The 136,718-nt window shown below is 61.9% G+C and overlaps 4 protein-coding genes and 1 pseudogene across 14 annotated transcripts; 2 read left to right on the plus strand and 3 right to left on the minus strand.

Moving 5' to 3' along the window:
• Positions 1–22,568: 22,568 nt before the first annotated feature.
• LOC115863768 (U6 spliceosomal RNA) lies at positions 22,569–22,664 on the plus strand (annotated as a pseudogene).
• Positions 22,665–29,251: 6,587 nt separating this feature from the next.
• Positions 29,252–54,061, minus strand: FAM53A (family with sequence similarity 53 member A). 5 transcript variants are annotated; one of them, XM_060298856.2, is made up of 6 exons: positions 54,012–54,061; positions 53,119–53,307; positions 43,347–43,594; positions 40,324–40,378; positions 38,356–39,065; positions 29,252–30,708 (listed from the first exon to the last, which is right to left on the minus strand). In XM_060298856.2, the coding sequence occupies exons 3-6, from the start codon at positions 43,422–43,424 to the stop codon at positions 30,415–30,417; spliced, it is 1,137 nt and encodes a 378-aa protein (XP_060154839.1). In that variant the 5' UTR covers positions 43,425–43,594; positions 53,119–53,307; positions 54,012–54,061; the 3' UTR covers positions 29,252–30,414. The 5 variants fall into 5 exon arrangements, with proteins under 5 accessions (XP_060154839.1, XP_060154842.1, XP_060154840.1 ...); XM_060298859.2 differs by lacking the exon at positions 54,012–54,061 and adding an exon at positions 53,444–53,955 and having other exon boundaries at positions 53,202–53,307; XM_060298857.2 differs by lacking the exon at positions 54,012–54,061 and adding an exon at positions 53,444–53,955.
• Positions 54,062–65,426: 11,365 nt separating this feature from the next.
• On the minus strand, positions 65,427–76,725 carry SLBP (stem-loop histone mRNA binding protein). Of its 7 annotated transcripts, none has more exons than XM_030876673.3 (8): positions 76,317–76,722; positions 76,095–76,211; positions 73,205–73,309; positions 70,781–70,840; positions 70,343–70,480; positions 69,631–69,780; positions 68,531–68,721; positions 65,427–66,360 (listed from the first exon to the last, which is right to left on the minus strand). In XM_030876673.3, the coding sequence occupies exons 1-7, from the start codon at positions 76,550–76,552 to the stop codon at positions 68,559–68,561; spliced, it is 969 nt and encodes a 322-aa protein (XP_030732533.2). In that variant the 5' UTR covers positions 76,553–76,722; the 3' UTR covers positions 65,427–66,360; positions 68,531–68,558. The 7 variants fall into 7 exon arrangements, with proteins under 7 accessions (XP_030732533.2, XP_030732532.2, XP_060154844.1 ...); XM_030876672.3 differs by having other exon boundaries at positions 68,531–68,612; positions 76,317–76,711; XM_060298860.2 differs by lacking the exon at positions 65,427–66,360 and adding an exon at positions 66,546–67,831 and having other exon boundaries at positions 76,317–76,725.
• Positions 76,726–77,938: 1,213 nt separating this feature from the next.
• Positions 77,939–83,436, minus strand: TMEM129 (transmembrane protein 129, E3 ubiquitin ligase). Its single transcript, XM_030876677.2, has 4 exons — positions 82,734–83,436; positions 80,526–81,000; positions 79,668–79,827; positions 77,939–79,545 (listed from the first exon to the last, which is right to left on the minus strand). Exons 1-4 carry the CDS (start codon positions 82,936–82,938, stop codon positions 79,297–79,299), a joined length of 1,089 nt encoding a protein of 362 aa, XP_030732537.1. The 5' UTR covers positions 82,939–83,436; the 3' UTR covers positions 77,939–79,296.
• TACC3 (transforming acidic coiled-coil containing protein 3) lies at positions 83,143–95,006 on the plus strand. The gene is made up of 16 exons (XM_030876676.3): positions 83,143–83,633; positions 85,641–85,803; positions 85,965–86,107; positions 87,592–88,461; positions 89,002–89,077; positions 89,249–89,402; positions 91,253–91,305; positions 91,564–91,667; positions 91,967–92,054; positions 92,246–92,350; positions 92,957–93,033; positions 93,108–93,151; positions 93,639–93,799; positions 94,436–94,542; positions 94,630–94,750; positions 94,880–95,006. Exons 2-16 carry the CDS (start codon positions 85,642–85,644, stop codon positions 94,943–94,945), a joined length of 2,331 nt encoding a protein of 776 aa, XP_030732536.2. The 5' UTR covers positions 83,143–83,633; position 85,641; the 3' UTR covers positions 94,946–95,006.
• The last annotated feature ends 41,712 nt before the right edge of the window (positions 95,007–136,718 follow it).

Genomic DNA, 136,718 nt, shown 5'->3' on the forward strand with positions numbered 1-136,718 from the left:
GGGGCAGAAAGCCGCCTGTGGGGACCAGGCCAGACGAGGCCAAGGGCCGGGGGTGCGGCCCCACCCCGGGCCAGTCAGGAACGGTGGGTGGAACCCGTATCTCAGGGTGGGCTCCCCCAACTCCCCAGAACAGGTGACAGGAAAAGCTCTCGCCTGCCTCCCCAGACCGCGGGGCACTGGCAGCTGGCCTCTGAGCCCCCAGGCAGCCCAGGGGCAGAAGGCCAGGCCCAGCGACCACGATTCGTGGCCCATGTCAGTGGCCCAGCCTGGCGGCCAAGGCCGCATCGATCAGCTCCTCATTGGAGGCGAAGGGACAATCCCGCAGGTGAGGGCGGGGGGCTGGCTCCTAGCTGGGGGGCCGTGCCCGGGGAGTTGGGGCATCAGGGAGCGGGGGGGCTGGGGCATAGACGTGGAGGGAGGCCACAGGACCCCAGAAGGAGTCGGGGGAGGGGGTGGGTCCTCTGTAGGGAAGGGCTGTGGCCTGGGCGGGGCGGGCAGGGGCTGTGTGTTCACCACCCTCCCAGGAGCCCACCAAGGAGGCGGCCCCTTGTGTGGACAGGTGGGCGTGGCAGCCCGCCAAGCCAGAAGGAGCCGGAAACACCACCTGTACCGGCGGGCAGGGCCAGGACGGGAGCCCCCCCCAACACGGCCCCCAGTCCAGGAGGGCCTCGGTGAAGGATGCGGGGAGGCACTGCCGTCCCGGGGTCCCCCACTCACACACACCCCCATCCACCGCGCCTCAGGACCGGGCGGCCCTGGGATGCAAAGCCTACACCACCAGGCAGGCGCGCAGGCTGAGTCTAGCTGCCCAGCCGCTGGAGTGGCCCTGGCGGGGCATGGAGAGCAGCCTGCTGGGTTCGCTTTCCTCTCCGGCCACCGTGGCGCACGTGCTCACCACGGCCCCACTGCCCCAGTGCGCGCCCACCACTTACGTCGAACCTTCCTGTCTCGTGCTGTCCTCCTGCAGCAGGTGGGGCGTAAACAAGACAAATGGACAGAGATCTGTCAGGCTCAGGCTGTGCGGGGCTCTGCACACTGGGCACTCCAGGACCTAGCCTGCCCTTGGGGGCCCCACCCTACAGGGAGGTGGAGAGGGGGCAGGAAGCTCCCAGATGCGGGAAGAGCCCAGAGGCCTCCAGAGAACACCCAGTGCCACACCTGGGGGCAGCCGGACAAGGGCCACCCAGGCCTGGGGCTGCCTGTCCTCTGGGACGCGAGAGCCGCCCCCCCCACCCCGTCCTTGACCTGACCGTGGGGCCGTCAGCACAGCCCCGCCACAGTCGCCACGATGACGCTGGGCCTCCACTGAGTACCTCGGGAGGCTCCATGGCCCTCGAAGCCCCGGACCCCAGTCCCACCTGCGTCAGCCTCCCGTCACATCCTGGGCCCGAGGGTGGATGGCTGGTCCACGGGCAGTCTGCAGGCTCCGCCCCGGCGCCTGCCTCAGGGCAGCGGGCTGAGGGGGCTCACAGTTGGACGATTCCATCTTAAGAGCCGGCGCGGGAAGGGCCAGGCTGGGGCCCGGCCCCAGAGCTGCCTCTAAGTGAAAGCGTGTTTGGGGGAGCCCGGGGCGGGCATGGGTGCGTCCCCCCGCGTGGGGTGACGGCCTTGCTGTGCACTTGCGGGACAGGAAGGAGACAACCAGCCGGTCTGTGGCCCACACGAAGGCTGTGGCAGGTGAAATGGTGTTTGCCTGCTTATGGGAAGAGTGATGAAACTTTAAATGAATCGCTGACCTTTCTGGAATGACAGGTGACCCGAGCCGTATCTGAGGTGGGTATCGAAAATTGCTGCTGCCCGAAAATAAACAATAAGACAGCAAATGTGGTTTGGAAAAATTGACTCGCTTCAACACCGGGGGTGGGGGAGAGGGAATGGTTTCGGCCCCTCCCCTGGGGCGGCAGGAGGGAGGCTGCAGGAGGGGGCGCCTTTCAGCCCAAGTCCTCGGGGATGGCCTGGCCGTGGCCGCCCTTCTGCTGCTCCGGCCCCTCAGCCTGCTGCCTTCCAGGACCCACTGGAACCGCACAGGTGGGCTCTCAGGGCCGAGAGGAAGTCCCCTCCATCTGCAGAAGCTGAGCTCTCCAACAGGGGCTGGGGGGGCCTGGGGACGACGGGCTGGCATCCGGGGAAGGACGCGGGCGTGGGGCTTGAGCAGAAAGTGCCGGGCGACGGCGTTCCCTTGAACCCCACCTGTCGCACCCAGGGAAGAAGAATCGGCTGGACCCGGCCCCGCCTCACCCACGAGCGCCTGCCAGGCCGGCCACGCAGCCGGGGGGGGGCGCCCCTCTGCAGGGGACAAGGGGCCCCTCGGGGTCAGGGCCGCGGGCACAGCGGGCGGGAGAGCGAGCCGCCGCCGACGCCTGTGGTGGCCAGAGCCTCGGGCTCTGCCACCTGCGTGGCAGGGAGGCCGGACGGGCAGGACCCAGGGGTCCTGGGGGCGGGGCCGAGCCTGTGGCCACGCACAGCACAGCATCTTCCTCCACTGCACCTCCTGCCAGCCCTGGTCCCCTGGATCCCGGCACCCCCGGGCAGCCCCACTGTGAGGCCGGCCAGGCAGAGGCACTTCCGCGCCCCCGAGTATGGGGCAGCCCTGAGAGAGTGGTCTTGGGCCCCCCGCCCCAGGCTTGGGACAGTCTGGCTTTGCTTCGCGGGTGGGACCCACCTCCCGGCAGCAGTCCCGGTGGGAGGCTCAGGCCATCCCGCGGGGTGGGCGTCCTTTGCGCACAGGACTCTGCACACCTCTGCCGCCACGAGATGTGACCCAGAGGGCCCCTCAGAAGAAAGGGTTGAAGCAACCTTAAGAGTAAGAAGAGAAGTCACAACATGTGCCCCCCCGATGCTGGACCAAGGCCCCCCGCCCAGGGCAGAAGCCGCCAGGCCTGTGGCACCCCAGCGCTCCCGCCGCTGCCCGTATCGCCCAGCAGGTGTGTCACCCAGGCCACACGCCCTGGACCGCTCCGGGTCTAGCATCACCCCTGCTTCCACCTCCTCCGGAAGACCCCACTGTGCAGGCAGGGGAGGGCGGGGCCGGGTGGGGCTCCAGCAGGGGAGGGTCTCTCCTGGAAGGGGCCTCTGGGGCCAGGGGTGCCGCAGCCCCGAATTCACACGGAGCAGGACACGGAAGTCACTGCAGGCAGGAGGGGGTGCCCGGGGAGGCAGAGAGCTCGGCTGGTCCCGGGGTCGAGGCGAGGCCTCCAGAGGAAGAATCACCCCCAGCCTCCCAGGCCGGCACATCCCCGCTGGACCCCGGGAGGCCCCAGGAAGTGCAAGACATGCCCTAGAGTCTCCGCCTAAAGCCACATGGAGTGGGGCCTGCGTCCAACCCCACGCCTCACGCCCCTGGGCTGAGCCCGCGCCCCTCGGGCTGCACCTGCTCTCTGGGCTCCTGGGCAGGTTCTGCTTCCTCCCGCCTCCGCCTCCCTCAGCCAGACCCTCCTCCTGGTGTGCAGACACTACCCCCCAGCCCCACCTGGCCCCTAGGCACATGGGCTTCAGTAGTTGTGGCACACGGGCTTCAGTAGTTGTGGCTCGCGGGCTCTAGAGCGCAGGCTCAGTGGTTGTGGCGCACGGGCTTAGTTGCTCCGTGGCACGTGGGATCTTCCCGGACCAGGGCTCAAACCCGTGTCCCCTGCATGGGCAGGCGGATTCTTAACCACTGCGCCACCAGGGAAGTCCTCACAGAACTTGTTTCACCCTCTCATGAACACCTCTGTACTTAGCAAACGCTAACTCCACCTCCTCTCCCTCAGCCCCTGGCGCCCACAGTGCACTCTTGTCTCTATGCATTTGACTCCTCTAGATACCAGGGCAGAATGTCCTCAGGTTTATCCGTGTCATGGCAGGTGTCGGGGTTCCCTTCCTCTTGAGTGTGAATACTATTCCACCATGTGGACGGACTGCATCCATCCCTCCCTGGACACGTGGGTGGCTTCCGTGTCTTAGCTGTTGTGAACAATGCTGCCATGAAACAGGTGTACAGACATCTCTTCAAGACCCTGCTTCCAATTCTTTGGGGTATAAACCACAGAGTGGGATTGCTGGATCGTATGTTAATTCTATGTTTAATGTTTTGAGGAACCTCCGTACCGTTTTCCTCGGCGGCTGCACCGTTTACATTCCCGCCGACAGCGCCAAGGGTGTCAATTTCTCCATTTCCTCGTCAGAACTTGCTGTTCTCTGTTTTTTGGGCTTTTTCGGTTTGGGTTTTTTGGGGAGGGTGTTTGTTTGTGTTTTGGGCTGCACCACACGGCTTGCGGGATCTCAGTTCCTCGACCAGGGACTGAACCCGGGGCCACGGTAGTGAGAGCTCTGCGTCCTTACCACTGGACTGCCAGGGAATTCCCTGTTTTTGTTTTTGTTGACAGTGGCCATCCTCCTGGGCATGAGTGGTATCTCAGGGGGGTTTTGATTTGCGTTTATCTGCATTATTATGGAAATGTTAACACACACATAAAAGCAGCAAGGTCCGTATAAAGGACCCCAGGTACCCATCGCCCTTCAACAGCTATCACTTCAGGAACCTGGTCTCGTCTCTACCCTCACCCGCAGGTTATCTGAGAGTGAATTCTCCACACAAACCCTCTCATTCGGATGTGCTCCCGGTTGTGTTGCTAAAAGCCAAGGAGACTTTCAACAAAACAAAATCGCTAGAAATGACGACCGCCAATCCCTGACAGACTGGTGTCTCCCAGTACCTGGTGTGTTCACATAAGGCCGAAATTGATGGTCTCCTGATTCACACGTCGTGGGGAAATCGAGTCACCCAAGCCCCCACTGTCCCCCTCCCACTCCCCGCCTCCGCCCGGGGGCCCTGCCCCGCACGCCCTCCGCTCCGCGGGGTTGGGTGGAGGCCCTGCTTCCTGGGAACGGGGCTCGGTGAGCCGATGCTGAGTCCACCCCAGGGGCAGGGGTCTGTGGCGACACAGCAGGTGCCACGTGACCCTCTGAGAACCACAGGCCGGGAGAGAAGGAGAGTCAGACAGAACCCAGACGGGCAGACAGGGGGACAGAGAGGCCCCCAAGCCCGGCCACGGAGGCCGGCGGGACACGGAGGGCGGGCGGCACACCAGGGCAGTCGGCAGGGTTCTGGGGCACGAGGCACTTAGCGCGGCCTTTCCACCCACCCGCCCAGGTTTCCGAAAGGGGACAGAGCCCCCGGTCGGGGTCCCATGCCGAGGGTCTGGCAGTGTCACCTGCACAGCTCTGATCCCAGGCCCCTCCCAGCGCCCACCTGGCCCGGTGGGCGCACAGCGGCCTCCGTGGGGGCCGGGACGTTTATCACCGTGTCCTTCACCGGCCCCTGCGCCGCGCCTGAGGGAGAGCCATTTGGACCTGCCCAAGCTGAACAATACAATGTTCCTGTTGAGCTGTGAAGTTGATTAATAATTTGGAAATGAAATCAATACGGCTGTGCTTTTCATTCCTGGAGTATCCCTGTGCCTAGGGCCACGGGCGGGGCCGGGGCGGCCTCCGCGCATCTGCTGGCCTGACTGGTACTCACCTCGAGCTCTCCCTGGAGTATCCCCGTGCCTAGGGCCACGGGCGGGGCCGGGGTGGCCTCCACGCATCTGCTGACTGACTGGTACTCACCTCGAGCTCTCTGCGGTAGCGGGAAGATCACAGGGCTGCGGGGCCGGCGCCTGAGCGAGTGAATGGCCAGGACCTTCGCCTGGGGTCCTGGCAGGGACTGTCTGTCCCCTGCCTGGGGCCCACCCACCCCAGGACGCAGGGCCACATCTCCCTATATCCCTCGCTCTCACCGGGAGGCCCGGATCTGCACCCACCCAGGCTCCCTCGAAGCCTGGATTTCCGCTGAGGCTCAGCACGTTCACCGCGGCCTCCCTGAGCTGTGGTTACCCGTGACCCCCAGATCATGGCTGCTGAGCTCCCTGCCAGCCCGTCCGTGCCCTTCCTCGCTGCAGCACGCAGGGGCCCGCCCTTCCCCAGGACCCTCCCAGGGCCGGACCACTGCCCACCCCCAGTGAACAGAGCCCAGGGGCAACCGCGCCCGCGCAGCTCCCCCGAAGCCCGCTCCCCGCTCGGCCTGCCAGCTCTCCGCTCCTGGTCAGGGAGCGGTGGGGTTAGTCTGCAGATCCAACCCCCCAGGCCCAGAGCTGCTTGAGGGGAGGCCTGCTGGCTCATCCCAGGGCAGAGGGAGCAGGGATGAGTGTGGGCTGAGCCAGCCAGGGAAGGAACAGGTGAAGGGACGGGGGGATGAATTGGGCTCTCAGGAAGGACGTGAGAGCTGCCCAGCGTCCACGGGGGAGTGACCTGAGGACCCAGGGGAGCCCCAGTGTGGGGGACCGGAGCAGCAAGGGACACCCCAACGCTAGGCTGGGGAGGGGTCTGGAGGACACAGGGAGCAGAGGGCTGGGCAGCAGGACTCCCCAGGCGGGGTGGGGCAGGTTAGGGAAAGGGGCGCCAGGCCTGAGGACCTGCCCCCAGGGCTCACCACGTCCGGCCCTCAGCGCTCACGGTCAGCCGTCAGCGAGGGGCCACCGCCACGTCCCACCCACCCCTCAGCCATCGCAGAGCCCCACCAGGACGTGCCCTCCCAGCTGCCCACGCTGCAGCCGTCTGGGTGCTGGGCTGGCTGTCCTGCCCCGTCCTACTCAGCACACCGGCCTGCACACTGCCCACCTCTGCCCCACCCCCGGGAGCCACCCCTAACCCACGGCGGCAGCGTTCAGCAGGGCCCTCTCAGCCGCCCGGAGGTCAGAGCCCCTCGTGCCTGCGGCGTGGCTCTGAAACCTGCCTGTGACCTTGGGCAGGTCCTTGAGGCCCAGCCCCTCGCCTGGGACGTGGGGGCACAGGAAAAGGCCCCCGTGCTGTCCAGCGAGCGGTCTGGCACTCGGCCCGGCCAGGCGTGTGGAAGGGGGCACCCCCGTTTACTTGCTCAGACTGGGCCAGGGTATGGGGGCTGCGGGGTCCAGCCCCTGCGCCCCCCGAGACCCTCTTGCTGGCAGGCTCCAGTCCAGGCCACCCTAGTCTGATGCCTTGCTGCCAGCGATCCATCTACCCCACCGTCTGTCCCAGAGACCAACCCCCAGACCCAGCCAGTGGCTACGAAGGGCAGCTCTGGCCTGGCCCTAAATGCCTTTCACCAGCTCCCGGGGGGTGACCCGCTGGCCGGCACAGGTGGCCTGGGCCCGTGAGTGGGCAGCCGGCTTCCCTGGCTGTGTGCACCCCTGCTGGGCACCGAGACAGAGGGGCACCAGGGCCCAAGGGGACAGTGGCTACACCAAGCAGAGCAGGTCCACCGAGGGGGTCTCCTCAGCTCAGGGGACGGCAGGCCAGTGCGGAGCGGAGAGGGGGCCCCCGCCCACCCCAGGTGGGCGCATGGGGAGGCGGCCCCCCAGTGGGCTGGCAGTGGGCACACGCACAGAGGTGGGATGACTCAGCCGTGCCTGCCGTGGGAACAGCTCCCCGAGAGCCAGAGCTCCTTGACCCGCGCTGGGCGGGGGAGGCGTTTTCTAGGAGCCATTGACCAGTAGCATTGATCCCCGAGAATGTATCGCACAAATCATTTTGCACTAAACTGCGGAATCGATGGAGAAATCTCCCGGAAAATTTATATTAAAAGTCTCTGTTGCCCAAATGAGTTCCCTGTGCCCATATTGAATAGTTGGCTGATGAATTGAATGGGTTTAAATTTGAACATTGCGGACCCATTAAAGAATGAATTCTTAAATCAAATCCTGCCGTCTATGATTGAAATGAGATTTCCTCCGCGATGGACCAGCCGCCGTATAAATCAGCTGGGCGTTTTATACGCAACCATAAACAAGATATAATTCTTCTAAATACACAGCAGGTGCCTTAAATCTTTTGACGCATCTTGTGTTTATCTGAAGTGGGGATCGCTGCACTTACACCAGGTCACGCGGGGCGTCAGACGGCACTGCTTGTGAAGGTGAAGGTCTCTGTGCCGTGGGGTCCCACGCAAGGTCCCTCCGGAGAAGCCCACGAGGGGCCAGGTGACGCCCAGCCCGGGCGCCCACCAGTGCCCACGGCCAGGCCCCTCGACGCTCATGCACACACAGCACACGTAATCATGCTCACGTGAACACACATGCATGCGTACACACATGAAAATGTACATGGCACAAAGGTGCCTGTGCGTCTGAGCGTGCTTGAGTGACCCACGTGCACAGATGTTGGAGCAGGTGGGTACGTGTGCCTGCCTGTGCACAGGCATGAACACGCATGCACACACTAGCACATGCACACGGCACGTGCACACACAGTAGATTCGCACACGTGGACATCACCCCACACCATCACAGACGCCCACCTGTACACACAGACACATGAGCACGCAGCACCCCACATGTACGCATGCTGTCCTGCAACAAACACGCCAGGCACACACACGTGCACAACGGCACAAATCCGATAACACAGGAATGCACGCGCACACACGCACTCACCTCAAGGCTCTCCCCAGGCCCCGAGGGCTCAGGCCACGCCAGGCTCTCTCCTCGAGTCGCAGCATCTTCTCAGCGCTGTGGGCTCCACCCGACCTGGCCTGGTTCTGGGAGCGGAGAGAAGCCTCCCCGTCGCGGTTCTGAGCTCCCGGCTGCTGCCCGTGCCTGGCACCTACACGCAGGTGCCCTCTAGCCTCCTCACACCTACATGACCTCCAGGAAGAGGCAGGCCAGGCACCAGGAGCCTCTGAGTCATTACAGATGCCAGCTGGGCATCCAGGAAGGCTTCCTGGGGGAGGCGACACCAGTGCTGAGCCCAGGGGATGAGCACAGTCTTCCGCCCCTGGTTTGGGCTCCAGGCCAGCGGGCATGTCTCGCATGGACCAACCCTTCCAGAAACTCTCTCGGGGCATCTGTGCCCGGCCTCCATCCATGCCCACTGGCAAGCCCCAAGGGCTCCCGGCCCTCAGCTGACCACTTGGGCTGGAGGGGGCTTTGCTGCCCGCGAGCAGCAGTGGATTCCCAAGGAAGGGCCACAAAAAGCACCGTCACCCGGTGATGTGAGTGTCGGGAACATCAGATTGGGAGACCAAGGCTGGGGGGAGGGGTGGGGCCAGAGCTCCAGACCCTTATCCAGAGGCTGGCACCCCCCCACCGAAGACCCCGAACCCCCCAGGCCTCTCTCACTGCCTGACACAGGCTGTTCCAGAAACAGAAGAGGGCAGTTCCTACCTTGTGAACCGAGGTGATGGCCCTACACCAAAATAAGGGCACACAGACGGCTCTGAAAAGAAATCAGATGTGGAGGGGATGTGTGCAGGCATGTGTGTGTACCTGTGTGTATGTTCAGATGTGTGTACGTGTGGATGTGTGTACACGTGTGTACAGACGTATGTACGTATACAGATTTGTGTGTGCACAGGCACGTGCGTACAGGTGCGTGTATGTGTGCAGACGTGTGTACACATTGGTACAGGTGCATGTACGTATACAGATCTGTGTGTGCATGGGCAGGCACATGTGTGTACAGGTGTGTGTGCCTGTACAGACGCGTGTATGTGTGCAGATGTGTGTGCACACAGGCATACATGTATGTACCACAAGTACATTTTCATTTTAAATGAAGCTCTTCTAACCGAACCCAGTGGCGTGTCCTAAATGACACCTCGTACTTCGTGTGTCAAAGTGACTCAGCTCCATCGAGGGCCAAAGGGAGAAAAATGACACGAGCATCTCAAAGGATCAGGAAGTGTGTTTGGTAAAGTTCAACATCTATTTACTGTTTTGTTAAATCGCTTAAAAACTAGGTATGAAAGGGGATTGGATTATTATACAGAGAAGAATAGAGCTGCGTTCCCAGCTCAGGCCAGACGCAAAGATCTAGGGGCTGAGGCCACGCCAGCAAGTTTTGGAAATTGATGCGAAAAAGCTGGAGAATCCAACGGAATAACTGGGCAGACAAATGACGTAGGGGAGAGCCGGCAGGCTAAGCCGCTCACCAAGAGGTCGCCCCAGCCAGGAACCAGATAAACGCAGAATCGGACACACTCGGTGCCCTGCGGAATGGTGGGCTTCTGAGGTCAGCCCAGAGCCGACGCTGGCAGAGCCCGGCCACCGGAGCAGCTGCGCAGCAGGTCCCAGAGCCCGTGCGGATGCCGGGCCTGCAGTCCCACTCCCGGGCCCGCACCGCCAGGGTCCCGGGAGCCCCGCCACGGGCGGGCTTGACGTTTACGGAGTCGGAGCAGCCAGACGTCTGCCACCAGGGGAAGGAATGAGGGCAGTGGAAGTCGTCCCAGAACACCGGGGGTGGGGGGAACGCAGCCACAGGTGGATCGTCACCACAAAGGCTGTGGGAAAGGAGGGACGTGCCAGAGGCCACATCTGAGCCAAAGCGGCCCTCCTCGCTGCTCGTGGCCTCCTCGCTGCTCGTGGCCTCCTCGCTGCTCGTGGCCAGCGTGCTCTATCGTCCCCGGAAGCTCGGAATCTCTGGACCCGCAAGCACTCACCAGCCGCTCCCGGGAAACACCGGGATGCTTCCTGCCAGCCTCTCATCATGGCGTTTTCCCCGATGGGTCAACACAAAAGACCACTTAGTGAACAGACACCGTCGTTGGCTCGTTAAGCACTGACCCGGCCGGCAGCGCTGTCCCTCGGCCCGGACGGAGCTTCCCCGGCACACGGGTTCCTCCGCGGGGCACGTCCCGGCCTCCCGCGCTCAGGACTCTGGATGTGAAGAGCCCTCGGCGCTCAGGACTCTGGATGTGAAGAGCCCTCGGCCGGGGGCCGCGGAAGCCGCAGAATCACCCCGAAATCACAGGAGTGGAAACGCGGCCCCGGAGGGGCAGGAAGAGGGCTCGCTCACGGGTGAGCAGAAGCGAGAAGGCAGGGCCCGTCCATCCGCGGACGTACATCCGCGGACAGCCTCGAAGGCGCTGCGAGCGTTGCCGACGGTGGGACAAGCGGGTCTTCGCCAGCAGGCGGACTCGCAAAGACAGGCTCCGCGAATACCGAAGACGGCCATCTGTCCAGAACCAGCGCCTCGCCCTGCCCCTCCGAGCTGGCCACACAGCGAAGACACAGGCCAGCAGGTGCCCAGGCCGGGGAGGGGCCGGGGGCCAGCATCTGAAGGACAGAGACCAGCTGACCGCAACTCAAGGCTCGAGCTGCCAGGCTCCTGGCTCTGCCGTTCACCCTCCCTGGAGCGCTGGACCTGGGGGCGCCCCACCCAGACCCCAGGAAGGCGGGGAGACGGGCTCCAACGAGGGAAGAAGGAGAGACTGGATATCAGGGGACAGTGAGACCAAAGAGAAAAATGAGACAAAATAAAATAAAGTAAAATATAAGAGGCAGGCCTCGCACCGACTGGGAAGGAAAAGCTCCTTGCACTGCACGGGAGACTCACTCAGCTCCGCATCTGAGGCTGGAAGTGCCACGGGGTGGGGCGCGGGGCATCCGGGGCTGAGCAGGGCGCCGCAAACGCTGCAGCGCGTGAGGGGCCGGGGCGCCCGGCGGGGAGGCGCACAGGAGGGCTTCGAAGGCAGTGCGTTACTGTCCTTTTCTGTTTAAAAGATCCTCGTCAAACGCCCGAGCTCCTGAGTTTTGATGTGTAACCGTCTCAGTGTCACCATTTTCTAAACTGCCCTTAACGATGGGCTTTTGTTTCCTCTTTGAGTCGATGGATATTTAGGGAAGAAAGAAAGAGATGAGATTGTTCGATGGTGTGAGCGTGTTGAGTCGTTTCAGCTTCTGTTAGTGACTCCGAGTGTTACACTGCAGCCAGAGACTATAAACGGGGTCTCTTCTGTTTGAGGAATTTATTGAGATGGTCTTCGTGGGCCACTAGATGCCTCCTTTTAGTAAATGTTCCCTAATCGCTTAAAATGAGGGTCTTCTGAATGTAGAGTAGGAAGTTTGATGCACATATATGTGTGTCTGTTAAATTACCTCTGGATAACTTTATTCGAATCCTATGTACACGTGTGAATTTTTATGCCCTGATCTGGTCAAAGACTTTCATCACAATTGTGTCCCTATCGTGTGTTTTGTTTTTTTGTTTTTTTGCGGTACGCGGGCCTCTCACTGTTGCGGCCTCTCCCATTGCGGAGCACAGGCTCCGGACGCGCAGGCTCAGCGGCCATGGCTCACGGGCCCAGCCGCTCCGCGGCATGTGGGATCTTCCCGGACCAGGGCACGAACCCGTGTCCCCTGCATCGGCAGGCGGACTCTCAACCGCTGCGCCACCAGGGAAGCCCCCTATCGTGTTTTCTTTGCTGTTGCTATAAGGGTTCTTTAAATACTCTGATGCTATATTGCTCACCCCATAGAAGTTTATCGCTCCAGTCTCTTCATTGTGGAGTTTACCTCTGGTCAATATAAGTTTACTTTTGCTCCATTCTCATGCTTTCTACCTTTAATCATACTTGGCCTATGGACATTTGTACAGGCCTGCAGACTCTCCTGCTCCGGACAGGGTACCTACCCGCACCCCCCCCCCAGGCCGGAGGGTGGCCCGGACGTGGTGACCTGAGAGCGAAGGAGAGGGCGGCCTCCAGCCCCTGCCGAGGCCCACGTGGGCGGAAGCAGCAGGTGAGCGAGGGGCCTGGGAGACCCCACCCCGCTCAAGCCTTCGGGCGACGCAGATCCCACCCACGTGTGCCCCGCCTCGCTCCGGCCCAGCCCAGAACCACCAGCCAAGCTGCCCCCCGACCCCTGCCCCTCGGAAGCCATGAGGTAATGGCTGTTCCTCCAGCTGCTCGGTTTGGGGTGACTTGTTACACAGAAAAGGATAACGCGTCCGGCTGGGTACCGTTATCTGACCTGACCTCCCGTTGTGGCTCAGTGCTTACCCAGCATGGTTTTACTCTCCTTCATGTGTAACCTCTCCCTGAAGTTCATTGCAGGTGTAACGTCGGGATTCCAGCAGGAAGCAGATGGCGGCCCCAGCACCAAGAGAACAGCGGGAAGGAGGACGCGAGCGCAGCGCCTGGCGGCCGAGAGCGGGTCGGGGCAGGCTGCCCAGCGCGGGTTGCCCCCTGCAAAGGCTGCACTGGCAGACGGTCCCGGCGTCGGACACAGACACGGCCGTTACGTTTCCACAGGGCGCGTGACTTACGGTCACGACTTACGGTCGTGACGTGTATTTGCTCTCACATCCACAGTGTTCTGCAGGTGCTGTTTATGCTGCTTCCTGTCTCTCTGCTTCTGTCGTTTGGCTTAGGAGTTACGGCTTCTTTGCTTTTTCCTCATTCGTGACTCATAAACGGGCGTCCTGTGTTTTCATTTTCGTTTGTTTTTGTTTTATTTTTTTAACTTTTAAAAGGTTTTCATTGGAGTATAGTTGATTTACTGTGTTTTTAAATTTATATGTTGGTTATATTTGCATTAAAAACGTGAACTGGATTGGAGGCCGGGGATGGAGGCTGAGAGCCTGACTCGGGCTGACTGAGGGCACGAGGACGTGTGCCCCAAGCCCGTGCCCAGCCCCACCACCTACCTGCCCGTGGCCTCCCACCTCCCCGTGGACTGGCTGCAACCCCTGTGCGAGGGGTGTAGGACCCCGGGAGTCCCGTCGGTGTGGACATCACTGAGTGTAGGGAAGGGATGTCTCGTACATGTTTGAGGCAGAAACGCAATGGAGAGGAGGCTACAGAGTCTCCAGGACACCGGCCACACCACCCCGGAAAGGCTGAGGCCTGTCGGCCCAGGGACAGTGAGAGCAGCAGGCAGACCTGCTCCGAGACGCTCACCCAGCAGCCGAGGCCCCGGCAGGACTGCTGTCAGGACCGGGCCGTTATCCCACCGGGATGTGCCGGCCGGCCGGAAGCAGCGGGTGCCAGCCAGAGAAACGCCACAAGAGGGCGCTGTCCTCGAGCCCCTCGCATCCCATCAGAGCTGTTAAAATGAAGAGCAACGGAGCCTGAAGAAGAAACCTCCATTTCTCCATCTCTTGATTATTCCTAACTTGATTCATTTCTCAGGTGAACATCCTTCAGTAGTTTTTAAAGGAAGAAGACATAGGGGGAGGGATTTTTCTCAGGGTCCTTTCATATTTCAGAATGTGTTTCAGTATCTTTACGTTTTGGGAAACAGCTCTGCCTAGAACGATCACGTCATAATCTTGTTTCAAAACCTGACGGCTTATTCAAGGATGAAATTCCTTACGCACAACCCTACCCTGGAGGGAGCCTCCAAGGTGGCCCCCGACGCTCACACCTTCGGTGTGGGCTGGATGTGGGGACCAGAAATACGCCACTTCCGAGATCCGGCTGTAAAAGACTGGCCTCCGTTGTGGGGCGCCCCCCTTCCCCTCCGAACTGGCCCACTCACGCCGGGGGCACAGCTGCCATGCCTGGTGGCGGGGGGAGTCAGGTAAGACCACAGCCCCAGCCAGCAGCTTGGCTACAACCTTGTGAGCCCTCGAGCCAGAGGCCCCCAGTTAAGCCACACACAGACTACTGACCCTCAGAAGCCGTGAGATCATAAAAAGCTTAAAGCAAACAAGTTCTAGGGGTAATTTGTTATGCAGCAACAGGTAACTAATACATGAAGGGATCCCGAAAACAGCTCCTAGAACTGACAAATAGAGTTAGCAAGGTCACAAGGTCAATACACAAAATGCAATTGTATTTCTGCAAGCTACTAGTAAACAATTAGAAAATGAAAATTTTTAATCTATTTAAATTAGCACCAAAAATAAAATACATGAGAATAAATTTAACAAAACACGCATGTGCAAGACCTCCACATGGATAACGGAGAGAAATTAAAGGCAAGTAAATGGAGACACCGACTGTGTCTGTGGGTTGGAAAATTCAGTCCCATCAGGATGGAAATTCTCCCCAAACCGGTGTAGCTTTAGCACAAAATCCCAATCAAAGTGCCAATGGCATCTTTTGTAAAACATGTTTGAAACCTGGCCTGAAATTTTTGAAGGAAAGGGAAAGACTGATGTCAAGACTTACTGCAAAGCTGCAATGAGACAGACGGACCAACAGACAGCAGGACAGAACAGAATCCAGAAGTGGACGTGCAGAAACGTGGCGTGTTTACTTTTGACAAGACACCAATGCTTATTAATGGGAGAAGGAAAGTCTTTGGAAACAGACGGACTCCCCTCCTTCCTTGTAGCACACCCCAAATGAATGCCACACAGGTCATGGGTCTAATCCGAAAGCCAAGGCTACTGGTTTAGGAAAAGCGCAGGAGAGCTGCTCCTCGACTTCGGGGGTCGTTTACGGATTCACCTTGGTGATGTTGAGGGGGTCCCTTTCCAGAGCTTCTGGGGTGTTATTCAGACACAGGGTACCCCCAAGACGTGTGCAAGCCTTGCCCCCTTCTGTCCTCTCCTGCCCCCTTTGTGACACTGTCATCTTCACTGTTTCCTTCCCGCTCACTGGGAGCCACGTGGGCCGCGTGCAGTTTGGCTCCAACCATCACTCAGAATTCAGAGGACGCGGGAGACGGGGCCCTTCATGTTCGCCCACCTCTGCTGGGCTGTCCCCGTCGCTCCTCCTGCTGGGGTCCCGGGCTCCTCTGGTCTGTTGCGAGGATTTCCTTTGGCACATCTTCTAGGGCAGGCGGCCGGCGCAACCCCCCCTCGCTTCCCCTGCATCGTGAGGCTGACAGCGCCTTGCTCTCTGCACCTGAACAAAGGAGGACCCCTCCCGGAAGTGCACCCCTGGGAGGGGATGTGGCACCTCGGGGAAGACCCCGCAGGCTGGTGACCCCGGCATCTCCCTGACCCATGAGGAAGTGATTTCAAGACGGGAGCTCCCACATCCAAACGCGTGCGGGCGACCCACGTGGTCCTGGGAGCGGGGATGGGGCGGGGACACTGCAGAGCACAGCACTCTCAGCCAGGCTGAGCCCAGACGGGCGGGCTGGGTGGGGAGGCCGGAGCGGACCCAGTGAGGGGGGCCCTTCCTCCCCAGCTGGCTCGGGGGAAGCTCCACCTCACTTGTCCTCTCCCACCCACCGTCCTGTCTCCGCCCCCTTTTCTCTGTCCCCACGTTTCCTTACATTGTATTAAAAAACAAGTCAATGCCTCATAAAAGCCACTGTGTTTTCCAGTAATAGACCACAGCCAAGTAACCTTGACCTCAGCTGTTGGGTGAAACAGACCCTCCCACTGTAGAACGCCCCACAGGACTGGCCCTGCGAGCCTCTGCTCTGTCCCGGAACAAGCGAGGCCTCTCTAGCAGCTGCTTCCACACACGGTGGATCCTCCTTGGTTCCTGCCTCACTCAGGAATTGCGCTGGCTGCATACACCACCGAAACACCACCAGCAACCACAAAAGTGGCTTCGGTAAGTCAGGCGTTCACGTGTCTCTCATGAGACCAGAGTTGCAGGTGGCCAACCAGGGCGGTCTGGGTCTCCACAGTCATCGGAGACCCAGGCATCTCTGTCCTTCTTCTGCAGCTCCTTGCACATGGCTTTCTGTCTCAAGGTCGCCTCATGGTTCAAGCTGTTGCCAGAGCCCCAGCCATCACGCCTCTGTTCAGGAAGCAGAAAAAAAGCAACGCGAAGGACAGGGGGTGCTTTTCCCAGGCGAGTCAGCTACTTTTAAGGAGCCCCCCCAAAGCTCTGTCCAGCACTTTTACTCACATCTCCTTTGCCAGACCTTCGTTATTTGGCTGTACACAGCTGCAAGGAATATCAGGAAATGGGGTCCAGAGGGGATATCTGGCTCGGCCAGGATGGTGAAGGCCCAGAAACTTGGGATGGGGGAGCCCTGTGGGGCAAGCCTGCCCCCCAATCCAGCAGAGAGCGAGGACAGGGGCCAGGATGAGCCCCACAGAGTTCTGGCCAAGGACACAGACCAGTGCTAACTCCTCCCTGCGGGACTTGGGCGGGACTCATGCCCCCTCCCTGGTTGTCCCAAGGTCCCGCCTCCGCAACTCCGAGACCCCAGCAGGGTCTTCAGGGACCAGCAGGACCCACGGATGGGGGCAAACTTCTGATCTCTGTCACGGTGCCTGGGGCGAGGTCCAGCCAACCCTCTGCAGTCCACTGACTCAGGACACAGCTCAGCCTTGGGTCGCATTGTCCAGCCCTTGTGACGGTCCAAGCTTGGGCCTGGATGCCTGGACCAGAAGCAGATCTGTCTGGAGTGGCCCTTCAGTGGGGCTCCTTCTCAGCCCCTGCCCATGGCCTGCTCCCCGACCCAGTGGTCCCCCAGGACGGCCATGCAGATCCCACCCACGCATGCCCTGCCTCGCTCTGGCCCAGCCCAGATGCCAGCCCTCGGGGTCTCTGTGTCGGGCACCATGTTTCCAAGCTCCTCGAGAGCCCCTGGGAGCCCCTGCCTAGGCCTGGGGTCAGCAGGCAGCACCCTAGCCCTGGAGGGCCCAGGAGAGGGGCCGGTCAGGAGGTCCTACCCCCTCCCCGGCAGGTCAGCAGGAGGCGGGAGGAGAGGCCTGGAGAGGAGTCGCGCTTTGCCTGAGCCCCTCGCCCCAAGCCAAGGAGAAGGCCCCATGTCATCCCGCGGTACCGAAGAGGAAACTGAGGCACAGAGCACAGAGGTGAGCTGCCCCGGCCACGTAGCTGGACGGCCTCCCGCCGTGGCCACCAGCCCGGCATCCCTTCCCCGCCCTGAGAAGCATGGGGTAAGGCAAGTCCAGCTCTCGGGACTGGCGGTGACCAGGCCTGGGAGCCCTGGCTGCAGGACAGAGATGCACGGCTGCAGGCAGATCCCAGCCTCTATCAGCAGCTCCAGGGGGCCCGCCGAGCTCTCCGGGACCTGCTGGTCAGAGCTCTCCAGGGACGAGGCCCCCGCCCTGCCCTCCCGTGGAGGGGCAGCCTTGGTGCCAGTGAGGGCGGGCGTCTAGCTGCCCCCACCCCGCCCTCCGCGGACAGCAGGCAGAAGGCCGGCGGCCGCGCTCTCCCGAAGGCGCTCCCGTCCGCCAGTTTCGCGGAGTCCGCTTGGCCGCCCACCTTCCCCGGTGCCCAAGGCCCGCCGGCCCCTCCCGCAGCGGGTGGTGGCTGCGCCAGTGACCTTGTGGTAACCCGAGTGCCATCCGTCAGCGGCCGGCCGCCAGGCTCCGGAACGCTGCGGCAGCTCATCTGAATTCAAATTACCCTGGGAGACGCGCGCCGTGCCAGCCATAACTCAGCGCCGCTGGAGAAGCGCGGCCGCTGCAGATTGGACATTACCATACATTCCTGGGGCGTCGGACAGGGCTGCTAATGAAAATATCAATCAAAAACTCAGCTGACTTAATGGTCAATTTAAATTAATTAATTGGGGAGGAGAAAAAAGTCGAGGGGGCAGCGCTGACGGGCTCCGTCTCCGGTGGCCGCTGAGAAGCTTGGTGCCCGACTGGTACAGCCCCCGGCCCGGCAGACGGGGCATCCCCTCCCAGGGACCCCAGGACACCCGAGGACCCAGGGAAGGGGTGTGAGGCCCGGCCTCCCTGCCTCGGCAGCTCCCGGTCAGCTGCGGGCAGCCTGTCCGACTGTCCAGATCCCTGTCTGCAGGGATAGCCAGCCACCTCCTGCCGGGTCCCCCCGGTCACCAAGGAGCAGAGAAACCCCTTTGCCCGCGGGACGGGGAGCGGCTGGGGGGGCGAGGGCGGGTGAGCCACCGTCCGCTCGGGTCTATGCCTGGACGTCCGCCCACCCCCTCAGGCCTCATCTCCTTGTCCGTGAAAGGGGGTGGCGGCAACCCCCGCCCAGGGTGCTGCAGGCCGGGGCGCCCCAAGGCCCCTCGGGAGGGCCAGTGAATTGTCTTCCACATACAGAGAGAGAGGGCAGGTCCCCAGAGCGCAGCCCCGCTACAGCCAGGCAGCTGGAGTGTGAGCTGTACAGTGTCCCTCTCAGCCGTGCGGCACTGGGAAAAGCTTCCAAGGCCCCAGGTGACAGGGGAGCAGGGCTCCAGGGACACACGGGGACCCGCCACTCAGTGAGGGAATGGAGCTCGAGAGGCAGACGCCACAGCCCAGGGGCACCGGCAAACCGTTCAGCTGCCAGAGGGGGGTCTGGGGGAATCAGGATTCCGGGCAGGACCCTCAGGGAGATGCCCACCGCAGGCCCCACAGACGGGACTTTTTACATCCTCAGAAGCAATAACAGAGCCTCCAAAAAGGAGGGAGGCGACAGAGCCAGGCTGGCCTGGCCCCCCCGGCCCCGCTGCAGGGCACCGGCCGTCTGCGGACCTCTCCAAGGGAAGGCTGGCCCCGGGGCTGGGTCCCAGATGCCAGGCGGAACATTCCTTGCCATGGACTCTCACCCAGCACCTTTTCTGCAGGAACTGCTCTGGGACATCGCCCACGGCTGAGAGGAACCCGCCATCCAGGGTCTCAGCGCGTGCGGTCAGGGCCGGGGGAGCCCGAGGCGACGTGGGGATTGGAGAGGAGGTGGGAGGCTGGCGGGGGGTGGGGGGGGCAGTGAGGAGGGGTCAGGACCCTCGGAGGCAGCCAGGAGGCTGTCAGTGCCAAGTTCAAGTGATTTCACGGGGGGGGGGGGCAAGTCAGGGTGAGACGTGATGGGGAGGGCTGGGTGGGCATCTCGGGCCGGGGATTGGGGACCCGTGGGGGCTATCCCTGGGCTTCGGGTTCTGGTGGTGTTTGCGGTCAGCACTGGGGCACCACCAGGGTTCTGGGGAGACCCGGACAGTCACCCCCACCCAGCCCACCTTCAAGGGGAGGGCCCGCTGCCTCTCCCGGGTCTGGTGCAGGAGGGGGGCCTCATGTCCCCCAGCCACTTCTGCCCGTGCACTGTTAGGCCCCAAGCCCCCGAGGGTCCCCCCGACCCAGCTGTTACCTCTCGCGCCCCCAGGCCTCCTGGTCAGTGCCCGGCCGGGAAGCCCAGCCACCCAGGTCCCTGTGGGTCAAGTACCAGGGACGAAGGGCCCACCTGGCCCAGCAGGTGGAGGGGACACGAGCCCCACCTCTGACCCCAGGGCACTGCCGAGGCCACGGCAGCTGCTCAGCAGGTGCCACTGCTCCTGACTAATTCCCCCCACTGGCGACAGCTGGTGCAGGTGAAATGTCTGCAGACGCACGTTTCCCAGGAGAGGTGCGTGCCGACACCACTCCTCCAATAACTGCAGGGTCGATGGTACCAGGGGCCCCAGACCGAGGGACCCTGAGGGGCCCACCCCGCCCTCCGCCCCTCCCACCCCCCCCACCGGGCCTGGGTCCCATAGGCTACCTGCCCTCCCATCACCTGTGCCAAACTCACTGGCCAGAGAGAGCCAGGGTCTAGGCTGGGCCCAGCAGCCAAGGGCTGCAGCCAGCCGAGGCCGGGACGTGGAGAGAGGGGGTGACGGAGAGAGCCCAGAAGAAGGGGGTCCCAGGCCCTCACCTTTGGGCGCTGGTCCCTCCCAGGGTCTCCACTCAGTGGGGTGGCTGCTCCCAAGGTCACGCAGCAGGTTGGTGGGAGCCTGGGCCTTGAACCTCAATTTCCCCAGGCTCCCCCTGGCAACCCACCCACCGTGGAGTGGCCCCTGGGGGATTCGGCTGTGTGAGCTCTGTGGCCTTGGGCGAGTCCCGCACCCTCTCTGGGCTCAGAGCCCCATCTGTAAATTGCAGTGTCCAGGGACCAGCGCTGGGTTCAGTAAGCCCTGGGGCCACGCTCACAGCCACTGGGGCCACACCCATAGCCACCGGGGCCACACCACAGCTCACCCTGCCCCATCCGACCCTGGGCTCCTGCACTCCTGACATGCCTCCTGGATGGCTGGCCTCCCTGGGGAGGGGGCATCTCATCTTGTCCACACTCCACAGGGTGGCCAGCGCTCTTTGGGGAACGGCATTGATCCCCTTCCTGGACTCAGCCCTCTCTGGGAAGTAGAAGGAGCCACCTGAAGCCCTGAGGACACTGAAGTGGGGGGACTGACTGGGGGACACCATCGCCACCACACCCGGGGCCCCAGGGTCTGCGCCACCTCCACTCCCACCCCAGGTTCCAGACCGCCCTCCACCCACCCACCCCCGCAGGCTTGCCCACATGCCCGGCAGGCTGAGGTCTCAGCCACTGCCGGGGCAATCTTTGCTGCCACCCAGCGGCCGCTAGGGGCAGTGCAGGTGGCGCCTCCGGCCACCGCAGGACCGCCCAGCCACAGGGTGAGTGACCAGGGGCCCCCAGGAGCTGGCCAGTGGAAGTAGAGCCCCTCTTTGGGCCTGGACCATGCACCCCAGAGGCCCAGCCAGAGGGCAGCTGGGGACCAAGGGGGTGGGGCTGAGCTCTGGGCAGAGCAGCCACTGCCTCGGTCTAGGGCCACCGGGCCCCGCCCGCTGTGGGGAAGTGGGCATCCATCCTCCAGTTCCTGCACGAGCGTCCCGGTCGCCCCGTGAGGCCAGGACCCCTAGCCCCACACGCTGAGAGCGTCCAACGTCTGGACCCTCAGGCTTCAAGCTGAGAAACAGGCCTCGATCCAAGCCCCCCGCCCAGCTTGTGCAGCCACGGTGCGATGCCCACGCGCAGCTGCTCCCCTCGGGCCCTCGGCCCCAGCCCACACCCTCAGGAGGATGGGGAGGGAGGCGCCCCCGCCGGCCCCGACCTGTGATCCCAGCTGCTCTGGGCGCACCCGCATCCCAGTGTGAGCAGCTGGGGCATCTGCGGCAGGCCGTCTGCGGCAGAGCCCTGGCTGGGGGGGGGCCTGTATGGCTGCAGAGCCCCGGGGCAGCCCTGGCCCTCCCTGCCCTGGTCCAGAGGGCTGCGGAGGGCGGGTGGGATGGGCCGGGGAGCCTAGGCGGCAGACACTGCCTGGCAAGGTGAGGCCCAGCCTCTCCCTCCCTGACCCATGAAGGGACAAAGCCCCACAGGCCACAGGCTCCACCCCCCAGAGGCCCCTCTGTGCACTGGCCTGTCACTGTCAGGTCCACCTGCAGTCTCCCCCTGCGTGGAGAACCACCTGGGCCCGGCACAGAGCGGACCCTCGGCAGATGGGAGCCCGACGCCCAGGGCAGCCCTGCCCACACCCGGCTTTCATGGAGGGCAAGTGTCTCAGGCCCAAGCCAGCCCCCCGGGAAGGGGGAGCCAGCCCTGAGTTCCCGGTAGTCCCAGGGCTGCCGTGGCTGTCCTCACCACACAGACCCACCCGGGCCACCCAAGGCAGCTCTGAGATCAGGGCCCCCCCGTCAAAGGCCAAAACCACGACAGAGGGGCACAAACCGCGGCCGCTCAGCACCCTGCCCCGGTCAGTCCGCCTCGCCCTCACGCCCCGGGTCCATCCAGACAGAGGAGGCACCATGCCGGGAGGGGAAGCCAGGCCCTGGGCCTGGGTGAGGACCCCCTGCGCCCTGTGTCCCCAGACGGCCTCTGCGGTCCCTGCTCACCTCTGCCGCCCGATGCGCCTCGCTTCGGAAACAGCCAGGCCCGAGGGCTGCCAGGTGCTGAGCCTTGATCTCGTGGGGACACTCAGCCCAGGACCCGTCCCCCGCCTCCCGGGGCCTCTTCCTCTCCTGCACGAAGGGCCCTGATGTGGGATTCCATTTCCGTGAAATGTCCAGAATGGGTAAATCCACAGAGGCAGAGCAGGTTGGTGGGGTGGCGGCCAAGGGCAGGGGGTTTCTTTGGGGCCACGGCGTGAAACGCCTTGGAACTGGATGGACGTGGTGGCTGCACAACCCTGCCAATGTCGTAACTGCCACTTTAAGATGGTTAATTTTGTGTCATGTGAATTGCACCTCAAAGCAGGTTTCAAAAAGACAATTAGATTGGAAGGATACAGAGACGATTAGCATGGTCCCTGCGCAAGGATGACCCGCAAATTCGTGAAGCATTCCATATTTAAAAGAAAAAAGACAATGAGATAACTTGGATGTATAGTAATATATGAAATTAATACCTAAATCAATAAATCTCATACACTAACAGTAAAAAGATGTTTGCAGTTAATTGTGCAAGACCTTTAAAATAGTAACACCGGAGAGGGAAGGCTTTGGTCCTGGGGCCGCTGCATCGGCCTGGCCCCAGCCCCCCTCTAGCCCCCTCACCTGTGCCCGCCCGGGCTCCCCACAGCATCGCCCCAGGGAGCTCCTGGCTGCGCAGGTGCGGACGACATGACCCTCCTGCACGGCGGCACCCACAGCAAGCGTCTCTGTCACCCCACACGTCCCGGGTCTCGGCCTGGGAGCGGCAAGGCTGGTGTTCATCCCAGATGCCACAGCACGATCTCTCCGCTGCAGTCCGTGCAATGCTGTGGGGTCTCATTTGTCATCTGTTACTGTGGTTTCTTGTTCCTGGAGCAAGTTCCCAGCTGAAGGGGAGCTCCCTGGGGAGGGGTCCCAGCACGGGGCACATGCAAGACCCAGAGAAAGTTCCCCTGAGCTGAAAGGGCATTAATTGAGCAGAGGGCGGCCTCTGAGACACCCCATGACCCCCGCCTCCTGGGTTCACGCCACTGTGGGCCGCACCCACACTTCCATCAGGCTCCGCAGATGGTGGGTGTGCTGTGGCTAGCTGGCCCACCGAGGGAAGCCGGCTGCTTGCAAGTTTCCTTGGAGAAGCCCCGGCGGCGGGACCGAGGGTGACTCCGAGGAAACACGTGCGGTGCAAAGGGCGACGAAGAGCCACCAGGGTGGGACATATGTGGGGACACCCACAGCCACTGACAGCACGTGACAGGACTGTCAACGGCCTGGGGGCAAAACGAGGCTGCCCGTGCACAAGAAGAGAACAGAAAGCCGAAAGGGCAGGGCCGGAATTAAAGTGACCAAGGTCCTGGTGTTGGGGGGAGGCAACCTGGGTGAGCTTCAGACTTTGCGAGGTAAGGACGCTCATTATGACGGCGGGGCACCCACTTACAGAGCAGAAACAGAACTCATAACATTACGACCAGGAGAGGGAGAAGCCACAGAACCCAGTGACAGAAGACTTACAATAAGTGAAAAAACACCTAATTCTCCAGGTAAAGCTGGAGGTGGGATTAAGAAAACCACTCTGGTCTGTTCACCAAAGACCTAACATACAAGGCTACTGAAAGATTTAACACAAAAGGATGTAAAAATATACACCCAGTGACATCCGCTTCTGGTCAGAATGCAGAGGATGTTGAAACCCTCGGCTTCCGACAAGAAAACTCATCACATTAAAGCCAGGGATGCAGGAAAAGGAGCGCCTGCAGGGCAGCTTGAAGAACTGGTTGCACAGAGAGACGAGCCTTTCCTCACGGGCACCTGGGGTGGGCACATGTCTGGCACGGTGGGTCTGCCTGCAGCGGTGGGGGGTCAGCGGGCTTGGTCAACAGTCCAAACTATCAAGTGTCTAACAGGCATGGAGCTGGAGGCCCAGAGGGCAGAAGAGAGAAGACTACAGCAGAAAATCTAACAGCCCACTGAGTTCAGAAGCTGGCTGAAACAGCAGCAACTGTGCAAGATGAATACAAAGAAAAACCATTCCCAGGTGTGGCCAACTGCTGAAAACCAAAACTAAAGAGAAAATCTCAAACGCTTCCAGGAAAAAAAAAAAAGACACATCACTTACAGGGATTCAACCATAAAATCACTTCTGATCCCTCACCAAAAACTATGCAAGCCCGAAGACAATGGAATTGTTTCTTTAAAGAAGGAACGAGACAAACTAGAATTCCATGTATGGCAAAACTATCCTTCAAAAATAAAGGCGAGGGCTTCCCTGGTGGCGCAGTGGTTGAGAGTCCGCCTGCTGATGCAGGGGACGCGGGTTCATGCCCCAGTCCGGGAAAATCCCACATGCCGCGGAGCAACTGGGCCCGTGAGCCACAACTACTGAGCCTGCGCGTCTGGAGCCTGTGCTCCGCAACAAGAGAGGCCAAGACAGTGAGAGGCCCACACACCGCGATGAAGAGTGGTCCCCGCTTGACACAACTAGAGAAAGCCCTCGCACAGAAACGAAGACCCAACACAGCCAAAAATAAATAAATTAAAAGAAGGCTCAACATTTAAAAAAAAAAAACAACAGAAAACAAGTGTCAGCCAGGATGTGGAGAAACTGGAGCCCTGTGCACGGCTGGCAGAACGTGAAATGGCGCAGCTGCTGGAGAACAGTGTGGAGGTTCCTCAAAAAACTAAACAGTCACCACTGAACCTGGCAATTCCATTTCTGGTCACACGCTCAAAAGAACTGACAGCAGGGTCTCAGTGGGGTATTTGTACCCCCATGTTCATAGCAGCGTTACTCACAACAGGCAAAAGGTAGACACAACCCAAGTGTCCATTCACACAGTGGAATGTTATTCAGCCGTAAAAGGGAAGGAGATTCTGACACCTGCTACAACATGGATGAACGTTGAGGACATTATCCTCAGTGACATAAGTCAGTTAAAAAAAAAGTACTGTGTGATTCCACTTATATGAGTCCCTAGAGGAGTCAGATCCATAGAGACAGAGAGCAGATGTGGGGGCCGGGGGAGGGGGACGGAAGGTTAGTGTTTAATGGGTGCAGAGCTCAGTTTGGGAAGATGGAAAAGTTCTGGAGATGGATGGTGACGGCTGCACAGCAACGCGGATGTACTTAATGCCACTGAACTGTGCACTTAAAAACAGAAGTAGAGTCATGGATGTAGAAAACAAATTTATGGTTACCAGCAGGTAAGGGGGGGAGGGATCAATTGGGAGACTGGGATGGGCATAGACACACTACTATATATAAAATAGATAACTCATAAGGGCCTACTGTAGCGCACAGGGAACTCTACTCAGTACTCTGTAATGGCCTATATGGCCTAAAAGAGTGGATATATGTATAGGTATAACTGATTCACTTTGCTGTACACCTGAAACTAACACAACGTTGTAAATCAACTATACCCCAATAAAAAAAATGTTTTTAATGGTTAACGTGGTAAATGTTATGTTATACATATTTTACCACAATAAAAAATAAATTGGAGACACGGTCTTTAAAGAGGTGAATAATGTAAAATGAGGTCCCAAGGGTGGGCCCTGATCCAATCTGACTGGTGTCCTTATAGGAGGAGGAGATTAGGACACAGACACACACAGAGGGACGACCCTGTGAGGACACGGGGAGGAGGTGGCCGTCTGCACGCCCAGGAGAGGCCGCCTCAGGAGGACCCAGCCCCGCGCACACCCTGAAATGGGACTTGCAGCCCCCAGGACTGGGGTGAGCAAATGCCTGTTGTCTGAGGCCCCCAACGCACCCTCCCCAGTCTGTAGTATTTGCTGCAGCTGCCCTAGAAAACTCATGTACAGATTAAAGGAGAAACATCGTATGATCATCTCAACTGACGAATAAACGAAAATTCAACGTTCGTTCATGATTTTTTATCATTAGCAAACTAGGAATAAAATTGGACTTCCTGTGAATCTCCCGGGTCTTCCCCGCGTTCTACTCCTTGTCTTTGGGGTTGGAGGGAAGACCTGGGGCCACAGGACAAGCCCCACCCTCTGCCACCAGCACAAGGATCCCCAACAAGCCCTTCCCAGGCTGCCCGCCCGGGGGCCTCCAAGGTGTCTTTTCAGCCTGTTAACAAGCAGTCCTGGCCATCGAGACCCAGCAAAGGGCGCGAGATCAGGGATGTCGCCGTGAGCATCTGGGGAAGCCAGCTCCAGCGCCCAGACCTCAGCCAGAGACCCAGGACCGGCTGGACAAAACTGGAAGGTGGACGAGGCCCGAGTCCCCTCCTGGACGCCCTTGACTGGACAGCCCTCGCCCGGCCAGAAACCACATAACATTCCACACACGTGTGCATGCACACACGTGCACGTGGGCACAGCCCCACACGTGCATATACACACACGTTCCACATGTATACGGCCGTACATGGGCAGGCACACAGACCCATGCATGCACATACACACATGCGGGCCCCCAGGTGCACACATGCGGGTGCACGCAGGTTCATGTGTGGGCACGTGGGTGTGCACGCTGGCATATGTGTGCACATAGGTACACACATGCACACACATGCAAGCATGCCTCACCACATTCCAAACGGTGAAACATTTATATGCCTCATTATTTAAACCAATGCAGTGACACTCAAAATTGCTAAAAGGATCTAAAAAGGAAGCCAGATGATTTGGAAATTCAAAGCTACTCTCCTAAATAACTCCTCGGTCAGAGAGCAAATGAAAGTAGCTGTGACAGACGATTTTACAGGTGTTGGGAGAGAGACTGCACATCCCCGGGGCCAGCTTCAGGAACGGTTGTCAGAGAATTCGCAACCTTAAATGTTTTTATTACTGAGCAAGAGAGACTGAAAATAAATGAACTCAACATTCGACACAAGGAGGGAAAACAGAACAATAAAGTAAATCCGCGGGAGGCAGGAGCGAGGAGTACAGATAAAGGCGGATTAATGAATTGGAAACGAGGAAAATGGGGGAACTCAAAAGTAAATCCAAGCGCTGGTTCCTCAAAATAAATAAATAAAATAAACAAACGTCTGACCAGGCTAATCAACAGAGCGAGAGAACCCAGACGCCGTGCGGGCCCAGAAGAGGGGACCAGAGAGCCCGGATTAAAAGCGACAGGTTAGTACATGGGATATTCTTGATGAAACTGACACCGTTCTAAGACAATACAAATTACCAAAATCACTTAAATAGGTTTTTAAAAGCTATATCCACAGCTGCAGAAAAATAGGAAAAGCATGATGGGCAGTCACTTTCCCTCCCACTCGACACCAGGGCAGAGGCCCACGGTCGGGATGGGCTGCGGGCACCCCGGGAGGGGGGCCCGGCTGAGCAGTGGGGTGGGGGAGGGGGTCAAGGTCAGGGGGCCCAGGGAAAGGGAGGAGGGGCTTGGCACCTACGGGCTGGTGGCCACTGTGAAGGGACCAGGGCCCTCTCCCTGCTGTCCGGAGGCCTGGGGTGGAGGCCAGGAGACGGACCCTGCTTGCCCTCAACCCTGACCACTCTGACCTTTGACCCCGACCACCGCTGAGCTCCACCCCACCCCCACCGCCCCTCCACGCCATCATGTCAGGGCCTCCCTGGCCACACTGGATTCTCGGGGGCGTGTCTTCTCCAACTGGAATCTCCTCCATCTCGTGTATTTTGTAGGATTTGCCCAAAGTCGTCTGGGGTGGGTGTGGTCTCTGCAGGAAGATGCTCGGCCCGTTTTGTTCAGTGGTTGCAGGACTAGCCCTGGGTTCTGACTTGCAGCACCGGTTTCTGCACTATTTTCCTGGGAATTCGCCCTTTCCTCCCCGCCGCCCACCTCGCCCTCTCACCATGGTCAGGGGCCCTGCTGCCCTCAGGCTCTGTCTTCTTGTCGCCCCTGACTGTCCCTCTGGGCTCCGTCCCGCTCGCCCGTCACCTGAGTCCATCAGAGGCAAGACTCCCGTCTCCTCGCTCTGGCTCTGTCTCCTCGCTCTGGCTCTGTCCGCTTCCATCGTTTCTGCTCTTACTTTACCATCGATTCCTCCTTCTGTCTTTGACTTTATCCTTTAATTCCCCGAATTCAGGCACCAGCAAGCGACCCCTGAACGGTGACTGCCCGAGAGAGCTCAGATGGATTTTCCACTTCTGCGGGGAGAAGACTGTACGTGACCCTCCAAATCCAAGGTATTTACTATCTGGGGGCAACCAGCATGGGGGTCACAAGGCACTCACCTGGAAGAGGTCAGGAGGCCGGGAGCTGCGGAGCAGCGGTGCTCACCTGGGCTCCTAAGACGCCCCTCCGCGGCCGCCCAGACCTGCAGGCTGACCCCGAGCAGCTTGGAGTGACACAGATGTGCTCGGCCTGGAGACCCACGGCCGGTCCAGCTGGACAGGGTTGTGGGGAGCTCCCCCCTGCCCGCCCGCCACATGCCCAGGGCCCCCCGGGGCTGGGCCTGGCTGGGCTCATTCCTGCACACAGCGCTGCCCCTGCCGTCGCCGACTCTCTCCCGCGCTTCCCCGCCTGGGCCCTATAGTAGCCTTTGCCAGGCCAGAGTCCCCTCCTCCAGCCCCTGCTGAAGAGCCATCCTGGGGGCTCTCCAGCCATCCCAACACCACCAGCACCACGTCCCCTGCAGCCACCTTCCCGTCTCGCCCCCCACCCCGGCCCCCTCGGCAACTTATTTTTGTTCTTTTCTCTTTCAGCTAAACCTGGGCAGCTTCCAGGGCTTCCCTGGAGGTCCAGTGGTTGAGACTCCACGCTTCCACTGCATGGGACAAGGGTTCAATCCCTGTCAAGGAACTAAGATACCACATGCTGTGCGGCGTCGCCAAAAAAAGCCCAAAAAAGGGCTTCCCTGATGGTGCAGTGGTTGAGAGTCCGCCTGCCGATGCAGGGGACGCGGGTTCGTGCCCCGGTCCAGGAAGATCCCACATGCCGCGGAGCAGCTGGGCCCGTGAGCCATGGCCGCTGAGCCTGCACGTCCGGAGCCCGTGCTCCGCAACGGGAGAGGCCACAACAGTGAGAGGCCCGCGTACCGCAAAAAAAAAAAAAAAAAAGAAACAAAAAAAAAACCCAGGCAGCTTCCAAATCCCCGCTGTCCAGGTGACACCCCAGACGGGCCCAGCCAGTGGCAGGGGCCTCTGACTGGACACGTGGACTGTTCAGAAAAGGCAGGAGGCCCCTCTGCATCTGTCTGCGGCACAGATATCCGTCCCCCTACTTCCCCAGGAGAGCAACCAGGAGCCGAACTGTGCCTCTGAGGACAGCGGGGCCCTCAGGCTGCCGCCGAGGTTTTAAGAGAAGAAAGACCTCTTCAACACTGATGGGAAAAGAAGCCTTTACCGCCACTTCAGTTCTGCAAGTAACTGTGTCAGAACAGGTGCTGCTGAGTTTCCCAAGAGGCACGAGGTGGGTGGGTGCCCGGCAGGCGGCCGCGCAGCGCTCAAAGACCCTGCCCCCCACCTCGCAGGGCAGGGCCAATGGGGGGCCCATGGGGAAGAGCACACTTCCCAGCCTTGCCCGGCCCCCAGCTAAGCCCAAACCAGTTCAGAAGGCGCTTCCAGTTAACAACAGGGCCCCACGACCATTTTCTCAGGAAAGAAAAGCAAGAATACTTCTCCAAAGATTATAAATGTCTCCTTTGGCTATCGCAAATCCTTCCTCTTACCCAAAGTTCCTTGGATCAACGTGTTTGGTAGAAAGCCTATGATTTTATTGTTAGAATGAACAAAAAGAGACGCGAGGCCAGCCAGGCCTACGTGACCTGGGGAGGAAAGCGAGCGGCAGAAGCCACACCGCAAAGCAAATGAATGCCTTTTATTGAAGTGACAGAGCAGGGCTGCCAGGACCACGTCCTCACGGCCCGTTCCAAGTCCTCAGCGACGCGGCCCTGCTCCAAACAGCCCGGCACACGACGACCGCGTCCACAGAGGGGCCGGCCACGCGCCCGGTGTTTCCGAGCAGCTGAACCACGCGCAGTGCCCTTCACAGCAGGCGTTTCACCAAAGGAACACAAACCCACCCCAGGGTCTGTGCACAGACCCTGTTAACAGAATGCCCTCACGAAAATTCACTTCAAAATAGAGACGCTTTCTCGGAACCGTAAACGCCGTAAAAACGCAGAACACTTCTTTAGGAAAGGCTGGATCAAAGCGACACCTCGAGTTCAAAACAGCGCGTTCGCGGGGAAGAGCCGGGGCTCCCCCGCCTGCCGGTCAGTTGTTCTCGATCTGCTCCAGGTCCAGCTCGCCGCGGCCCAGGGGGAAGATGCCCTCCTCCCCAGCGCTGTCCCAGTCACTTGGGTCCCCGCCACTCCCACCCTCGCCCTCACCGGCCACCCACCCCCGCCAGACCCCCGGGCTGGGGCCGGCGTCGCCGGGGCTGGGCGCAGCGGTGCTCATGGGGCCGTGCGGGTCGCACGGGGAGGACACGGCTGTCTTCACTTGGCCGTCTTCCTCATCCTCGTCTTCATAATCGAGGGAGCAAAGGCTTTTTGAATTTTTTAACGTCTGCAACAGAAAAGACACAGGCTTGAAGCATCTCCAGGAGGCCACAGGGGAGGTGGCATCCCACCAAGAGGGGTCCCCGAGGTCACAGAAGGCGTCCTCGGTTCCCTGGGCCCCGCCACACGCCCTCCCACCCTCGGGGCCACTTTCTCAGAGCCCTGCCTGCCCGCGCCCCTGCCTTGCCCAGGGCCATGGCCCCACTGAGACCCGGCGCATGGGGGACAAGGGCCCGGGGACTCGAGGCCGGAGGTGTGTCCACGATCCCATCAAATACCTGCGGAAGGACTGGCCGGAGGTCCGGGGTCCTCGCGCAACAACGGCCCCGCTCGTCAGCCCAGCCGGCGCCCGCCTCCACAGCCTGCCTCGGGGGACCCCCGCCAGGGCCCCCAGCTCCTACCAGGCGAGCCCCACAGCCACCCCCGGTGCCCACCTTCCTCTCCCCTCAGCCCTCCCTCTTCCAATGGTTCCGCTTTCAACACCGACACGCCACAACTGTCCTCACCTTAGAACGCCTGAGACGCACACCCTACGCAGGGGGCCTCCCCTGAGCCTCCACCCCCTCCAGCCTGGCGGGAGGCCTGCGCCAGGCCGGCCGGCCCAGAGCGCCCAGCTGAGAGCCGCTCTGCCGATGGTCTGCCGCTGCCCCCGGTCCCTCCCTGAACTCCTGGTCCTGCAGCTTCGTGCAGCGCCACGTGCTGTCCACGGCGCGTCCAGGCGTCACCCCTGGGCTGCCCACCCTGCCCCGCAGACACGTCACCACGTGTTTTGGGGCTTCTCAGGGCATTAGCAGAATCCTACATGGCGACGTGTGTGGGGGTGGCGGCCACGGGGCAAGGGTGCTCGCAGGCCTCCCGCGGTCAGGCTCCTGGACACACGTCTCCCTGGAACAGGCCCCCCAGAACCACACACGCAGCTCCCTCTGGAACCAGCGCTTTCGGGGGTGCCACTCAGCTCCACCAGACCAACGGCCTTATTTCGGCTGTTGTCCTACTGGAAAGAGTGAGCCGCCAAGAAGTAACACTGAAGAGTCAAGTCCCTGAAGATCTGACAACTGGCCACAAGCCCTGGTCACAAAATGAGGACGCGTGAGATAATTTCTCCTTCATTCAAATCAAGGTGGACGCCACAGTCAAGGTCACTTTTGTACGCAGACCCCACAGCACGGCGGGCCCAGCCCTGCACCCACAGCAGCAGAAGCCGACGTGTCCTTCCTCACATCTCCACCTACAAAATTCTCCTTTTGATTCACAGCATGGAAGTCGAAGCCCTACCCAGACGGTAGTAACCTGACAGCTGGCGGGAGGACCACAGCCCACAGGTCCTCTCGGTGGCCAGGACGGAGGCCCGCCTACGACCACAACTGCGGCTCAAGCGTGAATGCGGCAGCTCTGGACACTCCCGGCTCAGGCCACGCACAGCTCGAAGCCACTGACTCTCCACACTGAAGAGCCCAAAGGGGGCGTCACAAGGCTCCAGAGGGCCTGACCTGACACGTGTGACCCTCGCTGCCGGACGGTCCTGCTCTGGTCTGACGGTGACCTGCATCTAAGCAGATGAACAGAAAATATCTTTTCAAAATCAAAGGTCAGGACTTCCCTGGTGGCACAGCGGTTAGGAAACCGCCTGCCAATGCAGAGGACACAGGTTCGATCCCTGGTCCAGGAAGATTCCACAGGCGGTGGGGCAACTAAGCCCGTGCGCCACAACTACTGAGCTCACGTGCTACAACTACTGAAGCCCGCACACCTAGAGCCCATGCTCCGCAACAAGAGAAGCCCCCGCAATGAAAAGCTGTGCACCGCAACGAAGAGTAGGGTCTGCTCGCCGCAACTAGAGAAAGCCCGCGCGCAGCAACGAAGACCCAACGCAGCTAAACATAAATAAATAAATAAATAAATTTATTTATTTTACAAAAACAATCAAAGGTCAAAACTTGGAGTTCTGAATCAGGGGCCCTCAGTTTTAGAGGGTCTTTCACCTTGTGTGCAAAACAGCCTGGGGGATGCGCCCACCACAGACCACCCAACTGACGCGGGCTCAGAGCTTGCGCTCAACCCTCCGCGGCTGGAGCGAAGAGGCCCCGTGAGACTGACACCATCCTGCCAGCAAACGGCCGGCCCGGCCCAGCCGCAGGCTCGTCAGGTCTCTTCCTGGAAGCACAGCCCTGGAGTCCATGCTCCAGACCAGAGCTGGCCCTGCCCACAGGCCACGGCCACAGCCCAGGCGGGAGCCTCCGGCTGCCCGGAGCCCCTGGAGCCCAGCACCCAGGCGCAGGTCCAGCCTGGGCTCCAGCCGAGGAGAGGAACCTGGACACGCACCGTGGCCGATCTGGCCGAGCCAAGGCCCTCCTCACCCACCACGGGCGGAGGCCGGCCCGGTGGACACCACAGGACTGGGGGGATGGGGCTGTCCACCACGAGCAGGACACATGCGGAAACGGGGGCCGCCTGAGGGTCGGCACCCCGTCTGGACTCCCAGCCTCCCCAGGCAGCACTGGAAGAGGCCTGTCCTGTGGAACTGGGGGTGAAGACTTGGGGGGTCCCAGCACCCCACAAAAAGCTCATGGCCGAAGGGCCACACCCAGGCACATGGGGCCGCCGATCGGCTTTTGGGTCCCCGGCTTAAACGCAGGCAGGCGTCCCAACGTTACCAAACACCTGGGGACAGCATCTTCTATGTAAGGCAGCAGTGAGGACAACCCAAAAGAGGAAGCAGTTTGGAGGAAACAGGCGATGCAAGACAAAGAAAACGTCCCCAGAACCAGACCCCCAACACCCAGGGATAAGATCCTCCATCTGTGAACCGGCAAAGGGAAAGAGGGGACCAGTCAGGAGGCCCACCCTCTGAGGCCGGGGGCCCCAGAAGGCAGACTGAAGAATATCACACCCCGAAATCATCTCCCCAGCAATGCGGGGGCCCCCTGCACCCGACTGACCCCCAAGGACCCGGCACAACCGACAAACACAGACACACGAGGTCTGTCCTCACGAAATGCTTGGAGGACAGAGAGGAGACTGGGGAACCAGGACCAGACGGGATGGTGCGGGGCCCGGAAGCTGAGGGCAGCGTCTGGAGTGTGAAGGGGCCGGTCCTGGGCAACGGGAGAGGACGTGCAAGGCCTCTGAATCCATGCCACCCCGCTCCTTCCTCAAGAAGCCGTGCACGAAAGAGATGGTGACAAGGAAGGCTGACCCCTGGCTCTCGGGGTTGGCGAGTCCACTCTGCAGTGGACGGCCACCTGTCTCTGGGTCTCTCTGGAGGCCCAGACACCAGCCGGGGGGTCCGTCACCAGGTGGCACAGCCAGGATGGTACCACCGCGGTGTCTCCTGCTGGGCGGCCTGCAGTGCCCGGGGACCCTCATTTCACCAGCGAGAGCCCCGTGGTGACCTCAGCGACAGGGCACGGGGGCATTACGAACACAGCCTCTCTCATGCCTCGTGCCCTGGGCCCTGAGTGTCTGGCACCTCGCCTGACCCTGGCACTGACCTTCTCAGAAGAGGGGAGAGAGCGTGGCCCCGAGGCCGCTGGGCACACCTCCACCCACAGTGCCACCCACAGCGGTCACAGCGCCCCCTCCACAAGAGAGATGGGTGTCCCCGCCACGCGCGGTTTTTACATTCATCACCTTCCACGTCCGTCTAAAGCAACACGCTCATGCGACAGTCGATCGGGAGAAGCGAACAGGTTAAAGCAGACTAGACAGAGTACATCTACCATGACACGGTCTGTTTATTCAACTTGGGGGAAACTAAAGCACGAATAAAAAGGACAAAATGAAAGGCAGACACGAGCTGCTCAGAAAACGAACTTGAAACACATGGACAGGGAACTAGCCTCACAAATACAGAAGCTGCAGGTCAACCACCACCGCCCCGGGTCTTCCCCGCCTCTGCCGGACCCTCCCATGGTGCCCTCCCCCACCCTGGGCTGGTGGACGGACGGCCAGGGCGAGGCCCCCAGCCCCACCTGCTCACCCTCTGCCCCCCTCAGTCCAGGAGGCCGTGAAAAGGCCGCGACTGCCTGACCTCTCGGTGCCGGGCCCCCCGCCCTCTCACCGGCCCAGTGACATCCACACAAGACTTGGGAGTCAGGGCCCGGCCGCCCCTGTGGCCACTGGGGAGGCACGTCAGCGCCCTGGCCTCGTGGGGGGCCCTCCCCAGGGAAAGCTCACAGCCACATTCCGGCCACAATCTCTAAGGCACTGTGCGCATGACACAAAAATAAGGACAAGAACCAAGAGGCTGCTTCTGTGAGAAAGCAGTGGGAACCAGCTGACCAACAAGCTCCCAGGCCTGGCGGCTCCGGGCAGCTGCGGGCGGCAGGCCCGGGCGGGAGCCGGCCTTCGACAGCGTGGAGCCCCAGCGCTGTGTCCAGGGGCCTGTGCACTCTGACCTCTCGGGGCTCCTCCCGCGCCCAGGAAGCCTCGTGGAAGGGAGACGGACTAAGGGACAGGAAACCTGGGGGTCTCCAGGTACAAACGGACAGAATTCGCCAGGTGTCCAGGCTGAGCGACGGGCATTTCCCCGAGGCGACGTCCTGCGCGGAGGGGACGCCTGGTGATGGCGGGTCCTCTATGCCCCAGCCGCCCGCAGAGCCCAGTGACCACCGCGGCCAGCCCAAGGGAGGGACCGGGACCAGGGACTCAAGTCACTCCTGCAGACGGTGCTTGGCCCCCCCGCTAGCAGCCCCGCAGCAAACACCCACGACACTCTCAGCTCGCTCCCCGCGCAGCGCGCCGCAGCGGGCCTGCCGCCCTACAGGCCCCACACCCCAAACGCAGGGAGGCCCGAACCTCGCCACTCGCCTCTGATGTTTGAAATAATCGCGTTTTCTAGGTACGTTGTAACATCGTGATGGAGTACGGAACATACTTGGTCTTCTTGCGGGTGCCTGGTTCAGAGCTCTAAACTCCTCGGGGTTCCCTGAGTGACGGGGGCGGGGGAGCCCCTTCCAACCACACCCGAGTTCACACCAACACGACTCGACCCCGCAGCAGCCTCAGGATGGGGGCTGGTCACCAGCGGAACGAAGCCTGGGATTCCAGGGTCGGACTTTCAGCCCACCCCACCTCCACCTCCTGGGACCCAGTTAATCACCAGTGGCCAATGGCTTAATCAATCACACCGATGCAACGAAACCTCCATAAAATCCCCTCAACGGTGGGGTTCCTAGGTGAGCTCGTCAAGGTGCTGGGAGCGTGGTGCACCTGGAGAGGGTGTGGAGGTTCTGCGCCCTCCCTATGCCTTGCCCTATGCATCCCTTCCAACTGGCAGTTCCTGTGTTGAAGCCTTTATGATAAACGGGTGTCGTAAGTAAGGTGCTCTCCCGAGTTCTGTGAGCCATTATAGCAAATGATGGACCCTGAGGAGGGGTCGTGGGAGCCCCTATTTATAGGTACAGGAGGCCCTGGACTTGGGGCTGGTGCCTGAAGTGGGGCCGTCTTGTGGGGCTGAGCCTTGACCTGCAGGGTCTGCACTAACCCCAGGTAGTTCGTCTCAGAAGTGAAGTGAGTTGTTGGACACTCGGCTGGTGTCTGCAGACAACAGCAGGTGTGTGGTGGGAAAACCCAGGCATTCAGTTTCAGAGGCGGTGTGAGTCCACACAGGTCACAGTCACGTCGTCTGGTGAGGGACGGAGGGGCTGCCGACTGGCTGCGGGGCCCGCTTGGGCACTGACCTCTGCACCCGGCCCGGAACTGACCCCACGCCTCAAAATGGGGATCTGAACTGGCACGGGGGGAAGGTTCTTCACCAGATGCTTTTCAACAGGTGGCCGTTGTGATCTGTTTGCCATGTTCCTAGCCACACACACTTCATCATTCACATTAAAGATAAAAAAGTACAGACTACAAATTTTAAAGGCCTGAGAAGTACAATGAGCAACTTTGTACCCAAAACTGAAACCTTGACTGTAACAGACAAGTCCCCAGAAATACTCAAAACAAACTGAAGAAACAGAAAACCCTACTAGATCCTGACTGGAGAAAGTGGGTGCGGCTCTGTTTAAATCCACATCCACCCCAGGCCCAGATGGCTTTCCAGCAATCCCACCAAACCTCCGCCACGTGAGGGAGCTGGGAGGTGGCTCCCCCAGCCCCAGTCCAGCCTTAGGTGCCCACAGCCCTGGCCGACAGCATGGCCGTGACCTCGGGGAGTCCCTGAGCAGAACCGGCCAGCTGAGCCGCTCCTGGGTGCCCAACCCACGAGAACATAGCACAGACGTGTGCTGTTTCCACTGCTAGATGTGGGCTGTTTGTTACGAGGCAACAGATGACTGATACACTATCTTATACTTTCATTTCAGAGATGGCTCTGCTGGGGACATCAGGGTTGAATCAGAGGCAGACACCCATGAGCACGAGAGAGGTTGCCAGGAGCCTGGGGCAGAATGGCTGGAGAAGGAAGGGGACACAGGACGAGACTGCTGGGCCCGGGAATTGCGTGGTAGGGGCGCAGGGGAGCTAGCTCTAGGACCACAGCCACGCACCCGTAACAGGAGGAGCCTCTGCCCTCCCCAAGCTTGTCCCTGTCCTGCCCACACCCCAGCTCCCGTCTCCTCTCTGCTCCCCCACCAGCCGCCCTGCACGGCAGCCTCTCCATCACAAGGCGATCGCGACCATGCTTGGCCCAGAGCTCAGCAACCCGAGAGTTGCCAGGCTGGGTCCACACACATCTGTGGTCAGTGGTCCTGACACCCTCCTCCTCACCCTATCCCTGCCCCCTCCCTGGTCTGAGGGGTTGGCACGCCCACCCAGCAGTGAGGGCTCCCCCTGCTCTGCTCCCCCTGCCTACTCTGGAGTCCCTGGTGGGAACGTCCCCACAGTCCTGCCCCCTCGGGGCCTGCAGACGCTGCAGTACTCGGAGCTGGGGGTGCGTATCGGGCTCACGGCCAGCTTTCCTCCGCGGCATGTGGCAAAGCGCGGAACACCCCCTTCCTAAACCCCAGCTCTCCGCGGAAACTTCACAGCCAGCAAGTGTGGGTTGGGAGCTCCCTCCCCACCACTGGGAAGAACCTTCCAGAAAACCCACCAGTCAGGAAAGGTAAAGCTGACAGTGAAGTCGAGAGTGGGTGTAGACGGCATCGTGCAGCCTGGATCCCACCTGGGTTCTGTGGACCACGGCGACCTCAGTCCCACCCTGCGGGCTCCTGCGCCCCCGCCAGGACCCCAGGCACAGCCGCCTCTGTGATGAGGGGGCCTGGCAGGCCGTCCTCTCCCTTTTCTCACGCCAGAGCCCCGTCCTTGCTCCTCAGCACCCCCAGAAGGTCCTGCCGTCCCCCTGCAAAGATGCACAGGTCAGACCTCTGGAAACCGGCTCTTTCCTTTAACTCTGCTCTGAACTGCCCGCGATCAGAAAACAGCATGGGAGGGGCAGGAGGTGACCCCGGACACCAGAATCTTCAAGCTGGTTCACAACCCAAACTCTGAACAACACCTTCTCCAAAGAGGCGTCATTGGTGGCGGGCTCCGCGAAGGACGGCAAGGAAAGGCTTGGTGGCGGACGGCGCCCGCTCAGCCTCGACGCCCTGACCAACGGCTCCTGTCTCCACCCTGCAAAGGGCAGCCCAGGCCCGCGTGGGGGGCGGATCCCCCCATAAGCGCCCCGCCCCATGGAGGGGGCGCCTGCACTGGACGCAAGAGGGAGCCTCACCCGCGTCATTTTCAGGAAGTCCAGGGCCGGGCGCGGCCAGCGGGCATCCTCCTCACGCCTGCGCTTCCGCTGGCCCTTCCCGCCCGCGCGCACACACGGCTGAGAGCGGCAGCGGAGCAGGCCCCGGCGGCGGCCCAGCTCGGGCGTGGACGCGGGCGTGGACGCGGGCGTGGACGCGGGCGTGCTGCCCGCTGAGGGTGGGGCCGCGTCCACTGGCAACAGGTGCTCCTGTGACAGGGACAGGCGGCGGCGCGGCGAGGGCCAGCGAGGTCCGGCGGGTTGCCGAGCCGGGCCCAGGGCCAGGAGGCCGCTGCTGGCCAAAGCCGAGGCCGGCCGGGGCGCGGGGGGTGAGGCGGAGCTGGCAGCGGGGAGGGCTCGGCCCGGCGACCAGGCGCCCCCGGCCTGCAGCGTGGCGCTCCCGCCACTGTGGCAGCGCCGCTTGGAGACAGGAGCCCAGACTCTGGAGCCACCGGGGCGCCACGGGGACCGGCAGCGCGCCAGCTCGTCGGGCTCCGACAGGGAGCGGCAGTGTCGCTTGGTGGGGGGTGCTGAGGGCGGCCCTGCGCCGTCCCTGAGGTCCCTGGCACTGACCGCACCCAGGCTGGCGCTCGGACTGCAGGGGCCAGGAGGGAAGGGGATGGCAGGGCCCGCGGCCCCCTGGCTTCCAACGGGCTGTCCTCCACCGACGACCTTCCAGGGGTGCTTGTCTTCTGGGGAAACACGAAGGAGAGACGGGTGAGGGGCGCACGCCCCCCGCACCCTCAGCCCTACCTGGCCTCAGGGTGGGCCCAGTCCTGCTCGTGGGATGCCCCTCCCCCCCGCCCCTGCCCTGCACAGTCGCAGCTCACACCACGGTGGGGACGCCTAGGGGCACGGGGAACCTGACACCACAGACCCAGCTTCCTCGTCATCAGACGGGGGCATGAGGGTCACTCGAGAGGCCGAGCGTACAGGGGTCAGCAGCTCGACACAGATGGGCTCACGCAGGCAGCATACCTGGGCACGGGGGCAGCCAGGGGAGTGGGGCCAGGGCTGGGGGAGCCCAGAGCCCTGATGACCTGGCCCGGGGGCGGCTAGCAGCCCCTCCAGCCCAGCTGCTCTGTGGTCACCCCCAGCTCAGGGGCCTTGGCATGGAGGCCAGGACCCGCCGCTGGGAGAGGCACACGCAAAGGCCCTAGGTGACCCCGGGTCACGAGGACGCACAGTCAGTCAGAAAGGACGGCAGGGCTGGCTCCGTGGCCTACGGGAAGCCCGAGGGGCTCCGAGCCAGGACTGGCCCTGTGTGGGACGGAGACGGTGCCCAGGGCCACGTGTGGGCCCGTACCACCCGAGACCCTGGTGACAGCTGCACCTGAGCAGCCTGGAGGGAGCCGAGCACAGCGTCCCCGTGGAGGTGAGCAGGGCCGCAGGGGAAGACCTGGATGCCACTTGGACTGTCCGGCCTGAAGTCGCACCACTAGCACCTCACTGCGACCACGGACACCAGCCACGGTTCGTCACAGGGGCCACGGCGCCCACACTCACACTCACGCAAACAGACTTACGCTCGGGCGGCCAAGCCTCCTAGGCCCATTCAGACCACAGGGCACACGTGGCAGGGGCGTGCGGTGCAGGGAAGGGGTCCGGCAGACCCAGGCCCTCCAGGCACGCACAACCCCGGCTCCCACCACTGGCCGGGTGTGCGCCACACCAGCGCTGCGGCACAGGCCGTGTGTACCGCCGGACCCCCGTCCTTTCCCTGGTGGCCACAAGACCCCACCGGGCGGGCCTTTCAGGTCTGCACTGCCAGGCCGCTTCCAGAAAGGAAGCTCTCCAACCCGTACCGCTGCCCAGAAGAGGGAGAGGCCAGCAGAGGAGGGGGCGCAGCAGGGGCCCCGCGCTCCGTGTCAGCCTCCCCGTCCGGCCCTGCTCACGGGGTCCTGGCCCACAGCAGCCCAGAAAGACCCGCTGGCGCTTTTAAATACTTACCGTCGGTCTCAGAAGGGAACGAGTGGCCACTTGTGTTCAGTTTCTGGGCAGAATACTGAAAGTGAAGAGAAAGAAGTTTCAGTACTGTGGGTTTACACATGCGGATTCAGAAAGAGTTCCAACTCAAGAAACAGGCCTGTGTTTTTATCCCTGCAATAAACTTGTTTGTCCCCAACACTGTCCTTCTTGGTGATTAAAAAGAAAAACGTGGGCCCCGGAATACATTTCTTTTCTTAATCAGGATTTTTAAAAGTCTCACAATTATTCAGTTAAGTAAAGGACATAGAGAGCCACAAGCAGACTTCCCTGGTGGCGCAGTGGTTAAGAATCCGCCTGCCAATGCAGGGGACACGGGTTCAATCCCTGGTCCAGAAAGATCCCACATGCCACGCAGCAACTAAGCCTGTGTGCCACAACTACTGAGCCTGCGCTCTAAAGCCCGTGAGCCACAACTACTGAAGCCCGCATGCACTAGAGCCCATGCGCCGCAACTACTGAAGCTCGTGCGCTCTAGGGCCCATGTGCCACAACTACTGAGCCTGCATGCTGCAACTACTGAAGCCTGTGAGCCTAGAGCCTGTGCACCACAACAAGAGAAGCCACCGCAATGAGAAGCCCACGCACTACAACGAAGAGCAGCCCCTGCTCGCCGCAACTAGAGAAAGCCCACGTGCAGCAATGAGACCCAACGCAGCCAAAAGTAAATAAAAGTTTTTTAAAAAAAGAAAGAAAGTGACAAGGCAAACCATGGGATAAGAGAAAGTACTGCCAAAACACACATCCAAGAAAAGACTCGTATCCAGAATATACAAAGAGTTCCTACAAACCAGTGAGAAAAATGCACACAACCCAAGAGAAAGATGAGCAAAAGGACAGCAAAAAGGACATACAGACACCCAGTAAGTACAGGAAATGGCCCTGATCTCACTGGTCATCAGGGACAGGCGGTCAGAGTCGTGAGCAGACGCCACCATTCCCGACCAGGGAGACGGCACGGCTGGGGCACTGACGGGCCTCTGGGCAGGCCTTCGCTTAACACAGTGGGAACAGACTTCCACAAGAGGCCTGCACGCGAACGCAGTCAGCGGTGTCATTCTTAACAGCCAGTCGTGGACACATCCCAAGTGCCTGGCAACAGGAGACGCGGACCATTCAACAGAGTAAAGGAACAGCTCCTGATGCGCCGTCCACACAGTGAACCCAGGGGCGCTCACTCGCCTTGAGTGGAGAAGCCAGTCTCCAGGAGTACACGCTGCATGTCGGCACTTCTGGGACAGCAAAGCCACGTGGGGCCACAGGGGACCTCCCGGGGCAGTGGAGAGGTTTGCAGTGACAGTGACAAGGTTACCGCGCACACGACTGGAAAACCCACCCAATCCACACCAAACCCCATCTGCACATTTCACTAGATGAAACGTACACCTCAATAAAAAAGTATTTTTTAAACTCAAGGCTTTAAAAGCTGAGCTCTCTGCCAACCCAACTATACCTGCACGGCCGGACGTGCTGGAGGACACACACAGCACGCTGAGGCTACGTCCACGGGGGCCAGCACACGCTGACCCTCCCTGACCTTGCACCCCCCCTCACTCCTCCACCTGGCACCCTTCCCAGGCCCCCAGCACAGCCCTGCAGCAGAGGGGGCCTGCTCCCCTGACCCGAGTCATGGCCTCTGCTCTCGCCCTGGCCCTCACTGAGAACGGACGCCAAGCACCTGTCCCCACCAGGCTCGTGTCCCCACCGGCTCCTGTCCCCACAGGGCTTGCGTCCCCACCAAGCTCTGGGGCCTGTGGGCCCTGCTACCCTCTCACTCCCGCGTCCGGCCCAGGCTCCAGCTGGCTCACCGCCCACAGCCTCTGCTCCACCAAATTCCAGCCCTGTGTCAACTCCCAACACCCCTCCTCACTCTACTTGTCCCCAGCACATCATCTGCTTCGCCTCGACCCCAGCATCGAGAACAGCTGCCCTGCTCTCTGGAGTGCCCCGAGCCCAAAATCAAACAGTGATAGAGATGACGGGGACTTTCTTGCTCAGAAAGAGACACTGAATTGTGTCTTTCGCTATGTAAATTACACTCTTATTTTCTTTCTTTTTCTGGCTGCGCAGCTAGCAGGATCTCAGTTCCCTGAACAGAGGCCCTGGGGCAGTCAAAGCGCCCAATTCCAACCACTAGGCCACCAGGGAATTCCCTCCTCTTTTTTTTTTTTAAGTGAATGTTAGAGCAGGTGCTCTAAGCCACGTCTATGCACCCACAGCACAGGAACCCCACGGACGCGTCAGCGAGCCTCACCAGGAGCTCAGTGAAACGCCCACTGGTACAGAAAGGCACTATTTCCCACACACGCGCATCCTGTACAGGAGGACGTGTGGGGAAGTCACACAAGGTGAAATGATGTGTCACAACGGGAAGAGTTCTAAGTGGGACTTTTCTTGTCATGCTCTCTCTACAGCGAAACCCACTCGCGTGCCCCCTTCCCTGCAGGACACCACCGGCGACAACAGGCCAAAGGCTGGGTGCGGGCGACACGACGGCGCTGAGCACCCGCCCGGGGAGACGCTCAGGCACGGCCCCCAGCACCAGGCAGGTGCGGACGCTCAGCCGCCTCCCTCCGGACTCCAGTTTAACCAGGCAGGGTGTGAGCTGAAGGTCATGGCAACACGGCCCCAGAAATCGGCTCCACCTCGGGCAAAGCTAAGCCACAGAGACAGAATTCAAGAGGAGCTCTCAGGAGGGGCGGCGCCCGGAGGCACGGGCAGCGTCTGGTGGGCCCGGCTGCCGACCAGGGTGGGCGTTTGCCCACTCAGCGCCCAGGACCGTACGCGTCTATGTGTAACTTAGGCTTTCCAAGTTTGTTTTTAATGAGGCTGAGGACCCACCATCACGACGCTGACGGGCTCTGGGGGCTGCGAAGGCGCCGCAGCCTCCCTGGGACACTGCCCCTCCCTCCTCACCTCCCCCCATCCTCTCCCCCAGCTGGGGCCCAGCCCAGGCAGCGGCCCCCAACACGGGCCGGGCAGCTCACCGGGCCAGCATCGTAGCTCTTGCGGGCAAGGTCATCCAGGCTCTGGTTCTGCAGCTTCTCAGTGATGAGGGTGACCATGGTCTGGGGCCCGTGCCCTCTGTCCGCGCCGACAGGCCCTGGGGTTCTGGAACATCAGGCTTCAGGAGGCCCGGGCCGCTGCTGGCTCTGAGCTAACCCTCAAGGGTACGTTTCCATTTTAAAGACGAGCGATCCATTCCCAAGGGTTCTTCAGAGGCTCGTGCCTGTTTCTGGCAAAGAGAAACAAACCATCATAAGGATTACAGGCAAAGCCATTCAGCTAATGACTCTGTCACCCGCCAGGACTGCGTGTGTGAATATTCTGATCTCGCTGCCTAACAAAGACCCTCCCGCGTGAAAACTACCACAAGAGCTCTCTCCTGGAAAATGTAATAAAAGCAGCGGTCTGGGTGAAGGATGGCAGGTGGACACGCATGAGAGCCGGCGAGGGAGGCCTCCCCACCCCTGCTCCAAACACAGGCGCCAGCCGGGAGGAGGCGTGACCGCCACGCTTCGGACTCGAGAAGCTGCTGGAAACCTAGTCCTCAGCCAGCGGCAGCGAGACCCCGGAAACGAGCTGGCCATGAACGGCTGGACCCACCTGGCCGCTGACCAGCCACTGCTGACCACTGACCGCAGCAGTTAGACACCCCTCCGCCCCACCTGGCCAGTGAGAGCCCCGCCCCCAACTGAAGCTGGGGTTCCCTCCTGGGAGGGGGGCGGGGGTGCAGAGTTGGCAGCAGACCCAGCTGGCGGCGGCCCGGGGGGGACACTCGGAGGACCCGGCTCCCCGCAGACGCTGACGGGAGAGGGCCGGCCACCCGCCCGCCATGCAGGCACCCCCTTCTCAGTGGCCCGCTGCCGCCCGTGAGCAGCTGCTGAGGGCCCCCAGCCCAGGAAGCCACAGACAGAGGCGGACAGACAGGAAGACCCCAGCAACTGGAGAAAACAGATGACACCAGAGGACGAGAGCTTCCAAGTGAGAAGGCGCTGTATCTACACAGTAAGATCGCTAAAAGTGAACATTTAGAGGAAACTCAAAGAGCTGTTGGAAATTAAACATGACAGCAGTGATGGAACCTCCATAATCTTCAGAGCCCGGCTCCTAACTGCCCCCCAGAGGCCGTGAGCTCGCCCCGACCAGAGGCCCCATCCACACCCAGGACTGGTTCTAGGCCAGGAGAGCTGCTCTCCATCCACAGCGCCCACGTCTGTGCCCCTCAGCCTGAAGCCCGTCCACGGGGTCTTCAGCACCCAGCATGCTTGGCGCTGACAGCAGCCCTGGGCTCCCCGTCCTAAGTAGAGATGGCCACCTCTTCCAGCACAGCCGGGGACCCCAAGGCCCAGACGGGAGGGTCAGGGCCAGCAGTTCCCCAGGGGGCAGCTCTGCACCGGCAGTGGCTCTGCTTCAATGCGTGCGAACCCGGGAACCGGATCAGAGCTGTGGCCACACCACACGCCCACCGCCAGCCCCCAGTCCCTGGGCAGGGCCAGCCAAGCCGCAGAACAGCTCCCCCTGCCGCTCCCCACAAAGCCACCTGGGCCCCACTCAGAAACCCCTCACAGGAGAGGGGCTTTACGAGGGCCCCTTCATCCCGACACGTGACAGACCAGCCTCCCTTGCTGCAACCCCCCGACGCCCACGGCACTGCCCTCTGACAGCCGGCAAGGGGGCAGCGTCCTCCTCTGCCCTCTGCCCCGAGCCGACCGCTCGGGGGTCTCTCAGACCCTCCTGTCAAACCCTCTTCGTGGCACACGGCACACAAAACCCTAGAAAGGGAACAGCAGCCACGGCAAAATTTGAAAAAAATAAAACAACTAGTACTTTAAAAACAGGCCCCACGGTCCTTGGAGAGATGGCTGATGTCCAGGGCTGGGGCAGGGAAACGACCAGAGGAGGCTGGGGCATCTCCAGGTGCCAGAGCATCAGGACAGGAGCAGAGAGTGGTGACAGGGCCCCCAGGGCAGCTGCGAAGCGAACGAGGCAAGTGGACTATACTCCACAGAAAAAATAAGATGCACAAATCCACGCTGAAATAAATAATTGAAAAGGTGGGCTTCCCTGGTGGCGCAGTGGTTGAGAGTCCGCCTGCCGATGCAGGGGACACGTGTTCGTGCCCCGGTCCGGGAAGATCCCACATGCCGCGGAGCGGCTGGTTCCGTGAGCCATGGCCGCTGAGCCTGCGCGTCCGGAGCCTGTGCTCCGCCACGGGAGAGGCCACAACAGTGAGAGACCCACGTACTGCAAAATAAATAAATAAATAATAATTGAAAAGGTAAGGAAATTGGGGAGGGGGAAGCTCTTCCTTTTGGTAGAATGCCAACTAAGACATGTAGATGGAAGGACGGAATGTCTTTTAAATCACCACCTGAAAAGCACCGCATAAAGTTCCAGGCAAGAATCATCGCTGAAGCTAAAGCCAGTGGGTGGAAGCACGGGGAGAGGCAGGGTATCACGGGGCCCCAAAGGGTCTCCCTGCAAGGCACTCCGTCATGAACCACACAGCACAGGAGCCTGCAGGCCTCACAAGGCCCCAAAGGGTCTCCCTGCAAGGCTCTCCGTCGTGGACCACACAGCACAGAAGCCTGGAGGCCTCACGGGGCCCCCAAGGGTCTCCCTGCAAGGCACATCATGGACCGCACAGCACAGGAGCCTGGAGGCCTCATGGGGCCCCCAAGGGTCTCCCTGCAAGGCACATCATGGACCGCACAGCACAGGAGCCTGGAGGCCTCATGGGGCCCCCAAGGGTCTCCCTGCAAGGCTCTCCGTCGTGGACCTCACAGCACAGGAGCCTGGAGGCCACCGCGAAAGCCAGAGGCCAAGGTGAGCACAGCCTGTTCCAGGGCATAGTGACAGCATGGGACACGGGATTCCTGTCAGAAACACAGAAGCTGGATTTAGCTGTGAGGAAAAGTCAGACAAACCCAAATGAGGTGAACTGTGCGAAGTGACGGGCAGCGATCAGCAGTGTCAGGGCCGGGAGAGACGCACACGAGGGAGTCCTGCCCTGCTGACGACCCTGGGAGGACACGAGGTCCTGGGTCAGAAAAAGGGCTCCAGGGGACAACGCCTGACATCTGCATCAGCACAGCGGTCAGAGCCAGCACCTCGGGTCCCGATCCGACCCTCGCGCTGCGCCACGTCCGACACGGACGCCAGGAGCCACGCGGCCCCCAGGGGGCACGGCCAGCTTCCACGTGGAATGGTCCTCCGCCACCACTGCAGACGTGCAAGAAAGACAACAAAACAGTGTCAGCGCAAACACGGCTCCCGGCTGCTGCGGGCCGGTGCGCGCAGGGCGCAGCAGCTGCGGACAAAGCGAGAGACGCCCAGTGGGGACGCCCAGCTGCCCGCCCGGGGCTGGGGGTGGGGGCTGAGCACCGGGCAGAGGAGAACGACCGTCCTGGGTAACGTTTTCATTGTCGTCTTGGGGAAGGAACGCGTGCCACTCACAGTTGTTAATATGCAGATTCAAATCCCAGCTCCCCGGAGCTGCCCCCATGAAGAACCGAAAACGGGGGGCTTAGGACAGCAGAAACCTACTTCCTCCGGGTTCTGAGACCCAAAGCCAGAAGTCGAGGTGTCGGCAGGGTTGGCTCCTCCTGGGGCCTCCAAGGGGGGATCCGCTCCCTGTCTCCCTCCCAGCCTCTGGTGGTGGCCAGCGGTCCTTGGCATCCTTGGTTGTGTCGGCATCACACCCACCTCCGCCTCCATCCTCAGGCAGCCTCTCCTGTGTGTCCTGTATCTCTGTATCTCCTCTTATCAGGACACCAGTGATTGGGTTGAGGTCCACCCTAATCCAGCATGACTACATCTTTTTTTTCTCCTTTTTTAAAAATATTTATTTATTTTTGGCCGTGTCGGGTCTTCTTTGCTGCGCTCAGGGTTTCTCTAGCTGTGGTGAGCGGGGTCTACTCTCCGTTGTGGTGCACGGGCTCTAGGTGCCCGGGCTTCAGTAGTTGTGGCTCACGGCCTCCAGAGTGCAGGCTCAGTAGTTGAGGCACATGGGCTTAGTGGCTCCGCGGCATGTGGGATCCTCCTGGACCAGGGCTCGAGCCTGGGTCCCCTGCATTGGCAGGCGGATTCTTAACCACTGCGCCACCAGGGAAGTCCCCAGTATGACTATATCTTAATTTACATCTTAATGTAAAGGTCGTGGGGTCAGGACTTGAGCAGACCTTTTGGAAGGACACACTGTGTCAACCCTCAAGGCCACGCCAGTTCCCCTTATAAGAAATCAAACGATCAGGATGGAACCTCACGGGCACAATGCATAATGCCCTGCACGTCCCTGCTCAACGGTCAGCATGATGAGCCGGGGCTGGAGCAGCTCAGGACAGCGTCCTGGCCCTGAGGGAGGCAAGCTCGCCTTGGGAACAATGCCAGCTGGTGGCAGGTGCTAGAAGGAAGCGAGCAGGACCCCATCCATGGCAGGGCGGCCTGTTGGGAGGACGATGGAGCCAACACTGAAATCTGAGCAGGAGGTACCAGGACAGAGGGACAAACCCAGGACCCTGGGGGCCCAGGTGGACGCAGACGCCAGACGTGAGAGAACTAACCGGCCCTGCCGGCCGGGCGCTGAGGGCCGGGAAACAGAGGCTCCGTCCCACAAGCCCTAGGACGACTGAGGCAGACGTGTGGCCAGGGCTCCTCGGCACCCCTGGAAGCACAGGTGACCTTTGACTCCACCCACAGCCCCAGTTCAGAAGCTCCAAGACCCCACGCACACACACTGGAGCATCCCCTGACCAGGGGACAGTCTCCTCCCGTGTCAGGCGGACCCGCCGCAGAGGAGGCCCAATTGTGGACGCCTCGCCACTTTTCCTACCGTGAGAAATTCAAAGCCGCTGTCCTCCCTCCAAAGGCGCTGGTCCTTCTTCACAAGCAAACCAGTGACCCGGCTGCCCACCTCCCAGGGCTCCTCTCCCTGCCCACCCCTGTGAGCCTGGGCAGCCGCAGCAGCAAAGCTGTCCCTTCCCGTCCACTCAGCAGCCCTCAGCTGGCAACAAGAAGTAGCCACAGGGCTCCAACCACCAGAAACACCCTGCGTGGCTGCGGGACAGAGGCCAAAATCCTCACTCTGGGCCTCCTGGCCCCTCACGTCCCCACACAGGCACTCTCCAGGCCCAGGGGTGTCACGCACACAGTAAGTGCCCAACGGGCGGCCCCGCGCGTGGCCCGACCCAGACTCTGAGGGCCTCTCGGCCGGCCGCTCTGGCCCATCTCATCCTCTGGACTCCACCCTCCACAAGGGCGCCAAAGTGGCTCTGCTTTTCTGTTCTTTTCATTTCAGTTTATTGACATAGAGTCAGACAGCATTTGTAAAGCCATATGAGTGTCTGAGGGCGGCCACACGCTGGGGGCTTAAGCAACAGACACTTACTGTCTCCCGACTCTGGAGGCTGTGCTCCCCCTGAAGGCGCCAGGGAAGAGTCTGTTCCGGGCTCTGCCCCGGCTCCTGGTAGCTCCTTGGCCTGTGGCAGCCTCACTCTCACTGTGTCTGTGTCCGAAACCCCCTTATTATAAGGACACCAGTCGTTTCGGATTAGGGGCCACCCTCCTCCAGCATGAGTTCACCTTAACTAATTACATGCAACAATCCTATTCCCAAGGCACTGGGGTTTAGGATTTCAACACAATTCAGCCTACAACAAGCCACGTCTATCATATCACGGCAACGCATAGGTTTAAAAGCCAACACTGCTGCATTTCTGTAATGCAGAGGACGGGCACCAGCAATGCCTCTGCCAGGGCACTTCCCCGCAGCTCTGCACTCGTACCCCGAGTCCATGCTGGACGGTGCATGCGCACAGCTGTCCTTGGTTGTCTCTGACTTGGGGAGCATCAGGGCTGACGTCTTGCCAGCACGTCCCCACACCAACTCCCTGCCCCCCCCCCCCCCGCCTCCCAGCCTCCCAGTGCGGCCCACCAACACTTCCGTAAGTCATCACCGACATCACTCTGTCATTGTAAACAGCATCCCCAGCTGAGCCACACAGGGAGCCCGTTTCCTCAGGTTAATAATTGCCTCCTTTTTCTCCTACCCAAAGTTTCTGCCCGATACAAACTCTTCCCTCAAACTCCCCCAAAGAATTATCAACTCGGCAAGCAAGCTTCATTTGGTCAAAGATGTCAGGACAACCGTTAGGCCGTGTGCTCCTGGACCCCCGGCCTCTGCTCAGGCCAGAGTGGCACTGGCCAGCTGGGCCCTGGGCCTCACCCTCACCTTGTGGCTTCCTGAGCAGGGTGCCTGGCAGGCGTGTGATGCCCGCGCCCCTTCTCTCCTCCCTGGATGCCTGCCGGACTTTCTGACTCTTCTGTCTCCCAGGGCCGGGAAACATACACAGGGCCTTGAGCAGGGTCTTCTTAACCAGGAACCCAAGCCACTGGGGCCTCGGAGGTTCGACAGCGTCACTGCCGAGCCCCTCCCGTCCCCCCTGCCCCTGGTCTGTTTCAGGGACAGCCGGTGCTCTGCGCTGCGCTCCTGGGCTGGCCCTCCCTGATCGTCCGTCTCTGTCTCGTTTTTGTTGCTGTCGATCTGTTTCCACAATGGCCAACACCTCATCTTCCACGCCTTCCAGTGACATGTTTATTTCTGCTCCCCTGTTTAACCCGAGGGCCCCGGCGCGCCTCTGAGCGCCGTGAGCCTCCGTGTGTGCTCATCTATGAGGCTCTGACCCAGCACAGGGCTCTCCTCCTAACAGTTTCTTCGTCCTGTCCCTGCTATAGTGTCTCGGTTCCCTCAGCCAACTCTGCTCAGCTGGACTCAGCTTCAGGCCGGAGGTGTCCCCTGTGCCCATCACCCTGCTCCCCTTTCACGCTGGGAGGGGCCTGCACGGCATCTCCATCGAGGGCCACCCGGTACTCGGGGAGGAACAGGTGGATCCGCGTGGACAGCAGGCTGCAGACGGCAGCAGCCCGGGCTGGGGGCGGGGGGACAGGGCCACTGGAAATGCAGCCTCCCTCCAGCCCTCAAGCCGGACCCAGCCCTGGCTGCACCCCAGACCCCGGGCCCGAGCCTGGGCTCTGGACAGGCTGCTCCAGCTCCCCCGCCAGCTCCTGAAGCACGAAACGGGGAGAAAAGTTTCCAGGACCTGCTCAGTCAGTGGTGCCAGAGCGCGGGGAGGCCAGAGCCAGGCCACTTTAGACCCAAAAGCATCGGTTCCGGGGTTTTCACAGAAAAGACAGCACGGAGCCCCCGGCGCCGCAGACCCAGCAGCGTGTCCCCAGCTCCAGGCGCGTCGTGCAGTCACAAGCTCGAGGCCGGCACAGCGGCACCACCTCCAGCTTCTCAGAGATTTTCTTTCATTTTCTCACCAAGAACACTCGAACAAAACTTGGAACCTGACTGGACATGAGTTATTAACTAGCACTGTTTGTGTGCTGGTCTCAGCGCCCCCCAGGAGAAGGTGGAGCTGAGGTGCCCCTCGACCGGACAGAGGCAAGGTGACCTCCGGGCGCTGCAGAGGCCTGGTGCCTTTAGGGACACACCCTGAAGGCACCACGCACGGGGCGATCACAGTGACGGAGAGGCCAGCCACCCCGCTCCCCACATCTTCCCAGCCCCGGAGCCAGGATGTCCCCCGAAGGGACGCTCAGCCCCAGCCCCCGGCCAGCCAAGCTCCTCCAAGTTCCGGGCCCTGAGACCCTGAGCAGTAATAAATGAGCGTTGCTGTTGGAAGCCACCAGTTTTGGAGTGAATTTGTTGTGCTGTCATAGTAACCAAAGCAGTGACACTTAGCAAAGCGAAGGGAGCCAAGCGTCCCCCTCGAGCTGCTGGAGCCAGTCACGGTCCCCACTCCTGCATCACATGGAGGCTGGGAAGGAAAGGGGAGTGGCCATGTCCCCACGCTGCATACAGGCCACAAGGGAAAAGTTACTGCAGCCGCCGCAAACGCCCGATGATTTTCAGTTGGCGGGGTCTGGGGTACGAGTCCACGTCAGGGGTTCGGTGCTTTCCCTAACAGGGCACATTCGGTGCCACACTCATGACCCCTGGGAAAGTCTGAGGCAAAGACAGCCCTGTGTCAGTGCCACCGAAAAACTGTGCGCAAGGCCACCAAAGTCTTTTCGAAAAGACTTCAAAACAAAACGAGAAAAGAAGACAGAAATCACCTGTCCTAACTAACCAACATCTTGCTAATATTAAAATACACAACTGGAGGGTTTAGACAACAGGAGTTTTAGTTTAAAGTTGCCCGGAAACCATGTTTGAACTGTGACCTTTGCAAGGCAACAAAGAGAAGAAACTTACATGATATCAATAAAAAGGAGACTATGACCGTTACCTCCCTGCTAGTGCGTGCAGAGTGCACCACGCTGCAGAACAGACACCACACCCAGAAAGTTCGTTCTGAGAAAGGATGTAGGGTGGGCTCTGATCGGCTGGACAGAAGACCCAGGGTCAGACCCTGGCGGGCCTGCTTCGAGCTGGGCTCTCCCAGGTCCGTGACGTCACCTCTCTGGGAAAGACCAGCCAGATCATGAGGCTGCAAGGAATCAAATTAAGGAACGCGCATGAAGGTGCTGGGTCCCCGGCACACGTGTTAAATTACGACCACTTATAACAAACGCTTAAAAGACTGTCAAAGTCCACTTGCCTTTCAAAAATATTACAGCAGAAAAAGCCAAAAGAGTTTATATAAAAATTTTAATTTGCTTTAAAAAAAAAAAAAAGTTGTTTTTGAATGTCTGCAATGCACCTGTAAAAAACACCAGACTGGGGCTTCCCTGGTGGTGCAGTGGTTGGGAGTCCGCCTGCCGATGCAGGGGACGCGGGTTCGTGCCCCGGTCCGGGAGGATCCCACATGCCGCAGAGCGGCGGGGCCCATGAGCCGTGGCCGCTGAGCCTGCACGTCCGGAGCCTGTGCTCCGCAACAGGAGAGGCCACAGCAGTGAGAGGCCCGCGTACCGCAAAAATAAACAAAAAACACCGGACTGTTGCCCTGGTTCTTTTATCTACCAGCAAACAAACAGGCCTCCTATGTGCCTGCTCCCTGTGCACCCAGGTGTGCATGAGCAAATGTCTCCATAACCAGGAAAGGTCCTGATGCACCCACTTAAAAAGGAAAAAAAAGACAATAACGTTGGCAGCCTCTCCATTACACATTCCCAGCAGCTACAAGAACGCCTCTCCTCTCCCCAAATCCAAAGTCAGTCAAAAAAATGTAGGGATCCACCCAAAGAGCAAACCCTTTACACCACACGTGCCACCCACCCGTGATCCTTAACCAAGGTCTAATGGTTCTCTGGACAGTGAACCATGGGAGGAGACCAGTTTAAAGAAAAGCCACTGTTCCTAACCAACTGCTATCTCAATTTCAACTGGGGGGTAATATTCCAGAACTTCAAAATCAAACTGTTTCCCGGCCTTCTGCCATCAGACTGCTAAGGCTGCGCTTCCCTGTCCGGACCTGCTTTGATAAGACAGTGAGATGAAGAAGCAGAACCTATAAGCTCAAGTTAAATTTCATAAGTATTGTGAAACTGAAGCCATTCTTGAAGTCAAACTAACCTATCTAGAAAAGCGCTCAATACAGAGAGGTCATCCTATACTCAATTAAGTAGTGAGTGACTGAGTTAAAAAGAATTGTAAAGTTGTGGAAGCTTAGAGTCAAGTACAGGTAGCCCGTGACCAAATGCAAACAACTGGAGTCAATTTAACACAGACATAACACTTCAGATCTGCGGCTGTACTTGGAGTAAAGGGAAAATAAAGCAGAAATAAAGAAAAACACTCTCTACCTAACGCACCTCTCTCCACTCCCAGGAAAAGTCTGAGAGACTCAACCCTCGTCTATGCAGAGAAAGCAGCTTCGGAATCCACTTCCAATCACCTTCCACAGTTCGCCGGGGAGGGTCTGGTCTCCCTCGTCGTGCGGGTCCACCTTTGGGCTCCCTTGACGCACAGTTTATCACGTCCAACTTCCTGCTTCTCTCTCGCTGCAAGATGACAGGCACATGAGTCTCGGGAACCGCTCAGGCCGCGCGTCTCGGTACCGGAACGACGACAGCTCGCAAAGGCGACACCCAAAGTCGGTTCAGCAAGTGGCAGCGCGCCCCAGGCAGGGCCCCTTACAGCCAAAGGGCGCGTAGAGTGTACGGGGTCCCGGGTGCGCAGGCTCTCGGGGCGCGCGGGGGTCCCGGGGCGCGGGGCTCTTGGGGAGCAGGGATTCCGGGGCGCAGGAGTCCCAAGGCCAGGGATTCTCGGGGCGCGCGGGGGTCCCGGGGTGCGCGGAGCTCTCGGGGCGCAGGGGGCCCGGGGCCCGGGGCTCTTGGGGCGCGCAGGGGGCCCCGAGGTGGGCAGGGTCTTGGGGTGCAGGGGGACCGGGGAGTGGGGGGCCCGGGGCCCGGGCCGGTCCGGGGGTGGTGCGCGCGGCAGGAGTCCCAACCCCAGGTCGCGAGCCCCCGGGTCCCCGCGCCCTCAGCGACCCGCCCGCCGCGCTCTCCGTGTGCAGCGGCGAAAACGCTCGGCACCGACGCGAGTGGAAAAGCATCGGGCCGCGCGGGCCGGGCTGAGCGCGCTGACAGGAGCGGGCACCCTCTGGCCCAAGTTCACGCGCGCCCCCGCGCGGGCGGGCGCACGCACGGCCCCGGGTGCGCGCACGCACGCCCCGGGTTCTCGCGGGCCACGCCGGGCCCTGCACCTGAGCTCGGCCGGGCGGGCTGAACGAGGGAGGCGCCGGCCCTCAGGCCGCGCTCCTCCCTCAAAGGACGTCGCGCCTCAGAGGCAACAGGACCGCGGCCGGCGCCCCGCCCCCACGACACAGGCACCGCCCCGCGCCACCGCCCCGCCCATCAGCTGGCCGGCACTCGCCTTCCCACAGCCGCGCCGCTCCGAGCGCATGAGAGGCGGGGCCTATGTCGTGGGGGCGGTACCTCGGTCGGCGGGTGGGCGGGGACTTACGGCGGAAGGGGCGTGCCTGGTGGGGCGGGGTTTCAGCCGAGGGGGCAGGGCCTACGCATGCCGGGGCTTGTTTCCGCGGCGGGCGGGCGAACGGCGCGTGCGCCGTGCTGGCCCCGGGGTCGGGGCCACACCCACACACGTACCTGCGCGTCTTCGGGGGGTGGGCGTGAGCCAGTGTCCAGGAAGGCGAAGGCGGGCGGCGACGGCGACCTAAGGCAGCGGGAGGGCACGCTCGGCGCAGGGGCGAGTGGCCTGCCCGGCGCGAAGGGCTCGGCCCCGCCGGCGGCCCGGCCGTTCGGGGTCCCCACTCCCCACACCGTACGGCCCGGAGCCCTGGTTCGGCCTCGCCGCCCACCGCGCCCTGCCTATGACCCGCTGTGTGACCTCGAGCAAGTCTCTTGCCTTCTCCGGTCTCCCGGCGACTCCGCCCTGTGCGACCGGCAGGGCGGCAGGGGCTCAGAGACCGTGGTTAGCGCTCCTGGCAGGAGAGAAGGGTGGGCCTTCGTCCGAGCACAGTGGCGGCTGAGACCGGACCTCTGGGGTGTCTCCCGGAGGTGAGGCTGGCGGTCAGGGGACTGGCCCTTGGAAGGGGCCCTGCCTCGCCCTCCAGCCTTCCATCCTGGTGGCCGGCTGGGGTCCTGACCCAGGCCCACTGGCCCCCGCATCAGACCCGCCCTGCCGGCCCAGCTCAGGGGGCAGCTCTGAGGCCGGGCGTCTGCGTGGGCTTGTTTCAGACGAGATGGTTCATTAAACGGGTACGGGCAGGCAAACGCTCCTCACCCGTGGGAGGGGTCACTGGGGCTGGGAGAGACCTTAGGGACCCTGTGGTCCACAGTTCCCCCACTTGAGTCTCCAGGCGCTGAGCTTTGTGCAGGTGGTGAGAAGGGGTCAGATGGGAAAGAGCCACCTGCCACCTGTGTGCTCACTCTTGGCCTGGGGGCAGGGGCATTGACGAGGGGGCTCCACGCTGACCAGGCCCTGCAGTGGGCCCTGAGGCCAGACAAATGCATGACAGGGATGGGGTGGTGGCTCTTTTAGGTGGAAAAGGGAGTGGCATTGGGAAGAAACCCGAAGGAGGTGAGAATGTAAGCCTCCTGGGCATTCCTGGGGTTGGGCGTTGGGGGAGACATCAGGGATGTGGCCCCTGAGCGCCAGGCCAGGACCTCCATGCAGTTTCTGGGCCTGGTGAGGCCTGTCCTATACAGGTTTTAGAGCCGAGCCAAGCCACCTGTCACCAGGACTGGCGGGGAAGAGTCCCCCTGCAGCCACCTGGAAGAACTGGAGTCCCCGCATAGCTGGTGCAGGGAGCAGGGCCAGCGATAGACGGGGGCGGGGGGCACGGCGATGTGGGCGCCCAGGCCGCTTCCACGGGCATCCACACCGCCATCCTTTAATCCCCTCCAAGAGTCAAGCGGTGCTGGCCAGGTTCCCCAAGGACAAGTGGCTCTGTGATCCAGGACGGAGCAGGACACAGACACCTGGGGGGCACCTGTGTGGGGGAGGGGAGCTGGGTCTTCTGCTGTAGCCCATCTGGACCCGTGATGACCACCTCAAGTCACCAAGGTCACCTTTGTGTTTGTCAGAAGCCTCCGGACTGATTACAGTGTATCCCCCTGCCGCTCAGCCCTTATTTGCATATTTACTGAAGGTTTCCAGTGGATCAAGAGAGGTAGTCTGTGCCCCATTAATGTCTCTCATTGGATTTAATGATTTCACATAAAACTGAAAAAGCATCTCAGAACCCTCCTGCAACCGGGGACAAAGTTGTGGGGATGGAGTTACAGACCAGAGGTCCTTGCCAGCTCTTGCTGGCTCCTGCCGCTGTGGCTGTCCCATCAGGAGGGCTTGGCCCACACTAGCGCCCTTTGTCAGGCCCTGCATGGATTAGCCCGAGGGAGGGAAGGTGCTAGAACCGATTCGGGAGGCTGAGGCGCAGAGCAAAGGGACTCGTCCCACCCCGGTGCTCATCCTCCCTCTGCCGGAGCCTTGTTAGGAGTGAGGACGAGCCCCCCCAGCCCGTGACCCCGCCCAGAGCGGCCAGGAACAGCAGAAGGGGCACACCGCGTGCACGGTGGCTCTTGACCTCTGCTGGGGGTGGGAGGTGCGGGGGCACCCTCCAGGAGGCGGAGCCGGAGCTGCCTTAAAGCCAGCAGCGCTTTCATGCTTTCACCAGGAGCCACAGGGCTGGGCACTGGGCACACGGGCGGACGAGGGCAGATGCTCACTCTACGCTGTGCCCTACGTAGGGGCCATGAGGCCCGGAACCTGCCACCGGCCGGAGACACCCACGCACAAAAGGTAGTAACCGGCGCCCAGCCGCGATGCACTGTGGAGTGAGCTAAGGAATACAAGGGCGGGTGGGCTGGTGGGAGAGCTCCTAATCTGGGCTAGGAAGGGCCCGGAGGAGGGGACGTCCCTTGGGGGTTTAAAGCCCAGTGGAAGTGAGAGGAGGAGCAGGCAAAAGTCAGGAGGTGAGCCCTGGAAGGAGAGTCTCCAGGAGGCCCCTCTCGGCCCCAAAGCCTGAGGGGACATTTCCACCCTCCACCCAGGGCCCCGCCCCGTCCCTCCCTGGCCTCCCTGGCCCAGGGTGCCCTTCGCTGACGCCCGGCACTCAGACTGGGCTGAGGAGAGAGCCTTTCAGACAAGCCTCTCTGGGTCCCCAGGGGCCTGGATGGCTTTCTGATGGGAGGGCAGGAGTGGAACCCCTCTTTTGACCCAGGGGCTAACCTCCAGTAGCGAGAGCCTACCCTGCGCTGCCCTGGCCTGCCGTCCACCAGTGTCCGCCTCTGGGTGCGACCATCCTGTTTCCAGAGAGTCCTGGGTCCAGTCCTTCCCTTCAGGCTCAGCTCCCACTTCTCAGATAAGAAAACCAAGACCCAGGGAGGTTGTGACATTTGTGCCAGAGATGGGTCTGGAAACCGGCCACTCAGAGCTGGGGTCCGGGTCCTCCTCCGGCCCAGCACCAGCCTTGACAGCCACCAGGGTAGTCTGGACCGAGGGGCTCAGCAAGTCAGGCAGCCCAACTCCGGGGTGCCACTCATGCACCTGAGCCGCCTGGCGGCCCCGGGGCCTCCCTCCTTCCAGAGGGGTCTGCCGGTGCCCAGGCCCCGAGGTGCTCTGGGCTTCGCGTCGGGAGAAGGGCAAGCCAGCAGCCACTGCGAGGAGGCCGCATGGGGTGGCTGAGTGTCCCTGTGGGCCGTCGGGAAGCCCCAGGGGAGCAGCTGATGGTCAGAGCGGGGCCTCACGAGCAGGGCCGAGGGCAGGGGTGGAGCCGGTCATCGGGCCAGGGCGGCAGGAGGCCAGCACGGGGGCTCTGAGGAGGTCCAAGCAGAGACCACGGGCCAGGGCTGGGCGCTGGGGGCGGCGGTGGGACCGCCCAGCCCCAAGTCAGGGGTGGGCTTCGAGGAACATCACGAGGTGAGACAGACATACAGAGACCAGAAAGGGGGTTACTGGCTGTCTAGGGCTGGGGGCCGGGGAACAGCGGAGGCGTGCAGGGTTCTTTGTGGATGTGCAACGTTGACTGTGGTGAGGAACACGCAACTCAGTGGCCCTAAAAGCCACTGAATTGTGCACTTTGTGAATTGCACAGCATGTGAACCGTTCTCAACAATGCTGCTTAAAAAAGAGAGAAATCGGGACGTAGGCAGCCTCCCCAGGGGGCTCGTCAGGGCCAGAGGCACACCCTCCCCCAGCCGGACCAGAAACGCTCCTTTCCTGGACTTTAGAAGCAGCTGACGGACCCTGGGGGCAGTGCCGAGACCCCACGGGAGCTCAGTCCTGCCCGTTTCCCTACTTGGAGTCCCTTTGGCATCTCTGATCCCAGATCCTCCATCCCGTTCTCTTCCTTTCCACCCAGTTGCAGAGCCGGGACCACTCTGCCATCCCTGGAGTGGTCCACGGTCTGCACGTGGTTGCTGCGGCCTGTGGGCAAAGCCCAGTGCCGGCTCCTTCCTCTGGGTTTCCTGCCGACCGGCAGTCAGTCCCAGGGCCTCAGTCAGACTCAGCTTCGGTAACTTTGACCAAACTACAGGTGGTGCTGGGCAAGGCTGGGGCGGCTCAAATGCCTGGCTGTGTCACTTGGAAGTCTGAGTGGCCGTCCCAGGGGAGACACTCCACTGCCTTCTTTGTCACTGATCTTCGGAGTCCTCGTGCAGACACCGTCCAGTGTGGGCCCTGCAGGGTGCAGCTTGGTCCGGTGGCCGCCGGAGAGACGCTGGGATCATCCCCTCCCGCCACCGGCTCTCACGAGTAAGGTGGCTCCCACCAGCCTCCAGGAGTGGCCCGTTTCTCTTTTTCCAAGGTATCATTCTGAACTCGTGAACTTAAACATTTTGATGGGTTTTAATCCATGGCGTTTCTTATCCCCATTGAAGATCAGGTTGTCGCAGTCTTGGCCAGTGAGGGGGTCTCTCCAGGCCACTGCCAGCTGCTTTGGACATGACGCTACTGGACCTCAACGCAGGGCCCCCGGCCTGATGCCGTGCCCAGGCTCACGGTGGACACTCCTGCCCCATGCCTCGGACAGGCCGCTTCTCCAAGAGGCCCTCATCGTGAGAAATGCTATTTCAAGACGACGATGTGGGGCTTCCCTGGTGGCGCAGTGGTTGAGAGTCCGCCTGCCGATGCAGGGGACACGGGTTCGTGCCCCGGTCCGGGAGGATCCCACATGCCACGGAGCGGCTGGGCCCGTGAGCCATGGCCGCTGAGCCTGCGTGTCCGGAGCCTGTGTTCCGCAACGGGAGTGGCCACAACAGTGAGAGGGCCGCGTACCACCAAAAAAAAAAAAAAAAAGACCACGACATGGGGGCAAGGGATGGGCACTGCCAGGTTGCTCACTGTTTCTAGACCTTCAGCACAGAGCTAGAGGGAGATAAGGATATAGATATCGGTTAATATAGGTGACGTATAGATACACAATACATACATAGGATCTCTGGCAACCACTGATCTGCTCCATTTCTGTAACTGTCTCTCCCCCAACGTTACACAGGAGGAAGCACATAGAACACAGCCTTTTAGGTTGACTGTTTCCGCTCAGCCTGACCCTCTGGAGACGTGCTCGGGGCTGCTTGTCCTAACAGTCCGTGCCTTTGTGATGTGGAGTATTGGGTGCTGGGGCCACCGAGGGTTTACCCTCACCCGACAAAGAACGCCGGGTCCTTACGGGCATGGCTGTTACAGGTGCGATGGTGCCCTCGGGGCTCCCCGTGCGGCCCAAGACCCAGAGCTGTTCCGGAAGATCTTCTCTACTTTTGACGTGTGCATTCTTCTTCAGCCCAGAGGACCACACAGGAGACACGCCGTCTGGAAGATCCATCCCACAATTACTCATTCAGTTTTCCCAACAGTATGATCGCTAAAAACATGAAGTGTTTTTGCACCTCTGCCCTCTCTCCCTACCCTCCTCCAGGCTGCTGCAGGCCCCACTCTCCCATCGCAGCCTTGCTGGCCCGGGCCCCGAAGCAGCTGTACGTGTGACACCGTCCTCGGTGCCCACGCTGACGCGTCTGATCACATCAGCTGCAGAAGATCATTTTCCCGTAGGTTCTCGGGAAGGGCTCACAGGAACAAGATCTCTGAATTCTGAGTTCTCCCACATGGATGACAACTTTTCTGTGCCCTTTGTACTTGCAAGTGAGTTTTTTGGATATAAAATCCTTGGTGTACACTTTCTTTCTTCAAATATCTGAAACATGTTACTCCATTGTGTTCTGGAATAAAGTATTGTTGTCAAAAAGTATGATAGTCTAAAATCAAAAAATAGAATTTTTTTTAAAAAGTAAAAACAAAAAATATGAACACATAAAAAAGTATGATAGTCTAATATTCTTTCCTATGTAAGTAATGTGCTTTTTTCAAGATGCCCAAAGGATTTTTTTTTCTTTTCTCTTTAAAGTCCAGTAACTTTTCTAGAATGTGTCTGTGTTGGTCATTCTGAGCCAATATATCCAGGAACATGGTGTGCCCTTTCAACATGTAATTTTGCCTCTTTTGTATTCCAGGAAAATTGTCACGAACGATCATCTCCCCCAGGATAAAGTCTTGCAAAACTCCAGTGCACTGTCAGAACCAGTGAGCGCCCGTCCACACTGGGGGTGGCCCGGGGCTTGCTTGGCCACTGCCTGTAGAAGGACATGTGGATGGTTCTCGTCTGGGGCTGTTACACACTCGACCGTTAGGAACATTCACACCCAGGTTTCTAGTGAACATCGTTTTCAGTTCTGGGATAAATGCCCAGGAGCAGTTACCGGCTCGGGTGGTAACTGTCCGAGTACCTTCCAGAGGGGCTGCGCCACCTCCCCGCCCGGTGTTCACCAGCCCTCGCTGTGTCCCCGCGCTGACGTCAGCACTGGTGGCTGGTTCTCAGCCACGTTTCCCTAACGAGCAGTCTCGCTGGACACCTTCTCACACATCCTCTGCCTGTGTCCTCTCCGTGACTTGCCTCGCTCCTCACGCCCCCTGCTCCTCCTCTAGCTGGACTGCTTTTCACTGTGACTTTGGAGAGTTCTCCTTTATCCCAGGCAAACCCCTGTCAGATACGTCCCCCGAGCCCACCGCCTGTCCTTCCGCCCTCTCAGCAGGGCCTTGCCCAGAGCAAGTCTTTGATTGTGATGAGGTCTTGTTTAACCATTTTCCCTTTTGCGGCGCATGCTTTTGGTGTCCAGTCTAAGCACTGCCTCGCCCTAGAGTCCAGTTTTCTACAAGTTTTATACTTTCGCACTTTACACTTAAGTCTGCGGTCCGTTTTAAGTTAACTTTCATGTAACAGGAGACTGAGGTGCCGGCAGACATCCAGCTGCCCAGCAGGGCCTCTCACGGCATGTCCCCAGGTGGCTCCAATGGCCCCTGTGCTTGAGGGTGGGCTGGCACCACAGCCCAAGACGGGACCCCCGCCATGCTGTGTCTGCTGGTACTCTCATCTGCTCTGGTGAAGCAAGCCCACCTGGCAAGGAGTGAGGGCGACCTCTGGCCCATGGGGCACACACTGACCACAGCAGTGGACATGGCTCCTCCCTGGTCGAGCCTTCAGATGACACCCCAGCCCCAGCCGAAGCCCTCTTTTTTTTAATATTTTATTTATTTGGCTGCGCCGGATCTTCTATATGGCACGTGGGATCTTTAGTTGTGGCAGGGGGCATCTAGTCCCCTGACCAGGGATCGAAGCCGGGCCCCCTGCACTGGGAGCATGCAGACTTAACCACTGGACCACCAGGGACGTCCCCCCCAGCCGACGCCTTGACTGCAGCCCCTTGAATGCAAGGACCCGACCGAGCCACAGAAGCTGGGGGATAAGTACCGTCTTGTAAGCCACAAGTTTGGGGTGACCTGTTCCACAGCAGCAGGTAACCAACACGGCTCGCGCCACCTGCCCACATCGGTGGCAAGGCCCTACTTGGCACTCCCGCCCAGGGAAGGGAAGGGGCTTCCTCTGCCTTCTTCCTAAGGAGCACAGCAAGTGCACCAATGGCCACCACACCTGGAAAGCCCCTCAAGATCGCACACGCCACATGCCCCTCGCAAGGCTTGGCATTCACGCAGGGGAGCGGCAAGCACTGGACTGGCTCCAGGGCCCCTCCCTGGGCAGACTGACCATCTCTAGGCCTCTGGGAAGCAGCTTCGATGCCCGTGTGCAGTGGGCGCCCACTTCCTAAGTGCCTGAGGCCCATCCCTGCCCTCCCGTCAGTGAAGGAGTTAATGGACATGTGGGTTTTGTCGGCACCTTAAATGGGGCCTTCGGGAACCTCGACTGCTGCCGTCGCCCAGCATCATTAGCTCGCGGCATTCATTCTCTCCTCTAATCCTCAGAGCCAGCCTAGGAGGTAGCTGCCACTACCCAGGTCTCATCCACGGGGACATGAAGGCCCCATCACACAGCCGGAAGAGGCAGAGCTGGCACCGCAGGGCAGGGCCGCATCCCACATGCCACACGTTGAATGCGCCTGCGATGTGCCAGGCGACAGGCTCTGGCTACACTGTAGAGTCGGTGCCTTTTGGAAGGTCAGTCATGGAGCCTCAGTGCCAGCGAGAGGCTTTGTTTCTTCCACCCTACACTGAGGGAGCATTTTTCCGGAAAACTTCATGTGCATCTTCGAAATGTGAGTTTTACAAAGTGGCTTTAATCCCATTAAAGCCTGCACGTTACAAAGCAAACGATGACAACAGAGCAACAAAACTCCAAAATAAAAAACCCTCAAGACTCCTTTGTTTTGTTTTGTTTTTTGGTCGCGCTGCGTGGCGTGCAGGATCTTCGTTCTCCAATCAGGGATCGAACCCGAGCCCCCTGCAGTGGAAGCACTGAGTCTTAACCACTGGACCGCCAGGGAAGTGCCCCCCTCAAGATGCTTAAACGTAAAATATACAGACTGACGATCGAAAAGGCACACGTCCCCCCTCCCCCCGACCCAGGTTCCAAGAAGACACATTAACTGCAAGGTACTTCCGGTTTGTCAAGGAGCGTCACATGACTCTACCTGAGCGGCTTTTCGAGTTTGCCTACACGGGCAACCACGCCCCTGTAACCCCTCCGTTAACTAGAAGAGCCACCCACACGGGTGGAAGAGCAGCCTTCTGCTTCAGGTGGGCTGCTGACTCACCTGGGAGGACCTGTCACCATCTTCCTCTCAGAGGCCGAGGGACCAGCCACCTGATGTCAGGATCCCGGCGGGCCGGCAGGAGAGGACGACATCACGGCACAGCAAGGAAGCGAGTTGGGGATGGAGGATGACAGCCCTGATAAGCTGCCCACGTCTGCACTCAGGAGACAGGAAAATGAACCTCCACTGGGAACGAGATCGCGACCAGCCTGGCACCGTGCAGAATTAATCATGCTGGACAAACGTAATGGAGTTCTGACACCTCTGGGTTCAATGTACGAGAGTCAAGAATAAAGACCCCTCAGTCCCAGCCGATGGGCTCCTTGTTACACTCACACGGAAGAACCAGCTTACACTAACAGCACTAAAGAGCAGGAACTCAAGTCTGAAGACCGATTTCCTTGGTGCTTAAGAGCATTGCAAGAATGTAGGTGTGAAGCAAAAGCCAGTAGCCGGGGTGATTCTTCTAGAACCTGAGTCAGATATCATGGCCCCTGCTCAAGAGCCCCTGGCTGCCCACCCCAGACTGCACCCGTCACTCCCTGCTCCAGCCAGCAGAGCCTCCTCGCCCACTGCTTAGGGCCACCGCAGGCCACGCTCTGGCCACACATGATCTACGGCCTTCCCAAGGCCCCCAAGTCTCATTCTGCATCAGCACCAGCCCGACGTCCCGATCCCGTCACAGGAATAGGCTCTGATGGAGGAGTCCCCCAAACACAGCTCCTGGGGTGAAGGTCCTCTCAGTCTGGAGAGAGACGACTTACGTGCACTCTGTCCCCAGGACCCGCCACACACACACCAACATACGATGGGCCAAGCCTGGGGTAACTGCTTCGGCCGCTCCTGTAGGGGCGGGGGGTACGGGGGGAGGGCTGGTCAGGTCTCAGTCCTGCTGCATCGGTGACTCTCCACGCCTCTGGGATCCACCTGTGAATCACGCTCCCTTTTCCATGAAACGCAGCCTGTGTTCGCAGCTGTGTAGTTTCTTCAACCTGCTTCCTGACACTAGAATCTTGAGGCTCCAAAGGCCTCTTTTCATTCTATACTGCCCGTCCATTTCAGTCCCAGCTGGCAGTGTTTCTGCCAATACGATTCTTTCAAAAGCTTGAGTCTCCTGTGACTCTTACTGCGGTTCGATTCATTAGACAAGAGCCACACGCACAGGTCTCCTCAAAATAAGCCCTTCTCTGCCTTGGGCTACTGGGGGACATAAGCTTCTTAGACGTCCTGTTGTCTGATACAAAGGCTCTCGAACTTCCGAGGTCCTAACCAAGCATTTGACAGCCACGGCCTCAGCTTCACTGCAGACCCATCTCCCCCGGCATCCTCTGGGTTTGATCTTTGCTCTGAAGCCGTTTCTTCATGTTCACCTTGTTTGCCACCCAGGAAGGTGGACATAACTGAGACCACAAAGGGCTCCCCCCATCCCCGCAATTAAACAGCCCTTCCCTCTGTGTTCTCGCCTCTCGGAATGAGCCGTGGGAAGTCAGAGGCAGCTCCGAGGGTCTGCCTAGAAACCCTACCGGCCCATCCAGGCCATAGGTCAGTGTTTTCCACCACCCTGTGCGCAACAGGGCTGCCAGCGGTCACTACGCAGCAGGGGTCCACTTTGCTTCGGTTCCCAGTGTTCTCACCCGTCCTGGGCAGCCTCCTCCAGGCCCCGAGGCGTCCCCTGCCCCCCCCTCACAGCGCTTGTCTTTCTCAAACAGGCTCCAGCCCACACCAGCTGCCAAGCCTCTCCCATGTCTGAGCACTGCTGGGGTTCCGTGCACCATATTCCTACCCCAGGGCCTTTGCACTTCCTGCCCTCTGGGGTGAATGCCCCTGCCCCACCCCGGCAGCACATCTCTGCTCACACACCACCTAATAGGGCATCTCCCAGCCGCCCCCTGCCCTGCTTCGCTGCCCTCCTACCCTGTAACCTGACACCATATTTGCTATCTTCTGTCCCCAAGAGCGTGAGTGCAGACTTCGGGGCACCCTGTCTCCTGTGTCCCAACATCCACGAGGCTGCCTGACATACTACGAGCTCAACACATGTGTGAAGCCAACAGGAAGGGCTTCTGGCCTTTCAAAGCACCTTGAACAAAGTGACCGATGCCCACCCCTTGCTTAAAGGGAGCTCAGCATCACTTCAAGGGGGTGTCCACAGGGCACGAGCTGCCAGGGGCCATGCGCGCCGCTGTGGGTGGGGCAGCCCCTCAGGCGGGCCATCGGCCCTGGGCTGTCTCAGGACACAGGGAAAGGCCCTGTCACCCCAGCTGCCAACCAAGCAGCAAGCTGAGGCCCCTGGCTTCCTATAAGTCTGTGGGCACACACTCCCTTTAACCAGGAAGGCACATACCGGGCCCACCGCAGTCACAGGTCTGGACCCGGCTCCAGCCCAACCAAGACCCCAGGCCAGAGCTGCAAACCTATCACAATGTAGGGCTCCTCGCCGGGCAGGGCGGGGCCACAAGCCCGGGCACAACGCTCCCACCACTGCGTGCCACCCTCCCTGGGCACAAGCCAAGGGCAGGAATCACCACAGCAGGCAGCCTATCTGGCAAGGTAGTAAGTCAGTTAAAGAAGGTCCTTTTTATTTTTGCAATGTCATTCCATACAAAAGCAACAGAAACATAATAGTCTTAACAAGAAGTTTACAATTGAATATTTGAACAGAAAATCTGTACACATTATCATTTACAGCAATTGTACACAGTAAATTAACTGACTATAAAAAAATGTTCTTTCTAAATCCTTCTGCTGTCTTAACTCTTGGAGTAGTATAGGTAGAAGGGCTACTGAGTGCTATTTACAAGTACCTAATTAAGACCGTATAACTTACATAAACCCCATTAACCTACCAGCTCAATTTAATATCTGACTATTCAGTGCTCTGTACGAGGAAAAAAACCCATCTTGACATACTGACAAACGGCCCAAACCCTAACCCTTTCCATAGATATTAAAGGTATCTGATTATGAGAACACTCGGCCAGATACCAGTAAAGAAAGCCCCATGAACATATGCTTAAACCCAAACCAGCCCTCTGACAAGCAGCAATTAACGCCTAAAAAACTTGTGGAAAACCAGTTACGGTCACTTGTCAGGTTAACTTCAAGGATGCGGAGATTAAGCAACTAAGATTGTTGCAAGATTGCCTCGAGTTCAATTTTCCTCGGATTTAGTTCCATTTACAATTTAAAACATGCAAAATGCATTCCCTATACACAAAATTAACGTTTCTTAAGAAAATAAGGCAAGAACATCAATTCACCAAGAGACTGTACACTGTGACAGAAACCCCCAGTTACAAAGGCAGGACGCATGCTTGGTGGGCCACCCCGCCCGGGGAGGCAGCGCTGCTCCCAGGGGCCTCCAGGTGGCACCGGTTAGCTCATGGCTGAGAAGTCTTTCAAGGGTTCAGTTAAACAGGCTTCCAAGTCAAACTCATCCCCCGCATGGCAGTCCACGTGCCTAACTTTCGTAGGGGTGCCACAGTACATGTCCTAGAAAACAGAAGCACGGTCACAGCCGGTCCCTCGGGCACACTGGACTTGCTGCTGGAGGTGCTGAGCAGGGGGCTGAGCGCCTCCCAGGAACGCAGGACATGCCCGGGAGAGCATCCAGCAGATACTGACTGCCAAGCTTCCCTTCAAGCATCTGTCAAACTCCCACCCCCCGCCCCCGCCCCATGAGTGACCAAGTGACCTTTAAGGCCCCTGAGCCACAGCCGCTCACACCTAACAGGAGCCACTGTGTGGACAGGACGTGCCACCGTGGCTCATGAAGCAATCACGTCATACCGCCGAGCACTTGGCGCTGGCGCTGGGCTGAGGACCGCCCCACCTCACCCCCAAAACGGGGGCCAAAGGGTTCAACCTGAATCTAATCCTCAAGGAGACAGTACGACAACTCCCAACTGAGGAACATCCTGCTTCATAAAAACGGGCCTGAACCCTTCCAAAGAGGTCAACGTCCCGGGGGAAAGGCAGGAAGACTATTCTAAACTAAAGGAAATTTAAGAGACATGGCAATTAAACGTGTAATCCTTGATTAAATTCTGGGCCAAAAAAGAGAAAAAAAGACCTGCGACAAGGACACTATTGGGACAACCGGGAAACCTGAGCGCGGCCTGGTTACGAGGTAGCCGTGTTTTACCACGGCTGCGTTTCGTGAGCACAGCAGTGATGCTGTGGTAGTGGCCGGTGCTCAGCGGCGAACGCGCTGCTCCCCGGTGCCTCGGGCTCGAGCAGTGCAGGCCCGAGCCGGGGCGCTCCGCTTCGCCACCCAGCCTTCTCTCCTGTCCCCCGAACGTCCCGCCGGCTCCCACCTCTCCTCGGCGCCCCAGGACCCCCCGCCAGGACCGCTGCCTCTGATCTTCAGGGCCTGGCCCTCGACCCGCCCGTGCAGTCGCCACCCCCTAACTTCTGTGACCACGAGCGGCACATTCAGAATCGGCTTCTTGAGCTGGGACAACGGTCACTCTTAATCCACACCAAGGATACCACCTGCTGAGATCGTCATGGGTCTTAGTCCTGCCCGTGTATAAATATCCACAAAACTGGGATCGTCCTATGGTTAAGTATCCTGTTTTTATTTATCTTGGCGATTTTCCACGTTATCAGTCTTCAAAAACAACCTGTAGTAGCTGTATTTCTTATGAATGTAATTTTGTCATTCCTCTCTCTTGGACATTAGTGTTACTTTTTTTTTTCTTTTGGCCACGTGGCTTGCAGGATCTTAGTTCCCCGATGAGGGATTGAACCCGAGCCCGCTGCAGTGGAAGCGCTGAGTCCTGACCACTGGACCTCCAGGGGAGTCCCTGTGTTACTTCTAACACCTCGAATAGTCACAGAGTATGTGGGATGCAGATGGTCCCGAAGACTGGAAGGGCACGTCCCAGGCTTATCAGGGTGACACAGATGGAAGGCAGGCAGGAAAAGGCAACTACGCACTTTCATTTTATATGTTCCTGACCTGTTCAGATACAGTACAGGTTGATCTTCTATAAAGCATGAGTTTTTCAAACAAATATTTATGAGTTCTAGTTTTTAACCTATGTTTTTACTTAATGTGCAGAATATTTCCACATGTAAGTATTGGGGCCGTCTCTTTTAAAATAACAAAGGGATCCTTTCACTGTAAACTGCTGCTGTGTATTTGGCTTGTATACATGCAGAGAAGTCTGGAAGAACGTGCACCCAACCAGTAACTAGAGAATTAGAGACGAGGCAATTCTGTACATCACTTTTCATCTTTGGAGGTTTTTTCTTCCGAAAACACGTAATTTTTTAAAATTGGCAAATGTGGGGAAACCCCTAGGCCCAAAGCATTCCTCCACTTATAACAACTAGCAGATGATTCCTATACTAGCAATTCACCAGAACAAACCAGACAGCCTAAAAATAGTGACAAAGCCTGCGAACCAGAGAAGAAAAGGCCTTTTACTTTTAAATGAAAATGGTGGTACTGATTAGTTGGATTGAACCCAAAATCTAAAATAAGGCCACTACCTACGAACTCCATCAAATCTGACACCTCAATAAAGTCAGAGAAAGGGGTAAGGAGCCCAGAATCAAATTTCAGCTTAAACTTCAGTTTTCAGAGGGGCATATGCTGTCAACAATTAACCTGTAACACTCACGCGCAGAGATAAAACAAAGGAAAGGTACTTACAAAGTTATCCTGAGAGCTCGTCCGGGACTCAGAGCTGCTCTCCGCAGATTCCGTCTCCATCTCCCCGAGGTCTACAGGACGTCTGTGCGGTCAGAACAAGCACGTCAGTCACCGCGGAACAGAGCCAGGAGAAGGCGAACGCCACCACGGCCTCGCTGCCCGTGAGCGCTGACACGCATCTCCTCTGCTCCCTGAGGGACCCACCAGCTTTCAGCGACTCCCCGTGTGCCAGACGGACCCTCTGCCCGATCACCTGGCAGAGGTAAAGCAGGCCCTGCAGGCAAACAGGTCCACCCGGCTCGGAGCGCACAACCACCTGCCCGCTCTTGCCCATGGCCCACTATCTGTACACACCCACAGGCATCCTTCTAAGTAGGAGCGTCAATGACAGAGCCCAGTTGTGGGGGGAGACAGACACTGTGACAAGCCATACTACACATCATCACTCATCTGTCCAATTTCCTACCCACAGACAGAATGGGACAACAGTGACACCGGGAAAAAAATCAGTGTGTGTCTGTGAGGCCAAACTTCTTTCTAATAAATTTCCCCAGCACAAAGCAGAAACTCCAACACTTGAATGAATAAATGTGTCTCTGAGGGCAGGAGAGTCTCAGGTCGAAGAAGCTGAGAAGAGAGGCCGCACAGACAAGTCTCTCCACCTCTGCACTCAACCGGCATCCCGACCACGTGGCAGAAACTCAGGCCTGAGACCTTTCCAACTAGACACAGTTTAAAAAGATAAAAGCCTTCCTTAGATTAAAAAAAAGACCTTTCACGTTTATAGCTCAACATAAATTACTCACATGCTTTTTAAAATGTTATCTTAAAAACAAACAAACCCCACATATCTCTAGGTTTCCGAAGATGAGTCTGTCCGAGCTACAGACAGTAAAGCCAGCCCAGGAAGCACACCCCTCCCTCCAGCCTCTCCTGGAGCCCGCCTAGCCGGCTTTATACACTCGTGCAGAGAAAAAACACACACGAAGCTGTGACCACAGGCGGACGTTATGCACGATAACCTGCCACACAGTGACAGAGCCACTGCGATCACCGCCCGAACTGCAGACACGGAGGACGAGAATGCAATAAAGACATACATTTCTTGCAAATCACATCCTTCTTCCGCTGGAGGATCCCAAAAATGCAGAGCCACCTTCCAGAGTTTGATCTGCTGGTCCCACGATCGTCGACTATACTTCTTGAATTTGTTGGGGGTTTTGGGATGAATGCCAGGCTGTCGAAGGTGCCTACCGGGACAGAGGGATTATCCTGGCACACACCATCCACATTTGCAGGTGAGCTTAAAAGCACTACCTCTCTGCCTCTGCTTTCCTTCACAATCCATGCCCCAGAATAGGACATCTGCACTTCAATCCTGCCAAGCAGCTGGTATACTCTCCAAAGCTCCCTTTGTATCCTTGCGTGCGTGGGGGGAGGGGGGATGCTGCTTACACAAAACGGGGCAAGACTCATATCTTTCTCTAATGAAATCTTTACAATCTGTAACTTGAACTTTACATTTTCCCATCATGTGTTTTAATAATCTTACATTTACAAGACAGCTATGAGTCCTGAGAAATGAAATGTCATCTAACATTCTAAATTATGAAAATGTTATTTATCTTCACGTCCTTGGTTTCTCAGTCACCAACCCATCTTCTTTATTTATGTAAGTGCCTGAAAGTCATTAATAATTAATAATACACTTCTTAGCAGAACTAGGCCCAGAATCAGATTTACCACCAAAGCAACTCTTTAGACGGCAATGCCACATGACTTGACCAGGACATGCTGGCGAAACAAGACTACCTTGGGACTTCTTTAATATAGCGATCGTAGGCAATGGTGTTCTTCCCATAGTTGATCTGCTTCTGTCTCCTCATCAGGACACTTTCATCGGTCTCTAAGTCGGCTGGCAATGCTGACATAGACTCCTTCGAATCCGAACTGAAGAAAATGAAACGCACGGCACAAGCCTCACTTACAAGATCACGACGTAGGAAAACGTCTGAACACGATACAGGAGTATCTGCGCTCTGGATTCCAAACCGTATACTAACCCCACGACAGTCCAGGATCTTTGAATATATGGGAATTTAGTACACGATAGACACACGTTTCTAATCAGTGAAGAACAGAAAAACAGTAAATGCTACTGAGACACTTAGCATCTCACGTTCAGGTTTTTTTTCATTAATAAACTACAGATCTATTAAATTAGAAAAGAAATAATTACACAGCATTTACCTTCCTGATGATGATTTTCTCTCTCTTCCAAAGTCATTTATGAGGAGTTTCCTTTTATATCTGAGAGCAAAGTAAATGTTGCTGTTTTTAAAAAGGTATAGAAATGAACACAAAACTTTTAGAGCTAAGAGAGCCACAGGGAACAAAGCCTCCCTGAGACTGCGGTCTGGTAAGTGGATTAAGTAACAGTAGGTGGCTTCTTTTATTTTCAACCTCCCTCAATCACCTTTGAGGCAAAGATAAAGGTTACGTGCCAAGATCATACAAGGTGCTTAAAACCACCAGGTTCTAAAAAAAAAAAACTACTGCCGCCAGTTAAGTAGTGAGACCCAAATGACACAGAAATTTACATCCCTCTAACCCGGAAGGCTTTAGAAAAAAATAAACATGAGTTGAGATACAAAGCTTTTATTTCTAATACCACGATTACTTATTAATGAGACGTGTGCCTGTTGGGACTACTCACCTTCTTAGAAAGACTGCACACCTTCCCCCCTCCCCCATCCCTTGTGGATTTCACCGGGCATTTGCCTTCTATCACAGCAATGACCAACACCCAACTTTGCAAAAGTACGTCACCAAAAAAGCATAGTGCAATCTAACGTGGAAACCACCTCTAGCTAGAAGCTCACGCAAGTGTCTAAAGGATGTCACGTATCATGGTGCCTCCTTCCAAATCTAAAATTCTCAACCTTCCCCAAGTTTGCTGGGGCACCCCAGTGAAGCCTGGATACCAGGAGATAATGAACCACCCCCTGAGAACTGCGAAACTAGTCCCTGAAATCATTTTCTGTAGGATTTCATTCTTTCTGGAACCCCAGTTGAAAAGACTGGCTTCAGATATGACTAAAACCCATTTTCAAATTTTCAGACCGCTGGTGTGTAGTGTGTGCTAGCCTCCTTGGCATATAGGGAGCTGAATTCTTACCTCCCCCCTTCCTGGTGGGAAGTAAGACAGACCACCATCATCAAAAGCTCACATCACTGGGGTCTTATCAAAAGCAGCAGCTTTCCATCAGAAAGGGTGTGATCCACAGAGCGGCCCCAAACAGTACTCTGGACAAGATGAGGCCTGCTTTGCAAGGTAGGACAATTTTCAGAAAGGAACAAAGAGGGGTCCACCAACAGGAAGGTCAAGACAAACAGGGGTCTCCCTGCAGCACATAAGAGCTGCAGACAGTCCCCAGCAAAAGGTGACACTGGGGGTCCAGATACACAAGGACATGATGAGAACTGTTATAACCCTTGAGCAGAACACAAAAACTGCATAGACCCAGTCAAACAGCCTACTGTTACAGCTGGGAAAAATCAAGATCTATATAAACACGAGAATTCATTCAAAACACTGAAGCCCACGGCTGTCAGCTGCAGTTCACCCTTCTACCCAGGCATCCTACTCACCCACACACATGCATTCTAATGTCTGAAAGGAATTAAGTGGTCACAACCAACCCCCACGTGTGTCCGAGCCTTTCCAAAGAAGGCAGCTCTGGGCTTCCCTGGTGGCGCAGCAGTTGAGAGTCCGCCTGCCGATGCGGGGCACACGGGTTCGTACCCCGGTCCGGGAAGATCCCACATGCCGCGGAGCAGCTGGGCCAGTGAGCCATGGCCGCTGAGCCTGCGCGTCCGGAGCCTGTGCTCCGCAACGGGAGAGGCCACAACAGTGAGAGGCCCATGTACCGCAAAAAAAAAAAAAAAAAAAAAAAACAAAGAAGGCAGCTCTAAATACCATCGACCACTGCAGAGGGGGAGGAAGCAGTCTGGCCCTGCTTCCCTGCTAACAATGAGGACATATTTTCTCATCAGAATTAAGAACAGACTCTTGGTTCAATATACTTCAATTAATTTCGAGCCACAACATTTTAACTCAACGTTCATTCCCTGGGTTGGATGGCATCTATCAAAGGGAAGAAAGGCCCCAAAACACCAGGGAGAACGTAATCCAGGGGGGTGAGCAGTGGTGAAGGATGCATCATCTGAACTGTAATGAGCTGAGGAAGAGGAAGTGGCTTGGAGTTGAACTTGAATACACAGCTCTGGGTACGACTGCAAGGGGTTCACAGACCCCAAGTCAGGGACCCGTCCCCGCATGCACTCTGGCATTTCTGAGCTGTTAGCAGCGCCACCTCCCACTTACTGCCACCCTGGAAGGACAGCCCCAAGACACCGGTTCTCAAATTTCAGTGAGCAGACTCATCTGAAGGGCTTAAGCCAGGGCTGGGCCCCACCCACCCAGTTTCCCATCCAGCAGGCCTGGGGTGGGGCCTGAAAACCTGCATTTCCAACAAGTTCCCAGGAGCTGCTGACGTGGCTGGTCTGGGGCCCACCAGACTTTTAAAAACCACCACTCTAAGATATGCCTCAAATTTAATATATAATTTAAAACACCAGAGATAACATTTCAAACTGGCCTGAAATGCATACCTTGCAATTTCTTTGTTAACTCTAGTCCTCATTTCATCTTCTTCGACTGCACTTGCCCAGTCTGAACATCTAGAACGGGGCTTAGGGCCTTCGGGAGTGGTAAAGCTGCAATAAAATGAAAACGCACATTTGAACCATGACACAACTTTCAGTTTCCTTTCAAACCGTGCATCAGGAAATGTTCTGAGGTTGTTTGGAGAGTGCCAAGAAAACGGGCTCCAGAGAAATCTCTGCTCCATGACTTACTAGCTCACCGAGTTCCGGCAATTCGTCTGAAGCCTCCTGGGCTCTGTTTGTTAAACAACTACTGTGTGCCAGTGCAGGGGAAAGGCAGACAGAGTCAACAGTTATCATCGGCACCAAGAAGTGTACCTACCTAGTACAACTTCTTTTATTTACAAAAAGAGGGGTTTTATTTTAGAATTTTAAAAAAGATTTCAGCTAATACATTTTTAGAGCTAAGCAGAGTGACCAGCACCTAATAACTGTGGCTACTAACTTACTTCTAGATGCGCACAACTAAAGGCTCAGGATCTATCACATCATAATTAAAATGGGGGGGACAAACATGTACTTCAGAGTTCTTACTGCATTGGGACTTAGTCTACAGGTAAAGGTGCCCCCTAGAGTTGGGTTAAATTTAATCTAGAAGCTCAGTTCTATCTAGAGCTCAAGGAAATCTTTAGTCAAGTTCAGGCAATTTGAACTTGATGCCAAGAACTCTGGCAGTTAGAATTGTTGCTACATCTGTTAGTTAGAGATTAGATTAGATTAGTACATTTTTACTACATTAGTACATTTTTACTTTTCCTCAACTTTCTACTGGCCATCACTGGTATATCAAAAGTGGAAACTAACTTCAACTGCATCAGTAAGCGATTTTATACATTCTAGCTGGAAACCCAATGACATGCTTTGGAAATGCAACAGCAATAACAAAAAAGTAATCCCTTTATGTAATTATCATTTCTCTCCTTATAATTACTCCACCCATAGAAACTCAAATTAGATCCGCAAAAATAAATTTGCAGTCTAAATATGGTTGGCAGGGTCTGAAATCAAGTTAATGGACAAATTAAAATGACTCAATGACTGTATGGTAGATACAGAAGAGAACCAAATGGAGGCCTGTCTAGAGTTAGACGTCAACATCCTCACTAGTGTATCAAGAGGTCCAGGTCTGGGTTTCCCGGCCGTGACAGATTCCTGAATTTCTAAAAGGTGCTTACAAACGACCTTTCACTCCATCTCATGTTTTGGTAGCTTGATAAAAACCACCTTGCGTGGAACTAAAATTCATTTCTTAGATTAGGCAAATTATATTCACCAACTCACCCTATCTTAGGACAAGAGTACTTCTGGAAAAGTGCTCAAGTAGAAAACAAAGCCTATTTTACACAATGAGCTAACGTCCCTCCAAAGGAAGCAGTTCTTGCACCCGTGACGATATAAGTGGCTCCACTCACCATGCGCCCCGTGTACTCCCCGCTGCCACCACAGGGGGTTGTGGGAATAAAAGCACATGCACAGAACAAAGAGCAGGGGCAACGTGCCTAGGACAGGGGCATTCCTGTCAGAAGGAGGCCTATGGGGTTGCTGTGAGCCAGAGGAGGACACAAAGGAATGCAAAGCAATGTAAGGACTTAACACCTTGTCTGCAGCTAAGACAGAGACCACCGCAGGGCTCAGAGACACCACTGGATCACCTGTTCTTCACATCTAGCCCTAGGGCTGAGGGCCTCTGCTCCATTCCCACCTTTTCCCAGGTAATCTCAAACCCCAAATCGGCGCCTCCCCGACCAGACTGTGAGATCCGGCCCGCGATTTCCTCAACATCTTCTCCTTACTCATCTGAAAAGCTTCTTAAGCCTAATCACCAACTCCTTCCCCAGAGCAGGTCTGCTCCGCCCCCATCCTCTTCACGGTGGCAAAAGATTCCACAAATGAGGAAGGTCTCCAGGCCAAAAAGCTAGTCACCCCCGAGCTCCTCCCAGCACCCACCCCTAAGCCATCAGTAAGCACCTGAACTTGGCAGCTGTCCCGGCACCCCTCGCCCTCCTCTCCTCGTGCTCGCACAGGCCCTGGCGGGGGGCTCTCCCAGGGACCCCCTCCCATCTCACCCCGACAGAGGCCCTCCCTGACCAGCTGCCCTCCACCGGCGCCCCTGCGCGTGCCCTTCAGCCGCTCCCGTCTCTGCCGTCCCTCCCGTGTCAGGGTGCAGGCAGAACGGAAAGGGGATCTAGGTTGACGCGGCATCCTGGCCTCCCCAACACACTGCTCAGCCTAGAAGACACCCAAGTGAGCGTGCAAACACGTAAGGGCTGCGACCAAGGCTCGCCGGAAGGGAAGCGCCTAGGGAGCGTCAGGGCGGAAAGGGGCGGGGAGCCGAAGTCCTGGTTTGCATCCTGGCGCCCACCTTCTGTGGCTCTGCTGTTGACACCCAACTTTTCTGAGCTGACTCTAGAAAGTTCCAAGTTCGTGGTGGCCCCCATGCCGGCCCTGGAACACAGGAGGGCTCGCTGACTGAGGCTGAGCCCACTTCCTGTTGACGCCCATCACTGAGACGCCTCTCGGCCGTACTGTGAGGCACAGGCGCCGGGACTAGTCAGGGCTGGTGACCAAGGGCGTCCCGACGAGTCAGGGCTGGTGAGGCAGAGGCACCCCGACTAATCGGGGTAGTGGGGCAAGGGCACCCCGACTAGTCAGGGCTGGTGACCCACAGGCATCCCCACTAGTCACGGGTAGCGAGACAAAGGCACCCTGACTAACCGGGATGGTGACCCAAGGGCGCCCCGACTAGTCGAGAGTTGTTGGTGACCCACGGCACCCCCTAGTCAGTCAGGTGCGGGGACCCCGCCGCTCCGGACCCCGACGGCCGCGCCGGGCCCACCTGTCGGGTCTGCGGTCGCCCGGCGGCCTCGAGGCGCCCTCGGCGTCCTCCGGCTTCCGGCGCCTCCCGTCAGCCGTGCGTTTGCGTCCGAGGCTCCATCTTGAGGCGGGCGGCGGGCTGGCGACGAGACACCACGTCAGGGCGGGGAGGCCCGGGACCCCCGCCCGAACCCCGCCCGCCGCTCCCCAGCCCGGGAGCCCCCCGCGCGCGGCCCGGCCTCACCTGGCGTCGCCGTCGCGGCGGCTCCCGCACCCGTGGGGACTTCGCGGCCGGCAGGCCATGGCGACGCGGCGGGCGGGATTGTGGGGGACTGGGGTCCGGCGGTGGCGGCGGCGGCGGCGACTACGGCGACTTCCCCTTCTCGCGACGCTGACTGAGCGCGCCCCGCCCCCAACAGCCTTTATGGGCCGCCGCCCCGCCCCCCGGGCTCCCGCGCGCGCCGGGCCGGTCGAGACCATCGGGCCCGCTCCGGGGGGAGCCTCTCGGAGGCGCGCGCCCCGCAGGCCGTCCAGGCCGGGCCGGGAGCCGCGAAACAGCTGCCCCGCGTGCTGCCATCCAGGAGGCGGAGGGGCGCCGCCGGGTTGACTGAGGCGAGACCCTCAAAAAAGGTTGCCCCCTCCGCCTTGGAGGCGGCCTGGCCGCCGCGACCCTCGGACGCTGATTGGCCGCGTCTTCGCGGGCGGGGATAGGGGTATTGGCGGGAGATTCGGGCGCTGGCGACGCGGGCGCGCCAAGGGAACAAGGGACGCGTCTCCGATTGGCCCGGCCCCGGTTTCGGGCGCTCTCCGATTGGTCGGTTCGGCGGGAACTGTGTCCGCGCTGGCGGGAACCCGGAACCCGGAAAGGGAGGCAGCAGAGCAACTTCGGGCTGCAGTCTTCAGGCACGTAGAAGCCTGCGGTGACTCGCTGCCCGCGACTGATGCCCGGCGCCGCGAGCCTATGTGAAGTTCCCGCCGCTGAGCTCACTTCTGCCTCTTTCAGAGCCGCCTCCTGCGCTAACCGCTCCCCCACCCCGCACACGGCCCACGGGCCCTCCGTGACCCCCACCGGGTACCCCACCCGTTGGGGCCCTGGGCCAGTCTCCACGCGTTAAGTGGTGATGCTGTGTGCAAAAGAAGTAAAGAGAAGGACTGAAGTCGAAAGAACGTCAAAGATCTCCGGGATGTAGAAAATTCGAGACTGTGTTTTGTTTGGTACGCGGGCCTCTCATTGTTGTGGCCTCTCCCGTTGCGGAGCGCAGGCTCAGCGGCCATGGCTCACGGGCCCAGCCGCTCCGCGGCACGTGGGATCTTCCCGGACCGGGGCACGAACCCGCGTCCCCTGCATCGGCAGGCGGACTCTCTACCACTGCGCCACCAGGGAAGCCCTACCTGTGTTTTTTAAATGGGTTGCATGTAACCACTTTTTAAAAACGTTTGGGGGCCAGCACCAATATAAGAGAGCAGGAAGCACGTGCCGTAGCTCCCCGACCTGAGCTGCTCTCCTGGGACACCCAGGCATCCCATGGGACACCCAGGCATCCCATGGGACATAGCGGAGAGCTCAAGGTTGGAGGCCTCGACGAGCAGGGCCCACCACCTTGGGCCACCAGTGTCCCCTGTACCTGGAGCACCTGCATGCTGACCCCCCTACAACCCCCAGGACCCTTCAACGAGGGTGCCCTGGAAATGGGCTTTCTGACCCCAGCTGGGAAACCAGAGGAAGATTCCCGCATAGTCTGCCTCCCTTCTCTTATTCTGAGCAAAACGTGCATATTAAAAGCTGCCACTTCTAAGATGGCATCTCCCCAATTGTTACCAAGGTTTGAGTATCAGGAAAAACAAAATATTCCAATCAAGAAAATATATAAACTCATAGTAACATTTTATTAAATAGTGTATCACCTCACTACAATAGACTTATCTTTATAAAACTAAGTAAGTTTCTTTTGTAGAAAAGATAGCCCCAGGCCTGGCTCTCCCTTGCCAAGGTTTGCAACTCCAGGCTGAGGCTGGGCATGGCTCCCGCCTGCCCCTCTGATGGCCTTCGTCTGTGGGCACCCCCGAGGACCACAAAGCTGGGCTTCTCGCTTCCAAATCCCTGGCTTTGGTGCAGCCTTGGGTGAGATGGGCCAGCTGAGTCCATCTCCCCTGCTTAGAATGACCAGGTTTAGGGGGCTTAGGGCCCCTCCAACAGTCCCGTTTGTCAGAGCTGTACCCAGGGACCTGGCACTTGCCTCCCTGCTCCCCTCCTGCACCAACAGGAATTGGGAAGACAGCTGCCATTGTCCTGACTGCTGGGCACTTCCCTTCCTAAGTGGGTGGACCCTGCGAGGTATGGCCAGCCCCGTGCTGAGTCCCAACAAGCCTGTCATCCGGATGTAGGACGCTGCTGTGGAGCATGGTCTTCAACTCAGTGCCCTCGCTAGCAGGAGTCTGAAACTTGGCCCTTTCCCTGGACTCGCAGGAGCAGCAGAAAGCACGTGGTTACAGGCCCCTCCAAGGGGTGGGCGGCCCCCACAAGCACGCGGCTAAGAGAACGGCAGCTGAAAGCAGCCAGCCCCTGATGGGAAGCCCAGGGTATCCCTGGGCAGGGAGCAGGCAGGGGCCACCCACCTCCCCAGGAGTGGGCTCTTGGCTGCCCACAATCACCAGCAGACCCTGGGCAGCGCTCTCACCCTCCACCAATTAGCTCTGCGCCAGGTCCTCAGAGCAGCCTCCGTCGGGGGAGTGGAGGGTGCCAATGCCACAGGGCCAGCAGCCGGCTTGGGGACAGGAGCAGGATAGACTGCAGTCTCGGGCAAATCCGAGTCTGTCGTATAACTGACGAGCAGTTAAGGTTCATGTGCCCCATACGTTTAAGGCAAGTGGCTTAAGTTAGGGCCATCTGGGGCAGACGACAGGGTCTCCCAGAACACAGCTCAGGGGGCCCCAGAATGCTCTGGAGATGGACCCAACACCACGTTCTGCGTGCCCAGCATCTACCCCCTAATTTGGAAGCACGAAGAGTCGGGGAGACAGAGGCGCTGAGAACCCATCCCGCTGCCGCAGACAGAACTTCAACAGAAAACTTCTTTTTAAAACCAAAACCCCAGCCCTACTGCAGCCTCAGCCCTTCTGCACTGGTGAGTCGCCACACAGGGATGAGCCACCCATGACAGCCCAAACCAGGGCCCAGAGGCCCAACTACTCCCCAAGGCAGTGGCGGGGTCCCTCTGGCGGGCTCAGCGCACAGCACATACATCCAGGATGCAGAAGCGCGCGCGGCAGGTGGGGCAGGGCACACGGCTGGCCAGCCAGGTGTCGGGGCGCTGCGGGTCCTGGCGGCTGGCGAACCACTTGCCCATGCAGGTGAGACACCACATGGGGCGGCAACAGCACTGCTGACACTCGCCCTCGTCCGCCTCCTGGCAGGTCTTCACCAGCCTCACGCTGGCCCGGGTCTGCATGCAGCCGATGCACGCCTCCAGGTCCTGCAGGCGGCCCAGGCGGTCAGAGGGAGCCCCACCAGGCCGCCCTGGGGGGCCCCCACCGCAGGAGACGTGGTCCATGGGGGCCCAGCTAGGGAACCCGCCACCCCTGCCCAGCCCCCCACCTGGCTGCTGGGGACCGAGTAGGCCGGGTTGACCTCCACCAGGGAGGCGAAGGTCTCCAGGAACAGGTCGCCCAAGCTCTGGTGGATGACCACGTTGGCCGCGCTGCGGATGGGCGCCCGGAGCTTCTCACACAGCTCACCATACTCCGTGGAATTCAGCCTGCACGAGGTGTTTGCTGCTGGGTGGGGACCACCGGGTGCGCCTACGGGGCAGGGCCGTGGTTCCCAGCAGGCTGGCAAGGACCCCGGGGCGGGCAGAGAGGCCAAGGCTGCGCCCCAGTGCCCAGGGCGCCCACGACCACACAGACGTGGCAGCTCAGGCGCAGCCCAGCAGCCAGCAGAGAGGGCCCTGGGGCCGGAGCCCACAGACCCAAAGCTGCCCACTGGCCCCCCACGACGTGGGAGGGCAGGAGGGCGGGAGGACTGTAGCTGAGAAACAGAGCGCCTAGCCCTCGGCAGGGTCAGGCCCAGGGCATGTCCCAGGAGGGGCAGCGCAGGCCCGCCGCAGCCTGAACTAGTCGGGAACACCTGGGCTCAGGCCCAGGCCCCAGAGCCGAGGGAGCTACCAAGCCTTTGTGCTACACGGCGGCCCCCAAACATCCCCCGCGTGCTCCCCCCAACATGCTGTGGAAGACGGCTCAGAGCAGGGTGTGCAGAAAGGGGAAGCGGAGAGTACCTGAGGGGGGCCGGGGGGATGGGGGCGCTGAGGGAGGGGCACACTGGAGGGGCGGCTGATAGGACCAGCTCCCACCATCATCACCTCCTGGAGCAACTCAAAGACCAGAACTTGGGCGCTGGCTGGCCACACCCACCCCAGCAACCCCAGCCTCACCCCCACCCCGCCGCAGGCCCGCCTACCGGATGTCGAAGGCCGGCACGGCAGGGTTGGCACTGGCCACGCGGATGGTAAGCAGCTGCACGGGCAGGTTCGAGTCTGGGGAGAGGTCGTGCTGCTGGGACTCCGTCACGGTCAGGTGCACGTCCTGCTGCTGGGCCACGCGCACACGATACGTGGTCACCTTCATCACCCACGTGTCTGTCACAATCACACGGGCACCCGGCGCCCCCGTGGCAAACTTGTCGATCCGCCGGAACTCGGTGTCCACGGAGGAAGCGACGGCCCGCCAGCCTGACTGCGGGAGGGCATAGTGGGCCAGGGTGCGGGCCAGTGGGTGGTGGGCCCACCGGTCCCGGGACCAGTAGTAGATCAGGGTGCAGGCGATGGTGGGCAGTGTCAATGCCAGCAGGAGGAAGCCCCGCCAGGTCTCCGGGGCCTGGCTGGGGGAGTAGAGCCGCTTTTCTGAGGCTGCGAAGCACATGCCCACGTAGTAGCCTAAAAGGGACAGGGCAAACCTCAGCAGAGGCTGGGACTGCCACACTCATCCTCCTCAGATGGTACCCACCAAGGTCCACAGTGCTGTTCCTGACCCTCCGGGGGCATGGGGGGGCACACTTCCTTTAGCCCCCAGGCCTGGGCACGGCCCTCTGCCCTAGTCGGCCCCCAGAGCAAGACCACAGTGCCCCAAGGCAGGTGGGCCTCGCCCGCCTCTACAGCTGACTCACCTCAGTCCTTGCCCTGTCAGCAGGAAACATTTTTATCTTACTACTTTATGTACAAATGACATATAACTACCAGAAATAAAACGAGAAAAACCTAGAAAAGCAAAAGTAAATACAAGGATCTGGCGTCACCCAATGCAGAGCTGCCCACTGGCCCTCCTGGGGCCGGATCTTGGCCTCTGGACCCCACCTGCTCTGAGGAGGCGGATCAGAGCATGGCCCACCCCAGAACTGGGATGTCCTGCACCAGACGGTAAGCAAAGAATGACAGGAGCATGTCACAAGGACACAGGAGCCAGCTCCAGGGCTCCTGCTGGCCAGATGGGGGCCAATTTTCATGTCGAAATTAATGAAGGAGACAATGACCCGCAGCACAGATTTGAGATCGCGAAAATAATGATAAATGTTGTTGATCGAGTTGATATGCTTTAGGGAACTCATCGTGTGGAAATAAATAACACATCTCTAAAGATTCAAAGGTATTTCAAAACAAATTAAAAAAAACAGACTCCTTGTTTGGCCACAAGGCCAGGCTCCACCCCATTTCCTCCTCGAGCGGCCCCCTAAGTCACTCGGCTCACCTTCCAGTTTCCCTGTCCATCACGGGATGGTGGTGGCCCAGCCCCCCACAGCCTGGTGGGAAGATGCAGTTAGAAGCTCTATAAAGCTGCAGAGATCCTTAGTTCCCAGGGCGGAAACCCAACACACGACCCTCAGGAGAACCCAAACTCCTCGTATGGGAAGCCGGCTGACAGGCATCCCTGCCTCCCTGGGGGCTCAGCAGAGCTCGCAGCTCACCACATCGGCCCTGCCTCTATGCTGGCGTGGCCTCTCCTCTGCCGCCTTCCACACAAAGCAGGCAGCCCCCACGCACAGGCCAGCCTCAGCCCAGCCCGCTCCTGGCCACTTTCCATGCCCTGCTGCCAGGTGGAAACCCTTCCCTGTGTCCACCGAGCTGCACATGCTGCTGGCCACCGCCACCGCCCTACTTCTGACCCCAAGTCCTCAAGAGAACCCCACCCAGTACCCCATCCAACCAGCCAGCCTCCCAGAAGCCAGCTATCACCTGGATCACCACCCAGCACAGCCCCTGACAACGTCTGAGCATCCCCACACACACGCCTTCCCTGGCCTCTGCACCTGTGACACTCCCAACTGGCGTCACCCTCTACCTGCCTTTCCCGCACCCACCGTCCAACGACTGGGAAGGGTCACCCCTATTTGCATCAGTTAACTCATGCCCCTCTCCCGGGAGCTACCCCCCCATGTGACAGCTCACCACCCGCCCCAGTGAGCAAAGCATCCCTTCCCCCAGGGTTGAGCCCGCCTTTCCGCCAGGTACCTGCAAGAGGCAGCTGCCGCCAGCACCGTTCTCCCCACTCCTGGGAGCACACGGGCGCTTGGCCCGCAGCCCGGGCTCTCCCGCACGGGCGCCCTCCGCCGTCCCTCCCCACTCCGGGGTCCCGGAGCTCGGTCTCGAGCGCCGCCCACGCCCGCCGAGCTCACCTAGCGGCAACAGCGAGTGGCACAGCAGCGTGGCGGCCGTGCGGCGCAGGTGGTAGGGCACGAAGGCGGCGTCCTCGCTGCCCAGCCAGCCCGACAGCAGGTTCTGCACCGTGAGCCCGGCCGAGTGGAACTCGGTGGGGGTGAACACGAAGCACACGGCGAACACCACGTAGGCCAGCGTGAAAGTGACCTCGGGGCTGTCCATTGCGCCGCCGTCGCCTCCGGAACGCCGTCCCGGCGAGACCCACTGCCCCAGCGACAACAGGCCGCGGCGTCCGGGTCCGGAAGACGCGGGGCGCTCTGGGAAATGGAGTCCCCACCCTCAGGCCACTCGCGGGGCGCTCTGGGAGACGGCGTCCTGCGGGGCACTCTGGGAAATGAAGTTCCCGGTCCCCTCGCTCGGCCAGAAGTTGTGAACTGCCGCGACAGTCCTCGCGAGGGTTTGGATGCTCCTCAGGACCCGCCTTGGTGGCGGTGCTGCACTTGGCCCCACTGCACAGCTGGGGAAACTGAGACTCGGGCGAGCGGCTCTCAGGCCCTGACCTTCCCGCGCAGCCCAGGCGCGTCCGCAGCAGAGCCCGAGATTCCCGGGCGACGGCGGGCCCCGCAGTCACTGCCCGCCCGCGTACGGCCTTTCCTCTACGCCCGCCTAGCGAGCTGCGGTTACCGAGAAATCCGGCGACCGCCGCGCCCAGCGTGCCGTCACCCCGGAAACGGAACCTCCTCGTGGGCGTGACCTGTGACTCGACCTCCCATTGGCTGGCGGCGCCCGTTCGTCCCGCCCCATCCACGCGCTGATTGGCCGCGCGCGCCAACCGTCGGTATTTGAATCGGTGGCGGGCAGAGGGGCTCCCGGACTCCTCGTCTCCCGCTTCCTTGGTTCCGTGCGGCGGCCGACAGGTAAGGTGGTGGTGGGGTCCGGGCTCGGGGCTCCGGTCCCGCCTCTGGCCTGGCCTCGGGTCTCTGCCTGCCGTGCTGGCGGCCACCCTGGACGTGGGCCTACGCCCCCTCCGGCTCGTCCCGCGGCTCCGCCCTGCCCGCCGTCTGGGCCCCTCCTCAGGGTCCTCTCTCGACTGCCTTCGTCCCGCCCGCCCGGGCGCAAACGGAAGCGGAGCCGATAGGCTCCCGCCCCTGCCTCTAGAGACGCCTGGTGGCTCCTATGTCGCCCTCCAGGAGGCCCCTCCGGCCCGCTGCGCCGGCCTCTCCTCTCCCTATCCCGGTGACCTCGTCCAGCCGCAAACCGCCCGTGGCTGTGACCTGCAGAGACACGTCTCCGCCTCTGAATACCCGCGGGCTTGCAGCTCTGCGCCAAAGGCAGGCCTCCTAGTTCCGGCCCCTCCTCTGGGCGCAGCCCCACCTGAGAGCCTTCACCGACTCCTGCAGCACCTGACTCCTGACGCACCTGCTTTGGAAACCTGGGCTCCACGCTCCCCGCCCCGCTGATTCCGGAGAACCCGCTCGCCCCCGGCCACCAGCCCTCCTCCCCGCCTGGCCCGGGTCCCTCTGCTCAGGAGCCCCCTCCGTGGCCCCATCATTATAGAAACCAAAGCCCTAAAGGCTGCTGTCATTGCTCTCCCACCTTCCCCAGGCGACGGGGGTCTTCCGACTTGATGTCTCCCTTCTGTGTCCTCCAGCCATCCAGCCCCCTTTCCCGTTTTACCCCGTTGCTCAGGCCAAACCTAACAGTGACGCTTGGCTTGGGCGTATCTTGCCCGCTTCCACGCTGCAGGTGCGGGCTGCTCTCGAGCCAGGGCAGACCACTCCACCCTGGCGCGGTGCCAGAGCTCTGGCCGCCCCCTTCCCTGTGAGCCCTCCCTGTTCACACGCAGCGCCCTTCCAGGTGGCTCGTCACCCTGACCTCCCACGCTGAGCTCACCTCTTTTCAGGACACCCTTTCTCTCCCTGCCCCAGCCACCTGGTCTCTTCCAGGCAGTCCCCAGGGCCCCCACTGCCAGCAAAGACCTGTAGTGCCCCGGGCAGGTCAATGCCCAGTGCTCTGGTGTCTCCGAAGCTGGGAACGCCACGGTGTTGGCCATTATGAGGGCTTCGGAAGGAGGAATGGGATTGTTCTAGAACCTCCTGGGCCCCACTGGAGGCCGCTGGTGCAGAAGCTCCTCGACTCCCCCCAAGTGGCTCTGCACCTGCTGCTTGTTCCTTCCTCTAGCTCCTCCTCTGAGCCTCGGCCCTCCTGACGCCCTAGTCCAGTCCTTGTTTCCCAGCCCCGTGGGTGGACAGCAAGCTGCTGTGCCCTTCTGCTTCACTTTTTTTTTAATTCTCTTTTTTCTTTCTCCTTCTCTCTCTTTTTTTATATTTTTGAAATAGCATTTTATTGCATTACTTTTTCATTTATTTACCTTGGCTGTGTCGGGTCTTAGCTGCAGCATGCAAACTCTTAGTTGCAGCTTGCATGCGGGCTCTAGTTCCCTGACCAGGTATCGAACCCAGGCCCCCTGCATTGGGAGCGCAGAGCCTTACCCACTGGACCACCAGGGAGGTCCCCCCTCCTGCTTTGTTGTCCACTAACTTGGCAGCTGCTCCACCTCTGACGCTGAGGCCTGTGGGGAGGCCCAGGCTTCCTCTGCCCCTTGCAGTTTTGCCACAGATCAGCTCCTATCTGTCTCCCAACTTTTACCCACAAAGTTCGAGTTATTTCGAGCACTTGGGTCTTCCTTCTTGCCCTGTGGGCTGAAAGCCCCTCTAGCTCTGCTCCTGGGAGGTGGCAGCTCCCCCAGAGCAGGATGGGGACGGCCTGGCAGAGGACACACTGCCTGAGGTGTGACCCACCTGTGCAGGAAGGTGGACGTCCTCCTTGCAGCACTGTGGGGTCAGCTGTCACTTTCACATATGTGCGTCCAGACAACGCGGTGTCACTGCCCTACTCCTGACACAAAACTATCTGCTTTTCAGAATGAGTCTGCACGTCTTCAGTGACGAAAATGTCACTGGTGACAAAAGTACAGAAAACTGCGACTTCCTGTTTTCACCACTGGAACTTACCGGAAGATCATCTGTTCTCCGTCTGTCACAGAAAGAAAACGTACCACCTAAGAGCACAGCCAAAGCTATGAAGGTAAGCACGTCTTGCCTCTGCGTACTATCTACCGTGCGTCACACATGAGGTCACCTGCTTTCCTGGTGACTTACTGAGCTGGCAGGGCAGGGCATGGTGCTGCCAGCGTGGTGCTTGAAGACTTGAATTATTGAACAGGTGCCCTCCTCCCTCCCCAACAGGTTACTTTTCAGACACCTCTGCGGGATCCGCAGACACACAGGATTTTAAGTCCCAGCACGGGCCGCAAGCTTGAAGCTTGCTTTGCTCTGGGCGACACCGTTGGATTAGAAAACTGTCATCAAGTCTGGACCCAGAAAGAGAGGTAAGCATTGGCACTGTTTGATGCACTGCAATTTGTAACCTCTCCGATGGACTTGGCAGGAGAAGGCTGTTTCACCCGCCACATCCGGTTGGGCTCCTCCTGGTCTCCGCTCTGGGTCTGTGTAGTGTGCGGCCCAGAGCACCGCCAAAGTCGTTTGTTGTTGGAAAAGTGAATAATAAAACAGGAAGTTTAAACTTCACATTCTGCTCCTCTGTTGTGCTCTTGCCAACAAATTGGCCTTGGTTTTGTTTCTCTAACTTCATGAAATGTCCTGGCCGAATCTCCAAGGAGGGACGCTCTGTGGTTTTGCTTCTTTTTTAGCATTCCACTGGGGTCTCCTGCTTGCAGGTCCGTCTCCTGTCCTCAGCGGCAAGCCCTGGAGAAAGCTTACAGATAGCTCTTACCGCTAAAGGCAGAGGAACCCGTGTGTTGTGTAATCTGACCAGAACACGTGTGGCCTGACGAGTCAGATTTGAAACACTTGACTTTAACCAGCAGAAGCTTCTTTGCAGCCTCGCCTGGCATTAGGTGGTTGGCTTGCGTGAGGTGGTCGACAGTGTGAATGCCAAGGCTTTTCCTGCCTCCATCTGGAGACGAGGACCCTGGCGGTGGCCCTTCACCCCCAGATGAGGCTGAATTAACCCGGCTGGCGCCCCCAGGGACCCTCTACATCCAGAGTGGGAAGGGGCCTCACTGGCACATTTCGTTCTGACTTTTGCTGACTTAAACTGTTCAAATCTTGCTTTTTCTTTTAAATGGATTTCAAATGTGCAGAGAAAGGTATAAAAGCAAAAGGTCACTAACATACCCTCCACCTCGCTCCAGTGAAATGTCCTTGTGCCGAGCATCTCCCCATGGCTAGAAACTCCTCAGACCGGAGTCTCCCCCTCTCCCCAGGTTTCCTTGCTACTTTTCAACTTCAGTTTTTTAGTTTTCATTTTGAGATTCAGCTGAGTGAGATTAGAGTGACTCAAATACTGTTCTTTTGTAACAATCGCCAGGAGGGAAGGGAAACCCAGCCGTTCAGATGCTGCCTCCTGGCCCCTGGGTCTGAGCTGCTCCAGCCACAGAGCAGGGCCATGGAGGGGCCAGGAGGACCCGGGAGCTGGGCCCTGCTCCTTGTGAAGTCAGCGTCCTTGACCTGGCCTTTCTCTCTCCAGCGGGAAGCCTGACCCTGGTGTGCCCTGACTGTCCCTGGCCGCGTAGCTGGTGGTCCCCAACCAAAAGGGGAAAATAGGCCGGCGTGGAGGACCTCAGCCTTGGGTGTTGTCAGTCAGGTTCCTCCTCTCTCTCAGTCACCTGTGTCTCTAGGTGGCCCGCCAGCACTGAGTTGTGGGAACGTACTTGTGAAGGTTAATCTTGAGGAGAGGGTTGGCCAAATGCTCTTTTTTTTTTTCCTGTGTTTAGCTAATGTTTTCACGTGGACTAAACTCTAACTGAAAACCTAACTGGTTCTTTAGTGCTAACTCCGTCTTTCTAAAAAGCCAACAGTTCACCAAGGAAACAGACACTAGAACGACCAATGGAATTCTCCAGAAACCAGCAGTGGCCGATGCCAACCCCGCTTCAGAGGACATGAGACCGGCCTCTGACGACAGGCATCGCAGCGGGCCCTCCTCGGCTCCCCAGGCCTGCCTGGATCCTGCAAGCTCTTCCCAGATGCCCGAAAGTGTTGAAACCCCAGAGGCATCTCCGGGACAAACGTCAGGCAGCCCTGAGCCCACCCAGGAAGAACACGTCCATCCTCATTCCTTAGAGAAAAGTGCTACCTCTACCTCCACAATTCTAGAAGACCCTCCCGGGATGGCATCCCAGGACAGAACAGAGGACCCGCTGAGAGCCACAGGAGAAAACTCGAGCGGGCTCCCTGCGCCCTCTGCCGGGGCCGCTTCAGCTCCTGGTACCCACCCCGGCGGAGCCCGCGGAGCAGAGCCCCTCGTGGACCTGCCTAGCGAGGCCCCAGCTGGCCCCGTGGAGGCTGGAGGTGCCACGTTCCCCAGTCCTCAGAAGGAGGAGGCCGAAGGGCAAACGGCCGACTCTTTGAGGAGTGAGCCCGTAAGGCTGGAATTTGACTTTTCTGACGGCACCATCAAAGGGCCGCCCCCACTGAGGAAACGAGGGAAGACCCTGGCTCTCAGACCTCCCTCGAGGAGACCAGAGGCGAGGCAGGAAAAGGAGGAAAAGGCCCTCGTGGAGGCGGGCGAGGGTCCCGATCCCCCTGCCTGCGGGTCCAACAGCCTGGACCGGGACAAGCTGGACGACCCAGACTGTAACCCCACCGGAGGTGACGGAGAGGCCCGGCCCCCAGAGCACCCCAAGAGCGGGCCGGCCACAGAGACCTCGTCTCCAAGCCGGTGAGCACGGGGTGGCAGTGGTGGGCACGAGACCAGAGATGCCACCTGCAGCCCTGAGCAGGGGCCCCAGGGCAGCTGCCACAGCTCTTGGGGAATAGCGGGGAGGGGGTGCCCACGCTGTCTGAGATGCGTTCCCTGTGATGCATCCGGAAGGTCTAGCAAGATACCTAGCCGAGAGCCCCAGGATTCCCGCAGCGCAGCTCGGGGGAGCCGTCTCCCGGCGTGAGCCCCGCCTCCCCGGGGACGCCGCTCAGGGGCCGAGGGTGCGCCCAGCCGTCCAGCATCGGCTGCTGTTGCAGTTTCCTGGTAAAAAGGATAAGCGGATCCTTGTGGTTTGCTTTCTCTTGAGTTGAGATGACCTCAGAGTGCCTTGTCTGCTTCTGAGGAGTGATGCTCTCGCAGGTGAGGTTGGGGGATGGCTTTGCGTGGCCACCCGGCTGGGTCTCAAGCCTGGCTCCTGGGCGGGGGGGTGCTGGTGGCAGCTCGGTGCAGGACGGGGGGAGGTGTGGGGCGCGGGCCCTGCTGACCCCGTCTCTTTAGGCAGGTGCCCTTGGCCTCGGCGGATGACACACCGGCGTTGCAGACCTCGGCAGGGACCGCAGAAGCGGCGGGCGAGGTACGGGTGTGGGCGGGCGTCCTCATGCTGTTGCCACGTCTGCGGGTCGTCATGGGGCAGAGGCAGGCCGGTGGTGCCCGGGGCTGTGGGGTGGGACACGCTGCTTCCCTTGCTCCCCCCACGCCCACTCATCTTGATGAGCCCCTGCGGTGACCCCAACCTCCCTTCCAGGAAGGGACCACAGACGCTTCGGGGGCATCGGCTCCAACCAGCAGCCCGGGCAGCGAGCCACCAACCGTGCCCACTGACCCCATACCTGCAACCCCCCGGGGGCCGGAGCCCGGCCTGGACCTGAGTGGGGAGCACTTCTGGGACCCCGCCGAGGGTACGTCATTCACCCGTCCTCGAGGCCGGGGTGCTAGAACCGTGTTCCATGGCGCCCGCAGGCGGTCATCGTGCGGGCAGCCCCGTCCCCTGACTTGAGTGATTCCCATGGAAACTTCTGGTTTATCAACTATGGGCGTTTTCAGGAGAACAGGAATAAGATCTGTGATATTAAAAATATATATATTTTAGGCCAACTTAGAAAAACAGGCAGCAGGCCTGACTGACCCAGGCGGTACAGATACAGACACAGGAGGCAGCGGGAACTCGCTGAATCAAAGTGCTGTTTAAGACGAGACCCCGTAGAGATAAAAGGAGAAGCCCTGCCCATCCACGCACCCTGGATGAGGGGGTGGAAGAGTCGCAGGTCTGAGCTGCCTTCAGTGAGGACTTCCAACTGAGGTGCTTTACAGGACAGGAGGCAGCACGCCGGGATCTCAGTTTTGGTTACTTAAAACCCCCAGGCCTAGAGAAGGCAGGAGACGAGTGTAGGGTTTCTGTGTGGCAGGGCCATTGTGGTCCCTGTGCGGGCGGGACCAGGAACCGTGGATCAGCTCCACTGGGGCAGCCTGCTCCCCGGCCAGGGACCCTAGACACGTGACTCGGGGTTTGTGTCCTGTGATGTTTCCAAGTCCCTCGTGTCACATTGTGTGAGGACTTCCTTTTATGGCTGAGTAATATCCCCCGTGTGGATAGACCGCATCTTGTTTCTTTCTTTACCAGTTGATTTCCACTCTTTGGCTCGTAGGAACGAGGCTGCTGGGAACACTTACGTACACGTTTTGTGTGAGCGTACGTTTCCCATCTCTTTGGGGCAGACGTACCCTGAAGGGGACGTGGTAACACTGTGTAACTGTTTGTTCCCTGCGGGGTCCGCACCCTCTACTCTGCCCCCGCATGGTTTGAGGGTCCGGGTCTGCACCCCACTGTCCCGGTGGGTGTGCAGTGCAGTGTCGGCGTTTCCCTGCTGACTGACATTGACCTTTCGTGTCTCCTCTGGAGGAGCATCTGCTCTGCTCCTTTGCCTGTTTCTTAATTGAGTTGTAAAGATTTCCCGTATAACCTAGGTAAGAATTCTTCTTTGGATACATGACTCACAAAAATTCTCTTTCTTTCTTCATTTGGCTCATCGGGTCTTAGTTGCGGCACTCGGGATCTTCATGAGGGCACCCGGGCTCTGTAGTTGTGGCGCGCGGGCTTAGTTGCTCCGCGGCATGTGGGATCCTAGTTCCCCAACCAGGGATCAAACCCACGTCCCCTGCAGGCAGATTCTTAACCACTGGACCACCAGGGAAGTCCCTCTCTCCACTTTCTCGATGGTGTCCTTGGAAGCACAAACGTTCACTTTGCAGCCCAATCTGTTCTGCTGCTGCTTGTGCTTTTGGGGTCAATTCTAAAAAATCACTGCCGAATCCAGTGTCATGGAGATTTGCCCTCGTGTTTCCTTCCAAGAATTTTATGGTTTTAGCTCATATATTTAGGTCTTTGATCCGTTTTGAGTTAGTTTTTGTCTATGGTGTGAGTGACCCTTAGGTTTTTTAAGCAAAGGTCATATTATCAGAAATTAAAGGACTCTTTTAGAGTGGTTTTACACAGTGGTTCTCAACCGGGGCGATTTGGACCCCAGTGGACGCTTCTGGTTGTCACGCCCCCAGGAGTGCTGTCAACACCCTGCGGGACACGGCACGGCCCCACGGAGCCGTACAGCCCCAAGCGTCCTGAGCCTGCGGACAGCAGCCCCGCTCTGTAGCAAAGGGCTGTCGGTCAGGGTGGGCGGGGAGGGTGCCGCTCCGAGCGCACAGCCGAGTGCTGGCGGTGGGATGCGGCTGGCAGCTGGCGCCTCCTTTTCAGTTCTAGGCACAGGGGCCGAGGTGGATTACCTGGAGCAGTTCGGGGCGTCCTCGGTAAGTTCCCGGCGCCTTCGCGGCGGCCTTTCCTCAAGTGCCAGTCTCAAAAGGGGCTCTTTCTAGAACAGCCTCGGGCCGCGATTCCTCAACCGCGAGCAGTATCCACCTCTGACCGGACGTGGCGGATGGCCCGGCTGCTTCCGCCGCTCTGCCCCGCAGGCCACTCGGGTCAGGGCGGCTCCCGGGCGCGACGTGGGGCGGGGCGTGGAGGCTGTCGTGTCGGGGGCCCCGGTGACCCTGCTTCCTTCCCTGCAGTTTAAGGAGTCGGCCCTGAGGAAGCAGTCCTTGTACCTTAAGTTTGACCCACTGCTGCAGGACAGCCCCCGGGGGCCGGCGCCTGTGGCCCCGGAGCCCAGCAGGTGCGCTGGGGCAGGCGGGAATCCGATCCACGCAGGCCGTGTGACGATGGGAGTGCCCTGCCGCAGGGAGGGGGGCAGAGACAGTGGCCGGGCCCCAGCTGCCCTGGCCGAGCTCGTAAACAAGTTTGTAAGCGGGTCTGTGCTCTTCTGTGCCCGTGCAGCCCCTCCGACAGCAGAGGTGGGCAGCCTGATAGGCCGCATGGCCCATGTGTCCCGAATATTGACCCCGTGGCCCTGGGGGAGAGTCTGGGCCGACCCCTACGCACGCAGACAGCATGCGTGTTCTCTTCTGGTCTCAGTGCACGGGGCACAGACGCGCATTCCTCGGGAAGCCCCCCGGAGGCGCAGCTGCTAGACCTGGACTTTGCAGGAGCCCCGGACGTTCCCGTAAGTGGTTCATCCCCTCTGTGGTGTAAAGAGACACTTGTTCTAATGGCCCGACTTTCATGTGCTGTGGATCTGAAGGCTTAAGGGGTCTGTTGGGCTGAGGGGGGCTGCACTGTGCCATCTGGGGAGCCGACGGGGCAGAGAGGAGTGCCAGGGGAGCTTGCGGCCCAGCTGGTCTCTGTCGCCTGCAGACGCTCGGCCCAGCTCCTTGTGACCTCGGACCCAGGGCTCCGCTGCTGCCCGTGGGGCCCATTGTGGACGTGCTGCAGTACAGCCAGAAGGACCTGGACACTGCGGTGAGGGCAAGGGGGGGTGAGGGGAGGTGCCCAGCGAGCGGCCCCCACCTGCTGGCTGCAGCCCTGGGCATGGCACCTGCAGGCTGCTCTGAAGAGCCTCGGGGAGCGGGGTGGCAGCTCTGCGCGCTGGCCTTTTGCTCACACCGTGCAGGCAGGGTCGCAGGCGGCCACTCACCGACCCCCGAGCCAGGCGCCCAGGCAGCTGAGTGTCCTGCGTTTCCACCCAGTGTCTCTTGCAGAACCTGTTCACAAGCGAGGGTCTGGGTGTCCGCTCTGAGCTGCCCAGGGGGTAGCGGCCCCCAAGTCCCCTTGCTGCCTTGGTGATGCCCTGGGTGGCGTCCGCTGGTCCCCTCTCAGGGCGGCCTGTGCGCCGGGCCACGCTGGGCCCAGGAGCTCCTGGCCCCTGCCAGCCGTCTTCAGGTGGTGTCCTCTCTGCCGCGGGGCTCTCCCCCGCACGCTGCTCTACCGCTCTGCCTGTGTCGGGAGGTGTCCCACCCGTGCACCCACCACACGCCGACCCCCCAGCACTGCAATGTCTGCTGAGTGGGGCGGGAGACCCCAGCACGGGAGGACACTGGCGCCAACTCAGGTGTGTGGTCTGCACAGGTTGGGGCGACACAGAAGGAGAACGAGGCGCTTAGGGTCAGGTGCACGGCGCTGCAGGAAAAGATCCTGGAGATGGGGTGAGTCTGCGTGCTGGCTGCCCAGGACCCCACGACGCACTCTCGGGGCTCATGGCATCTGCTCTCCTCCACAGGAAAATCATGGACGCGTTTGAGGGGACCGTGTACCAGGCGATGGGTGAGTCCCTGGGCTGGGGCAGCTGGCAGTCAGGGAGGCCGGGGGGTGCTGGGCCCCGGGTGCTCATCAGCCCTCAGGTTGGCCGGGCCCCGAGTTGGCATCCGGGGCTGTGGCGGCGAACAGATTGGGTCCCTCCATTGGGCGCTGCACCCGCGGTCTGACCCCTGCCCTCGGGGCCGTGCGTCCAGCTGCAGTCTCCGTGGGTGCTGGGCACCGGGTGTGTCCGGGCTGGAGGCCCTGAGTGTGGGGTAGGTGTGGCCTGGGCTCTTCAGTCAGGCCCTGGGTTCGTTGTCCGCTCCCTCGGCTTCCGGGTGGAGCTGGTGTTGAGGAAACAGCTGTTTGCAGGGCACTTGGGGCCCCCAGGTCCTGCCCTGGAAGGTCCCGAGAGCGGGGCTGGTCAGCGCCCCAGGGGGCCCTCCTAGCGCTGGTCGTCTGTGGCGCCACCTGCTGGCCGCCCGCTGATCCCGGGCGCTGGCCTTCCTTTAAGAGGAGGCTCAGAAACAGAAGGAGCTTGCCAAAGCCGAGATCCAGAAGGTTCTGAGGGACAGAGACCAGCTGACTGCAGACCTGCACTCCACGGAGAAGTCGTTCTCCGACCTCTTCAAGCGGTTTGAGAAACAGAAGGAAGTGATCGAAGGCTACCGCACGGTGGGTGCCCGGCCAGCAAGAGGCCCCGGGGACGGCGGGGTCGGCATTGTTGCCAGTGGGGCAGCGTGACAAGCAGGGACGGGGAGAGGCTGGGGGCCTTGCAGGAAGAGGGGGTGAGCTGAGCCTTGGTGTTGAGTCTGGGAAGAAAGGAGAGGCCCCCCCGGGGGTGTGGGCCCAGGCTCCAGCCCTCCTCCTACCTGCACTCTCAGCTCTCGGCTTTGTCGCCTACTGCCGGACATGCGTGCCCACGAGGCTGTCCCTGTGTGGCCTGTGCAGAGACTGCTGTGTCCCTCCTGGGGCAGCAGGAGACCCGGCCCCCAAAGCACAGGGCTGGGGGGCAGGAGGGCAGGGGCTGTTCCGTGGACCTGGGGCCCGGCCCGCTTTCCCCCGAGGTGCCTGGACATAGGGCTCTTGTGTGCCGGACAGGGTCCCCTCGGGGGCGGGGGGGTCAGGCCCCGCATCCGGAGGCCTCCTGAGCCGCGGGATGAGAGGAGGCCTGGGGCTGTGTGAGTGCTGGCGTCTCCGGAAGGAAACGGGAAGATCTCTTCCCCTGTAGCCTGGCCCACTGCTGCTCCACGAATGACCCAGAGAGCCTGGGCCCTGAGCTCAGGGCTCAGCGTCTGCTCTTCCTCCCAGAATGAAGAGTCGCTGAAGAAGTGTGTTGAGGATTACATAGGCAGGATCGAGAAGGAGGGCCAGAGGTACCAGGCGCTGAAGGCCCACGCGGAGGAGAAGCTCCAGCTGTGAGTGTCAGGCGGGAGGGTGCAGGAGGCTCCCTCGGGAGGGGTCTGGTCCCCCGTGGGCTCAGCCCAGCCCCTCTGCTGCTCCAGGGCGAACGAGGAGATCACCCAGGTCCGGAGCAAGGCCCAAGCGGAGGCCCTGGCGCTGCAGGCAGTCCTGAGGAAGGAGCAGATGCGCGTCCACTCGCTGGAGAAGGTCGTTGAGCAGAAGGTGGGCACAGGGGACCCACGGGTCCAGGCAGAGTGGGGGAAGAGCAGCCCTCCTGGTTCTAGAAGCTCTGGGCCTGCTCCCAGCTCCGAGCGCTGGGAGAGATCTAGGGATTTGATTCTCCTCCTTCAGACTAAAGAAAACGATGAACTGACCAGAATCTGTGACGACCTCATTTCCAAGATGGAGAGAATCTGATGTAGCAGCCCCGACCTGTGCCGTCCCCCCGTCTGTCTGTGTGTCTGTCTGTGTGTCTGTCTGTGTGTCTGCCTGTCTGGGTTTTTCTTCTCTGTTAACCTCAACTCGTTTTTAAACTAGGTTGCTTTAGGAAGAATAAATAAAGTTTCCCTTAAGTCTAAGCAATAGAGCTCTCCTGGTCTTCGTTAAAGGGACAGTCTCTGGCTGAACCGACCACAGCTGCTGTCCCCTCTGTGCCTTTGGCCCTTCCCTGCCCCTCACCTCACAGCTGCCCGAGGGGTAGGCGGGTGGCTGGGCGGGCAGGCAGCCCCTCCCAGGGGTCAGCCGAGTGGGCTCCGGCCCCACCCCATCTGCCTGGTCGGCTCTGTGGTCAGGGGTGGGGGCTGTGTCTCTGCCTCGGCCACAGATCAGAATCCAGACACACTCAAGTCTTCGAGGAAGAAAGCCAACCAAGGCAGCCGCGCGGCAGTTGGCTTTGTGTCACCTGGCGAGGCCGCAGCCCCTGGTAGTCGAACACTCACCGAGATGTTCAGGGTGTTTGTAGCCATGCCAGGTTCACGCCTGCCGTGGTAGCACCGACCTGTCCTCGGCGGTGTGGAGGCCTCCTCCAGCCCACAAGGGAGGAGGGGTCCGTCTCGGGACCAGCAGCTCCCGCCTGGGTTTCCAGCCTGCCCCCCAGTAGGACCCCACAGTCTCCTGAGACAGACCCGAGAAGACGGAGGGGGTGAAATGTTCGAGGGCAGATGGGTCTCCTCTGGCTGTCTCTCTGGAGAACCCTCCATGGACAGACATTCGAAGCTCCTAACAGAAGCTCTGCCTCCAAAGGCTCAGAGGTAAGAACGTCTCAAAGTGGGGGGTCTGTGCACCCCCAGCCCCAGTGGGCTGCATCTCAGCCCCTCAGGGCCTGCTCCAGAGGAGGGGCCCGCAGTACATGCTCACTGGACCCTTGGACACTGGCTGCAGCACTGTCCTTATCATGGTCCCTTGCTCACTGAGGGCAGGGGGGAACGCTTGGAGGGTGGAGGTGAGGCCCTGGCACGGGTGCAGTGGGGGCCAGACAGCCCCCGGGAGACCCTCTGAACTGGGCAGGTCCCCGCCTGCAGGGCATCAGGGGACCCTGGACACAGGCGGGCAGAGAGCTGGCCAGACTGGTCTCTGAAACTCTGAGCCCTGGAGCCATTCCTCAGTCTGCATGTCCACCCTATTCCGGGGGGCTGCTGGAGCAGGCAGAGGGCACCAGTCCCGAGGGGAACCTCCGACACAAGGGCGCTTTCCCCTCAGCGAGCCCCCACACCAACCACTGCCTCCACCCCAGCCCCATACCAGAGGCCCGCCCCCCTCATCCGCCCCACCCCCCGCATCCGCCCCCCAGCATCCCTAACCCCGCATCCGGGCCCCTCGCATACCGACCCCGCATCCCAGCATCCGGGCCCCCGCATCCGCCCCCCCTCGCATCGGCCCCCCGCGTCGGCCCCCCAGCATCCCGGCCCCTGCACATCCCGCCCCCAGCATCCCAGCGCCAGTGAGGGACGGACCCGCGGTGGGCTGCAGCGACATGCTGGCCACCACCAGGGGTCGCTGCCGGCCACGGGCTGCAGCACGGGGACAGGAACCTGAGAACAGTCCCACTGAGGAGCGCCCCCTCCGTGGGCCCCAGGGGCACCCAGCGCATTTGTCCTCAGCACGTCAGAGTGACAAAAGGCCAGGCAGGAGCCCAGGCTCCAGGCCCCCCACGGCCCCCTGTGCTCCAGCCCCACCATCTCCCCTGTCCCTGTGGCACCTCCTGTCCAGCCTCCTGGGACCCCTCTGGGTCCCCCAACTGCCCCCATTCTCAGTACAACTGCCAGAGGGTCATTTTCTAACCAGAGTCCCACGCGGTCCTCGTGTGGCTCCCAGCGTCAGGGCCAAGCCCCCGGGTGGGCCAGCAGGACCTTGCCGCAGGGCCGTCACCTCTCTGCGTAAAAGCCACTACTTGGAGGAGCATCCTTGACACCCCCGACCCAGCCAGGCGTGGCTGGGGCACTGGCTCCGGGGGGCCCCCCACCAGCCCCGCCCAGGCCAGCCCCAGGACTGGGCCCTCCGGAAAGGAGGCTGGAGGCCCTCGAGGCCTAAGTATGCGTGCTCTTCTTACGCAGCGGCCTCCCCTCAGCCTCCTGCAGGCAGGCCCGCTGCCCGTGATGACCGGCTTCTCTGCTCAGGGGTCTATGATTCCTCACCACGCTGGGCCCCCTCCCCAGAGTGACTCAGGCTCCTGCTCTCCGTGTGCCGCCCCCAAACCCTGGAGCCCCTTCCCCACTCCCACCCCATGCCACGCCTCTCTGCATAGGAACCTCCATTTCACCCCCTGCCTCAGCACAGCCCCCATCCTGCTCCCGGATAGGCACCCCCCATCTCACTTCCACCCCAGACAGAAGTGGGACACACTCCCACCCGGGGGGAGTTTAGAAGCTGAGAAGCTACCAAAGCCTGCGGAGGACGTTTCACAGATAAAGACGCTGAGCTCACAGGGACCAGTGGCCAGCAGCGGGATGCGGGTGTGGGCAGCCCCTCTTCTGCCTGGGAGGAGCCACAGGGGCCTGGGTGGGCAAGGGGCAGGATGGGGCCTGCAGCTCCCGGGCCCACCCGCCACCCCGCTGCAGCTCCCCGGCGTCCTTACGTCCCTCAGGTGTGCCTGGCCGAGAGGGCATGGTGGCCACACGGCTGCAGGGACGCACTGCTGTTTGGGGGGTCAGGGCTGCTCTGACAGGGCCTGGAGGGGCAATCTCCACACCCAGCTCAGCCTGCCTGGCCTCTCTGGCCACTCCAAGGGCCGCCCAGGGCCCCGTCCCCAGCTGGGGCCTCTGAGCCAGGCCAGGCATCTGCCCAGAGAAGGCCACAAGGGGCGGCTGGCCACGCTGAGGACACGGGCCGCCGGGCAGCGTCCTGGGCCAGGAGCCTCGTCCTGGACAAAGGGGCCTTGTGTGGCTGAATGGGTGTTTATCCTGGAGGCCGAGTCAACTTAGGGCTGCGAGGCCGGGTGGGGGCCCTGGCACTGGGCTCCCGAGGGTAAACATGACCCGAGCCGGGCACGCAGCCGCGGCCTGGGCTTCCGCACCCCTGCGCCCCTGCACATCGCCGCCGCGGGCCAAGGGGCCTCCTGCCAGGGCGGGGACGGCGGAAACGGAGCTGTCCTGGGGCCGCGGCCCAGGCCTCCTTGCTGAGCGGGAGGGAAGAATTATCAGACACAGGGTCAGCGAGCCCCTCCCCGCGGTGTGGTGGGGACCTGGAACCCCACTGTTAAGGAACAGATGTTTGTGTCCCCCCAAAATTCACGTGTGGAGGCCCTAACCCCAAGGCGATGGAATCAGGAGGTGGGGGAAGATTAGGGCTGGTCCCCGTGATGGGGCCAGTGTCCTTACGTGAAGAGGAAGAGACCAGACCTCTCCACACTCACTGTGAGGGCACAGCGAGAAGGCGGCCGTCTGCAGGCCAGGAAGCAGGGCCTCGCCCTGAAGCAAACCGGCTGCCACCCTGATCTTGAACCTCCAGCCTCCAGGACTATGAGAAAATAAACGTCTGCTGTTTCAGGCCCCCAGCGTGTGGTATTTTGTTGTGGCGGCACAGCAGACTAAGACCCCCGCCACCACTGGGGCCGCCTAGCCCGAGGCCCCCCACTGCCCGCCTGTCCTCACCGCGAGCTGGCGCCCCACCTCATGAAGAAGCCCAGGTCTGCGGGGCACCACCGCCCACCCCTACCCCCGAGAGGGTCCACCTGGGGACACCCTGGTTGGTCTCGGTCCTTTCAGTGGGCTTCGCCTGGGCCTTCTGTGGCCAGGGGCTGCCAGCCACATGGCTGAGTCCCCAGGGGGGATGGGAGCGCGGGGGACTGGCCAGAGCAGATGGACCACCGGGCTGCCCCCCGAGCCCCACCCTCCGTGCCCCCGCCTGCCGGTCCCCCGGACTCTCTCCAGCCACAGCCTCCCCCAAAGTCAGGTGACGCTTCCACTCAGTGACCCCCAGCCAGGGCTGAACCCCAAACTCCCCTCAGCCCTTCCTAGTCCTAGCAAATAGGGCTGCGGCACGGCCAGGCAAGGGTGCAGAAGGTCTTTCTCAGGCCAGCCACCCCGCCCTCTGGGAAGGACCCACGGGTGGCATCTGCGCCCATGTGTGCCCGTGTGACCCGGGCATGCAAACCCGGAGCCCCGCCCACTGGCCCCTTGGGCCGCCCTGGGTGTGCCAGGCTCATCCTACGGGAGGTCCCAGCGGGGATGGCCCAGCAGAGCCGGGGCCGCCCGGGAGGCAGAGAATGCTGGGGAGCAGCCGGGCCGCAGGGGCTGCACGAGGTCAGGGCAGGGGCACCCTGACCCGGCTGAGGCTCTCCGGGGCTGTGCTGGGCCGTGTCCGCGAGGTGGATGGCACACCTGCGGGGCTGGGCGTGTGGGGACAGGTATTCACTTCCCAGCCCTGGCTCCCGGCCCCAGATCCCAGGCCCCCTGTGCTCCCCTGGCCCGGCTCTCCTGACCCCCAGGTTCCACGACGCCCCCAAGCCCCGACCCAGGCTGTCGTGGCCGCCTGGGAGCCGTTGAGCGCAGGCGGCCTGCAGGGGGCGCTGTGGGGCCGGCCTGAGACTCCGGACTAGCATTGACCACGTCGTCAGCTCCGTCCAGCCTGGCCTCCTGAGCCCGGGTCTCCCGGACCCTCACCGAGGGGCCGCCTCCTTATTGCCCTGCCCAGCTTTTGGGGGTGCCTGTTCTCCCCTCCCCCCCTCCTCTGTCCTTCAGACCGGTGTGCCTGGCCCAGTACCCAAGTTTGTGGAGGGCAGGCCCAGCCACTACAGAGGGGCCAGCGGGCAGGGCCCCGGCCCAGGGCAGGTGGGGGGCTGGCCACCCCAGGCAGCATCACCTCTGGGGGTCTGGGCAAGCCCAGGTGGGGCTGTGAAAACGTCTACGGCAGGACCTGCCCCCGCTGCCTCCTCCCCAGCCCAGTCCCTGTCCGGTGGTTTTCTGGGCTACCCCACGGTGGGGTGGATGCCGCACCCACCATCCAGGCACATGGAGTGCTAGACTCATGGCCCTCACTTGCCTAACACTCCAGGAGTGGGCCAGACTCCACGGAGAAACTGCCCCCGCCCCAGACCTGGCACTCAGGTGCTCGTAGAGAGGACGGGCGGCTGGACGGGCACCCAGAGCCTCCCTCAGCTTCCCCGGCTCCAGGGCTCCTGCCCGCAGCGGACGGGATGACGTGACGTGTGCCTGAGGAGTGGAGGGGTGAAGGGGCGAATGAATGAGCAAGCCGGCAGGGAGGCTGTGCCTGGTGTGGGGGCAGCCAGGTCCCCACAGGTGCTGTCCTCTGAGCGCCCCGTCGTGCTGGAGGACTGTCCCTCCCCTGTCCCCCTTTCGTGCCCTGGCTCCCCTCTGTCCACCCCTGGTGTCCACTCCTGAGTGGGGGTTAGGGGCGCTGACCAGGCCCACCTGGCTCAGGGTGGAGATGGGGGCCGGGGGACTGTGTGGAGGGGCACCGTCAGGTATTCTGACGGGGGCGCGAGCATGAGACCCAGAGCCCGGGCTGGACCTGGCAGGAAGCGCCCCTGTGTGGGGCAGGGGGCTGCCTTGGGTGTCTGCGGGTGGGCGGCTGGACAGCACGTGGCCTGCTCTCTGCCCCTCACACACCCCGCTCTCCGTCTGGACCGGGCCTGCCTGAGGGCGCGTTCCGGCAGGAGCCACTGCGTGGGCAGAGTCCAGGGAGGGGTCTGAGGCAGGGAGGGTGAGGGTCCTGCAGAGCTCCGGGGTCACAGGGAGCCCGAGGCATCCCACAAGAGGGCGCCCTCTCCTGGCGTGCCGGGCCTGGCGGGGTGAAGGCCAGCGAGGACAGTGCCCCTGGCTGGGCTGCAGTGTCTTGGCCTCCCGGCTGTGATACAGCAGCAAAGGGGCCCCGGGGCTCCCACCAGGGCGCCTCGTGACCTGCCCAGAGCGAGGCCGAGGCCGTGCCCGCCCCCTCCCAGGGCCCAGGGGGAGAGGTGGGGCAGGGGCCGTCAGCTCCGGGTAGACCCCCATCCAGACCCCTACCAGCCACCAAGCCCGTCGTCGCCAACAGTTCGTGAGGGGTGGGACCCTGAGACTCCAAGGCTGCTTCCCACTCTTGGCCACTCGTTCCTTTATTCACATGACAAACATGTGCTGAGCACCTTCTCTGTTCCAAGCACTCTTCCAGGCCCTGGGGGTCAGCGGGGGACAGACTGGTCCAGTCCCTGTCCTGGTGGAGCCGACCTTCTGGCTGGGCCGGGGTGGGGGGAGCAGAGTGAAGGAACAGACAAGCAGGTAGGGAATGTGTCAGGGGAGGGGGTGACGGTGCCACGGCGGGGGGACAGAGTAGGGGGAAGGGGAGTAGCTGCATCATGGCGGCAGGGGGTTCCAGGCACCCCTGCAGCCAGTGAGGTCCAGCCGCTTCTTCACAGCGGCCCCCGCCCCGTCCCTGCACACCTCTGTCAGGCTTCCCGGCCTGGGGTGCTTGCTCTCCACGCAGGCCAGCGGGCAGAGGGTCACTGGTGTGTCCAAAGCCAGAGCAGCAGGCAGCACAGGAGAGGGGCCAGGGTGGGCTTACCTCCACCCGGGGCAGGGCGGCTGGCCAGGCTCAACCACAGGGCGCAGGCCACCCCCACCCCAGCTGGCCCAGCAGCTCCTGTGCCCTGGAGAGCGGTTGGACTGGCACGGCACTGCCCCTCACCCTCTCCACGCTGCACGGAGGTCACGGGCCAACGACCTGCAGGCTCCTTGGGCCTGGAAGGCGGCCTCACACCAGGGTCCAGCCCACCCACTGCAGCCACCGACGACCCCGCAGCACAAAGGCCCGGGAGGCGGGCTTAGGCGTTCCCTTCACTTCCCATGAGCAGAAGGCAAGGAGTGCGAAGGCTCCCTCCAGGGCGGCAGGCTCGGCGTCCAGGACCGGCCACCCCGCGCTGCCCAAGAGGCCCAGGCCGGCCACTCAGCCCTCCTCCCGGTGGGCGCCCCGCTGTGGGCCGGCCCAGTGTCTGGGGGCTTCCCCGAGGGGCGGGCGTGCCAGGCAGGGACCTGTCTCCTAAAGGCGGTATCTGACGCCCCGCCTGCCCACCGCCAAGAGGGTGGCCGTGTCCCCTGGGGAGGCCGCGCCCAGCCCGAGAGCCGCCGGGCCAGGCGGGTGCGGCCAGGTGTGCGCCCGCCCCAACGTGCCCACCGCGCCAGGTGCTGGCTCGCCCGCCGGGAGAGTGATCTCATCGCCCCCACAGGGGACGAGACTTGCCCGAGGTCGCGTGGCCATGTCCCCACCCTGCCTCATCACCCGCCTTCCTCCACTTCCTGAGGGGTCCCGAGCCCACGCGTCCTCACGCGGGGGCAGTGACAACCCAAGCAGGGCCCTGACCAAGGAGCCGAGGGCGGTGGGGCGGCTGGCGGGCACGGTGGGCGGGGGCACAGGCTCCGTGGCACCCAAGGACGCAGCGCCCCGCGGTGCCGGGGGCAGAGGCCTCGGGGGGCTGCCTTGCCTGGTCTGGACCCCGGAGGGGGGGCCACCCGAGCGCTGGGCGGAGGGAGGGCCAGGAGGGCGGGCCTTATGGTTGCCGTTGCCCTGCGTCCTGCCGAGCAGGAAGCGCCAGGGGCTCTCCCCGCGGGCTGCCGGCCAGGCCTCCTCGGCACTTCTGGGAACCCCCTCTCCACAGGCTAGGAAAGCAGGAATGTGCCCTCGCCCTGAGCCCAGGCTTGTCTGGCCCCAGGCGCCCCACCAGGCCCCGCTGACACGCCTCTCCTGGCCAGGGACAGCTGAGTGAGGGCAACTTCCTGGAGGAGGCGCCCTGGGACTTGCCAGATGCCAGGGGGAGGCTGGGGGCGAGGACTCAGTGGGGGCTGAGCTTGGGCGAAGTGGGAGGCGGAGGGCGCCGGGAACCGGGCGACGTGGCTCTGGGGCCCAGGCCGGGGCTTCTCCCTCCAGCTGTCCCCTCCTCCATGCCAGGCTCTGGACCCTCACACTGAAGTCCCCAGGCTCCTGACCTCCACCTGCGGGAGGGCTCGTGTGGTCCCTCCAGGCCAGCGGTGGTGACAGGGACAAGCACTGGGCAGGCCAGCTGTGCCTCCTGCTCCTGCCTCCAGTCCCTGCACGCAGACCCTGTGCCTGCACCCCCTCGCCGAGCCCTCACCTGCCGGGGGCTCTCAAAGGAGCCCCCCCCAGAAATGCTCAAGCACTTCCTGCTCAGGAGCCCCCGGCAGCCCGAGAAACTCCGTCCCCACTTGCCAGGGAGGCCCGGTGTGGGCTGGGCGGCCAAGACAGTGCCCTCCAGGCCCAGCCCATGGAGATGCTGGGAGGGCAGTGGGGACCCCGGCGCAAGGCCGCGGGCTCCGGCGCAGGACTGGGGGATGCGGGCTGGGAGCAAGATGGGTGCCGGTGACTGAGGGTCTCTGAGCCCGCACAACCCCGGGTCAGGGGCCGGGTGGCACGGCCGCACAGGCCGTGCGCTGCCCCACCCCAAACCTGGAGCGACGGCCCGTCCCGGCCACGTCCAGCCTGCGCTGCTTGGACGAGGTCCAGTGTGCTACCTGCCCCCGGGGCTTCTTCCCGACAGGAAGAGCCTCGGGGCAGGAGGGCAGGGGCCACAGCCGGGCCACAGCCGGTCGCCCATTCCGTGGCTGAGCAGGCAGTTACACAGCCTGGGCGCCCGCACTGGCGGTCCCGGGGCCAGGTTTCTGGGGGGCCTGGAGCTGGGCAGCCTCTCCGGCCCTTGCTCCTCCCCCGCCCCGAGGGGCTGTGATGGCAGAGGCTTTGGGCGAAGCTCTCCAGCATCCTCCGGGCCACCTCCACCCCATCCCCAGGCCAGGGGGGAGGCAGGCGGAGACTGGGCCTGTGGCTACCTTGCGCCCCTGAGGGGAGCCAGCCTGAGGGAGGGGGAGGAGCCCCCCAGGGCCCAGCCCACACCTGCCCCTCGGGCTCCACCAGCAGGGGCCACCACTACCCGAGGGTTCGTTGGGCGCTTCTCAGCCCCTGGACCCCTGGGCTGGGGGAGCAGCGGGCCTCGGCCAGGCGGGCACAGCTCTGAGGCCTCCTCTCACCCCAAATCCGCCCTGGGCCACACCAGCCTTGGGAACAAGATGACCCTCGAATCTCCCAGATGGGTCACTTCCGGGGTGGGGGGTGAAGCCTGGAGGATGAAGAAGCGGGAGGGAAGGGTGCTCCTGGGGGGGACAGGATGGAGCTGGGGTCTCACTGCCCACCGCTCAGCAGGACATCCTGTCGGCGAGGGCAGGCTCCTTGCCTGGGGCCTGGGATCAGCCGGTACAGAGGATGCCCTCACGCGGACAGGACCCCGCGGGACAAGGGGCAGGGTCACAGTGAAGCCCTGGCCTGGCGGGCCTCCGAGAACCCCCCTGTGGGCTCTGATTCAGGCACTACACAATCTGATGCTCCAGGCCCAACGTCAGAGCGATCCCGTTTCATACCCAGCCTGGATTCCTCCCCAGACAAGGAAGCAGCATAAAAACCCAATGTATTTTAATTGTATCTTTGGGGGCCACGAGCACAATCGTTTCCAGATGGGGACCCCGTTGGCAGCCGCTCTGCTCTGGGCCTGGGGTGGGGGGAGGAGGGAGGGCGGGCCAGGCCCCTCTGGGGTGATGGTGGTCCCGGTGGCACAGGGCTCACTGCCCATTCACTGCCCGGATGGATGGGAGTAGCCATCATCGGTCATGATTTCCATTCTATAGATGGGGAAACGGGGGCTTGGACCTGCTGGGTGCAAAGCCTGACACTGAGGGGTCGGTACCCTGACCTGGGGGGCCTTCCAAGCTGGGAGCTGCAGGGGTGGGCTGACCCAGAGCCTGGAGCGGGGGTGCCAGCAGGAGCCCAGCGTGTCAGGGCCGTGGGCCGTTCACCAAGGCCTGGGGTCAGGAGGGGCCTGGACCACGCTGCCCAGGAGAGGCCATCTCCTGGCTCCAGAGCGGCACGGGCCTCCCACACATCTCCAGCAGCCTTCTCGGCGGGGAGCGAGAACCGGGGCACGGGCGAGGCGCAGGCTGGCCAGGACCTGGCCGAGGGTACTGAGGGGCAGCGGGAGGCCCAGCCCCCAAGGGCAGCGCGCGCACACGGTGGGCCGTGAACGAGCAGGTCGCTGGGCACTCGGCGATGGGGCTTCGGAAGTCTACCAGCTAATAAGATTTGCCCGCTCGGCCTGCCTGGCTCTTCCTGTGGAGACGGCGGCCAGTGTCTGCCTGGAACGCCCCACTTTCTCCCGTCTGGCTGCATCTCCCACCCCAGCTCAGCCCTGCCTCAGTGGGCAGGGCAGCCACGACCCTGGCTCCTTGTGCTGTGATCAGGCGATGGGCAGGGTGGCGAGGGGCCTCAAGGGGCTGAGAGTTCATTTCTGCTTCTGTGTCCGCCTGTGCACCCCCAGCCTCACCTGCACTCGGCTGGTGGAGACCAGTGGCTCTGGGCTAGTGATGGCAGTGAGGAGGGCGGGAGGCAGACAGCCCTCACCCTCCAGGGTGTTGGTGATGACCAGGCTGGCCCACGCTGGGAGGCAACCAGCCCATCAAACCAGGGGCTCTGGAGCCGGAGCCATGGGTAGTCAGTCCCTGGCTCTACCAGTGCCCGGCCTGTAAAATGGGCACCGGGCAGAGGGTCCCTCCCAGAGTGTCCAGGAAGGTGCAGAGGGCTTGCTGTGGGACCCTGGCATTCTGGGCACCCGCCTCTGCCTCCTCTGGTCCTGCTCTGACCCCCCACCTTCTGCCACAGCCCATGCCCCTAGAGGTGACCCAGCCTGGCCCGACTCCTCACAAGCCCCCCCAGAGGCCCAGAGTGGGAGACAGGCTTGGTCTGGGGCCAGGGACTCGGGAAAACCAGGTGAGACTGCCCAAGGAAACGGTGCCCTGCCTGCTCAGTGACCTTGGGGCAACCTGAGGGAGCAGAGGCTGGCAGGGTCGAGGCGGGGACCCTGGACTGCGCCTGCTGCCAGACCCCGGGGCGCCCCCTCAGCAGACGTGACGTTATCCTTTGGCCTCGCACCCGCTGGGAGCGGCAGCGGCGGGGACATCCTCGGGGCCCACTGGGCAGGCGTGGGCGCTCCTCCGCGCTGGGCTACCCCGGGCTGACGACTCACCACCTCCCTGCCCCAACTCTGCTCCCGGCCGTGGACTCTGGCGGGGACTCTGGCCTCCTGGCCCTTCCTTCCCCGGGACCCCCGCACTCACGCCGGCGGCCGCCTCCCAGCGCAAGGCCCGCCCGGCCCAGGCAGGGGCCGCGGCCATGCTCTCCACACGCAGGATGGATCAGGCCAAGCTTGTCTTCCCCTGGGACTCTCGCACCTTCCTGACAGCTCAGAACGCCATGCGTGCTCATCCTGCAGAGACTCAACCTTCCACCTTCCGTCCACAACTGGCCCCCCCAGGTGCCCACCGGCCGCTCCCGTCTCCTCGCCTGCAGTGTGCGCTCAACCACCTGCGCCCCACGCGGCTGCACAGACCTACAGACTCACCAGCGCCCGCGTCCCACTCCTCTGGCCTCCACTCCGTCACTCTGCATCCTCCCACCCCGCCACTGGACCCGTCACCCATCGAGGATTTCCCGGTTCCATCTGTCTACTTGACACACGCTGGCTGACCGTGCCCGCAGTCCCAGGCACAGTTGGGGACCAGAGTTTCCACCCTGGTGGGGAATCCGGCAGGGGCTTCCGTGGGCAGGCAGCGCAGACGGCAGGAGTCAGGTGAGACTTGTGGGCCGAGAGCAGGGTGGGAGACCTGAGGAGGGAGTGGCGAGAGCCAGTCCTGGGACGGACGTGGTGAGTGCCTGCCGTGTACTGGGAGAGTCTGGGACCCTGAGGAAGGTGCTGAGTGAGGGCTCACCTTGGAACGGCTGGGCCTGGGGTGAGGGAAGGGGACAGTGTCCCTGTCTGCTGAGGGGCCCTGGGCAGGCCTGAGAGGACCCCTCCTGCCTGTGTCTGCCTCTGGCCCCAGCGTGGGGTGGGGGACCACACGGAAGGCCCCAGCTGGAATGAGGGCAAGCGGCACAGACCCCCGACCCAGCACCGCAGCCTCGGGTTCTGGGAAGGCCCGGGCGGGACAGGCCTGAGCAGGCGCCAGGAAGGCAGGCGCAGGCGGCAGGCTCACCCCCTCCCATCCCGCTCCACCCGCCCCCCCCCGCCCCCCGCCCCGCGAACATGAGGACTGACATCGTCATCCACCCCCCACCCTCCCCCTGCCCTGAGCCGCAGGCCTCAGGCCCTCCTCCAGCTCTGCCATCGCTCCCTGCCTGGAACCTGGTCCCCCGGCCCCGAGCTGGAGCCCATTCCCAGAGCCACCTTTCAGACCGGGCACAGAAGGAGAGATTCAGTTTGAAGGGGTCCCCCGAAAACTGGATTTCGAGGGTGCTGGCTGAGGAAAGCTTCCTCCCCTTAGGAGAGCTGAGCGGCCCGGGGGGAGGCAGTGGACACCGGGGGCCTTCCCGTGGGGTGCCCGGGAGAGCTGAGCGGCCCGGGGGGAGGCAGTGGACGCCGGGGGCCCTCCCCGTGCGGCGCCCAGGCTGGAGCTGCCAGCTCGCGTGACCACAGGGCACACGCGTGGCTGCTACGTGGACACGCGGTGGAGTTCAAGGCAGAGGTGGGGTGAGGAGGCCCTTCTCGGCCTTCCTCTGCTCCCAGGCCCACATGAGATGGAGCGGGGAAAAGAGGGTTAAACCAAGGACAACTCAGGAACACCCACTGCCTGAGCCGGGACTGGACCAAAGTCCCCAGGGGAGCAGAGGAACCCGCAAGGCCCTGAGATGGGAAGTGGGGTCCTGGCGAGACCCCAGGACCCAGCCCAAACCAGGCCCATTCTCTGCCCCTCGTGAGCACGGGGGAGGGGAGAGGGAAGCCCCCCCTCACATGTGGTCCCCCCCAGGCCACAGAGCAGCTCCCTGGGGAGAAGGGGGCCCTGGGACCCTCCTGGCCGGCTGGCCCTGCAGGGGCTCTGCAGGGGGCTGCTAGGGCCTTTGGAGGCCACCAGGCTTCTCACCCCTGGGGAGGGTTGAGGCCTGAGAAAGAAGGGCCCGTCCAGGCCCCCTGTGCCTGGCCCCAGGGCCCCACCCCAGCCAGGACACCGCTGTGCCCCTCTCCCCAGGCGGAGACACACCGTGTGACTGAGGCACAGATGAACTTCCCTGCCCAGGGCCCTGATTAACGGCAAATCCCAGGAAGTCCCCGCCCCATCCTGAAACCCCATCTGCAGCCTGGCTCGCGGGGCGGTGATCCCACCCATCCGGGGCAGGCCTGGCCCCAGAGGCCACCTCCACTGGTACGCCCAGCCGCCCTCCCCCGAGGCCCCAGCCTTCCCCACCCAGAGGGTGTCATGCCCACTTTAGGGACGAGGAGACCGCAGGGTCCGGGGGCCGACCCTTCCTCCATGGGCCTTCCCCACCCCAAGTTCGCTCTGAAACAAGCGAAAATGGCCCTGGGGCCACCTGTTCTTTGGAGACCAAAGAGGGGTCCCAGATCCTGCTGTGGCTGGGCCAGGGCCCCGCGAATGCCCAGGGAGCTACCGGGCTCCCGTGGTGAGGGCTTGGTGAGGAAGCTGACTCCTGGTTTCTTGAGACACGCCCCGTCTCAGCCTGCGGCCCCGCACCCCAAGGTCCCCACCAGGCTGGACTCATACCTTGAGGTGGTGGGGGGCTGTGCAGGGAGGTCCCGCGTGGCCCTGTAGATAGAGACTGGGGAGCCCCCTCCTCTCGGGTAGGCGCGACGGGCAGAGACCAGCCCACCAGGGAGGCCCCCAGGAGGAGCGGGAGGCCCCCAGGGGATGGCGGTGGGGGGACATCGGGACCAGCATTGGGGACAGCAAGAATGGCAGCTGGGGAGCACGTGGACCTCCCCACTTCCTTCGAGTGAGGCGGCCCACCCACCCATCCCGGCCAGCTCCTAGGGCAGCACCCCCAGCTCAGACCAAGGCTCAGGGTGTGGGGCTGGAAGAGGGTCGGGGGTTATATGGGGACAGTGCAGCCCCGGCACTGGGCTGTGGAACAGACGGGGACACTGAAGCAAAGGGGCCTCGGCTGTGGTCCCCACGGGTCAGCAGCAGAGCTGGGACGGTGCCACGACACCTGGGCAGTAGAGGCCCCACGGCAGGGTGGGATGGGCTGGGGCAGGCACCCCTGACCATGGTGGGGGACCCCGAGCCTGGCCGGGGTCAGGGGGCTGGTTGGGCTGCGGTGGCCGCAGGGTGTGGCCGGAGCAGCCCTCAGCTGGCCAGGGGACGTGCGTGGCGCCAACGGGCAGATGACTTAATCACAGGCTGGCTTTGTCCATGGGCGTCCGCCCCCCTGCCCGGGTCCTCCGCCAGCCGCACGCCCCCACCCCCGCCCAGCTCCTAGCAACCTTCAGTGGAGCGTGGGCAAATGTGAGGGGGCCAGGGGCTCTCCGCCACAGGCCTGGGAACAGCCCAGGGGTGGCCAGGGGTGCGGCCCGGGTGGATCTGTCCCAGGCCGGGCTTGGGGGACGCCTGCCCAGCCTGGCCCATGCCAGCCCCCTAGGAGGGCATCCTGGGAGTGGCTCCGGCTGGCACCCTGGCAGAGGAGGCTCCAGGGCCGGGGGCTTTGTATGCTGTACCCCCCACCCCTTCCTGGGCCCCCACCCGACCGATCCTGTCAGAGCCTTAGAAAGTGAGACAAAGGCCCGGGAGGCCCTGGGAGGGCTGGAACCCAGGCAGGAGATGGGGGTTTAATGACCCAACTATAACGGTGGGAGTGGAGACAGCTCCTTAACCCTGCCGGGCCCTGGCCCGGGGCCGCCCACACTGGCCAGGCCCCCATCACTGACCCCATGAGACTGGGAGTGAAGTAAAAAAATCTCTTCTCCAAAGATACCCGGGTCACAGATGCCGCATGCCCGGGCAACCCGTGCCCAGCCCCCTGCCAGAGGCTCTGGGTGAGACGGAGGCCCCGGACCGCACCAGACAGTAGCCAGCAACACCCCTCCGTCCTGCACTTTCAGCTTTCCTGCTGCCTGACCTCGGATGAGGGGCCGAACCCCAGCTGGGCATCACCTGCAGCGTGGGAACCGCCCTCCTCCCACGTGACACCCCCCCAGCGCACACAGGTGGAGGGAAGTGGAGCCCTTCGTGGACCAGAGCCGCGGCGTGACACAGTCGAGACGCCAGCTACCAGCTCATTCCACACCATTCAGGGGCCTCTTCGCCACCGCCGCCTCGGTTTCCCCACCTCTAAGATGGGCACATGAGCAGGGAGGAGGCTGGGTGTGGGTGGCTGTCTCCGACACTCCTTGGTGAGTGACGGGCTGGGGTCCTAGGCGACAGGGGTCCTGGGGACATCCTGACAACCCTGTTGTTGTCCTACCCAGCAGAGAGAGGCACTCAGCAGAGTGTGGCCTGCCCATGTCTCCCCGGGGCTCCGCCACTGAACAGACCATGGAGGCCAGGTGGACACAGGGCAACCGGCGAGGAGGGCCTGCGATGGCCCGGGAGAGTGTGGAGGGGGCCAGCCGGGTGCCCTGGTGGTTAGAGGGTGACCAGACTCAAAGAGGACTCGGGGTCAGGCCTGAGAGCTGGGACGGGAGCCAGGACCTGAGCTGGGCAGGGCTTGGGGTCAGGAGCTGGCTGTGACACTGTCAGGTTGCCCAGTCAAGCTGTCCACTGCAGGCCCAAGTGCAGACATGAGTAGGGGCACATCGTCTATGTCCACGTGCCTGTCTGTGTGTCCTTCTGTGCACGTACCGTGTGTGCACGCCCGGGGGCCTGTGTGTGCCGACCCAGAGCTGGGCCTGGGCCCCCAGACACCACCACGGTAGGTCTGTGTGGCAGAAGTACGTGCCCGTGGGTCAGGGGCAGCAGCCCCCTTTAAAAGGACCGGTCACAGCTCAGGTCCTCCATTGGAGCCCCTGAGTTCTGCCCACTATAGCACGCCCTGTCGCCAGGGTCCTGGGCTTCAGACTGTCTCTAGGGCCCCCCAACCCTCTCAGGGGGGGCCTGGTCCCGTATGGGCACCCTCACCCCTTCCTCCTTGGGCTGGGGGTCCTGGGATGGGCGGGGGGCCCTGCACAAACCAGCCATTCAGTGAACACACCATGAGTGAAGCCGTGTCCCGGCTGCGGGCAAGCAGGCCCTGGACCTGGACGCTTCCAAACAGGACGACGTTACCGGGACATGATCGAGTCCCTCTCCTCTGGGCAGTCCATATTCCTGGGAGGAAACTGAAGTCCGGCAGAACAGAGGAGTGATGCTGCCCTCACAGTGGCCGCCTGGGTCTGCTCACCCGTGGACGGGGCAGGCCAAGGGGTCTCGCCATCCGGGCGGTGGCCGCGGGCGCCCAGAGACACAAACAGCCTGGCTTGTTTTCACCCCAGGGTTCCGCGGGGTTTCCACACATCTCAATGGGGAAGGCGGCTGGGCGGCCGGCCGGCGGGGGGGCCGGGATAAATGGCCCCAGTCATGCAGCAGCAGCCCAGCGCTAGTGCGCAAAGTCGAAGCTATAAATTACCCAGCCGGGCCAGCGCCACCGCAGCGGGCGTGCAGGGGGGTGCGGCGCTCCGTAAATCGGCCCTTTCACCACTGGAGGCCGCGCACGAAAGGAAAACTTTGTTTTATTAAAGCAACATCAGCGTTGTGGCCGCCCGGCCAGGAGGCACCGACAGCCAGGCTGGGCACTGGGCGGGCGGGGGGCTCTGCCGCACCCCAAGCCTCAGAGAAAGGCCCCTTCAGGAGGAACCGGCTCCAGCCGGGGGTCCACGCGGCAGCTCCCCGGGCAGCTTTGCCCGCCCTCGCCCCCCAAGCCCTGAGACACGGCCCGGGGCCCCTGTGGTTCCCTGAGCCGGCCTGCGCCCAGCCAGAGGGGTCTGCGCCCAAAGCAGGAGTCCTGGGCAAGCCGCCTCTCGGGGTCCGGACCGGGCGAGGGCGGGAGGGGAGACACTGGCCCTGTGCTCGGCCCCTGGCGGGGTCAGGCCCCACTCAGAGGCGCGGCAGCACCCGCGGGGACCACGACCACAGGCCCTCGGGTGTCCCCAACCCCCGCGAGGCCTCCGTCCTCTCCTGGCTGCTCCAGCTCTGGGGCGGGGGCAGCCAGGAGGCTGTGGGAGCTGCCTGGAATAATATTTAGGCAATTTAAGTGGAAATGAATGGGAACTTGGGGCTTATCTCCATTCCCTGCACGGCCAGGAGGCACGGGGTCCCGCAGACCCTGGCATGGTGGGCAATCGGAGACCCGGGGGTTGTGAGCGGGGGCTTCTGCTATCACAGGTCACCCCTCGAAGGGGGCCCTTGGTGGCCTATGGCCCTGCCACCCCAGGTGCTTGCCCCTGCAGGGGCTCCCCCGAGTGGCGTCCTCTGCCCACCACCTACTGTGCTCCCAGGCTCCTCCGGAGCCCCCCAGAGCACCTGTAGCCCCACGAGCCACAGTGGGGACTGCAGCTTGAGGCCCAGCCTCCCCCCGCGCCCCGCCTCTCTGCACCGCTGCCGGATGACAGGGCTGATCTGCCTCTCCTGTCCCTGAGTCCCCACGCAGGACAGCGCCTGGCTTGTCCGGGGTGAGGGGTGGCAGTGTCTCTGGTGAAGGTGCCGCTGGTTTTGGTCCGTGCCCTCTGGGCTTTCCAGATACCTCGGCTGAAAACAGGGCCTGGTGGGCTTCCACGTGAGCTGAAGCCCACCTCTCTCCAGAGTCCCCATCAGGCTGCAGGGACGTCCTCCTGCTTCAGCCAGACGCCTGCGCCCTGCACCGCAGGCCTGGCCTAGGACCACCTCTGGCTTCCCTGACCCCTCTCGTCCTTGCAGCCTGCGGCCTCCTGACCCACAGCCCTGGCTCTCAGGTGAGCGCACGTTCTCAGGGGCACAGACAGCTGGATGAAGACGGGGCCCTGCAGAAGGAGGGGCTGCCAGGACCAAAACACGTGCCGGGCAGCTTCTCGTCTCCAGGAGCCCCAGAGAGGGCCGGGCAAAGCTCCAGGGACAACCCAGCGTCCCCGAGCCCACCTGCCAGGCTTGGTTCACACTGCCCCCTCCTCTCACCCTCACACCCAGCCCAGAGGAAGCCCCCCTGAATTGACCAGGCCAGAATGGGGCGCCGAGGCTCATACTGACCACAGCCCCCCCCCCGGGCCTTGTCCCCGTACCCTGCCTTCGGGGGGATGGCGGAGGGGAGGTACCTTGCCGGCAAACCCCATGGTAGGCCTGGGTGTGGTCCCCACGCTGCAGCCCCACTCTGTGCCGACCTAGGCCGGCATGGGGCAGCCCGGTACCCGGATGAGCACTCGTGTGCCTGCCTCACTCAGGCGCCTGCCTCACTCGGGCCTCACTTATTCTCTGTGGGGATTTGGAAATGGGGGGGTGGGCTCCCCAGCTGAAGAGATGGGCTCCCCAGGGGTCACACAGCCCTTTGCAGGTGCCAGCCCTATGGGGCACCAACAACTGACATCTGCCCTCCTCCTCTGGGTGGGGGTCCCAGGAATGAGACGTGGGGCCGGCTCCCCAGTGGAGACAGACCACGGCGTGTGAGTACAGCTTCAGGTAGTGATGTGAGGGCAATGAGGGGTCAGGAAGGGCACCCTGGCGAGGGCACTTTCGGGTTGAGCCCTGAATGATAAGGAGGAACCAGGCCTGAGGGGCCAGAGGTGCCGTGGGAGCTTTGGGGCACAGGGCTCCAGGGACCCTGGCCTCGTGGGCACTACAGGGACTTGGCTTTGACTCAGAGGCCCCAGGAGCCACTGCCGATGCAGAGGACAGAACCGAGGCTGGGCAGGGGTGCCAAGTCCTATCAGGGTGCCAGGGGAAGGGCCTGGGAGGTGGCCGCACCCCCGGGGACCATCCAGCCCCCAGCCTGCCATCCAGGAGACAAAAGGCCTTTGCCCGTGCAGGCCCCACAGCGTCCTTTGAAGGCTGTGGGAATGCCCCCAGGGCAGTCAGGTGCCAGGCACCGGGAGGGGGCTGCTGGTGCTGTGGCTGTGACCCAAAAGGCCTCCTGGCTGAGCCCCGCCACCCTCCCGAGGCCACACTATCATGCCCTTGTCCTGCCTGAGACGCCAGCAGGCAATGGGGCTCAGGATGTACCACCCTCCTTGACCCAGCCGCCAAGAGCAAGCCCTACGATCAGTGCCTCAGTCTCCCCATCTGGAATGCCAGGAGAGACAGAGGTTCCGGCAGCACGAGGGGCAGGGAGGCGGGGCAAGGCTGCTCGCCACACAGCCCTGCAGGGTCGGCCTCACTGACCACCGGGGCCCGGGAGGCCACTCCCTAACCTCACTCTCAGGTCCAGGGTCCAAGGACGTGTCGTAGAGCCCCCACCACCACACCACTAAGTGGTCATCAGAGACTCCAGCCAGAACTGGTGTGCTAAGCCTATTCCCTGCCCTCTCTGAGACAGCACTGTGACCCGGGAGGGGATGCCCTGCCCCGGGAGCGTGGGCAGCCTCCACCGTCACTCTGCTCTGACCCCCTGATGGCCTGACCCGGGCTGCCACCAGGGATGGGGGAAGACGCCACGGACCTGTGGGAAGGGGCGGGGCCTGTTGCTCCCCCGGGCTGGGCCGGGGCTGGAATGTTTGCATTCACTGTTTGCCTGACGGGGGTGCCTGCGGCCCCTCCTGGGGCACCCCTCCCCTCGCCTCGCCCGGGGGCCCAGGCCCAGCTGAATCTACAGCTCGGGTCAGCTGGGGAGGAGGAGGGACCCTGTGGCTCGGATGGGGAATTCCAGGCCGGCTCCGATACAAAAGGGTCCTCCTGCCTTCGGCCTGTCTCCTCGCCACCTCCAGGCCCCTTCCGTCCCGTGGACTGGGAGACCCCAGCCCAGAGAGTTGCTCAGCCGTCTCCTCCCCCCGCCCGGGGCTTCCCAGCCCGGCTCGGAGATTATGCAAATCCCCGCCGGCTCCTTAATTAAATCCCTAACGAGGCGCTGGGGCCGGGCCAGGGGCGGCGCTGAAAGCCGGGGTCACGCTCCGGAGGGGCCCGGCCCGTCTGCGACGTGAGGCCCCCGCGCCCCTCCCGGGCCTGGGAACCGCCGCGCCGCCGGAGGGGGCGGACCGGCCAGCCCTCCCCGCGCCCGGCCAGCCCCCTCTCCCCCGCCCGCCCCCGCCTCGGTCTCCCCAGCTGGTACGGGGCGGCCCGGGACGGCCCTTCTCCCCCGGGGCGCGAGGGCTCCGGGGGCGCGGACGCACCTGCGCCCCGTCTTGCGGGCTCGGGGTCCCGGGGCCGGCGGGGCGGCCGGGGCAGCGGCCCCCGCGCCCCCCTTTCAGACTCCTGTTGTTGGGCCAACAGCCGGAGCCGCGGCCGCCTGAAAGGCCAGGATTAGCGAACATTAGCGGCCCTTTGAGCGGCGCCCGGGGCGCCCCTTCCGCCGGCCCCGCCCCCGCGCAAGCCGGACCGCGGGCCGGAGAAGGGGCGGGGGGCGGGGAAGAATTGGGGGAGGGACGCGGCGAGATGGGGGAGGGGCGGAAGCGGGGGAGAGATGGGGGAGGGGCGGGGAGGGAGACGGGCGGGGCGGGAGCGGAGACGCCCCCGCCGGAGCCTAAGGGCCGCCAGCTCGCCCGCGCTCCCCCTCCCGGCGTCCGGCCTCGGTCAGGGCTCCGGCCTGGTTTGGAGCCGAGGGGCTGGCGGGGCAGGAGGTGGACCTGGGTGCCCACCCCGCGGAGCCGCCGTTCCTGCTCAGCGCTGGGGCAGGTGTCGCCGACGGGGAGGGTCCCCCCTTATCCTCCGTGGCTACCAGGAGTCGACGGGGGGAGAGCCCCAGCCATCTTCCAGTCCCAAGCAAAGCCTCTGGCTGGCGGAGGGTCCCTCAGGCCCCACGGAGCTCGGTAGAACTACCGCAGGGCCGTTCCCACGCCCACCTCCAGGCTCTTGCTTCCAGCGTACTCCCACCACCCCAAGAATTGCCTCTCCCAGCCGCCTGCCTGGATTTTCCAGGACTGAGCTCCCCGCCCCTGGGTCCCTGAAACCTTCCCCTACTGGAGTTCCTGCCTCCGCGATCACATGGCTGGGTTAGCATCCCTCCCCGGGCACCCAGCTGGGCTCTCAGCCTTTTCTCTGAAAAGAATTCTTGGGCCCTGGGGTCAGTGACTCCTGAGGGGGCCAGAGAGGAGGCTTCAGAGTAGAGAGGACACTGTCCCCAGATGGAACTCGGGGAGGACATGGTGGCTTAGTGCCGTCTACCTGCTAAACCTTATGCTGGACACCTGACTCAGGTTAAATTACAAGGAGGTGTTACTGTTATCCCCATTTTACAGATGAGGACACTGAGGTGCAGGGTGGGGAAGCAGCCCCAGGCCACACTGAGGAGTGGGCACTTGCCCCTCAGCCCCGTCACCCAGGGTCTCCTCCTCGTTCTACCCAGCCACCTGCCTGTCTGGGGCAGCTCTTGGCCCAGGGGCCTAAACATCTGCCCAGCATGACGGGGGCCTGGGGTGGGGGTCCTGCCGCCCCGGTGTGTGGCCTGGACTGGGCCTCCCCTCTCTGAGCCTCCGTTCCTGCCCATTGCTGGGGGCCAGCTCAAACCCTACCCGCTTCCTGGGACCTGAGCACTGGGACCCGCAGAGGTACGCACGCACACACGTGCACACACAGGTACACGCAGGCACATGCGGCGCGGCAAGCACCCCCGCCCTGGAAGAGTAAACATGTTCGCAGAGGAGGCAACAGGCCTGTCTCCCAAGAGAAAAAATGTGGCCAAACCAGACCCAGGCGGCCTCTAGGCCCCGCTCTCGCCACCAACCCCGAGTCGGGATGGCCCCTCAAGTCTGGCGGTAAACGCTGACGCCCTCCGCCCCCGCCCTGCGACGGGCCAAGCACCCACATGGCGGCTGTGGGGCAGGCCGTGGCGCTGGGGAGGCGGGCACGGCAGGTGCTGGGGTCCGAGCGTGCCCTGCACGTGGGCCGCTGTGAGTCCCTCCCTGACCCCACTCCTCGAGGGCTGACTCTGGGGGCCTATAGGGCCCCCAGGGCCACCCCGTCTGCTCCTGGGATCCTGCCTGAGAGAAGCCCCGGCCACCAGCATCGTGGACTTGGGGCTCCGCTGCCGTGTCTCCCTGGGCACCCCCCCCACGGGGCCCCTGGCCCCAGATGGCGCAGAACCAGCTTCGGGCAGGCGTGGGGCCTGTGAGGCTTCATGGGGCCCCCTGAGCTGCGGAGGCCCGAGACAGAAGCTCCCCGGGTCCCAGGCCCTACTGGGATGACGCTGAGTCCCGGAGGCCGGCTTTTGCTGGCTGCGGGGGTTTCTGATCGACCCTGAGCCCTTGGCCTCTGGAAAGGCAGGAGAGAGGCAGGCCCCCACCCGCCAGGCCAGGACAAGGACGGGCCTGGCCAGATCCTATGACTCTGGAGAAACCACACGGAGCCTGGGGTTTGCAGCGAGAAACCCGATCAAGTAATGACAGGGTTGGCGCGGGGGTGACCGGCTGAGGGAGCCACCGCACCGTGGGCCTGTCAGCAGCAGAGGACCCCCGGGCCCTCCTCTTCCCACGGACAGCGGACGCCAGAAGCCAGGCCCCCCGCCCCCCGCCTTTGCCCTCCTTGTGCCCTCCAGCCTCTCGGCCTGACCACCTGCCCGCCTGGGCCAGCCCATAGCAGGGTCCCCCAGGAACCTTCCGGAACTTCTGGAACAGCTCTTCCGGAGTCCACCCCGGGGGGGTTGTCCGGCAGAGGGGAAGCCGTGCCACTGCATTGTCACCTGCACCCCTCCTTGGGCCGGCGGGGCCCCTCTGTCCCAGCCTGAGCTGCCTCCAGGCCCCAAGGCTCCGAGGTAAGGGCCTGGGACAGAAGGAAACCCAGGCGAGGTCCAGGGAAACCAAGGTCATGGTGTCCTGCAGCCGCCTAGCCAGGCCTTCGGGCAGCTGCTGGGAGGCCGGGGCGGGTCCCCAGAGGGTGCTGGAGCGGCTGGCAGCTCACTCCCGGCTCAGAATCCAGATCTACTCGTGAACCTGCTCTCCCCGCCACCCTGTGAGAGACCATGTCAACCCACCTTCCAGAAGGGGACACCGAGGCAGGCCCCGGCGTGCGGCCATTCCCCAGCCCTTGGCCCTGGGCACGGGGCGCACACTACACTCTGCCGGCGGGCGGGCGGGCGGGCGGGCAGCTTTAATTACCGCTGGCTGCGCCCATTGAGCCGCGCTAATCCGGGCCGCCGCTGCGGGCGGCTCGGGCGGGCGCCCCCTCCCCCCGCGGCCCGGGCACGGGGTCCCCGGGTTCTCACGTCCTGCCGGCCCCAATTAAAGCGAGCTTGGCGGGGCTGCCGCTGTGCTAATGAGCTCCGCGGCCGCTGGGCTTCGCGCCAGGGGGGGCGCAGGGGCGGGGGGGTGGGGCGGAGCTGGCTTGGGTGGGGTGACTTGGGACCATTCCTGAGGAGAGGCCGGGGACTCCCTATCTGTGCCCACCTGCCAAGTGGAGCTCCATGACCACCCCCACGAAGGAGAAACACCTGACTGCGGGAAGGCGCCCTCCTGGTGCAAGTCCCCAAGCCCCCGACTCGCTGCCCCCGGCCCCCCCGCCCCCCACCCCCGCGCCGCCCACAGTCCACAGCCCGTGGGAAATGCCCTCAGAAGTCAGGATGCCCAAGTGCGGGGCAGGAGCCAGGCAGGGGCTGGGGTCCACAGGGATTAGTGGTGGGGTTGGTGGCCTGACCAGGTCATACTGCCCTGAGTGCTCTATCCTTCACCTGGACAGCAACCTGGGGCAGAGGTGACAGAGGTGCCCACCCAGGCAACTGGCTGGTGTCTGACACCTTGTGCGGCTTAGACTGGGGCCTGGGGGCAAGGGGCCAAAGGGTCCAAGGCCCTGGCACTCCACGCTCTGCAGCCCAGGGGAACTAGAGGGGCAGCGGCAGGACCAAAGGAATTTGCCAGAAACTTCCAAGGCCCATCTGGGGTGCACGGTTCAGACTGGGTAGGGTGGCCCTGGGAGGTCCCTGGGGGCTCTGTGGGTTTTGCAAACCTCCTCCCACCCAGGGCTTCAGGTCACTAGGGAGCGGTGGCCCAAGCACGGCCCTGGCTCAGAGCTGAGGCCCTCCCCTTGGTGATGGGGGTCCTGGTACGGCACGCGGCTGGGGGGATGGGATGGTCCCTGGCCAGACTGAGTGCCGGTGGGCTGTGAGAGACGGCTGGGGAGTCGCCACCCCGTTTGCCCCCCACCCCGGCGTGCTGTGTGACCTCAGAGGGGCGGCCTCTCTCTGGAGGCCAGGCTGGGTGTGTAGGAACCCTGAGGTCTGGGGCTGCAGGCCGGGAGCTCTCCTCCCTGCCCCCAGCCTGCCAGATAGGGGGCTTTCAGTGCTGGGGCCTCGCGGTCTGGCTCGCCGTGCGGCCCGCACTCCCACTCCCGCCCCAGCCCCAGCCAGCTGCGGACCACGGCCACAGGGCCCAGACTTTGCAGGGGGGTGAACGGAGCCTTGGCAGGCAGAGGCCTCATCTCAGCCCACAGAGGCCCAGAGAGGAGTGACAGGCAGCGCGCGGGTTGGTTAGGAGCACAGGCCTCGGCTTCCCGGCTGGCCAGCAGCACGACCCTGCTGACCCAGCCACTTAGGGTGGCCCCGGGGCCCCAGAGCCTGATCAGCAAGTCCTACCACCGGCTGCCGCTGCTCCCTCTGTGCTCACAGGCGTGCAGGCACACGGGGGTGTGCACGTGTGAGCGTGTGGCCCCTGGGCAAGCAGAGGCCCGGGGCAGAGTCGGGGCTCAGTGGAGAGTTGCGGGCAGCCGTGGAGGAGGCCGAGAGCCTGTGCAGAAGGCTCTGGAGGCCATGCGATGCCCCCGTTTGCTGGGGGAGCCAGAGCCAGGCAGAGAGCCCAGGATGGGCCCGGGCACCGGGGCGTTATCAGAGCCAGTTCTAGGCCATGCCGAGCGTGCGCACCCAGGTGCGTGTGCCAAAGGCAACGATGGGGGACCCGCAGGGAGAGGCCAGCCCGTCTCACAGGGCGGGAAACTGAGGCTGTGGGGGTGCTGCAGCCACTCAAAGAGCCCCTGCTCGCAGGGCCGAACTGGCGTCACGAGAGCCCGGGCGGTGCCCACGGGGGCCATGCTGTACCTGGGCTGGGCACCCCGAGCCTCCCCTGCCTTCCCTCTCCGGCCACTTCACTTAATCTGGGTTTGGGGCCAGTCAGGTGCAGGGGTGGTGCGTGTTCTGTAGACGAGGGGAAGCCCTTGGACCCCCTGCCCCATGCGCCTCCAGGAGGGCCCCTCCCTGCAGTCCCCTTGGGGCACTAGGATTCGGGGCTCGCCACTCGTGAACCAGAAGCGGGTTGAACCCCTGAGTGGAGGTGATGGGAAGGCGGCAGGCTTCCCATTTCCCACTGTCCCTCCCTGGGGCCCTGGCCCACTGTGTCCACCTCCCTGCCCAGCTGGATCCCGGTGCCAGCCCTTGTTCCCTGGACAGCCGGTGAGCGCTGGAGGTGCTATCTGTGACAGCGGCAGAATGGGCCCGTCGCACCCAGGGCAGGTGTCGGCGCCTGGGAGGGGGCCAACTGGAAATCCAACCCCGCCCGCCCCCCCACCTGCTGCAAACCTGGCCGGCGGTCCCTGGAGACTAGACTAGCAGGACCCTTGTCCCGGCCCCTCCCGGGTCGATCTGTCCCAGATCCAGGCGGGGGCTGGGCCCAGGGGGCCTAGAGTCAATTCCAGGGTTGGGTGTGGGCTGGGGAGAGGCAGTGGGAGGGGACGGGGCTCTCAGGTCTCGGTCCCCCATTTGCATGGAGAGGCCCCCACTCTCAGTACCCGAGTTGGGGGGGTGCAGTCTCAGATCCCAGCTCCCTTCCTGCTCAGATGGCAGCAAGATCTGGGTCAGGATGGGGGCCGGGAACAGTGGGGCACAGAGGTGTGGGCTTACTGCTCTCACGCCTGTCTCCCCCGGGCACCCCAGGCCCAGACTGTCCCCAGGGGTGACCACGACGGGCCAGCTCGTACTCTGCCTGCCAGGCCTGTGGCCAGCTGTGGCCTCCGCCTGGGGCCCTCCTCTGTCTTGTATCACCCCTGCTGCCCACCCAGGCACTGCCCCTTCGCTGACCCTACGCATCCTCACTTCTGAGACCCCGGCCCAGCTGTGGCCTGCTCTGAACCCCTGACGCCAGGCTCTGCCTCTCCGGCCCAACCTCCCGGCCCTCACTGCCCGTCATGGGGGCTCCCGGGGAAGGCAGCTCCACCTCGGGGTCCCGTGCATGGGGAGTGGGTTCTGATCCCCCGTGGCTGAGTGAGGGCCGTGGGGTGGTGGGCCCGGGGATAGAGTGAGGTGTCCCTGGCGAGGGGCCCCGGCCCATGGGGCTTGTCTTCCTGGAGCCTCCCAACCTGCCTGGGCGTCTCCATCCCCAGGGGCAGCCTCCCTGGGCCAGGCTAGAATGCCCGCAACTCACCCGGCGTCCACAGCCCTGCTGCCGGCCCCTGGGTCCAGCCACCTCCCCGGCCACCTGGATGGCACGTCAGAGTCTTCCCTGCTTCTCCACACCCGCAGCCGACGAGGGGACAGCCCTCCGTGGGGTCTTGCAGCCCCAGCTGCATCTTCTGCTCGGGGAGCCGCTCCCATGCCTCCCCTTCGTCCCCAAACGTCTCCCCCAACTTCGGCCACACGCCCAGTGGGGGCTTTAGGGACACTGCCCCCCAGGTTGACCAAAGGTCTCCCCTGGGCTCAGCTGGCTCTCCCAGACCTGCCTCCAGGACCCAGGGCAGCCCCATGCGGTGGGTCCCACTGGCTGTCAGCCATTTCTAGGCCCAGGGGACACCCGCCTACGGCCCACAGTTCAGCTCCCACACCCCCGAGAGCCCCGGCCCCCTTGGGCTCTGGGCCCGGATGCCAGTCTGAGCACATCAAAACCACCCGGCTTTGGTTCTATGAAGGCGTCTCCCGGGCCAAGTCAGGGGATGGGCCGAGGCTGTGGCTGAAGGGGGCAGGCTGGGGCTCCAGGGGCTCCGGAGGGTAGAGGTCATGGCAGGACAGGGCCACCTGGGACCCTAAGGAGGTCACCCAAGGGACGGTGCCCACACTTCCCCCATGGCCCCTGGGGTCTGAGACGGGTTTCTTGGCTACGCCGTAGCCAGCAGCCAGGCCCTGGGGTGGACGCAGGGCTGACCATTGCTGGAGGGAACAGCTGTGCACGTCAGCACACCACACGAGAGCGGATACCCTCGGAGAGAGAGCGACCGTGAGCATGCAGGTCTAGGGGACGCTGGTGCGCGAGGGGCTCACCCCCTGAGGTCCTCGGACGGGCCCATCAGCCTCAGCGTCCGCAGGGGTGCAGGGGTGCTCCAGAGGGAGCTGGCCTCTGGGACTTGATTGGGGGCTCTGGCCTCCAGCAGGGCAGCCCAGCGGGGCCTGAGTCCCAGGCTGTGCCCATGCTGAGGGCGGTCAGCACTCCCTGCGAGATGACCGCCTCTACAGGAGCAGGTCCAGCCAGGGACCTAGGGCCTCTTTCCCTGTCCTCCTCCTGCCGCCTCCATGCAGCCTGCCCACCCGGAGGACACGGTCACAGAGGCTGAGGTCGAGGCTGGAGTCCAGCCACCCTGCGCCAGCCGGGCCCAGACAACCCCCATGGACAAGATAGACAAGTGGACCCTGGACAGAGGTCCCAGGCCCACACCGCTGCCCTCACCCTCCGCCAGGCCAGCCGGGTGACGCTGATGCCGCCTGACTCCTGGCCTCCTCTGCCTGTGAATGGGTCGTGTTTGTGTCTGGGACAGGCACCGGTGGGAGCAGTGCCTGGGACAGAGGTGGCCAGTGCTGGGTCAGCATCACTGGCTGCCCCGGGGCAGGCAGGGGGCCCCTCCCACCCCTTCCCCACCCCCACTGGGCCACGGGCCCAGGCCCAGCCTGGGAGGCAACACGCCACCCACCCCAGCCTGTCAGCCGTGTTTCCCCATCCAGCCACAGACGCTTCCACCAGGAAGCTCTCCAGGACGAAGATGGCCTCAGTGTCCCAGCTTTGTCCGGCGGCCTCCAAGGCCCTCGTCCGACGTCAGCCCTGAATCTGAGCAGGCACGGTGTGTGGCGGGGTCCTGACCGAGAGACTCCATTCCACTGGGCAGCTGGAGAGGCCGGCAACGAGGGCTCAGCCAGCCGGAGCCCCTCCCTCCCCTGCTCCCAAACGTGCTCCCGTCTCTCGCCGACACCCACAGCTAAGCCAGCAGCACTCTGGGCTCTGCCTTCAAGATGTTCCAGGATCTAACAAACACCTCTCACTCTCGAGCGCCTCCTGACCCAAGATGCCTTCCCCTCCCTCTGGGACCATGCACTCACCTCCTCACTGGCCCCAGAGCCCTCTCCTCCCCACAGAGCCCCAGGGCTCCTGTCTTACCCCAGTAAAAGTCATTACAGTAACCCCCGGGCCGCCGCCTCCCTCCCTGTGCCGGCCGGGCCCCAGCCTCGGGGCCCTTGCCGTTTCCCTGCACACCGGGGTCAGGCGACTAGCGGTCAGGGACCCGGCCGAGGGCCCTTTGCTCAGTGTCTGCTCTCCCGCCCTCAGCTGGGAAGGTGAAGTCTGCGCGGCTGGCCGGCCCAGTGGGCGCAGCAGCCATGGGCACTAGGATTTGGTCTTCATTATTCTCCCCTGGGTCTGTGTCCCCCGCTAGCGGGTGTCCGCCCCGCTCAGAGGGCTGGCGGCCAGGCCTGGGGCTCTAACGCTCCGGGTCCCCCCCGCAGGCTCTGCTCTGGCCGCATGCCCCGCCCCCTGGCCCCCGGCCTGGACCACTCCCCCACAAACACACACTAGACTTTCCTCAAACACAACTTCATTTCCATTTGTGCCATTGATTGTCTGCGCGGACAAAGGCCCCTTTCAGGGACGTCAGAGGTTCAGCAAATAAATAAATGAATGAAGTCTCAGCGGAGGAAGAGGTGGTGAGAAGGGGCTGGGGGGCAAGTCAGCATCCTCCGTCAGCCGGCCCCGCCCTTGGAGGGAGCCCAGGCTGGGGACAGAGAAGATGGTCAGCAGTGCCGGGGGACATGCCCGCCCAGCCGGGGGCCTTGGGCTGCGTTTGGGAGGGCTGGGGGTACAAGAGCGAGGAATCGGGGGTGTCTCGCACAGAGGGCTCCACAAAGGCTAGGGGCTGGCTTGGTCTGGAGATTGGGGTGTCCTGTGGGGAGGACAGGATTGGAGGCCCCCGGCCCGGGTGATGAGAGTGACAGGCTCGCATGTGGTCCCCTGTGCATCCCCGCAAGCCGGGTGCTACCCTTGACTGTGTACCTTCCTGGGGTCCCAGCTTGGACCCGGAGACAACCCTTAGTGCAGAGGAGAGACTCGGCTGGCAGATCTGAGCTTCGTGATTCGGGGGCCCTCACATGCTGCCTTTCCAGGGTGGGAGACCAGAGAGGCATCCCTAATCCTGGGACTGCCCTCCTCCCCCCACCCCCACCGTAAATCTGGAGCTCAGGGGACATGTGACTGTGCACCAGGATGCTGGCCAGAAGGCGACTTGTGCACAGAAAGCTGCAACTGAGAGCGTGGCCCTGAGCCCTCTGCCCTCCTGCCCGGACCCCTGAAGCCCTTGCAGCGGGGCCCAGGAAGGGCGAGCGCTGTGTTTCACAGAGGGGCCTGGCTCAGCCAGTCTGGGAGAAAGCAGCCTGTGCGTGAGGCCCCCCGAGGCCAATAGATGCCACAGTCAGGTCCCAGCACTGGCAGGGACGCTGTAGGGGGTCCTGCTGCCCCGCACCCCAGGACAGACAGAATTGGAGCTGGGAGGCAGGCAGAGAGGGCTAGAGGGGTCCAAGAGGGCTGCCTGGAGGAGAGGGCAAGGAAAAGGGCTACAGGAGAGAAGGGGCTGGCTGGCTCAGTGGGCTGCTGCTCCAGTCCAGGCCGGGTCCAGGCCCCAGGGCAGCGCTGACTCCTGGCCATTCTGGGGACAACAATGGCCGGCATTTAAATTCCAATCGAGTCGGCCTGAGTGGCCGCGGGCGTGAGAACGGGAGCCCCTACCCCCCGTCTGAGCCCCGCCCGCCGCATTCCTGCCTCCCCGGAGATGGCCGTGGCCGGGCGTCGCCAGGGGGCCGGACCGCAGCACTCAATGGCCAGGGACAAGGGGCCATTGAGCGGTGACGGGCGGGATTGAGCCGTCAGCACCCCTCCACTCGGGACCCCCCTCCTCTGTCCCAGCCCCCTCCCAGCGCTACCAACGTCAGCTGCTGGGATGGACCCTGCTCACACCCTCCTGGGCCCAGAGCGGGAGTGGGCTGGGACCCACTGACCACAGGCCTTGGTCCTCTCACCCCCTCCCCGCCACAGTCAGAGAGCCTGCATCTTAATCGGATCATGTCACGCCCCTTCCTAGAGCCTCAGGGCTGCCCTGTGCCCCAGGGAGCAAAGGCCCACTCCTCCTGCATCCACAGGCCAGCTGCCCGCCCGCCCCCAGCCTCCGCCCCTTCGCTGCCTGGAAGCACCCAGTAGGCCTCCCCTGCCCGCCCGGCCTGTCACCTGCTCTCGTCCTGCCCTGCCATCTCCCCTGTGTGTACCGACTCGTTTCATGTCTGCCACCCCACACTGCCAGCCCCACAGGTGCTCTGCGCCCAGCACCTGTCCCCAGCCCGGCACGCGGGGTGTCCACGCGTATCTGAGGAATCCAGTTTTCAGTGCAAACGGGCTGCCGGCCACGTCCCCAGGTCCCCAGACGGGGCACAGTGCCCTCGTGCAGCCCTGCGGAGGGGAGGGCGAAGAGAGCACGCCGGCGGCCCCGTCCTGGCCCCCCTTGGGCGCTGAGGGCTGAGGCCCATCCCGTCAGGCAGCCCAAGGCCGCCATCCCCTCCTTGGATGTGCCGTCCGCCCGCGGAGGCTCAGAGGCCAGGTGCTGGCCGAGCGGTGCCCATCAGCGTCCGCCTCCAGCCAGACAGGGTCACCAGACGGGGCCCTGGTCCTCACGGTGCTCGGCGGCTGGCCACGGCCTTGCCTCCCTCCTGGCCGTGCCAGGGGCCTTGTCTCGGGCCACGGCGGGAGGATGTCAGGCAGGCTGCCAGGGAACCTGAGCCCGGGAGGGGTGGTCCCAGGGGGCGTGGGTGACCAGGAGACACAAAGCGCTGGCTGCCAGGCCCCCGCCCGGAGAGGACTTGGGAGCCGGAGAGAGGCTGGCGCGGTGCCCACGGGCAGCACGGTGCGGACGCCTCCTTCCGCCCTGCTTGGGAAGATGAGCTCACCCGCCTGTCTCCTTGGTGTGGGGGAGCTGCCGGGGGTCCAGAGAGAGTGGAGGTACCCTTGGCCAGGATGGGCGGCCTGCCAGGTCTGGCGTGTATCCCACGTGGGCACAGGGAACCCCTCCCCCAGACAGGTGTCAGGGAACCCCGGGCAAGTAAGGTGTGATGGTTCAGGGGGCAGGGTCTGGGCTTCGTGGGTGCCTCCGGGGAGATACAGAGGGGAGGTTTCCAGGCAGGCATCCCCTCAGGCCCCGGCCACACTGACCACATGGACCACCACCCCTGGGGCTCCCCAGAGTGGCCTGACCACGTCATCCTCACCCTCCAGGCCTGACCCAGGGCCGAAGGGCCGAAGACAGGATAAGGAACCCTGCTGCTGAGGACCGCTGCCTGGGCCACCACTGGCCGCCTGCACAATGCAGCCCACACCCCAAAAAAGCCCTTCCAGCCTCCAGCCTCTGCCCTTGCCCTGAGACCACCCGTCAGCCCCTCCTCAGCTCTGGACGCCCCCACGGCTGCCATCCCGCTGGAAAGAAGCCAATCCCCGGCTTCCTGGGCCCGCCACCGCCCTGCCCCTCCCCTGCCCCGCCACACCCCTTGGCCCCAGGCCCCCGGCCCTGCGTCGGTCCCCCAGCCTGGAGCTCTGCTCCCTCATCTGTGGGCATCAGCAGTCAGCACCCTGTGTCGCCCTTCCTTCCGGGCTGCGGCCAGAGCCCCACACTGCCCTGAGCACCTCAGGGCTCGTCCTGCAACCTGCCACCCACGCGACTGTCCAGCCCTGCAGGGCGGGCCTCGGTCTACGTCGCTTGTGTGAGCCCCCGGGGCCGTAAGCAGTGCTGGGCACACAGCAGGTGCTCAGGGGGTAGTTACAGAGTGAATGAACGACTCCTAATTCCCAAGTTTGGAGCTGAGGCTGAGGCAGGAAGTGTCAGGGAGTGGAACAGAGCAGGCAGCTCTCAGTGCCGCCTGTGAGTCCAGGCCTGACCCATCGCTGCCCCCTTGTCCGGGGGACACCGAGGCCTGCAGCAATCACCTCTGCCCTCACCATGCACAGGCAGCCCGGCTGTCCTCACGGGCCTCACAGGCGCAGGGACCCCTCACCAGCTCTGTGGTTGCTGTTGTTTTTAAATAAATTTATTTATTAATTTTTAAAATATTTATTTATCGTTGTCTGCGTTGGGTCTTCGTTGCTGCACGCGAGCTTTTCTCTAGGTGCGGCGAGCGGGGGCTACTCTTCATTGCGGTGCGCGGGCTTCTCACTGCAGTGGCTTCTCACTGCAGTGGCTTCTCTTGCTGTGGAGCACGGGCTCCAGGTGCGCGGGCTTCAGCAGCTGTGGCACTTGGGCTCAGTAGTTGTGGCGCACGGGCTTAGTTGCTCCGCGGCACGTGGGATCCTCCCGGACCAGGGCTCGAACCCGTGTCCGCTGCACTGGCAGGCAGATTCTTTTTTTTTTTTTTTCATTTTATTATTTTGTTTTTAATTTTTATTGGAGTGTAGTTGCTTTACGATGTTGTGTTAGTTTCTGCTGTACAGCAAAGTGAATCAGCTCTACGTATCCATACATCCCCCCTTTTCTGGATTTCCTTCCCATTTAGGTCACCACAGAGCACTGAGTAGAGCTCCCTGAGCTGAACAGTAGGTTCTCCAACGGTTCATTTTAGTTGTTAGGTTTGAGCAGGTGGACTCTTAACCACCGCGCCGCCAGGGAAGCCCCACCAGCTTTGTTTTTGCCGGGAAGCCCTGGACCAGCTGGGCCAGCAGAGTGGGGTGTGAGCCCCCAGGAGCCGCTGCCCAGGGGCCCCTGCAGGCCTCCGTCTCGCACACCTCATCGGGCGGGCGGCCGCAGGGGTGGCAGCCGGGCCTCGAGGATGGGCTGCAGGCGCTCCTCTGGCGCTGCCCGCCCTGAGGGGCCCCAGCCTGCTGGGCCTTGTCCTGGGAGCCCACGCGGCCCGAGGCCCATCGCTGCTCGGCGCCTCAGGGTTGAGCCAGGCTCCTTACTGCCGGCCTCTCACCCCTCGTCCCTTCCAGCCCTCGGGCCCACTCCACACCTCCCCCACCTCAAGCCCTGTGTCCGGGCTCGGGGGGCGGGGTTAGGGGGCTCCCTGGAGATGAGCTGTCCTCAGGGGCGCTTGCCCCGGGCTGAGATGGGACAGCAGTGGCCTCTTTCGTTGAACAGGTGGCCCTGGAAGAGCCCTGAGCGGGTGAGGTGGGCGCTGGGGAGGTGGAGGGACAGAGTGGGCAGGGCCCAAGGTGGGGCGAAGAGGCACAGATGTCCGTGACAGGTGGTGATGAGAAGACACGGTAGCCAGCAGGGCTGGACGCATCCAGGGGGCCCCGCCCCACCCACCCCCTCACGCCCAGGCCTGGGCCAGCTCCCTGAGCCCCAGACAGCCCTGCTCAGCGACCCTCAGCTCCCCCTTGCCTGGGGTGGGGTCCAGGCCCCAGCTGGTCGCGACCTCACAGTGGCTCTGCCCCTCTGTTCTCGGGTCACTGAGGTGTCTCCCCGGTCCCCTCCAGGGCACACCTGCAGGGTGGGGCCCTGGTCTCAGTCCTGGGAGGGGAAACGTGGCCACGGATGCCTAGGGACCCTTCATCTTGCCAGCCGGACTCTCCCATACTGCTTTCTTGGGCATGGAAATCCACAGCAGCATCTTCTTTCTCTCTTTGTCCTGGCTGCTGGGGAGCTCAGGATAAAGGCAATGGCTCAAGTGCAAAAACTCTCCCTCCATAGGTTCAGGAGTATTTCTCTTTTTTTGGCCTAAATAAATCCAGTGTGGGGACTTCCCTGGTGGTCCAATGGTTAAGAATCCGCCTGCCAATGCAGGGGACACAGGTTTGATCCCTGGTCCAGGAAGATCCCACATGCCGCAGGGCAACTAAGCCCGTGCACCACAACTACTGAAGCCCGTGCACTCTGGGGCCTGAGTGCCGCAACTACTGAGCCCACGTGCCACAACTACTGAAGCCCACACACCTCGAGGCTGTGCTCCGAAACAAGAGAAGCCACTGCAATGAGAATCCGAGCACCGCAACAAAGAGTAGCCCCCGCTCGCCGCACCTAGAGAAAGCCCGCGTGCAACAGCAAAGACCCAGAGCAGCCAAAAAAAAAAAAAAAAAATCCAGTGTGAAAAAGGTGTGTTTTCTCAGCAGCTTTTTTTTTTTTTTCCTGGCCGCACTGCATGGCATGTAGGATCTTAATTCCCCGACCAGGGATCGAACCTGCACCCCCTGCATTGGAAGCGCGGAGTCTTAACCCACTGGACCACCAGGGAGGTCCCTCTCAGCAGCTTAAAGCTCAAACCTGCACAGCAGACGTGCCTGGTGCCTACTCCCCCAGATGCACTTTCCTTCTGGCTCAGCCCCAAGGTCCAGATAAGGACCCAAGCTCCCCCAGCCCAGCAGGGCCACCGCGCGGTCTGGCCCTCATCCGAGCTGGGCTGGGGGCAGGGCGGCTCTGAGCCAGCCCGTGTTCTTCAAGCCCAGCCAGCCCCCAAGCCCCAGATCCTGTCCCGTCCCCACACAAGTACACAGGCCACCTGCCTGCACAGGTAAGGATCTAGGGACTTACCTGAGCCCTGAGCTGCCCCCTAGGAAGTGGCGTTCCGTGCAGCGGTGAGCTCCCTGTTCCTGAAGGCTTCGAGTCGAGGCCACCAGCATCTGAGACATCAGCAGAGCCGCAATGACGAGTGCTGGGCTCGGTGAAGTGTGGCCCTGAGGGCGGTGGCCCTGACGCCTGGCATCCCACAGGACTAGCTGAGGTCTGCCCTGCCTGGGCGCTCCTGGAGGGCAGGGCCCTGGGTTTGAGGGGGCTTGGTGGGCCCGGGGCCTGACAGGCGTCCCAGGGAAGATGGCCATGCTCAGGTCACCGTCAATGGGCCGTTGTGCTCCACTAATCCTGCCCACCTGGCAGGACAGATGTGCCCTTGCCGGCCCACTCCAGCTCCAGCTGGCAGCCGCACACGGCCAGGGCCTGGTGCGCATCCTGGGGGCTCTGGGAGCCCCGCCCAAGCAGAGAGTGAGCCCTGCACTCTGCCACCCCTGCACCCGGCCAGCTGTCCTCAAGGCCACGCTCCCAGCCATGGCAGGAGGGCAGGCGGTGGCTGACTATAGCCTCACAGCTGCTCTTGGCCTGAGCAGCCCTTGCCCTTTCCTGGGTCTGCAGGTCCTGACTCTCTAGGGCCAGAGCTCTCCTGTCCCAGCTTGAAATCCCCTCCAGCGGCCCCAGAGCACCTCCACAAATGCTGGGTTGGGCAGGGGCTCGGGAGGCTTGGCCAACCCCCGGCCCCCCAGCACCTCGGGCTCCCCACCTTGGATAAGGGGGTCCCAGTGGTCTGGGACTGAGGATAGAGCCCTGGGGGGCAGCACTAAAGACCTGGGGGTGGGGGCAGGGTGGGGTGGGTGAAGGAGGGACTGGCTGAGATCCCCGGAGCAGAACAGACCCTCTTCCAGGGCTGGTCTTGGTAGCTGAACCCACACTTGGCCACAGGTTTCCAGTCCATGGGTGGGGTCAGCCATGTGGAGAAGGCCAGGGGCCAAGACCGCAGCTATGGCAGCGTGACTGGTAATGTCTGCCAGGGAACAGGCTGGCACATAGGGGTGGCACGCATGCCACATAACTGCCCCCCCAGATCTAACCCTCTAGGGTCACAAATACGCACCCCTGAGGCCTCAAAGGCTCTGTCCCAAGGGCCCCTGCCCAGATTCTCCCTGGCCGGGGTCTCTGAGTCAGTCCACCTCATTCTGGGGGAGCCAGCTCTGGGCTGAGGGGCCTCCAGGGGACTCCGGCAGAGGACGGCATGCAGGGTCTGACCCCATGGGAGCGATCTCTCCAGGGCTGAACTGCGGGGGGTGCAGGAAGGGTCTGAGGCCAGCCCCTCCCCTGCGTGTCCGGTCACCTCGACCTATGCATCGCCCCTTTACTGTCCCCGTTTCATAAACACGCTTGAGGCCACTCACCAAGTTCCAGCAGAGCACCTCCGGGACGGGAAGGGTGGGGCTGTGGGTGACCAGAGGCGCGACGCGGGAGAGCGGCAGGTGGTCACAGGCCTGGCTCCCTGCTCCTGAGGGCCACCTCGGGGCTGCGGAGGACTGAGCGGAGAGGCCCCAGGGAGGGGGCTGACCCTGTCGAGTCTCCACCTGCCCAACCAGCCAGATTTCTGGCACTACCAGTTCTGTGAGCTCAAAGTAGCCTGGAATCCTTTAAGCAATTTACGAGGAGAACGGTGCCTGGGCCCTGTGCGTGTGTGTGAGCGCACGTGTCTGTGTGTGTGTGGGGGGGGGGAACACATCTTAGGGGAAGGAGCGCCGCTCTGAGTCCCCAGGTCCTGCAGCGCCGGGCGGCCAGGGGCCTCCCGGGAGTGGTGAGGGCGCTGCAGTCGCAGGGAGCCTGGGCAGGTCAGCCTGCGAGCCGAGCTGGACGGTGGCCCTGCCACCCGCCTGGGGTCCCTGGAGGGGCTGCCTTAGCTTGCGGGCTGGACCGGGCGAGGGCAGGGATGGGGGCAGCGGGGCAGGGATAGTTGAGGCCACACCAACTCCTGGTTTTGAAGATCTGCTGCTTTCCCTACCCTCAGCGGGACGGGTGAGGCGAGGGTGCATGGAACGGGAGGCCGGGCCAAGCACGCGGGGCTGCAGCCACCCCAGCGGGGTTTGCAGACAGCCCCCTCCCCTGGCTGGCCGTGGTGAAGTCTGTCCCCCAGCCCCATGTGGCTGTGAGGACAGAAAGTGTGGGGCCCCAAGTCAGGGAGCAGGGGCGGCACCCGGCAGGGCAGCGGCTGCAGCGCTTCTCCTGCGATCTGGGGCCCAGGACTCCTCACCCAGGTGGGGCTGGCCTCAGGGGCGGGCGCCTGGACCTCGGCCCTGGCGAGCCTGTGATGCTACACCTGCAGCCCTGGCCCCGGGGGAGAACCCTTGAGCAGCAAGGCGAGCCCCAAGGCCAAACCCCTGGGGACTTCGCCGAGGGCAAGCATTATCAGAGGGGACTTGGCCAGCGCAGGGCAGGGCAGGGAGTCTGGGAGGAGCAGGAAGTCATGGCCACAGGCACGCAGAGGAGCGGCCCTTCTGGATCTGCTGTGTGCCCCAGGGTGGGTCGCTGCCCTCTCTGAACCTAGGAGATTCCCGCTACCTGAGATCGTTCATCTCCTTAGCCCCAGAGATCCAAGGGGCCGGGGGGTCGGGGGGAGGTCTTGCCTGAACTGGCCGGGTTGGCCACCCTTTGTGGGCTAGTCTGGAGTCTAGCCCATGGGAGCGATCTCTCCAGGGCTGAACTGCAGGGGGTGCAGGAAGGGTCTGAGGCCAGCCCCTCCCCTGCGTGTCCAGTCACCTATGGATCGCATCTATGGCTGAACTGAGCTAGCCTGGAGTCTGCAGTGGCCAAAGGCTGCCCTTGGCCAGGTCAGGGGCCTGTGGGCATGGGGACGCCCAGAGCCCTGAGCAGCGGCTGTCAGCTAAAGCGGAAGACCCAGTCCATGCCCCCAGGGCACACACACGCGTGAGTGCACACATACGTGTAGACACACGTGCGCCAGGCTCGGCCTGGGTCCAGGCTGTGCTGGGATCTGAAGCCCCTGCCCTCGCTGGGTGCGTGCTCGGGCAGGTGTGGGGAGCCTGCCCAGCCTTGCTCTGATCCAGTTTCCCAGGCTTGGCCTGGCCCCCGGTGCCTGGGCAGGCAGGCGGGCGGCACCGGCAGAGGAGCTAGCTGGGCTGGTCGGCAACATAGAGGCCCGGGGCCCACGGCAGCTTGATGGGGGTACCCACTGGCTCAACGGTTTGAGGGCTCAGACCCAGGCTGCTCCCTGGGAAACCGTGCGCGCGCGCGCGCACACACACACACACGCTCGCATGCAGATGTGTGCGAGCGTCGTGTGCATGTGTGAAGAGCCCTGAAGGCTCCAGGCCACAGGGGGAGGACCTGTGTGGTAGGGGATGCTTCTGCCTCACTCAGGCCGCCTCCAGGCCCACCTGTGTCCTACCCTTGCGTCTCGACCTCCGGCTGTGGTCACCCACTGTGCTGCCCACCCGGTCTTCTACCTGGGGATGAACCGAACCGTGGTCCAAAGATCAAGCCCTGTGGCCCTCCACTACTGAGGTTGCAGGGTACTTCCTTGCCACACGCTCCTGGAGACCGGGACCCTACGGGGTCGTGGATTTGGGGCTAAGCCAGAGAGCCCCAGGGCCTTGGAAGGCCTCCAAAGATGTCCCGGAGGAGGGCGGGGGGAGGGAGGGACGGGGCGGGCAGGGAGGCGGCAGGACCACTGCGGGAGCAAACAGGCCTGGGGGGCGGGGAGGGGAGGGTGGGGAACGGTGGCTGGGAAGGGAGCCCTGACCCGATAAGCCCCCTTGATCCGCGCTGAGGCAGCACAGACCCTCGTCCTGAGATAACCTCGGCCTGGGGACCCTGGGGCTCCAGCTTCTGGAGGGCTCCCCACCCCCACCCACTCTAGCCCTGGGCTGACCCTGGCCCAGAAGGTGACTGGTCCTCAGGGCAGGGACCCTGGAGGCTGGGGCGGGGTTGGCCTGAGCCAAGAGGCCGCAGGGACCCCCCGTGGGGTGGGCCTGGCAGCGGGAGGGGCGCCTGGGCTGCTCACCTGCCCACGAGGCCACCCCCACCCTGACCTCCCGGATCCAGCCCTCTCTGGCCCCGCTTCTCGCTCAGCTCCCTCCCACTTTCACCCTGAGCCTGCTGGGTGGCCCTGTGTGACCTGGGTTACAGACCAGGGTGGGCACAGGTATGGACCCGGCGACCGCGGCCTCAGTCTCTGCAGGGCAGGCCAGATGGACACCAAAGCTGTCAGCAGCCTTGGGCGCTGGGGCCGGCACGCAGGGGAGGGGGGTTTTGGGAGGCCCCTCAAAGACGTCTCTACTGGGGGGCCACAGACCCTGCCCCGCCCGGGGCCTCCGAGAGCCTGGGGGAGTGGACCAGCGTGGGCAGAGGTGGCCCCCAGGCCCAGGGCGGACACGGGGCTCACTGGGCACCAGGGCCCCCTGTCGGCCCCTAGGAGGGCGGGCCCACCAGGCAGAGGAGCACACGGAGGCGGGGGCCTGGGTGGTGACGGGGGGTCCAGGCACCTGCTCTCCCTGCCCTGGAAGGCCTCCCTCTGAGGGGACCTCCCTCGGCACCACTCTGCCCCAGGCCCCGAGCACACCCCCGGCAGCCGGTGCTGGGACAGACCCCTCGTGAGGTGCTCCAGGACGCTGTACCTCAGTCCCCATCTGCATGACAGGGCAATGCTGACGGCTTAAATCCACATGCCGCCCCAGTGCCCACGTGCACAGGGCTTCCAGGCGTCAGGGTTTGGGGAAGCTCAGGGCCTGGGGTCCCAGAGAAGCGCCGATTTCCCGGGAGGTCAGGACGGGAGCAGCCTTCCCGCAGGAGTGCGGTCTCGGGCCATCACGATGCCCATGCTACCCGAGACCCCACGCGAACTACAGTGTCTCTCCTTAAAGCCCCCGCGGGGGAGAGCCCTGGGCTCGGGGAGAGGTCCCCAGGGAGCAGCCACCCCCATCTCTCCTTGCAGGGGCTGCAGGTGGGAGATGGGGTACCATGGGGGTCTGGGATCAGGACTGGCAGAGCCCTCCCCTCCCCCAGAGCCAAGCCCCCACTCTGGGATGCCCAGGGACCCCACGGGCCCGTATCCCCCCACGCCCTGCCCCCTCGGAGCACCTTCCCAGCACCCCTCCCTCCTCCCTGCCACCCTCGGAGCGGGCATTATTAGTGCCCCTGGACAGATGGGAGACCCAGGCCCTGGGTGAGCGGCCACTTGCCCAACACCGTAGAGCTGGGCTGCAGGGCTGCTGGGCCTGATCCAGGACTCTGCCCCAGACACCAGGCTCTGACCTTTCACCCCCAGCCCACCCCCAGGCCAAGAGCTGCTACAGCCTCCAGCCCGACTGCCCAGCGTCAGTGGTGTCCGCTGGGCCTCGGGGCAGCCTAGAGTGTCCACCGGCCGCGTTCTCCTGAGCAGAGGGCCCGACCAGTGGCGGTGGAGGGATCGTGGCTCGCGGTGGGCCTGGCTGAGGGGTGCACACGGAGAGTGGGACCCCTGACGGTGGCTGCCCGGCAAGCCAGTGGTCCCTGCCCAGTGTCAGCGAGTTCGCTCTGCAAACAGCCCCTCCTCCACGCAGCTCTGCGCAGCCTGTGGGCCGGCCTCCCTACGACTGCGGGGCACCCGCCTGAGGCTGGAGGGTCTAGCCCACTCTCCGGGTGCCCTACACACTGCAGAGAACACCCACCTTTCCCAAGCTCAGCAGAAAGCTCCCCGGGACAGGGCAGCTGCACCCACCTGGGCACAGTGTCCCTGGGCGGGCCGTGTGCCTGCGTCCCCACCTGTCGAACAGGGCTGACGACGGGGCTGGTGTGAGGATCCGGCCCCTGCGGGTTCTTTGTCGGGAGCCGCCATCACCTGAAAATTCAGTCTTTCTGTTCCCAGATCCACAGGGTGTGGGTCGCCCCAACCTGAGCCTTGGGGGGGTGCCCTGGCCCCCGCCTGGGCTGGATGGTGTCTCCAGCCTCCAGCCAGTCGGCGCTGAGGCCCCCACCATCCACTGGGCCCAGCTGGCCACTCTGACCTCGCAGGCGCTGGCTGGAAGCACGGCGGAGGTTTGTCCAGGTGCAGGTGCAGGGGCTAGCAGGGGCAAAGCGCAGGGGCTCGAGGCCCCGGGGCGGGCATCTGAGGCTCAGGGCAGAGCTCGCTGGGGTTCCTGGAGCAGGTGACGCCCGCCTGGAAGGGTCAGCAGGACCCAGAGGAAGCGGCATCCCAAGAAGGGTAAAAGGCTGCTCAGGGGCAGGGAGGAGGGCGTGACGCGGGGTTGGCCTGGTGGCCTAGGCCTGGATTCCTGATTCAGCCGGAGCCTGTGGAGTCAGCCTTGTTTATTCTTGGCAGGAAGGTTGGTGCGGAGGGGCGGGGATGGGGGGGCGGGTAAAGCCTTTTCAAAAAATAATAATCATAAAAACGCTCATTTAGCAGGCCCCCAAGATGTGCTGAACTCCAAAAGGGGCCTGGAAAAAGTGCTGAGAAGGTTGAAGTGTAAATGGACCCAAAACACCATAATTAAATTTCCCTTAAATTTACCAGAGTTTGGGGTCAAAGAAAAAATAAAACTTAGGGAAAATACACTTGAGGTTTCAGGCAAATGCCAAGTGCTTAGGAAAATAGATTTCTGAGCTGCTCAGCGGCTACCGGCCTGGCCCCCGCCAGCCCCGGGAGTGTAGAGGCCTTAACCCCTCCCTGGCCAGCGGTGGCCGCCTCTCCACTGCCCTCATTCCCAGGCCCACCCCCTTGGGGGCCTCCCCCACACCCTGGCTGGCCCTCCCCACCCAGACTCTCCCCCTACCAGCACCTCCTGCCCTTCTGCACTGGGGAGCAGCCCTCTGTGCCAGGCTCCAGGCCGGGAGGTGGGCCCCCTGCTCCCAGCCTGGGGTGGTGCGCAGGAGAAGCCTGACCTTTCATCCCCATCTCCCCCACACCACCACTCTCCTGTGTCTACAGACAGCACTGGTCTCCTTTTTTTGCTCATCTGGGAGCAACCACATTTTCCAAACCTAAAGTCAGGATTTGAGGTCTAGCAATCTGAGTGAACCAAGGGGCAAAAAGGCCAGAATGTTTGGACTGGGGCTGTCAGAGCACATCTGAGAAGACAGGCTCCCGACAGCACATGATTCATGGTCTTGCCCTTTTTGCTCAGCCTGCCGGGAAGCTCAGAGCTAAAATTAAGGATCTTGTACAGCAGTTAGTGTTG

The sequence above is a fragment of the Globicephala melas genome, chromosome 5, assembly GCF_963455315.2.
Source record: "Globicephala melas chromosome 5, mGloMel1.2, whole genome shotgun sequence".
NCBI lineage: Eukaryota > Metazoa > Chordata > Mammalia > Artiodactyla > Delphinidae > Globicephala > Globicephala melas.

What these genes read in the sequence shown, in the direction of transcription:
- FAM53A (XM_060298856.2), bottom strand. Translation starts at nt 43,424, where the DNA reads ATGGTCACCCTCATCACTGAGAAGCTGCAGAACCAGAGCCTGGATGAC. An exon ending in GTTCCCTTCTGAGACCGACG is followed by an intron (nt 39,066 to 40,323) that starts GTAAGTATTTAA and finishes GTGTTTCCCCAG; the next exon opens with AAGACAAGCACCCCTGGAAG. An exon ending in ACTTCCTGAAAATGACGCGG is followed by an intron (nt 30,709 to 38,355) that starts GTGAGGCTCCCT and finishes TTTCTGTTGCAG; the next exon opens with ACGTTAAAAAATTCAAAAAG.
- SLBP (XM_030876672.3), bottom strand. Translation starts at nt 76,552, where the DNA reads ATGGTCTCGACCGGCCCGGCGCGCGCGGGAGCCCGGGGGGCGGGGCGG. An exon ending in TATATTAAAGAAGTCCCAAG is followed by an intron (nt 69,781 to 70,342) that starts GTAGTCTTGTTT and finishes CTGTCCCGGTAG; the next exon opens with GCACCTTCGACAGCCTGGCA. An exon ending in GGATGTGATTTGCAAGAAAT is followed by an intron (nt 68,613 to 69,630) that starts GTATGTCTTTAT and finishes CTGACCGCACAG; the next exon opens with ACGTCCTGTAGACCTCGGGG.
- TMEM129 (XM_030876677.2), bottom strand. Translation starts at nt 82,938, where the DNA reads ATGGACAGCCCCGAGGTCACTTTCACGCTGGCCTACGTGGTGTTCGCC. An exon ending in CCACTCGCTGTTGCCGCTAG is followed by an intron (nt 81,001 to 82,733) that starts GTGAGCTCGGCG and finishes TGTCCCTTTTAG; the next exon opens with GCTACTACGTGGGCATGTGC. An exon ending in ACTCGGTCCCCAGCAGCCAG is followed by an intron (nt 79,546 to 79,667) that starts GTGGGGGGCTGG and finishes GGCCGCCTGCAG; the next exon opens with GACCTGGAGGCGTGCATCGG.
- TACC3 (XM_030876676.3), top strand. Translation starts at nt 85,642, where the DNA reads ATGAGTCTGCACGTCTTCAGTGACGAAAATGTCACTGGTGACAAAAGT. An exon ending in CTTCTGGGACCCCGCCGAGG is followed by an intron (nt 89,403 to 91,252) that starts GTACGTCATTCA and finishes CCTCCTTTTCAG; the next exon opens with TTCTAGGCACAGGGGCCGAG. An exon ending in GAAAAGATCCTGGAGATGGG is followed by an intron (nt 93,034 to 93,107) that starts GTGAGTCTGCGT and finishes TCTCCTCCACAG; the next exon opens with GAAAATCATGGACGCGTTTG.